Genomic DNA, 138857 nt, shown 5'->3' with positions numbered 1-138857 from the left:
TATTCAGCTTTATTTATTTCCTGAACAAAAGTTCTAGTTTTCGTTAAAAAAATATATAGTTTTTAATTTAGTTAGGAAATTGCTATTGTCAGGTTTTAAAATGTTATTCAGTGCAGAGAAGTCTATTGTTTTCTATTTTTTATTGAAGCATATATGCTTACACAATACTCATAAAATAAAGCAAGGAAAAAAATAGGAGCCATGTTATTTTGAGCATCTAATTTTAGAAAAGATTTCTTTATTCTAAATACCGATTCTACCATTATAAAATACCTTTTTTTATCATTTTAGTTAAGTTAGGAAGTGAAATTTTCAGATTTTAAAATGCTATATTATGATTCTATTTATTACATTATACTAACTTTATCTTTATTAAATATCTTATATTTTTTTCTATAAAAAAATATCATCTATATTTGTTTGAAACAGTTATGCATACACCGCCCTTGAGAAATGAAAGAATTAGTGCATTTGATAGATTAATTATCAGGAAATCAGAAATGCAATTTTGTTTTGTGGCACAGTATGATTAAGAATAGACAATGCATCATCAGAAATAATATATTAGTTTTAATCAAGGACACTATATAAAGTCAAAAAGTTATGTGAATCATCTTTTAACATTCTTTTGGGGAAAACAAAATAGAGAACATCTAAACTAAAAATAGATAATGCATCTTAAAATGAAAGCTAAAGTAACAAAATCCAATATATCAATATAATCATGAATTTTTATAATTTAATTCTACATACCAAGACTCACATTTAAAATAAAAGATATATATACTTAAATGTTGCATAAGCATTGAAGCTTCATTAATGTTGTCATCAACATGAATTTAATGACTAATTTGCTCGCTTAAACCTTTTTGTTGGTAAGCTTCAAAAACTTCTAAACTGAAATAATCTCATTGCGTACAACTTAAAGCATTTTTTATAATTTGTTTCATTTTCTTTCTTATATCAACTTAGAAGAAATTCAGAAAAGACAATAAGTTTGAAGGAGAAGAAAGATCTATAAGAATTAAATCACCTCAAAACCAGTATTTTTCTTGCGAAATTGGAAATATTTTATTGCAGTATATTTGTTCTTCTTCTTTCCTTGTTAATCGTGCTGTCATTTATTGTAGAGAGGTGTCAGATGTAACAAAGGGGAAATAAATCTGCTGTTATTCACAAAGAATAACAGGAGCTAGTTATTCCAATCCCATCCGTTCAAACTTTTTCATGAGCGATCTCAACGAATTAAAAATTTATACACGAATCTCAACGAAAATCACCGGTTAAGATCTGAATAACAGCAGATTTATTCGTAAGAAAGTGTAAAAGGGCAAATGGGCATAAAACGACAAAAAAAATCTCTCATACCTTCATAATCAAAATCTTGCTTTAATTTAACACCCGTAAAAATTTGTGCATTTGATAGGCCGGCGTTGATTAATTTTCAGGAAATTAGAAATGTGAGTTTTTTTGTGGTTTCATATGTGCAATATGATTACAGTATGAAATCACATGTTTCCTTAATCTTCAAAAATAATATTAACATTAAATCAACGACAACATAATGACATGTACAAGTCAAAGAGTTATGTGGATTATATATCTTGTAAAATTCTTATGAAAAATTAAAATCAAGAACAGATTATGCATCCCAAAATGAAAATAATGTAACCAAATCCAATATTAATGTAATCATCTATTTTTATAATTTAATTCTACGTACCAAGACTTACATTTAAACCATATTGACAACAGGCTTCAACATGGGTATAAAATTTTTAAAAAAAAAATCTCAGCTATTTATAATCTAAATCTTGCTCTGAATATAATACCGAATTTGACTGGTACGTCATTGGTGTCATATGACACCAACTCCAAAAAAAAAAAATAGACTTCAAACGAATAATTCAAACCGTTCAAGCCGATTTACTTTACAAGTAATATATTTACATGCAAAACAATTATTTTTTCGAGTTATTTTAATATCAAGTCAGGCTATCAAAAATGTTAAAAAATAAATGCATTAAGATTAACTTAAAATATTAAAACTCCCACATTTGACTGCTTCACTTGATACTAAATAAATTCAAAAAATTATAAATTATGCAAGTAAATACACAACTAATGAAATAGATTAGTTTGAACGGTTTGAAATCAATTCAATAAGTATTAATGTTAGTGGTATATAGACTGAAATAACACTAATATGGTACTAACCAGACTCTATAATATCCTATAAGGCTATAACAATACTTCTATGTTCCCATTAGAAAGTGACCTTTAGGCCTTGTTCGGCTGCACAGTGGGAATGGGAATAGGAACGGGAATAGAAAAAGTTTGAACTAAAATTTACTGTTCACGTGGGGAAAAAAAAATTCAGTCTGAGTGAATTTTTTTTTTCTCACGTAAACAGTATTTTCGGGATTACATCCGAACAGGCCCTTATTTAATTTTTTTCGGTGCCTCTCGTTTTATAATCTAACCTTCTACTGACTTGAATAAAAGAAAACTATTGCTGACTCCTGGCATGATTAGTTAATTAAACTAATGAAGGAATTTCTTAAGAATTGAAAACGCCATGGAGAAAAAGCAACATTGCATTTACTGAATTACATTGACACATTATTCGACTGGTTAATTTCACAAAAATAGAAACTTAAAAAAAAAAAAAATAGCCTTGTGGAAGAAGCAAAATTGCATTTATTGATTCCCCATCTAGCTCCTTATAGATCAAGTCTTGTGTGGTTAGGTAGTGATTGGTAAACGGGCCGGGCCGGGCGGTCCGGGCAAAACCCGGGCACGGGCACGGGTAGTCACGGTCACGGGCGTCACGGGCACACGGGTACAACGGGCCGGGCGTCACGGGTTTTTTTTTCAAAAATCCTGCCCTGCCCGTTTAATACTCGTGCCCGTCACGGGTTCGGGGGTAGGACGGTCCGGGTACCGGGGGCCGGGCGGTCCGGTCCGGTCCGGGTCCGGACCGGTTTTTTTTTTTTTTTTTTCTGTTTTTTGTTTCTGTTTTTCTGTTCTGTTTTTTTTCTTCTGGTTTTTTTTTCGGTTTTTTTGTTCTGTTTTTTTGGTTCTGTTTTTTTGGTTCTGTTTTTTTTTCTGTTTTTTTTTTCTGTTTTTTGTTTCTGGTTTTTTTCGGTTTTTCTGTTCGGTTTTTCGGTTCTGTTTTTTTTTCGTTTTTTTGTTCTGTTTTTTTGTTCTGTTTTTTTTCTGTTCTGTTTTTTTCTGTTCTGTTTTTTTTGCTGTTTTTTTTTTGCTGTTTTTTTTTCTGTTTTATTTTGCTGTTTTTTTTTGCTGTTTTTTTTTTTGCTGTTTTTTTTCTGTTTTTTTTTTTGAAAACCAATAAATTATAAATTCAAATTCATACCAATTTAAACTCATTTGACATGGTTGTATATTTGAACTCAATAATTTTTGTTATAATAAAATATAAATAAAAAATTTCTTAAATCTATTATTTTAAAAATAATTAAGCTCTTATTTTAAAACAATAGATTAATAAATCTAACATCTTTGATTAACCTATTAAAAATAAATCCGAATTTCAAAAATAAAATCTAATCTATTCAAAACAAATCAAATTACTTCACATATTCAAAAAAATAAATCTAACATCTTTCATTAACCTATTAAAAATAAATCCGAATTTCAAAAATAAAATCTAACCTATTCAAAACAAATCAAATTACTTCACATATTCAAAAAAATAAATCTAACATCTTTGATTAACCTATTAAAAATAAATCCGAATTTCAAAAATAAAATCTAACCTATTCAAAACAAATCAAATTACTTCACATATTCAAAAAAATAAATCTAACATCTTTGATTAACCTATTAAAAATAAATCCGAATTTCAAAAATAAAATCTAACCTATTCAAAACAAATCAAATTACTTCACATATTCAAAAAAATAAATCTAACATCTTTCATTAACCTATTAAAAATAAATCCGAATTTCAAAAATAAAATCTAATCTATTCAAAACAAATCAAATTACTTCACATATTCAAAAAAATAAATCTAACATCTTTCATTAACCTATTAAAAATAAATCCGAATTTCAAAAATAAAATCTAACCTATTCAAAACAAATCAAATTACTTCACATATTCAAAAAAATAAATCTAACATCTTTGATTAACCTATTAAAAATAAATCCGAATTTCAAAAACAAAATCTATCCTATTCAAAACAAATCAAATTACTTCACATATTCAAAAAAATAAATCTAACATCTTTCATTAACCTATTAAAAATAAATCCGAATTTCAAAAATAAAATCTAACCTATTCAAAACAAATCAAATTACTTCACATATTCAAAAAAATAAATCTAACATCTTTCAGTAACCTATTAAAAATAAATCCGAATTTCAAAAATAAAATCTATCCTATTCAAAACAAATCAAATTACTTCACATATTCAAAAAAAAAAATCTAACATCTTTCATTTACCTATTAAAAATAAATCCGAATTTCAAAAATAAAATCTAACATATTCAAAACAAATCTAATTACTACACATCTAACAAATATAATATAAACTAAATAAATCTAACAAATCTAACATAAAATAAATCTTATAAATCTAATTACTTAACAAATTTAATAAATCTAACATTCAATAAATATAACAAATCTAATTACTTAACATTGAATAAATCTAACATAAACTAAATCTAACATTCAATTTAAATTCTAAATTGTTTCTACAAAAATAAATCTAACATCAAATTTAATTTTTAAATTACTCTACAAAAATAAATCTAACATTCAATATTTCAATCTAACAAAATTTAATCTAGCAAAATTTAATCTAACAAAATGTAATCTAACAAAAATTAATGTTGCCTTTTTAATTTCGCGAGAAAATCTTCGAGAATACCTTCGTAATTTCGTTTCCGTTTGCGTGTTTGCGTTTGCGTATTTGTTAAATTAACAACTATTTTTTTTGACAATAAAATTAAAATTGGAGAATAATACAAATATTGAGATTGAGATTGAGATTGAGAGAATTAGAGATGAAAATATTGAGAGAGATGTGAAAATTTGTAAGGAATGGGTGTATATTTATAGAATTTTGTTTGGAGGGATTAAAATTTGAATTAAAAAAAAAAAAAAAAAAAAAAAAACTGAAAAAAAAAATGGGTAGGGGTCCGGGTAGAAATTGGGGATGTGGGGCATGGGGGGAATGGGGGGGAGAATTTGAGTTTAAATTTTGAATTTTAGACCAAAAGTAAAAAAAAAAAAAAAAAAAAAAAAATTCTGCCACGGGCTCACGGTCACGGGCACGGGCACGGGCGCACGGACTCACGGGCGTCACGGGTACGGGTTACGGGTACGGGGGTCCGGGTTCTCACGGGCATTTTTCCAAAAAACCGGGTCCGGCCCGTTTAATACCCGTGCCCGTGTGCCCGTGTACCCGTGCATACCCGTGGCACGGGCACGGTCCGGTCCGGGCACGGGCACGGGCGGACCGGTCCGGGTTGGGTCCCCGGGGGCATTTACCAAACACTATGGTTAGGTCAGACTCAGAGGTACATAAATCATAAATGAACAAGTCTACTTCAGATTTTGTGAATCTTTTTTGGAATCTCATATCAATTAATATTTTCACTGTTATCATTAAGGTGAGAGTTTATTTACAATAAATTAATTTGATAATTATGACATTTGTAAAAATTAACTTACATTTTTATAATCCAACTGTAGATGTAATTTATAGTTTGTACATATTACATACATAAAATGATGAAAAGTTTCACCGTCATCAAGGGAAATAAAATTCTTAACGCTCAAAATTTAATTAAAGTTAATGGAATATCAAATGATATTAAAATTTCATGAAAAATTTGATACATGTCTATAATTATTATATTTTAAAAAATTAATGGCTTGATTTTAGAAGGAATTGTCAAAGTAAGTCGTTCCTTACGAGGTCACCAAATTTGAGTAATTATTAAGTTAGCCTTGAATGGAACAAATTAACAATGAAAGAACCCAAAAAAAAAAAAAAAAAAAAATTGCGAATGGGTATTCAACTGATCCAACCGAATTAAACAATATGTACTTCAGACTTTGGCTTAATAAAATGATTAAAATCATGATCTAATTAAATAACTCAAGTATTATATACTTTAAACCAGCATAAAATAAGATGAAGGTCAAAATTTTAAAATGGGCAAGAAGCACCATATATTATAGGTAGTAGACTAGTAGGCCTAGTGAGACGAAATATTTTAAGGCTTTGTTTGACTGTTGTCCGTTGAAGTACCTCTAACTTATTCAAAATGTTATTTTAAGGCTTTGTTAATTATTTTCATAAAAACTGGGGCTTTTATAAAAAAATATTTAAAATGTTTCCAGACCGCTTCTCCGAAAATGGAATCAAATTTTCAAATAAGAGACGAAAGAAAGAGGTCTAGACATGGACATCTGACTGAACATTCAATTTAATCATAACCAGGAAAATAAAAGGTCTCAAGGGGATGGTTGCGACCAAGTAAAATAATATCAAAGAACCAGCAAACAAATACATAAAATTTATCAAAAAAAAAAAAATACACCAAGAAATAAAGAGAATCACAACTAGTTGACACTAATCTTTACCTCAGTACATATCAATTAATTATATGATATCATATCATACAAAAGGAGAAATAATTAAGGAACAACAGTATATACCCAGCTGAAGTAAAAACACATGATTGAGGTATTGACTTTACAATAAACTACACCAAAGAATTAATATTCTATAAGATGGAAATTATGATTCCATGTACTGAGAGGGAGGAGGGCTTACTTTTGTTTTCTCCACACCTGTAAAATTTATTATCATCTCAAACGAACAATAATTCCAGAATGAATGATAAATAATTAGTTCAATGTGAAGAAATTACCATATGCACTGCGAATCTCAACCTCGCGCCATTCTTGAACGAGAGCACAACAGCAACACATGAGATGTGATAGAAAATCATCACAAAACCCTCCCTGTAGGTAAAAACCAGAATAGAATTATATAAACATTTTTGGTTCAGACAAAGGGAAATTTTGTGAAGCAAACTCCAAACTTTCAGCATTTTTTGCAAAAATACCCAAGAGAGGTTTAGTGAATAAGAGAACAAATTAAAAGCCCAGTTAGTATGTAAGGTACCTTATGCCTTAATTATGTGACAATTTTGACAAAATGACAACAATAATTATAACAATAGCAACTGAGCTCTCATTTGTATTTTTTTTTCATTGCAATTATTCTTAGTGACATTAATTGAATTGATGGCATGAACGGCATTAAATGTGATAACAATCAACCAGTGAAAGAGACCTTTCTTTTTAGTTTTCTCCAACATTGTATTAAAGCTTTCTTTAAATGCAAGTGGTCCCAAGGATATGTACAAATATTGGGCATAAGAATAATGTATCCTTGATCAAAACATATACTAATTGCGAAAAATCAAACTTGAGAAGAATTCCTACAGTTATGTTGAGCGTCTGCCGAAGCCTTCTTCTGACGCAACATGTGTAACAGCAGCATGACAGTATGAGGGTATAAGCCATCAAATCATTACATGCCTCGGCCGGAGCTAAAAAAGAGTTGCAATTTCAGTCTCACTATATTCCTTGATTTAATATCATTTATAAAAAATTAAACAATATATTCTAAGAGGAATGCAAACACCTACTAATAGGCCTCTTCTTCGCAACTGATGCTATTTTGGAGAAGGTTCCACAAGGAAAGAAGAATGTCTTCAAGCCTGTCAAGATTTAAAAAAAAAATGTATATAAGAAGTAGAATTGGTGGTTTTATTACTTGAAAAACTTTATAACACAGAACAGTTTACATACACAAAGAAGGCTCAGAGCAGCAGCCAAGCAAATCAGCACGCCATTTGTCGTGCATTTGTGCGCTTCTACTGGAGATATAATTATGGCCAGATGAAACTGGAGAAGAACCTCTGCATCACATTTGTTTAGTGTTTACAACATCAGTTTAAACTCTAAACAGTTGACTTGATCTGAGCAAATTAAGGCCAAAAGGTCAGGTCTGGATCTCAATTATGTTTGATCCATCAAATCTAGTGCTTGCTTTTAGTTTTCATCAAAGTAAAAGGCTATTTTTTTATATGAGGAGGGTTCAAATGCCTCATGTCTTTCATGCCTCTCAATCGCGCCTCACATCCTTATCTCCATTTTCAAAGTCCAAACAATCGATCCAAACTGCTCAACATGATCTCCATATTAAAATATGCTTGGAGAACAAATTTGATACTTTTTGGAAATTTTTTACTATTTATTTAGATAGGTACAAAATCACTGTTTTCGGATGGTCCAAAAACAAGCAAAAGAATAAAAAACATTATTTTTAAAAAAAGTATTAAAAAAAGGAGTTAGAGCACAAAAACATTTGTACGGATCATAATCTATAGCAGATTGGTACCGGAATTCCTATTGAAAGGGCAAAGACTGGAAAATTACAAGAAAAATATATTTAAATAAAAAACCCCGAAATATAATTGGATCAGGTTAATGTCAGTATACTCAGCTCGCAGGAAAGTGAGGTTCTAATACCCAATCATGATTTTAGTTTTAAATAACAAAAGCAACCAAATTGAGCATATGGACCAAACCAGACCGAACTGCTTGAACTGCTAGCTAGCCTCACTAATAGATTTTGCAGTTGATCGCAATGTTATAAGAAATCACCAAAAAAATAGGGTAAATATGATTGTTTTTGAAGAAATCACAAACCTAGAGGGAACATGAGTGTTGCTTTGCTTCGTTGTATACTCTTCATGATTTGAATACTTCTCATCACTGTTTGAATCAACATTTTTCGCACTGCCCTTTTCCGGAAGTGTATTTGCAACAATTTCAGTTACACCGAGCAAGTGCTGAATGACTTCGCACTGGTTCACATCCATGCTGGATTGTGACCTTTGCAACTCCATTTGCAGCTTTTCTTTTTCCTTTTTCAAAGCCTCGTTTAATGGTACGTTCGGGTAAGAGCAAGAAAGAGTCTTCGTCAAAACCGCTGTTTGGTGATTGAACTCGTCAGGGTTTAATAGCGCATCTTGAACCTTTTTGTCTTCTTCATCGAATGTGTATTCACATTGATCCTTCTCAATGTATTCCAGCCTCTCCTGAACAAATTACAAAAGAAGGAACAAGTAAAGAACCTTTTTTTTTGGTACCGACGCTCAAATGCTCAATTGTTTAGTTATCTGATTGGTCCATTTTGTAGTTGTAATGAAGGTTTTTCTGATTCAGGTTTGTATTTTAAAGGATATTGAAAAGAAAAAAAATTGTTTCTGACAACAAAAAAAGGTGGGACAAAAAATATCACATTTTTCCGAATAAAGTAAAGAACTTTTTAGTATTTTATTCAACAAAAAAATATGAAGAAACATTCCAGTTTAAAGTTTAATAAATATCAATAATAAGGTTGCTAGTTGCCAGGCTTTAGTTAAAGGCTCTTATGAACTTCAAATGCACTTTAACAGCAAAAAAGGTAACCAAGATTCATTTTAGCATGAAATTTATGGCTTAACCGAGGAAAAAGACAAACATTAACCATGAAAACAGCATCTAACCAAACACTGAACATAAAAACAAAAGATAATTTGCTACATGGGCCCCACACTTGCTTACCTAACTAACAACCCAGATGTGCCCGTGACATGCCCAAACTGAATTTAATACAATTTATTTATATTACCCCAAAATGCAGAACATAAATCTTGAAAAAATGAAAATAGTAGTGTTACCTTTATATTGGATTGGAATCTGAGACAACTATTTAACATCACCATAACTTTATAAAATATCCCCGAGAATTGGAATAGGTATATAAGCCATTCAATTTGAGAAACTACATTTTAACTACCAGCGACAACAGAAAATTAACAAAATTGAAGAAACTTTTCTTATTTGGTGCATTAGTGCACAACACCCCCGCTCCCCCTCCTCAAAAAAAAAAAAAAATGAATGAATATTTACCACAACTGATTTTATATGTGAAAATAAAAAAACATACCCTGACTCTCGCATTGTCAACAAGTGTGATAAGCGGTACGAGGCGAAGGTAACGGTCAATCTCATTCTGGGCCTTACGAAACTGGTACACAATATTCCATCCCATGGCAAGCAGGTACAAGTAGCTCTTATCCTGACAGCTATTTACCAACACAAATGATCTCCTCAGCGCATCCTCGAGCTGTTCTAATGGCTCCCTTGTCTCAGGATATCTTATGAAGAAAATAAAAAGAAAAATTAAAAAACAGCCTCACCCACTGTAAGAGTATAAAAATAGTTTTGGGGTATGTTTTATAAATTTCATCCAAAGTTCTCATGTTAAAATTAAGAGCCAACATTTTGGATGTATTTATTCCTCTAAAACCCAAATTAAGCTAAAATCAAGAGAAACAGAGTTCCGACTGGTTTCCATGTTTTACTCGAATAAACCATAAGCTCACATTAAAAGTAAGTGCAATTTAGATCATTTTGCTTGTTCTAACTGCCATGACATATACAGTTGTTGTTGGTTGTCACAAAACAAGAAAATAGTTTGTGTCAACCGCCAGGTGTAATATGGTAAATCTCAAATGTACCTTGCAAAATTTGCAATTTGTTAGGGCAATCAACTTGCAATAAAAAGTACCTTAGTATAATTGCAAACCTCACATATGAGGGAGCATAGTAGTCTTACAATAATTTGCTATCGTACCTCTTCAGCTCAGAAATCTTGAGTTGTTCTAGAAGGTTCCCAATCAGCCTCAGGTGTTGAGCAAATTGTCGACAGTTGCGTTTGTGCATTCTGGCAGTTGCGGCCGCACGCACGATCATGCCGACTAGGCGCACTGCATCAATACCTGTCAGCTGTGCCACGTTTGCCAGCTCACCAAGCTGGTCCCACGAAGCCATTTTACCCCCGTTTTTTTTTCCCCCCTCTTTTTCAACAAATTGATCACTCCAAATTGGGAATGAAGAGACTGTTGCTCCGGCTAACAGACATAAATTGACCTCACCTAACAATTACTTCCACTAAAAATGTACCTCCAAAAGGTGAATATCTTCCCAATCTTCTCTTTTGTCAATTACAAGAGCACTATTCCACCTGCTTGTTCTTTTTTCTGTGTTTGCTTTATTCAGAGAGAATAACTTAATTAAATTTCATTAATTATCTTTGGCACGGGCTTTGTTCACTGTGAATTATGCTTTTGTCAGTCAAGTAACAGACAGTATTTCCAACCTCAACCAGCCTTTAGAAAAAGGAGACAAATCCCACATGAAACTTTTGCAATTACAAACTTTACCCCCTCTCAAGCTTCTTCACAAGCAATGAACAGATCTCTACGTCATGTATTAAACCATAATCTCTCCAATTACAAGCTCCAATTGTTCTCTCCCTGCACGTACGAAAAACAACGAAAGTTGCTAAATTTTTGCTCAAAGAAAGCCAATGCACCACCTTTGCAACTTGCAAGATATTTTAATTACCTTTATGAATGTATGGCAAGCACGAAATTTCTCTTTACATCTCGTGAGGGCTTGGATTTCAGAGCGGCTGAGGCATTGCGTTGGGAGAAAGAGGAGGATACAAACCAGTTGTTTTTTTGTCGATTTATCTTCTGCTAGCTTTGAATTCTGGGTTTCTCTTGGACTTACGCTTCTCTCTCTCTTCTCTCTCTCTGTTTTATTATGGGGTCTCTCTTTTTTTGTGACCCCTTTCTTCTCTACTCCTTGGCACTTTGCTCTTTAGTGGAGCGGACAGAACGGGGAGAGAGATAAAGAGAGTAGTGTTGTAGTATTTAATTGGAAAACAATAGAGAGAGTAGTGCTGCAGTAACAACGAATTGGTATTTCACCTCAAAAAAAAAAAACAACGAATTGGTATCTCTGCATTAACTCAAAAGAGAATCTTTTGAGTTAATGAATTATGACCGTCTAATCTGTTTTAAGATTCGTGTAGACTAGACCCGCACTAATATTAAAGGATCCCTATATAATAAGCAGGGGCCGGATTGACTCCGTTTAAAATCAGACAGTTGAGATCTATTAACTCAAAAGATTCCGTTTTGAGTTAATGCAGAGGAAACGCATTCAGTAACAACGAAGAAACTTTAATTTGTGAAGTACATCATCTCCAGTATTTTCACAATGGACAGCCGAAAGATTATCCTTGGTTATTGAAAAGGGAAAGGATTTCCTTCTTCTGTTTCTAAAAACTGGAGAGGATAGGAGATTGTGGACGGATCGGCGCGCGCCAGGCTGGCGCGCTGTCCCCGTGACTTTGTAATTGACCGTAGATTAGATTAGGTATTAAAAGGCTAGTTTGTACAAAATAAAGGAAACAAATCTGCTGCGATCCTACAGGATCGCAGGTCCTGCGATTCTAATCTCAACCGTTCATATATTTTGAGATCCGTGTATAAAAACTCCCAAAATAAAAATGTAAACTGGTACTGGACTAACTGGAGGCGTTTATTTAATTTTATCTTTTGGGGTTCTGTTGTAACGGTTGAGGCATTAGGTAAAGTACTGAAGAAGATATACTGTTCTATCAAGGAAAATTATTCCTTTACGGGCTCTTACGGATAAATATATATATTCAATCTGGAATATTGGTAAATTCCTTGTCAAGTTCTTTAAAGTGTAACACCTATTGGTATTTCTCAGCGGGGGATAAATTTTTCTTGTAAGAAAAAACTCTGAGGTGGTTGTAATTAAAATTGTTATAGTCGAAAAGGATTTTTTTTTTAAATAGAACTAATTTTAATTATTTTAACAGAACAAACACTATTGATTTGATTTGTATAAAAAATATAATTGCATCGATCCTAGGAATCAATGGAGGGTGAAATAAATATCCCTAGAATCGATGGAGCTGTTTTTATAAAACTAAAACAACAATGCTTGTTTCATTAAAATAATTAAAATTGATTCTATTTTAAAAATAATCCGAAAAGTATATGTTATTACAAATTATGTGTCGAAAAATGTATATGTCAAGAATAATGTTGGATTTTTTATTTTGAAAAAAAATACAACAGAATGACTTGATTATTATAATAAATCCAAAGTTATATATTAATTTGATAGAACAAATAAAAAACAACAATCAATTTGTGGCACAAAAAATGAAATTTAGGGACACGAAGGAAAATGGGTGAGACTATAATAATATGTATGTTTATGGATGTGCATGTATTATATACATCTATATCTTTATTAAAATTCAAATAACTGATTTAAATAGTTAAATATGATCTCAAAGTGAAAATATACTTAGAGACTAAATTTTATGATTTTTAAAAATTTGTTTACTATTTCTTTAAATAAGTAGAAAACAACTACTTACAAAAAAAAACAAAAAGTTGTGTTCCAAGTACATTTTCATATAAAAATTGTGTTTAACATTTTAAATTAGTTGTTTGAACTTTATAAATAAAAATATAAATTCATAGTACATATGGATATGTATTATATTACCCTAGCACAGATATACTTATAACTTAATTTTATGTTTCTGGAGAACCATTTTCTTACCACCAACTAAACTTTCCAAAGTAATTATAACATGTCACATAAAGACAAAAGTACAGCACCGAAAAGAAAGTGCGACCAATGTAATGTAAAATATTGAAAGCTTGCGCCAAAAAGTTTCTGGCAATTCCACATCTATAATGTTTTGCATCCGACTCTACTTCTCGTAGAAGAATTAAAATGTCATGTTTTATTTGAAATATTTGTAGGTTTCTTTTTTCAGATTGCCTAACATTCTAAAATTCAAAGTGGTCTCATTGTATGATTATTCTGATTACATCCAGCGATGCACCTTTAATTTAGAATTACAATCGTGTCCTTGCTGGGAATGTGATGAACGTATGTTAATTCTCAATAGTGGCAACAACTGTTCAATAGAAAATTTAAATAAAAAATTGTCACAATTTTAAGTTTATAAGTTTTAGATGAACGCATATCTTGGGATTTATAGGGGAATTTATGAGATCTCAAGGACTAAGTACGAATTGTTTGATTTGCACTATAAATTTTTATCCCAGAAAATATGTTGTTTTGGTGAATTTTTTAATAGTAGAATAATCGGAGACTGATTGAATATATTGCAAAACATTGTGTGTAAATGCAAAACAGTTTCAACTTAATAAACATTAATCTTACAAATTATTAAAATTAAAAAAAACATATGTAAAAAATTTGTGAACTGAATATGAAATGGTATTATTACAAGATATTTTATACATGCACAGAGAAAATGGTATAACGTGCATTTAAGAATTTTATATTTTATTTGAATTTAAATTTTATTTTATTAATCTGTTAAAAGTTAAGAACATTATGGATACTTGCAAACTGGAAGCACTTAATTCCTCATAATCATTCTAATTTTACAGAATTGAAATCTGCTGTCATCCCTGGTTCGTGAACAGTATTTCTGAAATCCCTGAAATTCTAAATCCAGCTGTTCAATTTTTCCTATGCACACATCTCAAAACAGCTGAATTTTCTGTGCACACATCTCAAAACAGTTTAACGGCTAGATTCGAAAAAATAAGGATTTCAGAAATACTGTTCGCAGGCGATAATTTCAGCAGATTCGTTTCCAATTTTACATTACCCTATTTTAATGTTTTTGCGTACGTATGTATAATTTTCCTGGTTTGTACAATTTTGTAGGCACATTATACCCCGAATGGTGATTACGATTATTTTATGATGGAACAGTAACATATGTTCCCTGGTACTACATCCTAAGAGGGTTGCTGGATTAGACCGTTTTTTTTTCCTATCACTCTCAAAAATCAGAATTAAATGAATACCACCCGAATAATCAGATTTCAGATTCCACCACGTTCGCACTGTGGATCTGCGAACGAATCGCCAACCCGTTCGCAAAATGGATCTGCGGACTGACCCGCTCGCGTGACCCGTTCACACCGTGGATCGGCGCACCGACTCGTGGATCTGTGCACTGACACGCTCGCTTTGACCCGTTCGCGTCATGTCCCGCTCGAGTGACCCGTTCGCATTGTGGATCTGCGCACCGACCCGTTCGCACCGTGGATCTGCGGACGGGTCAACCCGTTCGCAGATCTACGGTGCGAACGTGGCGGAATCTGAATTCCGATTTTTCGGATGGTATTCATTTAATTCTGATTTTTGAGGGTGGTAGAGAAAAAAAAACGGTGGATTAGGTAATCTTTAATTTTGGAATTTTTTATTTTTTATTTTTTTGAAAAGCATGGTAGTAGCTACCAGCATAGAAAATTAATTTTGGAATTCCAATGACCATACCAAGCTTTAAGTTTAAGCATTCCAATCCCCTTCCATTTTGTTCTATTTATCCCAATTGAACCAATCCAATGGAAGCTTTAAGCTTTAAGCTTTATTTTGTGGTCATGTTGTTTGGTTGGAGTCCGAACCATCTATAAAGTAACTCAAATTTAAAGTTTGGATTTCGAGAGTTTGATCATAATTTAGATCAATTCGATCCGAGGTGTATTGAGAATGTCATTTTAATATTCGTGCAAAAGCATATTAGACGGTCCAGATCCAAACTCAAAATTCGAGGTTCCTTATGTAATATGAATTATATTTAATTATAAAATAAGAAGTGAAGTAAATTTCGTACTCTACTTAAGACGTCAAGTAAGAAGTAAAATTCAAGGAGTAACATGAACTAAAATATGAGTTAATTATAAGTAAGTTATTTCACACTTATTATGTCTGTAGAGTTCACTATCACAAACAAATATTTATTTTCCGACATCTTACTTCTTCGGATGGATAAATTTAAACCATAACTTAAGCAATCTAATCCTCTTTAAATTTAATTTTAAGTATCTACTAAACGCAAAATAGATTAGACTGCTTATTACAACATTTCGAACTGAATCCCATTTTTTTTACCATCAAATTAAGTACCATGGACAGATATAGAGGCATCTATCACGGAATATTTTTATTTAGATCATCTGATTAAAACGGAGGATAAAGATCATTTTAGATCCCTCCAATGCTTAGAACAAATGGAGAGGAGTTGGACCCAAACTTGGTAAGGTGTCAAGCACAGAACTGAAGGGGACACCGCATGCATGTGCACATGCCATGGAAGCGTATCTTATGCGGAGTTTTTCCGTACGGAGCTGTGCGGAGCTTTTAATTTGGTCTGTTTGTTTCGAATCAGACAGACCAGATCAGATCTTGCTCGAATTGAAAAAAAAATTCTCAAAATTTGTGGAACTTTTAATCTGATCCGTCCAATTCGAAACGAACGGATCATATTAAAAGTTTCACAAAACTCCGTACAGAAAAACTCCGCAGAGGATACGCTTCCCACATGACTCATGGATGTTTCCTATTTGACTCTTCTACAGTGCTTCAACTATTTTGTTCATGCTTTGATTTGAAGGGTTTATCCCTTTATCCAGTGTTGGCCACCTGCCTAAGAGCAATGCCACGTAGAAAGCTGCATATAATCAGACACAAAATTAGAAAATTAAAATAGAAAAGTGAAAATATAAGGTAATATTACATAAGAAAATTAAAATTAAAGGACGAAAAAATATAATATAATATAATTTCATCTTATAAGAGACTAAAAAAGTACCGAAGCATATACAAATAACAAAAATTCAAATGTATAAAATTATAAATTTTAATTTATATCAAGGACTCCTTTTCTTTCTCACTATCATGTCAGGGCAGAATCAGACTTTTGAACTATTTTTATTTTTAAATCAACAAGAATCAAAGACTTTCGAACTATAGAAATCAAGCATGTATGAGGTTAATTATATAAAATTTTCTATTAAAATAAATATGTTCTAACAATGCGGTATGTTTGTTCTTGTAAAAATGAGTTTACGCTTAGTATAAAAAAATTGTTGGAGATATATTCAAAGATGAGACTTCAATTAAAAATAGTTATATTTTCCCAACGGATATTTTGTGTAGTTAATAATACTTATGCTTTAAGGGAACCAATTTGGCCATGACCAACAAATTATACTTCCTTTACAATTATTATTTATTATTTTTTCATGTTTAATTTCTGGTACATATCACATGCAAATACTATAACTAAAAGGTTGTTACAATCATATGGTAGCCATGATTACCTAAAAGAACACAATGATTAGGTCAGGGCTTTAACTATATATATCCTTTATTATCAATCATTGTAATCACAGTTCCCACCAAAATATCTTTCGTAAATAAAGTAAAAATCAGAATTACTCTCTAATTCATGTCAGATCCATTGGAACCCGATCCGATTTCCTTGACCGATTTACACCCTGTCACACTTTATTCTGTGTTGTGGGCTTAAGCTTAAAATTCAAGGGCTTGTCGGCCCATTAATTTATTCTCCATATTTCAGTTTTGTCTACTTCCCTCTAAATTCATTCACCCGCGCAAGCACGAGCACTATTCAGGTATAGCATGGAGGCCAGTATTATTTGTGCTTTGGGATTCGTGTCGAATGTATTTGAATGGTTGCAATTTTCCCAAAAAACACTCTAAAGTCAGAGGATGCGAAATTCGCAAGCACCCAATCCTGAAAAAATGGCTCCTCTTTTCCCCGCCTCCCAATCTGCTTCCACTTGTACCCAAATTTCAAATGAATTAATTCCCAAGTCATCAGTCGCCAAATCCAAAGTTTCAAATCGAATTAAGCCATGGATGAAAACTCCCTCTAATTCCCTCTCAAATCCACCCTACAAAAACAAATAACTTCTCAACCCATCATCTCTACTCTCCAATCCAACCTCGCCATGACTCTCTCTTCCCTATCTCTTGAAAAAGACTACATCGCTTCTCCTTCTCCTTCGACCTCTTCAATGAATAACATCTTCATCAAGAACAGAAAGAGAAAGAGGACGGATTGGTCGGATTGGATTAGAGTTCCGCTTGAAGACATCACACATTTGTTTCATCCAAACAACAACAATGAAGTGACGCCTTGCGCTGCCCCGCTCCATTTGGATTCTCCAATTGAGAAGAGAGTTGAGATGGTGAAGCGGAGGGTTTTCAAGCCGGCGAAGATGAGTAATAGAGTTTGTCTAAGAAAAGAGTTCAGATAACAAGATTACAAGATCTATCTTTTTTTTAAAATCAATAGTGCTAGTTATTCAAAAGAAAGAGTATTGTGTTGATTTATTTTATATTCTTTGTCAAGTATACGTCCTGATTTGATCTTAAAATTTTCTGCACCTGAGATGTATAACTAATATTTTTTTTTTGTCTATTACTTACTGGGTACTAGAAACAAGCATTTATTCGCTTCTTAATTAATTTTCGAGCTAATTTTTAATCTAATATATGGTTAAGAACTTAAGATAATGCTTTCTGAGTTTCTGTAAATATTGTAAATTCAAAATTCTACTAAATTATTTTTCATAAACAAGGCTCCCAGTAAATTTGGTTAATCAAGCATGTTTTCAAAGCAATTTTCTTTATCTTTTTTGTGCTTTATTATTTTTGTGCTTCAGAAATTTCATAAGAGGGAAAGGAAGGAGAGAGGAGAGGGTCAGATGGGTAACACACATAATTACCTTCTTTACGTTAAAATTTAAAAATTACAAAATTTGAAGAGCATGACTTGGGTATTATGGATAGTACAAGGTAACAGCCTCAAAAACTTATTGTATAAACTTCAAACTTTGATTTAAGTAGCTCAATAAATTAGTTATATAATAAACTTGTAAAATATCAATTTTTACTATTTTTTATGATTATGAAAGATGACCTCAAATATTGACAATTTCTTTTATTTTTAGATTTTTTTTGTCATATTTCATAAATCATAAAAAATAGTAAAAAAACATTCAAAAATAATAAAAATTAGTATTCTACAAGTTTATTATATAACCAATTTAATGAGCTACTTAAATTGATGTTTGAAGTTTATACGATAAGTTTATCCATAGCACCCAAGCCTTGCTCAAATTTGAATATTTTATATATAGAATTTACCTAGGGTGAAAACGGAGCCGGATTATTCGACAGATATCCGCTTCGTATCCGCATATAATCTAAATCTGGATTAAACGGATTTGGATAATTCCGGATACGAATCCGAATAGTTTTTAAAATGGTGCAATAGTATCCGAATACGGATACAGATTCGGATAGAAATCCATAAACGGATCAGATATCCACATGTATCTGAATTGGTGTTTTAAAATTAAAAATATTAAAACATATTCAAAACCCATTAAAGAAATTTCAAACCCGAATCCGTAACCCATTATTTGAGACAGATCCAATTCCAGAACTGGTATTGTAGAACATTGTAGAAACATACAAATCAACCGGCTAGCATCCACCAGTTTAGAAACTAATATTAAGTTATTAACTGATCAAAATCAAATTTATGTTTGAAATTGTATCTTATTCTACATACTTCATCTAAAAATAGCTTATTAGATTTTGCAAACCAACCAAATGGTCCAAATCTAATTGACCAATAATTCTCTATTCTGCGAAGCATCAACCTCTCCATATTAATTTTAAAACCCTCCGTCAGTTCGAACCAGTTCATTCGTATGCATGTTGAAAAATAAGCATTAGAGAAGCATGCAGTGTGCTCTACTATATATTATAGATAGATTATCCCGTTTAGCAACGCTCACCTTATTGGGCATCTCCGTTTGAGTAATAAATTAAATGAAGAAACATCTCGCTGAAAATAGGTAGTCATTCCAATCTTTAACAAAAGACTAGCTAACGTCTATATTTGACTGTCATTCTTAGCTTTATCCTCCATCATTGCTTATAAACAAAAAGCAAAAAACGTTTCTAACTAACAAATCTGATCCATTTTGCCTCTTCAATTTGAAACAAAAGAACCTACCACAACCCAATATGTTAATTTCTCTCTAATATATATATATGTACCTGTCCTGTAGAGAATGACCAAACAAAACCAGTACTTCCACTTTAAAGTTTCCGTCTTCAACCCTTTCTGAGAACTAATGGAACAGCGCCAACTCCAAGTCCGGGTCTTCATCCTCTTTGCTCTTTTTCTTACCAACAAGGCTGTTGCAGCTGCCGACAATGCTCAAAACCCGTACTCAAGAGACGAGTCTGTGCTGTCTACTGTTCCCATACCAGCCCCATCCTCTGATGATGATATGCAGGAGATGCTTGACTATCTAATTCGAACAATGCCTAAAGACGGTTGTGAAAATCCTAAGGACTGTGATAATAACAGTAAATATAAAGGTTCTCCACCCAAAAGCCAGCCTGTCTTTGAGCAGTCTGTTGTTTCCAATGATTCTTTGCATAAGACTTCCAATGTATATTCTGGTAACGAGGCACCAGGTGGTGGATCCTATATTAGAGCCGGCTCTGCAATTGCTTCTGCCATTCTTCTGGGTCACTTCTTTCTCTAATTAATGTGTGCATGCAGGGCTTTGTCTATTCTATTTCCATGTATTGCTTAAACGCAAGGTTCGTGGCGGGGAGTGCAAAAGAATTCTGCAAAATTTCCCTGGTTGTGTTAAATTATCACCATATAGATAGATTTTCTCATGATGTGCCAGTTGTGGATGTACTCGGTACATCCTGGAAATTGGGGAATAATTTGTGTAAAATTCACATTATTATTTTCTTGTTACTATGATTTTTCTTTTATTTTTGGGAGAACCTGACATTCCTTTTAGAGAAATTTAGATATATGCCCGTCATAACTTCTTAATTTAGATATTTCTCCATCACAAAATCAAAATTAGTTATTTCCCCATCTAAACTCACTTTATTTATCAATATCCCCATCTATTCATTTAATCACTTAAAAATAAAATTTGATATTAATGAAATGACAGTTATACCCTTCTTCTTTATATCAGACTATCAGCATTCAACAAAACATATAACAAAAACGTGAACTCAGAATTGAAGGACTTCTCTCTTGACTCTTTGCTTCCAGTCTGATCAGACTGATCTCGAATATAACTTTGAGTTGGGAGTATTTCTAAAGTTAAAGATACAGAGTGAGATGAATCTTGATTTTATTGAATTGAATCGTGTCTTTCTATTTGCTTCGTACCAGTATATAAGGATAAAGATCAGAATCAATTTACAAGCTAACTAATTCTCGTAACAATTTCTCTAACTAATAATCTTGAGCAATTCTTTGTGTTGAAGTATGTTGCGCCAGCTCATGCTTATCAATTTCCTTTGATTGGATAAAAAACAAAATAGAATGATGCTTCGATACCAAGTAAGTTCATTTCCAAATTCCTATTAAAATCAGTAACAATGATGCGTGAGGAGGCAGCGGTAATGGAGGGAGTTGTGCATACGGGTTCTGGGGTTGAGAGAGGAGAGACCGTGTTCAAGATCAGTTTGATCAGATTACTGTTATGAACAGGAAGCAAAGAGTCAAAAGAGAAGTCCTTCAATTTTGAGTTCTCACGTTTTTGTTATATGTTTTGTTGAATGAAGAAGGGTATAACTGTCATTTCTAATGTTTTATTAATATCAAATTTTATTTGTAATGATTAAATGAAGAGATGGGGATATTGATAAATAAAGTGAATTTAGATGGGGAAATAACTAATTTTGAATTTTGTGATGGGAAAATATCTAAATTAAGAAGTTATGATGGGAATATATCTAAATTTCTCTTTTTTTGATGTTACCTCTATTTGTGGAATTATAAGATCGTTTTGCGACACAGCAACCTATCAAACCGGAAATGAAAATGATGCAATTCCTCCCCATCTGTACAGAATTCAATCTCCAAAAATCCACCCGTCCGTGATAAGGACTTATTTCAAATGGAACAATTCATATCATTGATAAGAATCTTCAAGTGCTAGAAACCTCTTAAATCCTAAATATGCTAACTCCAAAAATCATGCATATACTCTCAGAAATCCAGACAGAAAACAAGATAGCATATCATTGATTCCTCGTAAATAGGCAAAACGACTTGAATTTATGCATCTACAAATTGTGCTAACAAACTTTTCAACATAAAGATTTCAGAGAATACACTAAAACTTCAAAATTGAAATCGCACAAGTCACTTGCGCCTTTTTACTAGAGCAGCTGTAGGCAGAGGCCTCTTTTTCGAAACAGCATTTGTTCTGCTTTCTGACTCATCAGTATCATCTTCAATTTCAGTCTCATTTCTCTCAGTTAAATTCATTTTATCTTCATTTTCTGAGTTTTGTTTTCTCTTGGCATTCACCTTGCCGAGCAATTTCTTCTCAACTGGATCAGTCGAATGTGTTCTCTGTGCATTTGGTGTAATTCTGGCTCCCAAACCCAGCCTTCATTCAAAATGAATAAATTAAGTTTGATGCAAAATAATCACCCAACAAGGTCCATGGAAGGATGTAGCAACAGTGCTAGTATATAGCAGAACTAACAGTAACAGAGCTTTGCCAATGTTTTACAATGGTACTTGCTGATCCAAAGTAAGCTTGTTGTGGCATCTAAACTTCTGTTTAGGTTTATATTGCTCATCCTACATTCCTACCAGTAACATCACTAAGAAACCAACCACCCAAACCCTCCCCCTCTCAAATGAAGGGGGGTTGGGGGAGGGGGGGGGATACTGCAATGGAATGGAGATAAAAATTTTCCAATTTTACTAGGCAGATCAAAATTTCCAGTTTCACAGGGGTTTATAACGTTCTTGAATTTTATAGATATAAACAATAATTTTTATTGGTGTCTAATTAAGTACAACAGAAGGAAATGCAGAAAGAAACCTTGATGGCCGAGCCTCAGTTTCCATATCAATCATTTTTTCCACAGCAGTTCCTCCACTCATATTTTTCACCCATATTTCAGCCTGAAATATAATTACCAGCGTAAGAATAATAAATTTCAAACATAGTTCTTATCCATTAGAAGGATGTGAGATTCTTTCATCTTTTCAGCTTTCTTCTCTGTTGACGGGGTGTTTATGTAGGAAGTTACACTGTATCATCAACTATCATTATGTTAAATTAGATTTTAGGTACAGACTGGTACCAAATCCCAGAAAGAACCATTTAAGCCTGCACCCTTCGCAAAGCCCCAAGTAGGTAGAAGAATAAACAAAATTAAATTTATATAAGAATATATGAATATATTGAAATGCGCCTTCGGCCTTTTTGTCAAAAAAAAATGTAAGACTATATCATTACTAGTTTGAAGGCTTTGTCGAGTTTCACTACTTTAGGAACAACTTTTTTAGTTTTAGATTCTGTCGCCATTGCCAGAAGGACCTGAAATAAAAAGGAAATATCTCATGCTTGCATATGTATATTTCTCTAAAAAATGGACAATATATCTATATATTTAAAACTTAAGAATATGAATTGAACATTGCTGAACTCAACAACGGAGAGAGGAATAAGTGGGGCCCAGCGCCCCCACCCACCCACCCAATTATAGTGTTTGAGAGCACATTACTTAAAATTAGGACCTATGGTAAAGCTACAATGGTTTGGAAAATCTATAAATAGGCAGCCACGATACGATCCGAATAACTGATTTTCCAAACCCGACTGGCGGAGTTTTGGGCGGAAGAACATTAAAATCGGAAGAGACTCACCGTTCTCGGAGTTACGCCGGCTCTTCCTTCTTTGCGACCGAGCCACTGATATTTTTACTGATTCGCAAAGGTGGATATTTATGATCGGAAGAGATACTGGGAATAGCATGAATTGTGTTTGCTGAATTAGAAGAGGAGAAACAAAGAAGATGGGTATGTCGGCCGGTTGGTTGGGGAAACGCTATCCTCTGCGGAGGTTTTGATCTGATCCGTTCGTTTCGGATCGGACGGGCTGGATTAAGGACACCAAATTTTGATTTTTTTTAAAATTCGGATAAGATCTGATCTGGTCCGTTCGATTCGAAACGAACAGACCAGATCAAAACCACCGCAGGTAAAACCTCCGCAGAGGATACGCTACTGTTGGTTGGGGGGGGGGGGGGGGGGGGGCGATGAATTCAAGTGCGCATCATCTGCATTAAAAGAGTATTTTTTGAGTTAATACATCTCAGCCGTCTTATTTTAAATGAAGCCAATCAGACCACAGCTTATAATTCAGAGGTCTTTTAATATTAGTGTGGATTTAGTAAGCACAGTATTTAAAACAGATCGAACGGTCCATATGTATTAACTCAAAAGATTCTTTTTTGAGTTAATGCAGAGGCGATGAATTCAGATCCCCTGAGGTTTTGAATTCAGTCCTATCAACCGCACGCCGCACGATGTTAAAGGGACTCGTAAATTCTAACCTGGGTCGATCCGGTCTGGATGCTGATTGACGGTTTGGATCTGAACTCAAAGTTTGAGTTACCTCAGAGGATCCGGACTCAGAAGCATAGTGACAAGATACCCGAATTATACCCGTTTAATTCTTTTTTGGAGCGATGCCGAACCGAACACCGAATTATTCGGTTGACCAAACTTTGACCGAATTAAACCCGAATAATTCCCGAATTTTACGAACTTTTCCCAAATTTTACGAATTATTCACGAATTATTCATGAATTTTTCCTGAATTTTTTCAAGAACAATTATTTTTTTGGTTTTTTATTTTTTTGTTCCCTTGCAGGACTGAGATTTCTGATCCGGATAATTCCGAATCATTCCTGAATTATACCCGAATTATACCCGAATCACGAATTTTTGATCTCGCCGAACCGAACCCGAATAATTCATTTGTCACTATGCTCAGAAGCCGTGGTCGATAATAAACAGGCTAGGTTGCTGAGAGAAGAAAGGAAAACAATTTTGGGCCGAACGCTTCTGTTGGACTCTCTATTCATATAGGTACGTTTGGATCGTGCAAGGATTAGCACAAGAATAGCGATTTTTGAGTTAGTAGTTGAGAATAGTGTTAAACCAAGGTATTCAAGAATAGCACTAGCTTTAACTATTCCGAATTAGTAGAAATGTTGTTTGGATTGTATGTTTGGAATAGCAATAGAGGGAAGGAATATAATAATAATTTATTTGTTTTTATCTTTTCAACTAACTTTTATATTTATAATGACTTATTAAATATATATAAAGCATCATATTTTTAAATAATACTTCAATCTAATATTTAAAGTAATATTATATTACATTTAATATTCAAAAAAATATTAGAAAGACTCAATCTATTTTTTATATTTTTTTTATATTTTAAAAGAGAAAACATAAAAAAAAAACTTGTTTGGATCGGTAGGAATTCTACAGATCCAAGCTAATTTAAACTTTGAATCGGTATAATTCCTACTGATCTTTCTATTCATAAAAATTTGCAGGTACTCTTTTTGTTTCTCTTTCATCATTTCAAATATTTTCTACATACAAAAAATCCTAAATTAGGTAGTCATAAACTAATATTATTGCAAACATAGCAAAATTCTAATGAAGCGCCAACTGAGACCAAATTAACATACTGTTTAGTTCCGGATGCGATGAAATGTTTTGTTCATATCTGGAATGTAAAAAGGCACCACAATTCAGTTATTTTTGTATGTATAATAAGTGATAAATTTGCACTTATATGTCATAAAAGAAAATTCATATACTTCAATTTATGAAGAAGTAAAATTCCAATGCACCATTAACCTCAAGAGCGAGAAAAAAGAATGGATGTAAAACTAAGGGAAGGAAAAATTTAACTTTAGTGGGCCTCAGAAGGTTATTTTGTTAAAGAATTTGGAGAGAAGGTATTTTGGCAAACTTTTTTCAAAAGTAGGTTATTTTGTAAAATTTCCCTAAAAAAAATACCTTTTTGGCTAGCCCAACGAAGAAGGGAGGAGGAACGACCAGTGAGAGGAGAGGAGAGAGGGGTTTGAGTTTGAGATTTTCGCTCATAATTGAGTGCCACTGTTAGAAAAAATAGTGAGAATTCAGACTATTAGTAGAACAATCGTAGATAGAGAAATTCGGGAAATTATCGGAAAGAAGAGAACCTGTAATCGTAGCTATCACAATCGACGACGGAGGTTGAAGAGAAGTCAGAGTCGGCGTCTGATTCCCGTCGAAGTCAAAGAGAGGTTGAATCGAGGTTGAAGAGAAGTCGATGTCGGAGTCGGCATCGAAAAGAAGAAGAAAATAGCGTTAACCGAATAAAATGAGAAGCGCGCGCGCAGTTCGTCTGATTCTCGTCGATCGGGAATGAAAAATTCCGTCTTTTTTTTTGGCTAGTGCAATAGCCACGTATTACAGTGTATTTAGATACCAGGAATCATCTCTCAAAAGCCTAAACCAAACGCCCCCTAAAATACCTATATAAAACATGATATAGAATTCTTTCAATATTTTGCATAAAAACAAATAATTTCAAGTTTTGAGGGACAAATTGCTTCTCGACAGCCAAAGAGAACATTGACTTCAATAGAATTTACCACAGTCAAAGAGAACTTTGATACTGATTTTTTTGTTTCTATTTGAAATCTTTCTAACTAAAAAAAAACCAACAATTTCAACTTTTGAGGGGCAAATTGCTTCAATTGACAACTCTAAACCCTGTACCATATATCCCACTTCCTAAACCCTAAACCCTCTATCATAAGCCCTAAATCAATGATTTTTTTTAGTAACACTAGTCGCATAGTTGCGGCTACGCCGCAAACAGTTTTTTTCCTGATGTTTGTTGGAGTACATAGGTGGCATTTCTTTTGTTTTCTTTCCTCTTTTTTCTTTCAATAATAGCATCGCAAGTGATAACATGTGCAACACTGCATGATTTGAAAAGGGCGTGAGGCTAATTTATACTATCGATCAATGAACGGTCTTGTACAAATTAGAATGTCAATTGACAAGTGATGATTAATAAACAGGCCTTTAAAAAGTAGAACGATCAATAAATAGACCTTTACAAATTTGCTGATGCTGCCACAGTGCCACTATTACTAATATCTTACAAGTACTATAATGGAAATAGTTACTATTTTCACGTATATTGATCTTAATCAAATCTACTACATGTTTGATGTTGTGAACTGTACCATTCTTGGTATGCGTTTTGTTACTTCTGTAAACTTCCACTCTGTAATATTCACAACTGATGTATTTGAGCTTCATACAAAAATGGTGATAGTGAATGTTAATTCCTTGTTTTGTTTGTCTCACATTATGGAAAACCCATCCTAGGTGATGCCTGCTTGTTGAATAAGGGTATCGGGTTAGAATTGGAAGTGTAAACTGGAAAGCATGGACCTGTGATCTAGAATAACAACAGATGCGCACTGAGTATTTTGAGTGTACAGATTAAGATTAGTAAGATAAATATAAAATAATACCAAAATGCAGAAATAAGGTCTTTCTCCGGTGAGCTGACATTGCACTGAGCATTTGTACTCTTTCCACTCATTGGATCATACATTGAAACAGTAAAAGCCTCAACTTCATAAAAAGAAAAAATGATTTCTAAGTTGCATGTACCCATTTTAGGAGTAACAGTACATCATAAATACTAAGTAATGAATATACTCATTCTAGCTATATTGCCAGAGTCCACAGGTCCCTGTGTATATGTAAAAAATTTGTAAGTAGCAATTTTCAACATATACTCCAGCTATAGCATTTAGTGAGGAACACATTAATCAAAATATTTTGATAATATAGGGGAAGGGGAGAACGTACAAATGACAACAGATAGTAAAGAATCATATGTGAAGGGGAGGACATAATGAATAATATCACACAATTTTTTTTTTGTTACCTCTTGGAACCATACAATGTTTCGGGGTTTAATTCATTAATTTGGAATTTGGCATGTTGGGTGAAAAATGTAAGACTTGCAAGTCTAGGAAAGTGTATTATACTTCATCTATATATTCTGTATATGTAGTAAAGAGAGAGAGAGATAGAGAGAAGAAGAGATGACATGGTGGATAGCAATAACACTAAATATAGCCTCAACTGTTAGAAATTTATTTTAAAACTCAAAATTTTAAATAATATTTATTTTAATATTAATGGTTTTAATTTTATGAATTATGAAGCTATTTGTGAATTAGTTGTATGATCCAATTTCCATACGAAAGCTCTCTATTCCATTGCCACAAAAGATCGAATCAAATATATGTGGTATTTGAGCTGTGCATGACCTTTATGTTACCATTCTTCGGTTACTATTTATTTTAATCAATTGAAGAATTACTCAATTGAAACATGCACAAGCAATTAAATCATTTGTCTGTTTTGAGTTTCATTCATCAATCTCAACGTTCATTTGCTTTAAATCATTCAAACGGTAATATAATTGAATATCATTTTTAATAGTCATGAATGCACAAATTGATTGATATCTATGATTTTGCCTATATATAAAACATATCATTGGAAGAGCTATAATTCAATGATTGATCTACTCTCTTCTTCCTGTTAGCTCCATATTTCATAAATTCAATTTTTATTCTCCCACAAACAAGTATTTTCTTTATAGAAAACATATTATTCTGCTATCATTGTTGAAAGAAGCTACATCAACCTCTACCACGGTTGCGCCCGAAGGTAGATGAATATCGGCGTAACTTGGAGCAAGCTTAACCGATTATTCCTGCGCTTAGGACGGGAAGTTGCCTTAGGTCCGCATTTTGCAGCTCCGGTAATAAAGTTTTAATTATATTCTTGATTATATTTTTAATATAATTGTTATTTATTTTATTGATTAAAATTCAGATTTAAAATTAGTTGGTTAGTTCATATTTTTCCAACATCAACAACATCAGCTGCCCCGAGAAGGTGACCAATTGACCCCTAAGAAATACATAAAATTGTGTTGTTAGCAAATGAACTGTAACTATAATGAAGTAAGAGTTAGGTATAACAGGAATGATGAAGTGCTGTAATGTTAATCTTTTTCAGCTTGTCCTCCTCAAAGTACTTCATGTTGCAATGAAAGCTAGCTGTGCTGACCAGATTGCCCCTCTGCGACAAGTTGATTCTGTATTTTTTCTGAAAGCAATTGGTATAACCAGGAATACTTATTCTATGTGCACATTTTATTTCAAAATTTATGGGGATTGGCCCCTATGATAAACATGTTGTTATATGACTGACTGATAGTAGGCCGGCAGTAGCTTTTCTGAACTCAAACCCTTTCTAAAAGTCAAACTTCTAAAATCGATGACAAATCACAGAAAATTCTAAAATTGGAAAATCATGTTCCTGTGTGTCGTATGAATGTTTCCTACATGTCCATGTACCAGTTTGGTCAAATTTGGCACATAACTGATATTTTTCATTTTATTGGCTTTAAGGGCGGTTAGGGCATGTACAGTGCCAGTATGTATTGCTTTGGTCTTTGCCTATCTTTGGTGCTGGTACAACCATGTGCATGCATTGGTATAGTGCCACATGAGTTGTGCTTATTAAGAGGGGCAAGATTAGCAAGAATTTGTAAAGATATGCTAATGAATTTAACTCACTTTCACATCATCAGGTGTATTTAAAACCCAGCTGGTAAGTTTCACATATATGCGACTTCACCAATTTTTAAATTACTTCAAAAGGTCCCAAGTATTTTTAACTTAGCTTGAAATTGGATCGTTGAGCAACTGAAGTTTGGCGGTAGGGCTGTAATTTCAGATACACCCAATCGCCTTTCTCTACGGAAATATGAATTGGTTGCCGGATTTGATGAAATTTGAAGCAACGATACAAGAGAGGAGTACCGTACCTCGGAGAAGCGACGAGGACCAACGGCAATGTGAATTGCGGCCTCCTTCCAGATTAGTGCATGTCAGGAAGAAACAATCAACTGGCTACAGGGGGCAGACAACAGCCAGCTATAGGCGGGCCGAAGAAGGCGGTGAGAGCAGGATGAACACGTTGCGGGGAGGTGCAACGTGTAGCGCCCGGGTGAAAAATTGGCAGCCAGGTGGCCAGGTGGGGTCGTATACGAGATTGCCAAGAGCTGAGGAAGCGGTTTGATTTTTTTTATTTAAATATCACGTGAACGATCCAACTGGCGGTGAGCAACGCAGAACCAATGACGACAGATGAGGTAAGATTGAAATAATCTGGGCCATCTATGATAAATCGGACGGCAGCTTAGAGGGGACGCACTGTTTATCGCTGACGTCACTTTGCATCTAAAATTAAGGTTTTATAATTACCAAAGAAAAGAATCTAAAGCAACGAAAAAGTCAAATAAATCAGTTTATCGCAAACCCTAAATCAATTAATTTTTGGCAACATGATCAAACAAAAATCTAAAGCAACGAAAAAAAGAAATCAGTTTGAAATGTTACCTGGAGAAGGAGAAGAAGATATCACAGAAGAGACGCGGACTCGGTAGTTGATCTCAATCGGACGAAGCAGAGGTAGAGAGGAGATGCCGAAGGGAAGAGAGGAGAAGCCGAAAGGAAGGTGGAGTAACCGTGAACGCTATCCTCTGCGGAGCTGTGCGAACTTTTAATTTGATCCGTTCATTTTGATCGAACAGACCAAATCAGATCTCAAAATTTGAGACCCCTCTGATCTAATCTATCCGATCAAAACGAACGGACCAAATTAAAAGCTCCACAGCTCCGCAGAGAATACTTCGCATAGGATACTCTCCTGACCGCTGAGGAGGCGAATTTGAGCACTTCCGAGAGAAATGAAGATTTAGATAATATTAGCAAACAGATCTGACTGTCGGATGGAAATGAGACAGATCATACGAAGGAGAGACAGGAGGGTACTGTATAGCTATAGTAAGTCAGTAACCGGCTCCATCCAAGATTAGATTATATAAAAGATATATCCTTTATTATCAATCATTGTAATCACAGTTCCACCAAAATACCTTTCATAAATAAAGTAAAAATCAGAATTACTCTCTAATTCATGTCAGATCCATTGGAACCCGACCCGATTTCCTTGACCGATTTACACCCGTTTGTCACTCTTTATTTTGTGTTGTGGGCTTAAGCTTAAAATTCAAGGGCTTTTCGGCCCATTAATTTATTCTCCATTTTTCAGTTTTCTCTACTTCCCTCTAAATCCATTCACTCGCGCAAGCACGAGCACTATTCGGGAATAGCGCAGGGGCCGGTACTATTTGTGCTTTGGGATTCGTGCAGAACGTATTTGAAGAGGTTGCGAAATTCGCAAGCACCCAATCCTCAAAAAATGGCTCCTCTTTTCCCCGCCTCCCAATCTAATTCCACTTATAACCAAATTTCAAATGAATTAATTCCCAATTCATCAGTCGCCAAATCCAAAGTTTCAAATCGAAATAAGCCATGGATGAAAACTCCCAACTCCCTCTAATTCCCTCTCAAATCCACCCTACAAATAACTTCTCAACCCACCATCTTTGCTCTCCAATCCAACCTCGCCATGACTCTCTCTTCCCTGTCTCTTGAAAAAGACTACATCGCTTCTCCTCCTCCTTCGACCTCTTCAATGAATAACATCTTCATCAAGAACAGAAAGCGAAAGAGGACGGATTGGTCGGATTGGATCAGAGTTCCGCTTGAAGACATCACACATTTGTTTCATCCAAACAACAACAATGAAGTGACACCTTGCGCTGCTCCGTTCCATTTGTATTCTCCAATTGAGAAGAGAGTTGAGATGGTGAAGCGGAGGGTTTTCAAGCCGGCGAAGATGAGTAATAGAGTTTGTCTAAGAAAAGAGTTCAGATAACGAGATTACGAGATCTCTCTATTTTTTTTTATAAAATCAATAGTGCTAGTTATTCAAAAGGAAGAGTACAGTGTTGATTTATTTTATTTTATATTCTTTGTCAAGTATACGTCCTGATTTGATCTTAAAATTTTCTGCGCTTGAGATGTATAATTAATCTTTTTTTTGTTTATTACTCACTATTGGATTGGGTACTAGAAACAAGCATTTATTCGCTTCTTAATTAATTTTCCAGCCAGTTTTTAATCTAATATATGGTTAAGATAATGCTTTCTGAGTTTCTGTAAATATTGTAAATTCGAAATTCTACTAAATTATTTTTCATAAACAAAAAAATAAGAAAAAATGGTCTCATCTTTATTTTGAAAATAGATGTATCTAGGTGGACATGGAACAATGAATCTGTAAAAGACTTTTTGATGTTCCTGTTAGGTACTCTCTAAATCAGCGTGCAGTGTGTCCAGCAATGCAGAGAGAACCAGGCTCCCAGTAAATTTGGTTAATCAAGCATGTTTTCAAAGCAATTTTCTTCATCTTTTTGGTGCTTTATTATTTTTGTGCTTCAGAAATTTCATAAGAGGGAAAGGAAGGATAGAGGAGAGGGTCAGATGGGTAACACACATAATTACCTTCTTTACGTTAAAATTTAAAAATTACAAAATTTGAATATTTTATATATAGAATTTACCTCGATTTTTTTTATAAACCATAATTAATTTTTTTTTTTACTAAACCAACATGATGAGTTTTGTTTTTACAAAAACCATAAGAATTAAATTGTCATTTTGGTCCGAACACTTTTTTCGGGATTGAAATAACAATTTGGTATGAGGTAGTTTTATAAATTTTCAGTCTAACAGTCACAAAATATTCAAATACTATGTGGACCGAAATGGTATTTCAATCCCACTACATTATTATTATTTTACTTGAGGGCCAGTAGTCTATCTGTTCTCTCCTCTTCTTTCTCCTCTCTTTTTTTGAACCGAACAAGCTCTTTTTTGTTTCAACTCTCAAAAGTCAAAACTCATTTAATTTTTATTCTAATCAGATAAATTTGTATATTATTAGAAGGAGAACAAGAAAAAAAGATAAAAAACCTAAAGAAAACAACAACAAAAAAAGTTTGGACCGAACTAAAAAAAATTGGGTCGAAATAATATTTGTCCATAGGTGTTACACCGAAACCTACAACATTTTTTTCTTCTAAAAATCTTGTACTGAATTGTTAAATTATATTTGGTCTGGGTACACATTTTTTTCTTCGAAATAATATTTGCCCATCTCATAGTTTCATATGTTAAATTATTATACATGTGTTGAATGAAGATATTGCATTTGGTCTGGGTACACATGTAAATAATTTCATATGTTATATTTATATGTGTACGAAGACTACATGTATTGAATGAAGATAAAGCAAGCCTGTCTCATTATATTTATAACAATCTAGAGACCGAAAGAAGAATTCAGTCTAGGATTAAAAATCAAGTGAGGACCGAAATAAGAATTCGGTCTGGGTAAAAAGGTCTCCATTCAGATCTTTTTGTGGCTGCTTCTGTGAAAAATTGAAAAATTCTTGGAGATCGAATGATGCTGGTTTAGTAAAAATGATTTTCTTAATTATAGTTTATCAAAAAAATTCCTCTTCCATAGCACACTGCACACCTAGGGATCATTTTTGCTTAATTTGCGGTCGGTTTGTGGGTTTTGAAACCACTCGATCAGACTACGGACATTTTCATCAAAAGAAAGGTACACAAGAAGAAGAAAGGAAACCGCTCTGATACAAGCTGACAAAAGTGTTCAATGCAGCTTACGCAACTTGCTGATATCACAACAAAATTTGCTCAGCTTTTGCCGCCGGCCCCCCCCCCCCCAAAAAAAAAAAAGTAAATAAAGAAAGAAAGAAAGAGAAAACAAAGAAATAACATAAATAATTAGTTGAAGAATATATGATGACAATTATTTATTACTTCAAGCAAACATGAAAAAAATATCATCTGTAACAAGCCTGTATTTGAAGCACATCCCCTATGAATATTCTTTATACTTCTACTGAAATTTCCTATAAAAAGTCGAGATCCGAACATGCCTTCACCAATTTTATCTAACTTCTCGTCCAAAATTACGGTATTTTTTTCTTTATTTCAGGTGTTAATCTTAAATGACACCACTTTTCATATTCCAATTTCCAAATAGAAGTAACAGTGTGAGTTAAAGAACTGAGAAGACTGAATTAGCAACGCATCATTGTCAAGAGCTGTTGATGAAATTAAATGCAAAAGTTAACTTCAGCAATTCATTCTACAGCTTAAAATAGAGCCTTCTTTGTTCTCCTTTTCAAAATACTGGAGAAGTCCAGTGTTGGTTTAACACAAGGAAACAATTCACTGTTTATTACTTTAAAAAAGTATTAATCGTTTAATGTAATGCAAATTATGCAATCAATCTAACATATGAGGATGTCAAAACAACGCAAAATAGAGAAGGAAACAGTAGGTGCAAAACTGAATAAAAATTCAAGGGTAAATTTCGCTGGAGGTCACTAAACTTTGTTATTTGTCACGAATTGGTCACTCAACTTTGATTTGTCCCTTTTGAGTCACTCAACTTTGTTATTTGTCCCAATCAAGTCACTCAACGTTTTCCATCCAAAATTTTAACGGAATATTCCTATTCCGTCCAAAAAATTAACGGAATATACCCATTCCATCCAAAATTTTAACGGAATTAGCATATTCCATCCAAAACACTAACGGAATTAGCATATTCCGTTAAAAATTTGGATGGAAAACGTTAAGTGACTTGATTGGAACAAATAACAAAGTTGAGTGACTCAAAAGAGACAAATCAAAGTTGAGTGACCAATTCGCGACAAATAACAAAGTTTAGTGACCTCCACCGAAATTTACCCAAAATTCAACATAGAAAAAGAAATCCGTGCCTCTCAGTCGTCAGTCGAGTCCGGAAGTAACTCAACTTTCAACTTTTGAGTTTAGATCATGGACCGTCGGATCAAAATCCGTGCCAATTCAGCTGAGGTGGGATCAGGGCTCTTTTAATATTCGTGCTTAAGCAAATCAGATGGAGAGTCGAAACGTGCCATATCCCCAATTAGTGTTCTTTTACAGTAGTGTATAAGTGTATTAGGTGCTTCTATTTACTTTGTAATTAATTTGAACCATATTCAATTTTTTTTTAAAATTATCAAAATTTAGGAGAAGTGAATACTTTCCCTCCTCGACCGGTGTTCATTTTAGATAAAAAAAATTCTGATAAAGCATGGTTTACGGAATCCAATTTGGCATGACCAACAAATTATACTCCTTTCCAGTTATTATTTGTTCTTTTTTCATGTATATTACAATAAATATTACTAAAAGGTTATCACAAGCGTAGGTGGACATGATTACCTAAAAAACATAAAGATTAGGTCAGGGCTTTATCTATATATCATTTATTATCAATCATTGTAATCACAGGTCCAAATATGTATTTAATTTCAGAAAAAAAAAAGTGGATTATATGATTAGAAGCTACGCGTATAATTGTCGCCATTAGATTATTTTTTTGTGAAGTATAGTTGTTTTATCTTTAAATTTTCTGCGCTTGAGATGTTAAATTAATTTTTTTTTACTAAAGGAATTACTATTGGAGTACTAGAAACCTGTTTTCGTTCGCTTCTTAATTAAATTTTGAGCTACGTACCCTTCTTAATCTAATTAATCCAATGCTTAAGATAACGCTTCATGTAAATGTTGTAAATTCGAAATTCTACTAATTTTTTTCATAAATATATAAATTAAGAAAAAATGATCTCATATTTATTTTACAAAAAGAAGTATCCAGCATAGTAGGAATTATTGGTATCGGGATCGGTCCTCGCCGATACCGATACGGGATCGGAGTATCGGCTCAGGATCAAAGTTTTTTTTTTCTTTATGATTTGCTACGTGAGGATCGGATCGGACTCGGCCGATATTTCCTACTATGGTAGCCAGCACAGGTGGAAATGAAAATGGATCTGTAGAAGGACTTCCTCATGATCCTGTTAAGTACTCCTTAAAACAGCGTGCAATGTATCCAACAATGCAGAGAGCAATGATCTCAGATTCTCAGTAATTGGTTGATTAAACATGTTTGTCAAGCAATTTTCTTTATTTTTTTTCTTAAGCAATTCACTGTATCTTCATGTGTGTGTGTGTGTATTTTGCTAAATTTGAGGTTGGCTCGTGGATTTTGAACTGCTCGATCAGATTACAGACATTTTCAAACTTCACATAGTTGATTCAAACCGCTCAACATCATCTCCGTATGAAATATACTTGGAGGTCATTTTTACAATTTTTAGAAGGTTTTTACTATTTTTTAAATAGGCAGAAAATCATTATTTTTGAATAGTTCAGAATCTTTAAATCAAATGATTTTCTATCTATCTAAAAAGTAAAAATTAATAAAAAGTTTTACAAAATTAGAAAATGTGTTCTCTAAGTACATTTCATATGAAATCTTGTCGAACAAAAAATAAAATATGGATCCATAGTTCGAACCAATATGCACTATACATATATAGCACAATAGTCTTACTCAGTGGAAAAAACAACTAAGAAAATTTTCTAGAAATAACATAAACAATTAGTTGAAAATATATTATTTCAAGCAAACATCCAAAAAAGACTCATTTGTAACAATCTATGTTACCCGATACTTCATATATATATATATATGGTCCTGTATCATATTCGATACATATCGAATCACTGTATTGATGTCTGTATCGTATCTGATACGATACTTGTATCCATGCAACATAGGTAACAGACCTGTTTTCTATTATTTGTTTCAAGGAAAATCCCCTATGTATGAAGTCTTTTGTACTTCTACTGAAATTTCCTAGTACTGAAATCATGCAAAACTCGAAATTCCAAACACGCTTACAAAAAAATTTCCAACTTCTCGTCCAAAATTATTATCTTTTATTCTTCATTTCAGATGTTAATCTCAAATGACCCACTTTTCACATTCCAAATAGAAGTAACAGTGTGAGTTAAGAACTGAGAAGACTAAGTAGCTACACCTCATTGTCAAGAGCTGCTGATGAAAATGCAAAAGCTATAACTTCACCAATTTAGAATTTTCCAAATAAACAATTAACTGTTTATTACTTAAAAAATAAGTATAAATCTTTTCATGTAATGCAACAAACCAGACATTACAGTAAGCCAAAAGAATGTCAGAAAAAGATGAAAAATACAAAAAAAATAAAAAAAGAAGCACAACAATTACCTCAGATATAACATATCATGACATTTTAACCAACAATAATTCTAACAAATCACATAGACCAAGAAGATCTTAATACAAGAGCAGCAACACGGCTGCCCCTTTCCGTGACATAAACAAGTCCAGGTTGCAATTTTGCATTACCATCCCTGCCCAAATCAAAATTCAAAAACCCCTCCATTTGAAATCTTTCTACTCTTAACAAACTCCCCTTACCCTCTCCACCGACTCTCAACCCCCAGCCGAGCTCGTTCTCCGGCATATCACAGAAAGAAACCCCGAATCTTATCAAATTTTCATTTAGGGGCCCGTCGACCTCAACCCAGCCCTCCAATTTGGTACTCTCGAGGTACTCCCCACCTACCATTAAGGCAACAGAATGGGGGTTACCAGTACCGATGCCTAGTATCGGTACCTCAGAAGCTCTAGACCTTTTCAAATGGATTAGTGGCACCATAAGGTTACTGATTTTGACTAAGTGAGACGATGGTCTACGCATCTGCCATAGACCGGAGAGCGTAACTTTCAAATCTTCTAAGGGCTTGTATGAAATTTGACTAAACGTGGTGAAATGGCAATTGTCCATATCAGATTCAGCATTTTCTATTGATGGACCCAATACTAATTGACCCAGAGAGGCCCCGAAATTCAACCCCCTTAGGGTTACGCCGGCCGCAAAGTTGTGAATTTGGTGAAAAATTGGTGATCCACTTGCATGAAGATCATCATAGTGCGCCTGAACCAAAAATTATGAACAATTATGATCATGATGATTGGTCGTATGATCAATTATTCTATTAACAATACAATAGGATACTTAATAGTATGGTACCTGTTTTGTACTAGAATCAATCCTGAAATTGCAGCACTGAGCCCTTATCGGAACCACAACCAAAGAGAACAGGTCGCTTATTCTCGCATGGTACATCAATTTATGCAGACCAAGAGGCCCAAACCCAAATGTACCAAACTCCGCAACGAGAGAATCTCTGTCCCTAATTACTGTCTCAAATGTAAGCCTCGAGTTGACACCGGTTTTGGTACCAAACTTCTCCGGGCGATCAGATGACTCGAGAAAATCATCCTCGAAGAATAGGAGAGAACCAATTACACTAAATGCAGCCTTGACGTATGTTCTGGCCTGTTGGAAAGGGGATCCTGTACCGAACTTTTGGTACAGTAGCATTTTTTCGAGCTTGTCTTGTTTATCTCTTATATTCATCAATTCTGAAAATGCATCTCTTTGTAACCGTTTCAATATATCAACCTGAATTTAGCAACAGATGGAATTAGAAACGAGTATGTAGTTACATGTACCAAGACAAAGGATTACCGGGCATTTCAACAAACATGTTGTGGGCAAGCTTGTTTACAAATTACGGGTTATGCAATTTTGTATTCTCTTTAGCAAAAAAGTAAGACACTATTACAAGGATGGTAGGTGCCAACCAAAAAAATGATCTCAAATATGTAAAATCGAAAAATCTTTTCATATAGAGAATTACTGGGTTTTGATCATGGTTTTGATGGTTGTTGTTCAAACTCTTTCTGACAGTGGATTTGACGAAATCTTCGCTCAATTTGACCAACCCCTTGAAATTATCTACCACTGAGGGCGGCTTGGCCTCCATTCGTCTTTCTTTGTATTTAATTTCCTCTGCGATTAAAAGAAGAGAAGATAGACGCCAAATGAGATTGATTATTTAGAGAGGAAATTTCTATTCTTATAAACAGGTTTTATGAAAGAAAAAGAAAAAAAAAAAAAAAAAGGCGCCATCTTTTTGTTGGAAACAATTCTTTTTACTTTTCCTTTTTTTCTTTATTCGTTGCTTTGGGAGTTTGGGTTCGTTTTTATTCTTTGGAGGCAAAACCGCAAAACAGAAAAGAAAAAGAGAATTGTAGACTTGTAGTTGTGGTCTACCCGTTTATTGAGCCTATTTCTGGCCTTTTTCCTGTTTGGAATCACAATAGCGGGTCTCCAAGCCCATTTTACTTATTCTGTTTTTTTTTTTAAAAAAATACTTCTTTTATTGGATATATATCACAGTCAGAGGTGGTTAAGTCAAGCTCACTTTTATAATTTTATTTTTTTATTTTCTATATTTAATTTTTTTTTATATAGTTTAGTCTTTCTTATAAAATGCGATGTATTTGTGGTCTGGTTGTTAAATGTGTATTTGTGGGTTTGTTGTTAGAATTTCGTGTTGTTATTATGGAGACTTGAATTCAAATTCAATAGCCGCATATTCATAAAATGCGATGCCCACACTGCCCAAAGGCCTAATGCACCAGAACCGCGCCAAACCTATTCCTGATTTGAAGTCAGATGACCTTGTGTGAAAAATTGAAGTTAAATCGTGTCAGGCTGTTGCACAAAATAAGCTTATGTGATGCAAATTTAACATTTTAGGGTTTTGTGCTAAGGCTTGTCATGTACGTTCCTTATTTTCTTAGCTTTCGAGTTTTGACCATTAATCTACATGTTGGTGTTAAAATTCAGGCGCATGAGATGTGTTATGCCGATATTTTTAAATATACCATTTTAAGAAAATAAATAAACCAAAACACCATTGATGGCTGGATTTATTAAAAATAGCATGGCCGCTTTGGCGCGAAGCGGGCACCCTGAAGGTGGCCGCTATGGTGGGAATCGGCCACTATATTGGGCCGGCTTTAGGCCCAGCGGGCTGGCCGCTTTGAGGGGTAGCGGCCAGGGCCGCTTCCTGGGGTAGAGAGCACCCTGATAAAATATATATATATACAGAGTTGTATTATAGAGGAGAGATATTCATTTGACGCACAGAGTTGTATTTTTATCCGACGGTCAAGTTTAGATTTGTGATTTATTGTTTGTTTACTCGTTTATTGTATTAACATGCATACACCTATTTAGGCGCACTATTATTGTTTGTTTTGATTTATTTGTGATTTATTTGTTGTTTTATTGTTTGTTTTACAAATCGTTACGTTCAGATTTACTGTGGCGAAAAATGATGAAAGATAAAAGCAAAATAGTACAATAAATAACAACATGAAAGAAAGATAAGCATCCTGATATAACAAATCACAGTATATGACAACACTAGAGTAAAAAAAAGTACAAAAACAAACAACAACCTAAAAGTCAGAAGGAGTGAATGGGCACCTCGCCTTCCTAGTCCTCAAACCCTTAATCCGCACTGCGAGTGGCGTGTGGTTGAGAGAATCATCTGACTCAACGGCCTCGACCTCCTCAATCTCAGCTGACTGCTGGACTGCAGGACCAAATGCAACTGTGTGTCCAGACTCCTGAGTCGATAACATACCGTATGCAGCTCTCACGATAGGATCATCCATGGAGATGTCAGGAATGGGAGGATACTGTGTGGAGGTGCCAGCAAAGTCCGGAATGGGAGGATACTGCGTAGGCTGTGAGCTGCCAGGAAAGGGTGGAAAGGGGTGCGGCATAGTGAACCCTGGTAGATATGCAGGAGGAATCGACTGGGTCGGATCATAACCCGGAGAATACAAACCATCAGGGTTTGGGTCGATATTGAAGCCGAGTCCCTCCTCCTCCTCCTACAAATTTACAAACAAGTTATGCATCATTTTTTTTTTTAAATGCACAAGTTGTATATATTAAAAAAATAACTTACCTGCGTAGAGAAAAACTGAGTAGGGATCTGCTCCTGAGTAGGGACGGCCTGCTCCTGAGCCTGCTCTGCAGCGCGTCTCCTAAGCGTCTCTTGCCCTCTGTCGAACGCCTGACCGACAGTCTGAGCATCCTGGACTGAAGCCCACAATGCCTCGTCACCACCGTATCGGACGTATATATCAGGCTCATCCGATATGTCATCAATCTGATCACATCCAGGCAAACCTGCACATCGCAAGAGAGAGTCTAGGCGCGTCTTGTACCCACATTGGCAGACCGCAGGTACATTGTGCTTTAGAATGGCTTTTCCGAGTCTCTTCCAGCCTCGCACTGTGGCCATTGTCACCGCTATGACACAGCTCTTCACAAGATATAAGGCCTGCAAAATTATAAGTACAATATATAAATGTTGTATAGATGTAAATCTTACAAGTTTTTAAAACTGAACATACCGTAGATGCAAACGGTGCGCCGGCTGGAATGATACCATGAACTCGTCCTCGCCGATCCCTCGGCCTCGGTGCACGCTCGTGAGGGTTGTCGGTGATACACCCCTCTAAGTACACTACGATAATTATTTTGGTCAAATAATCAATTTTGGTACAACGCGATAATTATTTTGGTCAAATAATCAATTTTGGTACAATTTTACAATTATTTTGATCAATAATAAATTTTCATACCATTTCATAATTATTTTGGTACAATTTCATAATTACCTGATCCTAAACCCTGAATATTTACTTTACTCTTACTCCTACTCCTACTTTAAACTAAAATTTAAATTTAGAAAGAAGAAGAAAATTACCTGATTTGAAGGGATGAAATGAGAAATGAGAATTGATATCAAAAAAACGTAACTGTGGGTATTTATATGGTACCATGGCCGCTGCCATGGGTTGAGGCGTGGCCGCTACGCCCCAAAGCGGCCAGCCCGCTGGGCCTAAAGCCGGCCCAATTATTGGCCGATTCCCACCATAGCGGCCACCTTCAGGGTGCCCGCTTCGCGCCAAAGCGGCCATGCTATTTTTAATAAATCCAGCCACCAATGGTGTTTTGGTTTATTTATTTTCTTAAAATGGTATATTTAAAAATTTCGGTGTGTTATGTAAGCGTTAAGCTTTGATTGGGCTTAGATTTTTCATTTTGCGTTTCTTATTTCGAGCATCATCTAATATCTTCATTTTTAAAGTAAAGGTCTTTGTGAATTCGTCTCCGGAGATTATACAATGAAATTTTTTGTTATATAGTCATGAATCTGCACAATATCTCAATACAAAAAAAACTGTAAAATTCAACTAATATATGTTTTACAAATCTAGTCAAACAAACAAGTAGATTATGGTCCAATTCAACAGTTTGAACTTTAAAAATTAAAATATGTAATGCGATGCACGAAAAGCTATAAAAGACGTGAGATATTTTCTCAGTGACAGTTTGTAGGGTTCTTTATATTTTGTTCCAACCATTTGTATTTGATTCGAGTCACCTAAATGTGGGCACAAAAGGCTTTTCATGGAGAGAATGAAGTAGGCCCAATGCCCATCAAATCTATTTTTGGATCCAATGAACTCCAATACTGTCCGATCCGAATTAAAATATGTACACATGGAAATTAAAGCAGACATGCATAGATTTTAAAGCAAAATGAACGCATTATAATGCAAATCAAACAACAATTGAGCCATCAAACCAAAGTAAGTCTAATAAACATCAAACCTACTCTGAATTTCTTCATAGAGACCAATGATTTAAATAGCGATTGTAGCGATATAGTGGGACGGTTAAAAAAAAAAAAGCGATTGTACTAAGTAGCTAGCTATAGCGCCGATAGCTAGTTATATATTGCACATTGCGTCATAGCTTTTAGGGCTCGAAAAAGCTATAGCACAACTATAACATAGCTATAGCTAGCTATTTAAAACACTGATAGAGACTTATATCTTGAAACTTTATTCCTTCTCGATGCTGCAACTATTTATGGTTGCTTGCTTTTGTAATTTAAAAAAAAAAAAAAAAGGCTATTGTCCATTTTTGCCTTAGTAATTCTGTACTTGTGTTGTCATACTTTCTCGAATTCGCATTCGGATATTTCAATTTTTTTTTTTTGATAAAAGTAGTTGTCTACCAGTTTTATTACAAAATCAAATATATGTTCATACATTTATTGTCTTAGCTAGATATCCAAAAGGCATTACAATATGAAGTTCATACCACGACATCAAAAGCAACTACCACAAAAAACTAGACTGTCTAGACAAAATGCTACCAAGAATTGCATAACAAAAGAAATATCCATAAAACTAGAGGAGGTCGCAAGAGCATAAGTTCAAATTTTAAGTTGATAGGTGGAAAATCCGAACCATTCAATTTTTTTATGTACGAACCTTAGAGCATCTACATCTCAGCAACTTAAATGAGTTTTTAAATAACTATTAACCACTTTTTAAAAATTATGATATCTAAAGTTTCTAATTCTCATATCTATAAAATTACATTTAGAGTTTCTATTAAATCATATAAATAATAAATTAAGAATGAAAAATAATTTAAATTAATTATTTGATCATTATAGAGTTTATAAATAATTTATTAATAAAAAACTTTCCTACAAAAATTTTAAATAAGAAACTCTGCCCTGCCAAAAATAAAAATAAAAATAAATAACGCGCGACTTTGGAGAACTCAGTCGAGCACGTGTGTTCAGCGGTCGTTGTACCTGAAGTGGGCCCCACGTCATGTGAGAATGAGGTGTCTCGATTTACTGATCCCTAATAATGTGGTAAACAAAAAAAATAAAAATAAAAATAAATAATGGGGTAACTGCTGATGGCGATTGGCGAGAATCCAATGAAAAGAAGGTGGATTATCAAATCAGACTGTATATTCAAACACGGGGGCCATTTTTTTTTTTTTCTTGTTTTTTCAGTCTTCTAATTATCATAATTTTTATAGATAAATTCACGTCTGTAAATTCTTCTAATTAATCTTGAAGGTGTAAAGGTGAATGAAGGTGTATAGGTGAGTTAAGAGTATTTTTATTTTTACAATTGTAAATGAGTGAGGCATATAGTAATAATGTTAATATGCATATTACGAATCAATTTGTGCTGTAGATTCATATCTTGATTTTTAAAAATTCAAATAGTCAATTTAACCAGTTAAACATGAAAATATATTTACGTACCTTTCTCAAAAAAATATATTCATATATCAAACTTTACATTCTTATAATATTTTATCACTTTTTAGAATTTCTGTGTACAAGTGGAATGAAGATTATTATTTGCTTCAATAAGCTGCGTAATCCGTTTTGATTTAAACTCAAAACCGCATTGACCCGAATTTTTTATTAATATTCAAATTTTATATTAAATTAAAAAAATATCCGAATCGGTTGTTGTTTTCGAAATCTACCCATTCCGGAAATTTTTTTTCCGGAATTAAACTCTAAATCCGGAAAAAAAATTTCCGGAAACTCGGTTCTAACTCCGGAAATTTTTTTTCCGGATTTAGGATTTTTTTTTTCCAGTTTTTATTTATAATTTATTTATTTTTTGTATTGAAGTATTACAAATATTTAATATATTTTTTAAAAAATAGATGGAATACTATATAATTTGATTTATTCGAAAGACTGCTACAAATAATCCGGATCAACATTTTTCATGCCGGATTTTTTACGGCCGTAAAAAAAATAATATAATATAATATATGTATATGTATATGTATATGCATATATAATATAATATACGTATATGTATATATAATATAATATACGTATATGTATATATAATATAATATACGTATATGTATATATAATATAATATACGTATATGTATATATAATATAATATATGTATATATATAATATAATATATATGAAAATGAAGATATAAAATATGAGGTATGATGAGGTATAAAAAATATGAGGTATTGGAACCCTCGGTTAGTGCCTCAAAAATTCAGTTTAAGTTTTTGTTTCAACGGTAGGCATTCAACGATCTGTTTGGACTTTGAAAACTTTGAAAATACCGATCGTTGAATGCCTACCGTTGAATGAAAACTTAAACTGAATTTTTGAGGCACTAACCGAGGGTTCCAATACCTCATATTTTATATCTTCATTTTCATATATATTATATTATATATACATATATAGAGCTAGGCTACGGTGAGTTGCGAAGTAAAGCGACTATTTTACTTCCCGCTCATATTTTGCGATTTAAAAGTTCAAAACGTCGATCCGAACCGTTCATCTTGTTCTTCATATTGAAATGTGCTTGGAGACCAAATTTTACATTTTTTGGAATTTGTTTACTATTTATTAAGCAATTTTGAAAGTCGCTGATCTGATGGTCCAGAAAATTTTACTGTTCACAGCAAAACAGCAATTTTTAAAAATGCTTAATAAATAGTAAAAAAATTCCAAAAAATGTAAAATTTGGTCTCCAAGCACATTTCAATATGGATTAAATATCTAACGGTTCAGATCGGTAATTTGGACTTTTAAAATAAAAATACAGCGTGAAGTAGAAACGCGTTTTACTTCGCAACTCACCGTAGACTACCTCTACATATATATACATATACATATATTATATTATATATATACATATACATATACATATATTATATTATATTATTTTTTTTTACGGCCGTAAAAAATCCGGCATGAAAAATGTTGATCCGGATTATTTGTAGCAGTATTTCGAATAAATCAAATTATATAGTATTCCATCTATTTTTTAAAAAATATATTAAATATTTGTAATACTTCAATACAAAAAATAAATAAATTATAAATAAAAACTGAAAAAAAAAATTTCCTAAAAAAAAAAAAAAATCCTAAATCCGGAAAAAAATTTTCCAGAGTTAGAACCGAGTTTCCGGAAATTTTTTTTTCGGATTTAGAGTTTAATTCCGGAAAATTTTTTTCCGGAATGGGTAGATTTCGAAAACAACAACCGATTCGGATATTTTTTTAAATTTAATATAAAATTTGGATATTAATAAAAAATTCGGCGCATTGACTGTATCGTGTCGACGCTTAAATAAGAAATATCCTTTTGCCCATTAAATTTTTCCTCCCTGTATTTCTCTGACGAAGGCACTAATTAAATATTCTTCTTCTATTTGCCCGAATTCAGATCCCGCACGGGCACCGGCCTTTCCCCAGCGCAAATCTCGGCCTCGGAGTGCTCGCCATCGTGTAGAGTCCGAATCTGCTATAATTTCGGAAGGAATTACAGGGTCCTGAAATTCTAATATCAACCATTCAAATTTCTTCTGCACAGATCTCGAAAAAAGTAAATTTTTATACACAAATCTCGAAAAAGACCAACGGTTCGGATTTGGATTACAGAATCCTGTAATTCTCCAAGAATTACAGCAGATTTATTTTACCATCGTGTATGCTCTCCTTATCGTGTCTCGTCTCGGGCTCTCAGCCGACGAATGGCCCAATCCGTACTGCCTCGTGGAACGGGCTCTAGTTGAAAATTTTGTATGCACATGGAGTGTGATTTATGTTATGGTTCACAACTATCTATGTTTTTTTTTTTTTCTCTTGCATCATATAAAATATTCGTATAATAATAAACAACTAAATTTTAGAATTATTATTAGCAGTACTTTTTCGTGTAAAATAATTATAAATATGTTATTTTATGTACAAATAAATTGAATATTTAAAACTACATATTACTTATATGTATTGGTAATAAAGTGTGAAAAATATAACTTAGTTTTCAATGTTGAAAATCGCGGCAATAATAGCTGGCATAACTTGTCATTCTAATAGACATATAATTTAGAAAGTAATAAAAATAATAATTTAAATTTTCCAAGAGAATTAATTATTAACAACTTAATTTTTAGAATATAATTAAAATGTAAGTTCTGACTTCAAATTTTTGGAAAAAAATGACATTGAACTCACGTTGCAAGCTTTCTTGCCAAAAGAAACACAGTGAAAATATTTTTAAATATATAGTTTTGAGAGATAGAAACTATCAAATAAAAAAAAATATTGAAGTTTACATTTAGATAAAATAGTAAAATACTTTTGATGATAAATTTTGTTTCCATACAACAATTTGGTAATTGTTTGACAATTGATAGATATTATGATCAACAATAATATGATATTTTTTATTGCATGCGAATTCAAGATATATGCATTTTGTAATAAATATCTCATGTATAAATATTTTGTTCTCTTCATTTTCGGCTAATTACACAATATATTCTGACACAAAAAATATATTATTATTTGAAATTATGATTAAAAAATATTTATCAGTGCAATATATGACTGAAGCGTGTTTAATTAGGATGCGTATCATTTAAACTTCATTATTCAGTAATTTTCAAATGGTCATAATATTTCCTTCTAAAAATAATAATTATATTTTTGTTGATATTCATTACAACTCACAAGATATACAACAACAATGTACATCTTAGTCACAAAAATAAATATTATCATGCATATAATTTTTCCGACATATATTGTTGTAGAAAGCAAGTTTCATCCTAAAACAAAAGAATAATTCGGAACATAGTTATTTCGTGCACCGGGAGCACAATGAAATTTTGTCGTCCGGAACTGTTCATCGCCGGGTAGAGTAACAATAATTAACCGAGTAATTAAAGAGCGATAAGGAAGAGGCACAGCCGCACAGGGTCTGGCTGGCAGGGGAGTGGGTCCCGCTTAGGTCGAAATTTTTGGCGGGAATGAAATAATAGATTTGGAGGGAGGCGAAAATTGAACTCGCGCCAAATAACCCATCGCTCTTTCCCCCTCTTTTGCCTCTCTTATTTATTGATATATATATATATCTACCGAATAAAAAATTTAAATTTTTTTGCTCGTAGGCGGGTAGCTTCTCATTTTACAGGTATTTCGCAAGACTCTTGCTTTCTCTCACCTTTTGATTGCCATTCATAGATTGGTATAGGGTGGTTGCCGGGGAGCTCGTCGGGAGCTAGATAACCGTAAGTCATCCGTAGATTCTTCGAAGTTATTTTGTTTGTTATAAAGAAAGGAATCATTGATTTTGAACTTTCTGTGATTTTGTTTAATTGATTTATAGTTTAGAAACTCAACACTAGTTGTTCGTGGTTTGCTGTGAAAATCCAAAGCACTAATGAGAAGTATGAGTAGTGCTTCCAACAAAAGATGCGTTCTTTGAAAAAGTACTGCTACGTCCTAGTTCTGATTAGGTTGAAATTTTTCTGATTTTGTGATTCTTTTCCATTTCCCACCTCCATTTTTTTTAATTCTTGTTTTTAAAAGAGCCAAAGAGCCTGGTGAACACGCCTGATCAATAATACGTTCTTGATCTATAATTTACAAAGGTAGACTATCTCAGAGGTAAATCTATTTACTGGGCTCAAATCTTTGTTGTCTTTGCCCTCTGAAAAGTACTTTCTTTGATTTATTTATAATTTTTTTTTGCACAGGTCTTTATCATAGTTAGTTAGCGAGCAAATATTTGTTTCATTGTGGTATTGACATATTGTTGAATACTATTTTTGTCCATTAAACTTGTTTATTTTGATGAATTTATCCTTTGTTTATTCTTCAGAAATACTGAATTAAATAAATACAAAAGATCAATTCAGTGGGGAGCTACAACAATATGCCTCTTAAACCTCTCAAGCCGAAGAAAAACTCCAAAATTTCAAAAAATAAGTACCTCAAACCAGGTGCACTGGCGCAAATCCGGTATAGCCGAAGCACCAACAAATCATGCCATGTCATAGGAAAGAAGCGAATTCTATTGGATACTGAAAAGGAAAACAACACCTCAACGGATAGGACCACTGCTACGTCCCCGGTTTTGTCCCCAGTTTTGTCTCCTGTTCTTTCCCTGAAAATTGATGATGAGATGCGGCCGGCGAAAATGCCGAAAACCCCCAAGACACCCCAAGATCGTGATTTTGACAGCGATTCTCGGCTTGAAGCTCTCCCATTGGATTTGCTGGTATGTGTTAGCAAGGATGGTTAATTTTTACTGTCAGAATTGGTGTTACCTATGATTTCTGTTAAATGGAGCAGGGCAATGTGGTATTACTCAACTGGCACGTGACAGGTGCCTGGTAAATAACTCATGTTGATAAAGTGTAAAAATGATATTTTCCTATTTGTGTATCAGGTAAAAATAATGTGCCATTTGCACCATGACCAGCTACGGCCTGTTTTCCATGTTTCTATGAGGATTCGCACAGCTGTAAGTATCAGGATCTCACTACTTTTGAATAAGAAGCATAGGAAACTTACTAATTTTTTCCTTTATATATTTTTTTTTCTGAAATGTAATATAGTTCATGCAGCGGTACCTTACAGCAGGATACATTTTTACTCAGCTGCTGTAACAATTAAATTATTTTGCTGAACCAACCCATTATTTACTGTAGCTTCAAATAATACCTGAGATATTGATATACAAGCATGTAGCACCTGGCATAATTTTTTTGGTTCTGTTACATTACAAAATTCAATGATAAAAAGATAAAATCCCACTTACTAAAGACCATGAATGTTTTTTTTATCTTGACTCGACGAAACTGCTTTATAATCAGATTTGATTCTGTACCCAACATTGAACCATCTTTGTTTTATTTTAGCTTAAATGAAGCTGCTTCAGTTAGACTAAAGCAAAATGGAAGGTTACAAGTAGGGGGAAATTTTTCAATATTTAATGTAATATGTGTTTCTAAATTGGTATACTATTTGGGAGTTATTACTTGTCAGCACAACAAAATTGGTGTCGGCTGGAAATATGAGAAAAATTGAGGGCAGTCTACAAGCATGAATTTTAATTTTCAAATACACACAGAAAGGAGTGTACTTATGCTGTTTTGAATTGGATGCAGGTGAGTTTGGCAAGGCAGTTCCATTTTAACTATACAACCCCAGATCGCTCCAGGCAAGAAATGCTCAACACCAAAACGCCTCTTCCCACCGAACATTGGCCCTTTGCAAGGTAAATTCAAAACCTTTTTCTTTTATGCTTGCCAGTGGAGTTACTAATAAGCTGCATTTTAGATTCTATAGTACAGTATCCGTGCCTAACAGGTATATCCCCTATACTGTACTGGTATAAAACCCTAAAATTACCCTGTATAACTGTTGTTGTATGTAATGGATCTCATCCTGTACAACTATTTAAACTTGTTATTATAATGATATATGCAGGTACAGTACTAAAAATGATCCTGACAGGCTCAGTACCACACTTGTTTTCTCAATTGATGTTCTAGGGTTATCATTGGTGTATTGCAAAAGCACATCGTGTTGAACACATGTTCCAGCACAGCACATGCCTTGATTTTCCGTGCCAAGACGTGGCTGTGCTGTGTCCTATTTTTTCTGAAACTGCCACTTTTAAACACGACACGTCTAATTTTCCTATTTTTTAGACCCTTTTTTTACTAACAAAAATTTTCTCAAATTATATTGAAACACCAAAATACTACAACATATTTTGACAAAAACCGAAACTTACAGAAAAGCTTGATCTGTACAAAATATTTTTGCCGATAACGTGCGAGTTTTGACAGTTCCAAGAACTTGATCTGTACTGGCACTGTGTACTGCTGTACTAGTGCTAATTGTATATCTATTGGAATATTCCAAATAAACCTCTGTTGGTAAAAAACTAATTCCAGCAAGAGAGATGGCAAGGTGATTGTGGCACCGAGCCCACAAACTCCAAAGGCGCCACGTGTGGGGCTGCGGCCATCACGTCCCCTGATTGACATAAAACAGATTGCAGCGGTGCTTTTCCAGGAGACTCCTCAGCCACCTAAGCGGGTGATACCACCGGGTCTGCCCCGACCCGTGTTCAAATCAGTTGCGTCGCACCGGATCTTGTTCTGCGAGGATGAGCTGTGCCAGGCGGTTGCGCAAAATAAACTTATGTGAAATTTAATATAGAGTATGGTTTCTAGTAGATGAAGTTGCTATGTATATGCTCTCTATCTCGTGGTTTTTGTCTAGTATTTAGATGATATTTCGGTATGAAAGGTGTAGGTGGAGTTTAGAGATTATATTAGTATGAGATTTGGGTTATATAAGTGCTAAGCATTGAAGGGTTTTTGTGTATAAGACTCCCTCCAATATAATTAGTTGAGATTATATTAGTATAATTTTTTGGTTTTCAGTTGAATTTGATCGTATATATTTCTATGTATTTTATTATACTCGACCTCTATTATTTTTTTTTCACGAGTAGTTGCATAATTTTTGGTGGTTTGGTATTGGTGCAACTAATTAAAACTTTCTGTTCGCTAATTAATTCTTTCGCCTTGAAGTACATTTCGTTGCAAAACAAAAATCAGAAGAGAAACAAGACCAGAAATCAGGGAAAACTTTGAAAAATTTGGGAAAAAACCATCTCGTATGAAAAAAAGGTAATACAATTGCTAATTTTCTATGTTAGTGAAAGTAAGCAAAACTGTCCATAAAAAAATTTAACAACAGTTCCTTTATGACAGATATTCAGCCGCACAGGTGGCTTCAAGTTGTGTTAATCAGAAATTCTTTTGTCAATTTCAAGTAATGAGGATCATTAAAAAATTTCCTTTTAAAAATTAAAATTAATTTGTCTGAAAATATATTGGTAAGTTTATTTTTTCTGCAATAATGGCAATGCTCAAACTATTAATTCGGTGTAACCGGGGTAACTAAATTAATAACTTAGTCTACTCTTTGTCACACTAATATACAGCTGACGACACATAAAATGTAAAATGGAGATGATCGAACTATTGATTTAGCCCATCCAGAATTTCAAAATCCGAAAAGGTAAAACTAAAAAATAGTCTGGTCATCTTCCATTCGAATCTTTTCTATTGCACCATGTAAAGATGAGCACAAGAATAGATACTAGATAGAACCATTGATTCGGTCAAAAATCAGTCGTTGATCATTACTGTTTTTAGAGAAAGAAAATACAATCAATCATTTTTAAAAATCGGTTCTTCAATTTTTTAAATATTTTTTTGGCACATTTGAGGAAATTATAGTCCCTAACACATTTAACTATTGGTATCGCCGCATAGGATCATATGCTGCCATGTGCTAACTGCTAAGTCTGCCAACTGTTATACTCTTAATGCAACTCATTTAATTATTGGTATCGCCACATAGGATCCGAGTCTTTTTTTTTTTTAAGATGAAAGCCCTTAGGCATGTATCAGTTTATATTGATTTGTTAGACGAGAACATTTTTCTCAATAGCAGAAAGAAAGAGAAAGAGAAGAGAGAGAGACTGAGAGAAATGATTCACCTGGACCAAGTAAACTGTCACTTCTGATGAATGAGGCTTTGTGCACAAACAAATTGATTCACCTTAAAGGCTTGTTCGGCGTTTAAATGGACTGGAAAATGGACATGGTAATTGAACTGATTTTTACTGTGCTCGTGGGAAAAAAAAATTCAGTCTGAGTGAATTTTTTTTTTCCCACACGCACAGTAGCGTACTGAACAGGCCCTAATCGAATAAATTGGTGGGTTAGTGGGAAATTGGTGGGCCCATCAACTTTTTGTGTACATAAAAGCCTTCACATAGTTTAGTGGTTTGAAAATGGTCCGGCCCGGTCCAAATCCGGCTGGTCCACGGGTTGGAAGGGGCACGGGTTGACACGGGCCACAAGGGTTCAACGAGTTGGGTCATACGGGTCCGGTTTTTTGAGGCCAATCCAAACCCGTGCTCAAACCTTAGTTCCCACGATCCACGGTTCAGTTCAGGTCCAGTCTTAGATCCGGTCCGGTCCAGTCTAGTTTTTTTTTTCTTCAATTCAACAAGTTTGTTATTTCAACTCAAACAAAATTTAATCTAACATAAACTAAATCTAATATTTAAATCTTATGGAAAAATCTTGCGGGAGGTGCCAAACTTCGTAATTCCTAGACTTTCGTAATTCCGTTTGCGTCTTTATGGAATAAAATAAATTTGCAACTATATATATTTTTTTTTAATAATGAAAATAATGAGAGTATGAAATTGAGAGAATGAGATGAGGATTTGATGTGAAAATGTATGGGATGAGGGGTGAATTTATGGAGGGTTTTTTTTTTTTTTTTTTTTTTTGGGGGGGGGGATAGGGAGTAGTTTTTTGGGTTGGGACGGGTTTAGTCGGGTCCGGTTCGGTCCACGGGTTGAAACGGATAAGGTTTATCACGGATTGGCTAAATAATCTTGACTGAACCCTTGCTAGATCTGATACCACCTTATTAAACCTATTATTTCGACTTGTTTCCATACAAAAATCTATGTTTTGAACCAACAAATAGTGCCTTTTACATTGAATATCCATAGAATGTGGTACTGCTATGTTTTGGTTCTTACTTTGCAGGAATCAGGCGAAATCGGACAAAATCAGGCAAATGGCAGACTCCAGGAAGATATGATGCGACCCTCACTCATGCCTTGCGACCCAGATGATGCGACCCTCACTCATGCCTGCGACCTAGATGATGCGACCCTCATTCCAGTCTTGAAGACCAGTTGATGTGAGTCGCATCCTCCTTGAGGCGAGTTGCATCACGTGTTGCCGCCCAATTCAAATTCAACCCGATAAGCCCCAAGTCAGATCCGTTGCATATATAAGCCGGTTCTATGCCAGAATTTGGGAGCTTTTTCCCCCTTTACATTCCAGATCACTTAGAGAGCAGAGATCAAGAGAGAAGAAAGAGATTTGAGCTTGCTTGAAGAAGAAGAGAAGAGAAGATTGCAAGATTCTCTCCAATCCACCTTGGATCTTCGAGCTTCATCATGATCTGCCTATTCTCCCTCTCTTTTATGCTTTCTTTTACCATGCTTGAGTAGATCTTTAGTTCCTAGGGTTAGGATGTAGTCTCTAAACTTTGTTTTTGAGTTGCATGTTGTTTTGATCTAAGTTTGAACTTGTGTGATTCTTTGTTTGAGTATTCATTTGATTGCTTGATTTTGAATGCTTGATTGATTCTTGATTGTCTACTGTTAGATGTCTATAGCATCTCTTCTAGTAATTTGACCTTGATGTTTCTTGCAAATGTGATTGAGTATTTGAAGTAGATCTAAGATCAATAGTAGCCGAGAGGTGAACTTTCCATTATCGAAAGGTTGTGGATGCTTCTAGCAAACCAGACAATCAATTTAGGTCAGATACCCGTAGGTGAGAGTTATAGGTTGAAGCCTCGCACAAGAAATCAACTTAGATACGAACACATGTCAGCTCTGCTCGAGGACCATGCGACCCTCATCAGAAATTATGCGAGTCGCATCAAACGGGTCGCATCAGAAATGATGCGAGTCGGATGATAGGTCCAGAGAGGGCAAAGTTTGGGATTAAACCTGAAACCCTGGGAGCGCCTTTTATCCTTGTTCAAAACCAAAACCTTTAATTGCTTTCATTTACTGTTAATTGAATTGTCACTTGAAATTAGGAAATATAAACAAACCAAACCCAACTTTTCACACTTCTAGTACCTAACTCAGACTAGCTAGAATTTAGAGTCGAATTATACCGTCCATGAGGATCGATACCTTATTATGCTATACGGATAGGATTGTGCACTTGCAATCTTAGACGAGAGTAGATTCAAGGTTTAAACTGGTACAACTAGCTGTACCTGAAACTTTGTAGCATACTTTTGTAAGCGAACAAGATCCGTGCCTAGCAAAGGGACGGTCCGATTCGGTACGGATCCGATTCACGGGTTGACCGGTTCGGTCCTGGACTGGGCGGGTTTTATCACAAAATAGTTATAGCCTTGTAGGGAACACGTCGTACCATTTGTAGTCATTTTTAAAATTTTTTTTTATGCCCATGGGCTTTTCATCAATTTTTTTTTCTTAATCCGATGGATGGTGAATTTACCGATTTTTTTTAATATCCATCAAAAAATAAAAAAATACACAAATATCCAGGTTTGGATAGTTTTAAAAATAACAAAAAAACCTGGCTATTTGTGTAAATTTTAATTTTTTTTATGGATATTAAAAACAAATCGGGTGAATTTACGAGCCAACGATTCCAAGCATGCAATTAGTGTTTTTCTCTATCACCTCTGTATATATATTTTTTTTGTTTTGAGGAAATCGCACCTCTATACTTAAAACTTGATCGGCCAATTTTATTAATATCCTAAAAAAAAGAAAATTTTTAAAAATGCCCTTGTGTGCCATTTTTTTTTTATTTTTGTCCCGACTGCCTGGGCTTCGGGCGGCCCAAAAAATCCAGTGGAGTGCCCCAGGGACGGGCGGCCCACTACCCAGCTTATTGTATTTTTTTAAATTTTCTTTTTAATTATTTGATGTTAACCGAATCTACTTACCGTCATGCTCCAATCAGATGTTGATCACCGTAATATTTTAATCGTCATCTTGCTCCACGACCGGATCCGCTTTTTCGACCGCCACCGCACTCCGTCAACGACCGGATCTACTCACCGTCGCGCTTCAATCGAGATGTTAATCACCCTAACGCTATCACGCTCTACAACTGGATCCGCTTCTTCGACCACCGTCGCGCTCCGACGACAACCAAATCTACTCACCGTTGCGTTCCTATGGAGATATGAACTCTACACTTTGAGCTCTGACGATACTGCACCTCCGACTCCACTCGGCTCCAGTTCCTCTCCACTCAAGAAGGTAGAACTGGAAGATAAAAGAGATGTTGTATCAAGAAAGAAGACTACAAGAAGTAGTGGAGTTGAATGAAGAGAGAGCAAGATTAAGGTGAGGCGGTTGTCAAACCCATAGTGACAAATGAATTATTCGGGTTCGGTTCGGCGAGATTAAAAATTCGTGATTCGGGTATAATTCGGGTATAATTCGGGAATGATTCGGAATTATCCGGACCAGAAATCTCAGTCTTGCAAGGGAGCAAAAAAAATAAAAAACCAAAAAAATAATTGTTCTTGGAAAAATTCAGGAAAAATTCGTGAATAATTCGTAAAATTCAGGAAAAGTTCGTAAAATTCGGGAATTATTCGGGTTTAATTCGGTCAAAGTTCGGTCAACCGAATAATTCGGTGTTCGGTTCGGCATCACCCCAAAAAAGAATTAAACGGGTATAATTCGGATATAATTCGGTCCCTTGTCACTATGGTCAAACCCTACATCCCCTTATTTCGCCAAAAGAATCGCCTTATTTCCTATTGAATCATCTTATTGATATCTGATGAAAACGAAAGTATGGATTGGATTGTCAATATTGGCAACCGTAAATAATAATTTATAATTTTGATCCAACTCGTGGAATATGATGTATAATTTACGCATATGATGAAATTTGATAGAACAAGACCAACATACCAGATTACAAAAAATGATCCTAATTTTTTATTATTTTTAAAATTCTTTTAATTTTATTAATTTGAATAATTACGTTGTCAAAACTGTTACTTATATCATGACCTATATTTTTATTCCGTTGATCTTTACGTGAATGTTGATTAACCCATCTTTTTTCTCATCGAACTATAACATGTCACAACATAATTATATATATACAATCAACTTAAGGTTAATTTAATAAGCAAAGGACTGGGATCAAGGAACAATAAATAATTTAGTAATTTTTGTCATGAATGATTTATGCGATCAGCGATCGGAATTAAGGAGGTTTAACATGTTATACTTTTCTTTTTCTTTTTTATATAAGAGTGGGCAATTCTCACTGTTTTTTTTAATTGAAAATCATTAGTGTTTGGGGACTGGTACCAAACCACGAATTCACATCCTCTCCAATACCTGATAAAGGATCTTTTACAATTACTAGATTTGGAACTTTTTTTTTTTTTTTAAATTGGCACTAATCTCAAAGCCCAATAATACTGCCCCCTATGGTGACCCGAATCCCAAACCAGTTGAGATTTAATCTCAAACCGTAAAGTGAGGGTAATTCTCTGCAATACCTGAGAGGATACGGACTCACCAAACCACTAGTACCACTTTTCTTAAAAAAATCGATCTAAGCTATTAGGTCATATAAACAGTTTCCTAAAGCTTTGCCAATTACTTAACAAACACACATAAGAAAGAACTCAACAGAATACAACTAACAAAGTATAAATCAACTACTGACAAGATGAGAAATTAAAAAAAAAACATAAAAGTCTTTCATCTTCTAAGATATTTGTCAATCTTGATCTATAGCTCATTTTGGCCTCTTCCATCTAAAAGAGGCAGAACCTCTTCCTTTTGAATAACCACTTCTAAACCCTTCTGTATCATTATATACTACAAGAATGAGACACTTTTCGCAAGAATAAAAAAGTGACTTTTTGCGACGGACTACTCTCATTGTTCAGCTTTTTCTTTTTGCGACGGACGACCGTCGTAAATGTATTTTTTCTCTCGCAAAAAGTGTCTACTTTGTTGTAGTTATATCAAAGTTAACAGGAAGAGTTGAAACATCACTATATAATATTAAAGAAAGTGTAAGTTTAGAGCCATTATTTTTAGAATTAATTCAAAAATTTATCGGTGACATAATTTAAATCCCCACACTTCGTGTTGTAGTTTGAATTTTTGTACTGTTTAATTTTTCATCATCAAGTAATACTTAAATTATATGAAAGTTGATAGTAACCTGTCTCAATTTGCATCCATAAAAATTAAGCGCGAAATTTGTGTGAGCACATTAAAATTTTATCAACCAATATAGATAGATGGTGACATGCATGCCGATAGGGGTGCAAACGGGTCGGATATTATTCGTCCGTATCTAAATCTATATATGGAAATTACATATGTAGATACGGATATATGATATTCGAATATTACTATATTAGTGTGAATACAGATACAGATATAGATATGATTTTAATTAGTGTTGTAAAAAACGTTTGTTTAAACCGATTTATCGTTGGCGGTGACAAAACCGTCACAGATTTTCATGACAAAACCGTCACAGATTCTCCTGCGAGTTCTCATTGTTTCTCGCCGCACTGTTCGTAAGAATAAATATGTAGATTTCGTTGGTGAGTTTTAGAAACCTACTCATGCATGGCTGCCCATGAAATCAATAAAGGGGAAAAAGGTTTTAAGGCGTTACATGACAAGCAAAATTTTAGCTCATGCAAAATAATTAAATATATAATTAAAGAGTCTAAGACACAAACTTCTTCCTTGGCTCCTTTTGTTGGATCTCTAAATGCATGTGTTTAAAAACAGATTTATTTCAAATCAAAGATTGAGGGTTTTAGAGTGATTTGAGCTGGTAATTTCTTGTCTTGTTATTGACCTACTATCCTAAAAGGGAATTTTCTTGTTTGTCATTTTGTTGTCTTTCTATGCATTTATTTAAGTGTACTTCCCTCAAGAACAAGTACAAGTTTATGTTCCTTGATATTTTGTTTTTTTCTTATTGTTTCAGCATCATAGTAAGAAAATGGTTTCTTATTTGCAGGGGAATACCATCTGGATCTGATAGTTGGTTATGGTGCTGTACCAGTGATCGTACCTAGAATAGCTGGTATTCATACCCTCCTCGACTCCTTTGAGCCGATCCATGGCGTACTATTATGCGAAGGAGAGGATATCGATCCCTCCCATTACTCCCTCAATCCTGAGTTCTCGAGCCTCTCTGATCAGGAGGAGTTGAATGAGATCCGCAAAATGCACACAAGCGACACTGCAATTGACTGAGAGAAAGATTCCATTGAACTCCGTCTCGCTTGTTGTTGCCTTCAGCGCAACATTCCTTACCTTGGTATTGTTTTCTTTTTCACTGTTTTGTTTTGCACTTTTTTTTTCGGGCCCATTTCATCAAAATCTCCATACTTGGAAGATACTATCTAGTTTGCATTAACAATGTACTTAAATTTTTTATATAAAAAAAATATATTATGGTATTACATATGGAACTAGTGGGTCGTGTCCGATAACCATCGGACCTGCTCTGAAATGTCTGATTCACTTCATGATTTGTGCTCGTTTAATCCACACAAATATTCAAGTGTCATGCACAAATCATGAAGCGAATCAAACGGTTCCAAACAGACATTGGACGATTTGGGTCGGATGCCCATTGAACGTGCCTCACATATATAGCTGCATATTAAACAAAGTATATCAATTATAGCTAGAAAGAATGTTCCGGTGACAAAAGGTTATTAAATTATTAAATATTAATACAAACAATTCAGGTGGAATGCCTAACTTCAGCAAATGTTGTTTACTTGTTCTAAAAATCTAATTTGATCTCCCGTACAGGTATATGTCGTGGATCACAAGTTCTAAATGTCGCATGTGGAGGCACTCTGTACCAAGAGATAGAGAGGGGGACCGGCAATAGTCCCTTAAAGCACATGGACTACGACAACAATGACAGACACAGGCATCCAGTGACTGTGCTCAGGGACACACCTCTTCATGCATGGTTCAAGGACTCACTTGATGAGCAAGAAAACATGGAACTGATGGTGAACAGTTACCATCACCAGGGAGTGAAGCAATTGGCTGAAAGGTTTGTGCCGATGGCATTTGCTCCGGATGGTTTGATCGAGGGATTTTACTATCCCGACGCATATAATCCTGATGAGGGGAAGTTTATCATGGGGTTGCAGTTCCACCCCGAGCTGATGAGGAAGAACGGCTCTGAGGAGTTTGATTATCCTGGATGCCCATCGGCTTATCAGGTTTACATGATATTGTACGTCCATTTAAAATCTTAAATTGCATCTTCAAATATGAAATATTAACTTTTGAAAAAAGATTGTCTAAATTTATTTTTTATAAATGATCATGACTCGGATGAATCTTTTTTGATTGAATGAGACAATCATATAATATAATTCCGGTAATAATTGATATTTAAATTTGAAATGTTTATTATAGGAGTTTGTGAAGGCGGTAATTGCGTACGAAAATAAAATTAACAATATCATGGGAAATCCACACGGCGCACCAAAGCTGAACCAAGAGATGGAGAAGAAAAGGAGGTTAATCGTTCGAAGCTTTTCCATTGCAAAGATTATGTATAATTCCCGAACCACTAGCCCTTTGCTTAAAGAGGAAGATCTTGATGCAGGGGCTGAGTTTCTCGAGGTCAGCAGTTAATTAATTAGTGCCTCTAAAGTCAGTATAAGAAATAGAATAGCAAATAATAGTGTAAGTGAATTTAATTGTTGTTTTTTCCTTCTGATTATTTTATTTTTATTTCAGTCAAACACTGCAATGAACTTGCAACAGGAGAAGAGGCTGAAGCAGATGGGTGCTACTGAGAGGAACGCATCATCGTACCTTCAGAGGTTGAAGATGAACGAGGAAAGGGAAATGGTAGCTAGGGGTATTATGGGAAAGATGTGGCCTGAGCAGTTGTCTGAGCTGCTTTCGTTCTACCATATTATGGGAAAGATATGCTCTGAAGTTTTAGACAAGAAGCTCAGTTCTTTCTGAAACTATCATTTAAGGTTGGGATGGAGATATCGTCTTCTCTTTAATCTCTTGTATAGATGAGATCATGAGAAGCCTTTTTTTTTTTTTTTTTTTTCTCTTTTGTTATTTTGCTATTTACTGTTTTTGTGTGGTTGTGTTAGTCTCCAGTAATCAAATTAGTATGTTTTCTTTAATTTTTCTTTTTGTATCAGAGTATGATATTCTCAAGTCATTTCTTCAGAAAAGAAATCACACGAGGTTAACAAGAGACTTTATTACAATTAGTTCATGTTAACCTATTGTCAGTTCGTAGATGCTCTCTAGATAGCGTCTCCATTTTCCTTCTGCTTTTACTCTTAAAGCATTTGGAATCTTTGTAGAATATCTTATTTTTCTGGTAAATGCCTCTTCTAAACTTAGCCACAGGAAGTGATGTTAAAAAAAGTGATGGATAACAGGGGCACTGTTATCATGTATTTTTAAATTATACAATATTTTGCACTGTATTCATGTATTTTCGCTTCTTTTGGCTTGATACACAAAATCCACAATACAAGAAAACTCAGTGAAGATGCAGAGTACAAAGGGTACAACAGAGTTAATTCAGAGCTGATATTATTACAGGTTATCAAGCATTACATAATGCAAAATATTGTTATCATGCTCGATGCATACATACATGTCCGATACTGCACAGGACATGACATAATTATCAGTTTTTAGGAGGACATTACAAAACGCGCCGTACTCCTAAGAAATAAAACAAAGAAAAATAGATAAACCAAACACCTGCTCCTCAATATTCATAAACTGACATCTAAAAATATCCAGTTTCATATTTACTATTATTCCCTCACAACATCGAGTGACACTGAGAATCAATCTTTGATCTAGTGGCAAATGCATTAATGCCCTCCGTGTGGGAGGCCGCAAGTTCGAAACACAGATAGAAGAATTCATTGTAGATATTAAATAGTTGGATGATTTGACCTCCAACCTTTACTCAAAAAACATCAAGTGACACAATAATTGATGGAAACAACTTTTTTCAAGAATATATCAAATACTTAAAAGGCATGATGGATTTTCTATAAGTACATTTTTTTAAGATAGAACAATACTTTTAAAATTAAATAAGAAAATAATTAAGAAAAAAAATAGTGATACGTTAAGAACTAATTTACTCTTTTTTATTTAGTCCCTTCTATGTTATACACCAAACGGATGGATAGAGAACCAGTTATTGGTCTTTATTTTTCGGATGAGTGAGCCTACTATGCATATATTGATTGGTCGTATGAATTAATATATTTATTTCTGAAGTTCAAAACATCAATCTGAACCTTAATTTGATCTCAATATGAAAATGTACTAGCTGAATAAATTTTACATTTGTTTCAAAATCTTCACTATTTTTTAAATAGATAGAAAATCACTACTTGTAAATGGTTTAAAATCTTTAGATCAAGTGATTTTCTACTTATCGCATGAGTAGATACCGTTTCAGGTACTTCACGGGGTGAGATTACTTAAATTAGAGTAAGAATGAAGGATTACCAGTGTGTTTAAGTTTTATAGGTACCGTTTCAGGTCCTTCATCTACCAGTGTGTTTAAGTTTTATAGCCCTAATTATTAGATTACCAAAATTAATTAGAGTAAGAATGCTGCTGCCTAGGACTACTAGCTAATACCCAGAGCAATCCAATAGTCTGCAAAAATATAATTATCAAAAAATGGATAATGTATTTACATGCAGTTTATTTCTAATTGTAAAGAATAATGTATCCTGAAAAAATAATGTAAGGACCATCCCACAAGCAATTTCATGGAGCATGGTCAGTATTTGTGTTCTGTGCAGAAATCATCAGGAAACTGTTACTCACATGTTCAATGAATGCCACTACTCAAAGGCCTTCTATCGGACAATTAATCGAAGAACTGCCACAGAGGCACGATACGGTACCAATCACTGCAATAACAGGGCGACAGCTTACAGAGAAGCAAAGGGCAACACTGCTAATAGCAATGTTCTTGCTGTGGAGGGAACGCTGTAACAGAAATAAAAACAAAGCAGCCCTTGATCCAAGACAGATTGATTTGGGTAAATAGCAAAAAAGGGTGTTACACGACATTTTATTTTCATTTGGATTAATTTCAGATGGTTTTTAATATTGATGTAACTGACATTTTCTCGATCAATATGCAATGCTTAGTGTCCTCTTCCTATAAAAAAAAAGGGAAAAGATTTATTTCCCCCGGTCGTTATCCCCCATTCATCCCCCGTGGTCCCTCAATAACTGTCAGACTTAAATTGTAGTTAAATGATCTAACTTTCTCCATTTGTCATCTCTCTCCTTCCTCTCCATTTTTTATGCCTTCTCCTTTTTCTCTCTGTTGACCTTGAGGGACTTGGAACTGAGATTCCGACTGGAAAGTGAAAAGAGTCTTGATGCGTGGGAAGAGAGACTATGGCATCGGGAAGTGAGAAGAGATGAAGCAGCTGCTTGCTTGGGGATGGGACACGTGGAGTGAAACATTTTTTTTTTTGAGAAATGGAGGTGAAGCTTACAGCGTTTTGAAGACCAATTGGCCATTCATTGAGTTATTTAAATATTGAAATTAAAGGCTCAATTTGTTGGTTTCTCGATTAGAGACCAAACCAAATTGGTGTTATTTTCATATCGATCGCTCATCGATCAAGCGATATAAATATTTTAAAGGTTTAGCTTTATCAACCTTCGAATCGACAACGAAATAAGTTCGTTCGCCATGGCTAGATAAGAAGGCGAGTGAGATAAGATGAAGCAGGTGGTGTATTTGAAATGTTTCAGTGTGAGATAAAATATTGTAGGATACTAGAAGAATTTTAGTATTGTCCTCGTAAAACCTCAAAATATTTTAGAGGTCTATTAAATTAAAGAAAGCCTAAATTCTTTAGAAATAAATCTGTTGTTATTGAATCTGTTATTCTGATCATAGTGACAAATGAATTATTCGGGTTCGGTGAGGTGAGGTCAAAAATCGTGATTTGGGAATAATTCGGGTATAATTCGAGAATGAATCGAAATTATTCGGACTAGAGATATTAGTCGCGTAAGGGAGAAGAAAAAAAAAAAAATGTCCTCGGAAAAATTCGGGAAAATTTCGTAAAATTCGAAATTTTTTTGTAAAATTCGTGAATTATTCAGGTTTGATTCAGTTATAAGTATAAATACTTACATTACGAGATATGAATACTTACAATACTTGATATTAATACTTTCAAACGTCATCTAGTGCCAGAAGCAAAAAAATAGAGAATATGTTAGATACAAACACTTGATACATGAACTATTCACACTTGCATGACAATGTATGAATACTTGCAATACTTGATATTAATACTTTCAGACATCATCCAGTGTCATGTGAATTTTTTTGATATAATTTGTTAGATACAAACACTTGATACATGAACTATTCACACTTGTATGATGATGTATAAATACTTGCAATACTTTATGTTAATACTTTCATATACCATCCAATGACATATGAAAAAAACAAAATAGAATTTGTTAGATACATATACTTGATACATGAACTATTTACACTTACATGAGGATGTATGAATACTTGCATACTTTATATTATTACTTTGAAACGTCATCTAATGCCAAAAGAAGAAAAAAAAAAACCATTGATAAAATATTTTAGATAAAACGCTTAATACATAAACTATTAACATTTGCATAACAAGGTATGAATACTTGTAATATTTGAAATTAATACTTTCATATATCATCACATGTCATATGAAAATAAAAATAAAAATTTCATAGATTCTATTAGTTACTAACACTTGATATATGAACTATTTACACTTGCATGACGATGTATAAATACTTGCACTACTTAATATTAATATTTTCAAATGTCATCCTGTGTCATATGAATTTTTTTTGATAAAATATGTTAGATACAAACATTTCAGACATGAATAATATATACATGCATTACGAGATATGAATACTTGAACGACGAGGTATGAAAACTTGCTCGATAAGATATGAATACTTACACGACAAGGTATTCACGATGATGTATGAATACTTGCATGACGAGGTATGAATATTTGCACGACGGACAACCCGAAAGTACGTCATCATGGATCTCATTTGAAAGATAAAATTACGTAAAAGACTTCCATGGTTTTATATTTGCAAATTTTCCTCACAGATCGTCAGAAATATTGACGAGATTGAACGGAGAAAAAAAACCAACTCTAAAAACGTGTAAAAGATGTGTGTGTGATATGTTCAATTTTTTTTTTCAAAATACTTGGTATCTTAGGTATGAATACTTGATATATTATATATTAACACTTGCGCACATAGGTATCCATATTTGCACGCGTCAGTTATAAAATCTATCAAATATTAGGTGGCCCCCCAAGTAATTAATGAAGTTCAGTTAGTTAACGGTCCCCACAAGTAGTTATTGACTGGGAGATGAATGGAGGAAATTGACTGGGGAATAGTTAGTCGATCCCAAAAAAAAAAGATTCTACTGGTACGCCAGCTTTTCTTACAAAAATATCATTTCCATGCTTTATAAAAATTTGAAATTAAAGACAATATGTATCTAATTAAAAAAATACGTTTATGAAACGATTTTTAGACTCTAAGGGCCTGTTCGGATGCTTGGGTTTAAAACGGGATGGGATTTGATGGGGATGTGAACTCACTTTTAAAAAGGTGGAAACCCACGGGTATGAGTATGCATAGGATTAATTATGAGAATGTATTAAATTGAGTGTTCGGTTGTACCGTGGGATTAGTTATGGGAAATTCTATTTTTCTTTCTAAAATATTTGATATTATATAATTTTCTTTATTAATAGATTATCAATAATGTAATTTAATAAATATATTAAAGACATCAGCTTTAGCTTCTGCTAGTGCAATTGAAGACATCAGCAATGTTTATATCATAAATTCATCTCCATTATGCATCTGGATGCAACAATCTTTGGGACTATTGCTCTTAGCACATGTAAAATTGCATTTTTATTTGAATAACGAATTTATGACAAGAAAAATCTGCAAAATTACATATTGGTACCCTATCTTTCTAAAAATCATAGAATGCTTAAAGTTCAATGACTTGTTTTCATTTTTGCATATTAACTGAAGAAGTAGCTTCTACTGACTTGATTTCAAGTACTTAAGATCAGTGATAGAACCCCTTTGATCCACACAAACAAATCAAAATATAGATCATCCCTTTTACATTCAAATTCAAGTTCAACTGGTAAACACATAGCACTATCAACCTACATCCTTTCTTTACCACATACATCTATTTCCAAAATGAACAATTCTGTTCCCAAAATATAACATCCATTCTTTACCACTACTATTTCCAAAATATGACATCCATCCTAAATAAATACCAATATTTCCAAAATAACACATAACTAACCTTACTAATTGGACATTTCTACTTCATTTCTATTTTAAAACAAAACTAAGAACAAAATCAGTCCCTTTACCCAATGTCATTTTATTTCTGAAGTTATATTTAAACCAATACGCTGTTCAGGTATTGAGATTAATAATAAAGATATCTGAAATTAATTTAATTACAGAGGCACAACTGAGCTGGTACAGGTGTGTTGGCTAGAGGTTAATGGATCGTACAGTCTGAAATCATTGAATCAAAACACTGACCACGCATTACAGTTTATACTGAAACTGAATCCAAATGCATTACGGTGGAATGAGAACCCAATTTACATCATGACGAAGATTGGTAAAAATGGGAAGTCAAATTGGACGAGTGTAAATCTCAGCCAGAATAGTTACAGAGTAACTTTCTTGGCACCGAATGATCAAAATGCCTTGAAATTCAAGTTCAAAAATGGGGATGAGGAACTAAAATTTGGACTTTATGAGGTCTGGAGCGGAAGGTGGAAGGGTGGACTGGTAATAGACGAAGTCGGCATTTCCGTTTGTTAGGTCTCAAGCAGTAGGGTTAATGATAGATGAAATAAATGAATATTTCTACCTTCTCCAGTCATGATCGAAGAAAAATCAATGCTAGCAACTCTCCCTATTGAGTTTCTTGCACATCCGCTTCTTTATGCTCCGCTCCCGCTCTCGCTCGACTTTCCCGCGCACAATTTGTTTTCCCGCGAAACTGAGATTGAGAAAAAGCGGTCCAGTAAAGAGAAATAGTCACAGGCAGCGCGCGATTTGGGAAAATGAAAATTTGGTCAGACTCAATTTTTGTTTTCCCACCAATTTACATTGCTTGGGGAAAATTATGGGAAGAAGAGAAGGAACGTTTTGGAAAGAAACCAAGTATCAGAACAGGTCTAGGATTTAGAAAGGAAATTACAGTGGAACCCATCAATTCCCGTTTTAAACTCGAGCATCCGAACAGGTCCTAATTGTTTTCAATTGTCTAATTTTTTTTTTCAAGTGCTTATTATTATCTAACAATTAATATAGAGTTATATCTCTCCTCCTTATTATCCTTATTAAGGAGTTTAATGTCTAGATCCTGCAAGGGTCCTGATTTACTGCTCTCTTTTCGGAATGATGCTCAGCCGTCGAATTTTCAGATCGCACATAGATGAATTTTCCAAATTATGAACTTCAACACTTAAGTATGCACTGGTCGCGCCGCATATGATCCCAGTGCCCGTAGACCGCGCGCCGCATCCGTAGAACGCACTTCTGAACCACGGACGGCACCTGCGGATTGAGCCTGTGCACCGCCACCCTTTTTCTTTTTTTCTGCTGAAAGCAGGATTCAAACCCAGTTGGGTTCTGTTGGTGCCAAAATTCTTACCATTACACTAGAGTTCACATATGTTATATTGTAGATAAATATAATATTTAACTATTTTTCTCTAAAAATTTGATTTAAATTATCTCTCCTCCTTATTAAGGAGCTTAATGATTTCTACTACATAATTTGCTCCCGTTGCTGTGCACAGACATGATTACTAGTTCCAAATTACAAAATCTATATAGTACACACCAGCTACATGGGTCCAAAAATATCAGTATATTTTAAAAAAAATTGTTTTGAGAGAGGCATATCTTATATTTCTTTTGAAAATAAAGGATAACTAAAAAGAAAAATGTTAGAATTTCATTGACCGTGACATTTGTTGTCAGTCTCAACGTCAAAATACATCTGACAGTTAGAATTTGATCTACTTGGACTGTGGTCCAGTGTATGGTTGATGAAGTCAGAATCTGGCCGTTAAATTAAAACCTTTAAATTGGATTATTTACAAGTCTAGAATTCAGACCAAGAATTTTATATATTCCATCTTATTAGTTTGTTCAAAAGTTATACATTAAATCATCACCTGAAAATTCTACAGGAATATATTTTAAAGGTGATGATAAATTACTTAGCAGCAATGTTTTAAAATGCGGCCGCATGGGCCGCATATGCGTATGCGGTCGGCAACCATGTTCAGAATGCCCATACGGTTTTGACCATGCGGCCGCATATGCGGTTATGCAGAATAAAAAAACGCATATGTGGATTAAAAATGCGGCCATGCGGACTGAAATATGTGGCAATGCAGTCCTTCCATGCAGTTTTGATAATTTGATTGTATTTTAATAAAAATATATGTGAAAAAAGTAAAAAAAAACTATTGTTGGTTATGTCATTATGTGAAAATAAATTCAAATATATGAATATATATATATATATACACACGTGAATTTTTATTTTAAAATCCGCATATGCGTCTGCATACCGCATATGTGGTATGCAGTGGTCTTCCGCATGCATGAACAAAACCGCATTTTAAAACACTGCTTAGCAGCATCAGTACCCTCAGTAATACTTTTCTTCTCCAGAGACTTTTTTACTGTTACATTTTCTTTTTAAATGCTAGAAAATGGAAATTAGACAATATTAGAAGTTTTACTGAGTATTATTATAAAATGTTATAAACATAGTTTTAAATGTTTTGATATTAGCGCTGAAAATAGAAGTTAAACAATATTAGAAGATTTTTTTGTTAAACTACTTGAGAGACACGCTCGAATATAATAGCTCGGGGTAGTGTTTGGTAAACGGGCCGGGCCGGGCGGTCCGGGCAAAACCCGGGCACGGGCACGGGTAGCCACGGTCACGGGCGTCACGGGCACACGGGCACAACGGGCCGGGCATCACGGGTTTTTTTTTCAAAAATCCTGCCCTGCCCGTTTAATACCCGTGCCCGTCACGGGTTCGGGGGCAGGACGGTCCGGGTACGGGGGGCCGGGCGGTCCGGTCCGGTCCGGGTCCGGACCATTTTTTTTTTTTTTTTTTTTCTGTTTCTGTTTTTTTTCGCTGTTTTTTTCTGTTCTGTTTTTTTTTCTGTTTCTGTTCAGTTTTTTTGTTTTTTGTTTTGTTTTTTTTTTTCTGTTTTTTCTGTTTTTTTTTTTCTTTGAAAATCAATCAATTATAAATCCAAATTCATACCTATTAAAATTCATTTGACATAGTAATTATATTTGTTAAAGATAGGTTATAATCTATTTTTATAACCTATAAAAATTCTAATTTATTTGTTCACTCTCCATTTGAAATATAAGTAATTATATTTGTTTTTGAACTCAATAATTTTTGTTATAATTAACACATTTTAATTGCTTATGTAATTATATCTTTCCTATAAAAATAAATAATACATATATACAAGACAAAATAAGAAAATCAAAAGATAAAAATTTCATTTGTTGTGAATTAAAGTCATAAATACTCAATTTTGAAAGTAAAAAATTAATTGAGATAAATGAAGGAAAAATAACATTGAAATAAAGGAAATTACAACTAGCAACTGATAGCTCGCGTTTGAAAATAAAAATAATACAACGTTGAGATAATCCTAATCGGAATCAGAGTTCCACTGCTTCTTTCGTTTTCTCTTTTGCCTGCTTCGCTTAGACTTGTCTAAGGCGCATGGTGGGCATATAAAATGCTTGAACCTTATATCCTCCCTTGTGCGTGTCGGGTAGGCGCTAATGCAGGAAGGGTGGAAACCTTGCAAATATTCCGCGCAACAGAACATCTCGCTCCTCTTCCCATATTGGTGACAGGGATTGCAAAAATCCACCGGTTCTTTGTTTGTACGTTGTTGGGACTTTTCATGAAGGTTCTCGGGATTTTCTTCTTTCATAAGTTCCTCGAGATCTCTTGAGCGGAAGTAGGGGAGGGCTCGTGTACGAGATTCCGCTGAGGGCTCTGCAATCGGGCTGAGAGCTCGCGTATGAGATTCCGCTGTGTTGGCACTCATTCTTAATAGAATAAATCTAACCTATTTAAAACAAATCAAATTACTTCACATATTCAAAAAAATAAATCTAACATCTTTTATTAACCTATTAAAAATACATCCGAATTTCAAAAATAAAATCTAACCTATTCAAAACAAATCAAATTACTTCATATATTAAAAAAAAAATCTAACATCTTTTATTAACCTATTAAAAATAAATCCGAATTTCAAAAATAAAATCTAACCTATTCAAAACAAATCAAATTACTTCACATATTCAAAAAAATAAATCTAACATCTTTTATTAACCTATTAAAAATAAATCCGAATTTCAAAAATAAAATCTAACCTATTCAAAACAAGTCTAATTACTTCACATATTCAACAAAATAAATCTAACATCTTTTATTAACCTATTAAAAAAAAATCCGAATTTCAAAAATAAAATCTAACATCACATATTCAAAACAAATATAATTACTACACATCTAACAAATCTAATATAAACTAAATAAATCTAACAAATCTAACATAAAATAAATCTTATAAATCTAATTACTTAACAAATTTAATAAATCTAACATTCAATAAATATAACAAATCTAATTACTTAACATTCAATAAATCTAACATAAACTAAATCTAACATTCAATTTAAATTCCTTTGTAAATACTCTTTTTATTATCAAGGAATTGACAGTCTCGAGCTGTCCTTCAAAAAAAAAACATTCAATTTAAATTCTAAATTTTTTCTACAAAAATAAATCTAACATTCAATATTTCAATCTAACAAAATTTAATCTAGCAAAATTTAATCTAACAAAATGTAATCTAACAAAAATTAATGTTGCCTTTTTAATTTCGTGGGAAAATCTTCGAGAATACCTTCGTAATTCCCTTTCCGTTTGCGTGTTTGTGTTTGCGTATTTGTTAAATTAACAACTATTTTTTTTTAACAATAAAATTAAAATTGGAGAATAATAAAAATATTGAGATTGAGAGAATGAGAGATGAAAATATTGAGAGAGATGTGAAAATTTGTAAGGAATGGGTGTATATTTATAGAATTTTGTTTGGAGGGATTAAAATTTGAATTAAAAAAAAAAAAAAAACTGAAAAAAAAAAATGGGTAGGGGTCCGGGTAGAAAGTGGGGATGTGGGGCATGGGGGGAATGGGGGGGGAGAATTTGATTTCAAATTTCGAATTTTAGACCCAAAAAAAAAAAAAAAAAAAAAAAAAATTTTGCCACGGGCTCACGGGCACGGGCATGGGCACGGGCTCACGGGCACGGGCATGGGCACGGGCGCACGGTCTCACGGGCACGGGCGTCACGGGTACGGGTTACGGGTACGGGGGTCCGGGTTCTCACGGGCATTTTTCCAAAAAACCGGGTCCGGCCCGTTTAATACCCGTGCCCGTGTGCCCGTGTACCCGTGCATACCCGTGGCACGGGCACGGTCCGGTCCGGGCACGGGCACGGGCGGACCGGTCCGGGTTGGGTCCCCGGGGGCATTTACCAAACACTAGCTCGGGGTACCAGAACATTTATCTTTCTTTTCAAATGCTAGAAATGAAAAAAATCGGTTTATTAAATACGGTGCCTCGGTGTTATGTGCCAACTGTTACTCTTACAAGGTACAACTCATTTAACAATTGGTATCGCCACATAGGATCCGAGTCTTTGTTAGAAAGGGACGTGTGGAAGTGCTTTAGTGGGCCCATCATTTTGTGTGGACACACATAAAAGTCTTCACATAATTATGGGGGACACGTCGTGCCATTTGTAGTCATTTATTTATTTTTTCCTTAATTTGATGGATGGTGAATTTACAAGCCGACGACTCCAAGTCTGCAATTAATTAATGATTTTCTCCCTCATCTCTATACTTTATTTGAAAATGGGAAAGATACAGAAAACAAATATTTAAAAGGTAGAGCGAGATTTTTCCCAATAATCCCATCCAGTTTCCTTTTTCTCTTTCAAAAAAGTTGTACATTTATCTTTCTTTTCCCCTTTTTTAGCAAATTAGAATTTAGGGACACGTATGCTTTAGAATACGGTATAAAAGAGAATGACTGTAAATTTTATAATTAAATTTTCAAACTTTCGTCTAATTAGAAATATAAAATTAAGATATAAAATTAAGATATAATTTTATCGTTTAATGAACCTAGATTATACTACTATCTTAATTTTCATTTTTATCTCTGACTTGGAGTTATATCTACATGATTCTACTTTACTTCACAGGTTTTTAATATTTTTTTTCCAAACAGACATTCTCATATACTATTTTTATATCCTATCATAATGCACACTGAGGTCCTGTTCGGCCGCATTACTATTCCCGTGAGAAAAAAAAATTCAGTTCAAATTTTCACTTTCTCTATGCCCACATCCATTCTCATTGGCGCGCCGAACATGGCCAGAATGTGTGAGGCAGTGACCAATCACGTCACGTGTACCGCTAGCAAGTGGCAAGTGTTATAAGGACATGTAGATATTGTGAGATTTGGATTTCTGAAATTAGATAGAATTTAAGATTATTTGTAGAAAATTATCCCCAAAAATGTTATCATATATGATTTTTTTTTTCACCAACTCTTCGCATGAATAGATTAACTAAACAGGTATTCATTAACAATTTAGTGTAATACTCACATTACATTCAGAATTTACAAAATTTACGAAATTTTATATTTTATACTTACATATCATTTATTTTCCGAAATTATCATTTTTTATTTGTTTTAAATAAAATCAATATTTTAATATAATATATATTTTTAAAAAAGTGGACGAATCCTCTTCTCCACTCCTCTGCTCACACTCAATAACTCTAACAGTTGTTACAGTTCTCCACTTTGCTCATCAAAAGAAATCATATCACTCGAGGAATGATGGAGCGTAAAATATGTAGCATCCATATGCATAATAATGAAAATGAATTTCTTTTGGAGCAAAAGCCGTATAAAGACAACGAAAAAAAAAATTGGAAATAAAGTTATGGCAAAGAAAAATGAAGTTAATAAGCAAAGCTGAATGAAAACTAGCATTTGGTCTAGTGACAAAGACGCATGATCTCTATGTAAAAGGTCATGAGTTCGAAATCCATATGGAAAAAATCATTTGTTGTAATAACAAGGGTATTAAAAAGTTGAGTAGCTTGGCCTCCAATTTTTACTCAAAATAAGTAAAGCTAGAATGGCAAGGGTAGTTCACATGGTCCTCCGCGGGCTGCTGGGTAGGACAATAGCGGCAGATTGTTTGTGCTGACCGGCGAGGCACCGAAAGAAGCAGTGTTTCAATCCGGTTGTAAGAGCAGAATTATTATATGTTTTGCTTTAAGTCCCGAATAAATTCAAAAATATATTCAAAGAAATTTTGACCATCAGTCAGAATGGTTTGTGGATTCCGAACAACTATGATGACTTAACACTAACAAGATTGCAATTATAATCCAAGAAGTAATAAGTACTTGGCCATGAATTTGTAAACCTCTCTTTTTGCACATGAAGTTCATTTTTAAAGTTTAAGCCAAATCAGTAAAAAAAAAGCTTCAAGCTTGCTGGATGCGTTTGTCCAAAATTGAACGAAGTCTTGATTATTTGTAATTTTTAAAATTATATTCATATGATGCAAAAAGAGAAAAAAGAAGACTAAAATGGTAAACTTGTTAATTTGATTTTTAAAATAATTAAATAAATTAAAAGGAGATAGAAAAAATAATATTAAGTTTTGATGGAATATTGAATATTATGATATTTTCATAAAAAAAATTTTTTTGGCCATTTTGAAAGTTAAATGGACACACTAAAAATTCTCCCTTTTATCTAATACTTCCTTTAAACTAGGGCAACTTATGTATCGTAATTTTTATGCTGCTGTATTGAAAGAAAATATCGTGCAAAATCAGCATCATTTAGGGGTGTCAATGGGTACGATACGGGTAGAGTGGAATCATTTTTACATACATATCCACTAAGAATTGATCTTATCCGTACCCTACTCATACCTGTTAAGAATTTTTCTTACCCTACCCTATCCATATCCGTTAAAATTAGCGGGTAACGAAATGGTAGTGGACGAATAATGAATAATATAAATATAATAATATTATTAATTTTTCAAATAAACCATCAAAATTTATCATGTCATACATATGCAATCACAATTACTAATATAAAATATAAATATAAGTATGCAATTAATTCTAAGTAATAGTTTTTTATTAAGAAAAAAAAAACCAAAATCACAAACTAACAAATTCAATTCCTTAACTAAATAATAAAACATTCAAATAAAAAAGTAAAATGTTTAGCATAATATTCTTCTTATGATCTAATTTATTTTATATAATTACCTGTTACCCAACGGGTACGAAATAATCTTTACTCGTATCCATACATGTTTATTTAAAAAAAAAAAATCTTTACCCATACTTATACTCAATAAGTTAACAAAAAAAAAATCTTATCCATACCCGTCTTATCAAATACGATACGAGTAGGGTAAACGGGTGTCATTGACACCCTTAACATCATTGCTAGTTTGCTACACACACCGCATTTTAAAACTTTCAATGTATATTTTGAGGATGAACGAGCAAAGTCTTACAGTTGGAAACTTTTGGGGTTAAACAAGCAAAAGTCCAACGCTCAAAGCTCAACGACTTCTCCGAGTTCAATCTAGTCAGATTCTCTATGCAAAGAAGAAAGTGCTTGTTTGTATAAGAAATGTAGTTTGTGGGAACCACAAATGTATTTACTCTATTAAAGCACGACATACCAAATTAGTGACCTGCTACACTTCTTCATCCACCAAATGAGTTGCATAGAGTTCTCACTCCAACCACCCGTTTCGTTCGGTTTTATTCTCTGCTATTGACTGTCCACGTTTCTGTTTTTTCTCGATTCATTTCTTGACTCAGCTCTCTCTCTCTAATGGAGAGGATTATTTTCTCAAAAACCCACCTCCCAAAGCTCTCTCTCCTCTCGTCTCGCCATGGCCAGAGATTTACAGGAATAAATCATTTGAGGTGCTCTCTTTTTCCTAAACAAGAAAGTTCAAATCTCTTACTTTCTTCTTCTTCTTCTTCTTCTTCTTTGTTTCCTACTGCGTCTCGGTGTAGTGCGCATGATTTCTCAGATCTAGTTAATGAAGTAACATCAGAAAAGAGACACCGATCTTCCCAGTTAGGGTTCTGTAAAGATGCATCAAGAAGCCAATCTTTTCTAAAGGTCAGACTTCTTTGCCTTTAGTATACATTCTTTTATTCTAAAATTTCAGTACGCCCCTGTAATTATTCCAAATTGTGTTCCCTGTCATGGACAAATCGGACAAGTCTTATGCGATTTGGTTGGATTAATGTGCATAATTGGCCATTCGGAGATGCTTATCTAATCATTTTTATTTACTTCAGCCAATGAGAAAAAAAGGAACTTTCTAATTAGAGTAATTACTTGTACAACTTTTATTTCTAAATTACAGATAGCCTCATTTATAGCTCTATCTGCACTCCTGAACTTAATTGCGCACCCGGTCTATGCTTCGGCCTTTTCAACAGCTCTCCATGGTGGAAAGAGGCTACTTGGATCGGAGATACTTAGCAGTGCTGGGGCAGGCTTTTTTGCCGGTTGCTTACACACTCTTTCTGGACCTGACCATCTTGTTGCATTGGCGCCTCTCTCAATTGGTCGGACCCGGACTGAGAGCGCTCTTGTAGGGGCACTTTGGGGATTTGGTCATGATGCCGGCCAGGTAACTTAGTGACAATCGTGGAACATTGATCTAATAAATTCAGTCCAACGACTTGTAAAAAAAAATGAAACAAAACGTCTTGTTGGAGTGTATGGCAAAGTTTAGAAAGCCTGAATACCCAATAATAGCTTATTTTAGATGCCAGCATCTGGTTGAGTAACCTAATGACCTGGCCAGTTTTAACGGCATATAAAAACCAACAGTCCAATTACACAATGATTTTAGTCCTCCCCCATAAGAAAAGAAACGAAAGAGAAAATAGTGCAAGTAATTGGAAAGAAAATACTCACAAATTCTTGTATAGCCCAGCAATAATGAGAATTGAAAGTCTCTGCAAGTTTGAAATGCTGTCCATATTGATACAAACTTAGAAACATCATACATATAGCCTAAAGAAGCACCCAAGACATCCTCTACACTTCTTGTTTTATTATTTTGATGGAGAGGGAGATGAAACCTTCATCGTTGTTTGTCTCATCATTAGCTAGCAGGGTAATTTGGTAATTCTTGAAGTACTAATAGAATGTTCCTTTTTTCCTAGTTTTTTCTTCGAGCTTTCCAAAAGTAATTGATACTAAACAAATATATCATGTTAGGGGTAACAGGTGTTACAAAACTCAACTCATTAGCATTGATAATACATTCAATTCATCTCAAGTTTGACACCAAACTATACTACCACAATCACAGGTGATATTCGGCCTAATATTTCTCTTACTAAAAGAACGGCTCCATCTTGAGGTCATCGGCACATGGGGCACAGTGATAGTTGGCCTTACACTTCTCACAATAGGGGCTTTAGGCATCAAAGAGGCTTCAGAGGCTGCTGCTGCTACTCCTTGCATGGAATTTAACAATCAAGAGAACTCAACTCCAGCAGCACCACTGGTAAATACCAAAAAAAAGAAGGTTGGTTTTGCAACTTTCGCAACCGGACTAGTGCACGGGCTCCAAGCTGATGCGCTCATGATGGTGTTGCCTGCATTGGCACTGCCTTCCCGATTAGCAGGCGCCTCGTTCTTGTTCATGTTTTTATTTGGCACAGTGATTGCTATGTCAGGTTATACCGTGTTTGTATGCTCCTGTAGCCAGGCGCTGAAGGAAAGAGTGCCTAGAGTGACTGAGAAACTGACATGGGCTGCATCGCTTCTAGCCATTTTTATGGGGTTGGCTATTGTGCTTGGTCAATTCTTTGGGTTTAGTTTGTTTTGATATTTTAGATTTTTTTTTTTTTGGTTTTCTTTTTCTGCGAATAGCACCCAACTTTATTCTCGCTTGCGGCTATAATTCTTCTAAGATACTTGCAATCTAGACTCCAACTGATAAGCACTCAGATGGGAAAAAGGTATATTCAATCAAACATTGACAAATTTGCCCCTGTTAAGTTTCAATTCTTACATGGTCAAATTTACTAATTTAGCAAATCTATATTTTGGGTTTTGAAATTTCTATGTAGTTATCAAGACATTTGACTGAGTTACACTTTGTGAGTGAGTATGGGCAATTTGGTCATTGTTTGCTTGAATTGAGAGCAGCTTAAAAGTTGGGTGTTAATTGGAAGAAACCATCAAGTGTTTGGTTTCAACTGCATCCACAAGAAATGCTGGCTGTTATCAAAATGTTAGGTATGATTTGCTGAAAACCCTTTTTAAGGGGTTAAATGTGGTTAGTTTCAGTAATGTTGTGAATTTTATTTGCACAAGATTGATTTGATTGATGAAATTTGAGTAACCTGATCTTTTTATTCTCATTCAACAAAATGCAAAGGCATATTCCATTACAAGTTGTAGTTACATTACAATTTTTAAGTAAAGGCTGTAAAAATGCTTGTAGTTATGCGGAGAAAATTGATAGAAAAAATTGATCATCTCTAGTTCAAGCCATATTTAGCTATGAGTTTATCTATCAGAATATTATATGCTCTCTCAGTGAGGTGGTAAGTGTCCCAGAATACAAATTTTGAGGGGTCCTTGCATGGCTCGGCAGTATAGCTGTTGCATGCCAGTGTCACCTCAAAGATACCGGTACCACAGCAACCTCTGTTAGACACCTCAAATCCTATATTATGGATGAAAATTAGAAATGCTAAGAATTTAATTAATCAGAAAGTTAAAACAGAGAAGAGTACTGGTTATTACTGGTGCATGATTTGACCTAAAAATTTCACATAAAGGGTAACCGGTACCATTTGACCCCTATTGTAGCTGAAGGACAACTTTGCATTCCCTGGGTGTACCGGGTACCACACAGGAATAGGCAGCATCCGAAACTTTTTTTACATATCTCAAAGCTTCCAGTTTGAAAAATATATGTGGGCATGGAATCAGACATTTAGCTGTCTATTTCAAGATACCCACGCGATACGGATTCAGAAGGGCAAGGATACAGTCGTACAGAGTACTTAACCAGATGCACCTGCAACCAATCATAGACCGCCAAATCACACCAAACATGCTCTTGCATTATTGCATAAACACAATCCCATGTCTGAACACACATATTTAGTCACAAACACCTAACCCATAAATAATAGCACTTTACCGTAAGCAGAGGGGCGTTGAATTATGTCGAGCAGGGGCGTGTACATGTCCTGGAGGACAATATTTGCACCAGGCAGTGTTTGGTTGAGCCGCTGTATCTCTTTCAGTAACTCAGAATTGCACATTGTAGCAGCTTCATTATAACGCGGCACAGTATTTCTCTCTATACCTCCAGCAAGGGTCCTCTGAGATGGTATAGATCCTATAGGCGGAATGCTCGTCACAGTTATTCTCCGAGCGCCTAGGTTGTATAAATCCTGAGAAGTATGTAATAAATATATAACAGTCATATATGTTTGTCGAGGTTACAATTGTGAATCACTAGCAAAATGTAAAAGTACCACATATACCCCTGCAGAATAAGAAATCACTTGCTTTCAATTTTACAGGGATATACATTATACTTTCATATATTTGCTAAATACGGCATGCCATCTTATGATCCTCAGCACATAAAATACCAAAATTCTATAATACCAAATTCTTGTGTTGCTTAATTACCTGGTAAAATTTTGAAGCGAATCGGACGACAAGTTGGATATAGGAAGAGAGATCATAGTTACTTCTAAATGGTGTTGTGAAATAGGTATTGGCCAAGTCGTCTGCACCGGTTATTATCAGATAATAACTTTTAGATATAATTTCCTCTGCAATTTTCTCCCCGGCAATTGCCCTGATCTTTTGTTTGTATTCCTTGAACAGCTTTAGCTGATCGTCCATGGTCAAAACTTGCTAGAAATAGAAAGAAAAAGATTTGACTATATTTACAAGCACTGGTACTGTTTTATATTGAGAGAGGATATGCTACTTTGCAAAGCGTGGAACAAAGTTCAAACAATCAATCTGAACCGTTCACACGATCTTCATATAAAATTGCACTTGGATGCCAAATTTTACAGTTTTAATAATTTTTGTTACTATTTTTTTAGATAGATAGAAAATCACATGATCTAAAAATTTTCAACCATTCGAAAGTAGATTTTCTACCTACTTAAAAAAATAGTAATTTTTTTCTAGAAAATGTAAAATTTGATCTCCGAGTACTTTTTAATATGGAGATCTTTGGACTTTGAAAACGGAGATATAGAACCATAACACGGACCGATCCGCGTTTGCAAAGTACCATAGCTTCACTCTTTTAAATTTATCTTTTTTCTTATTAAAGGGCCCTGGTAAACCCCAACATTTTTTAGATGTTCTTTTGCGTCTCTCTGTAGAGAGGAGAGACGAAGGTTCGTGCCATTGCACTAAGCCTGCAGTTCTTCGTGAAAAATATATTGAAAAATTAAAGCTTATGTAAAGTACCATGAGTTTAGCAGTGAGTGGATCATAGCCACATGCTCCTGAGGCAAAACTTACACCAGTAAGAAGGTCATATTCGGTTAAGTTGGTACCGAGGTATGCCGGTACATAGTCCTTTATCCCTAGTTTAGAAGCTGCAAATATAAAATTCTCTCTGTCATTGTTGCACTAGTTCTCACCATTTTTCTCAAAGTTAAGATATTTATACATAGAAGAAAAAATATTACCTAGTATGTCACTAGGGATTCGCCCATTACTGAACCGACCCGTTGCAAGATGGCGAGGAAAGTTCTGACCATAAGGTGGAAAGTTACACTTAATTGTGGTTAAGATCGCATTATTATTACCAGGGTCGACTATCGAATCACCAAACACTAAAATTGCGGGTGCTTTTCTTGTTGTGTTGGCTGCGGTTGCACCGATTTGTTGAACTTGTTGGATAATTAGAAAGATGCACAGAGCAATTGTTGAGGTTTTCAGCAACTGCTTATTTACCATTTTGAGAAAAGAAAAATGTTATGATTAAAAGGTCACAGCTATCGCATGGTTTTATCATGGGGTTGAAGTGTTTCTTTGTTCTTCCTTTTATTTTCTTTAAAGGTCTAAGTGGCATATTTTAATCTTTGATTTGGAATTGTGTTTGTGTGTGATATTGTGATGGTTTAGCATTTGTTCTTCCATGTTCTTCAGTTAGAGAAACACAAAAATATATTTGCTGGTAAGTTTTTTAGAGAGAATTGGTATTCTGATGTATTTATTATTTGGATGTTTAAAAAAATGCTTCTTGTTGTGCTTTCAAAGTGTACCATACAAACATGTGAGAAAAGAAATCTGCAAATTTCAAACCAAACTCAACAATGAGCTATTTTATAAAAACCGACCAACTTTTTAATTCTTCTTTGAGAAGCTTGTAGGTCAGTAGGTCAGTAGGTCATTTCAAGTAACCTTACCATCTTTGTTGCTAAACTCCTAAACAAAACTTTTTAGGTTATTATGTTTTCCCTGATAATTAATCTTTGTGAACATTCAGGTGCATTGATATTACTGGATTTATTACTTAGAAAATTGAAAACCTGCTTTAATAAAAGGATATTAATAAAGCGTTTTTTTGGTGGCTTCTAATTTCTCATTAGTTTAACTAATTCCTCCAAAATACTGCATTATATAATCCTCTCGTATTTATTACAATTTTCTCAAGTAAGAATTTATATCTGCCAATTTTCATGTTGTTCATATATAATTTCCTTCATTTGATTATTTCTTTTGCAGAATAACAATTTTGCAACATGTTGACATAACAAATTGGTTCTCACTCTATACAGATCCATATAAACAAAAATTCCATTTGTTGTGGTTATTTATACCTTCAGGTGTGTAGATTAGTACAAGCATCAAATTGAGCTGCCTATTTGAACACAATTCAAAATTATACATTATATTTTTACTTGGAGATCCTCAAAGTTCTTTTATTCGCAAATACACATATCCGGCAAATTAAATTGCGGTGGTGAAAATGAGACCATTGAATTACAAAATTCGGCCTGATATAACCCATATTTCCTAGAAGCACTGCAGACAAAAGCAAGCGACGTTTTCAAAATCTGCCTAATTATTAAAAATGCCACGTGGACGGTACGGACGCCACCTCTCCTGAATCCTCCAGCTCCGCACTTGTTACTAACTTTATCATACACGTGTCAGAATCTAATACCACATGGTATATGCAATCTATATCCGGTGGAAGGACCTGGATACCATAAAGTGCTTTGCTACACAATTATCTCTTTCTTGCACAGTACAACAGCTAGAAGGTTCTAGTTCGTTTCAACTTTAAAACCCTAACGCTTGCTAAATTAGAGACCATAATTTGAGAGAATAATACATCATGGGTGTAAAGAGTCTTGTCAGAGAATTATGGGCGTTGGAGAAGAGTCTTCATTCGCGCAAGAAACTCAAAAAGCAATTGAAGGTATATAATATATCAGCATAAATAAATAAGTGTACACATATACATGTGTGTATTCATAATCACAATTCAGAATCGGTGGCAGTCCGACCAGCATCAGATCAAATTCTCAATCGATACCATCCGATCTGTATTGATATTCGTGCAAATCAAGTGCGCACGGATCTGAGTGGACGTCGGGTCAAATTTGGTCTGATGCATCGGACCGACCCCCCACTTCTATCAATGCATATACTATTTTGTTTATAATTTGATTCCAAATTTTAATTTACATGTTTTTTTATGTGGTTCTTTTAATAATGTTTTCTCTGCTTTTTTTTTTTAGACGATAGAGCTCAAGATTATCATGGATTGCGAAGGGTGTGAAAGAAAAGTTAGAAAAGCACTAGAAGGCATTAAAGGTAATGCAAGCTCCTTTTTATATGAATTAATTAAGTACATAATTTGAGTTTTGGCTTACCTGTAGAAATTCCGATACTTGTAATTTTTGCACATATGACTTGAATTGTAACTGAAAAATGAAACAATAAATCAGATGTAACGGAATTCAAGCTTGAACCGAAACAGAAGAAGGTGACGGTAACTGGCTACATAGAGCAGGAAAAGCTGATCAAGCGGCTACGATACAAAACCGGCAAGAGGGTCGAGCCGTGGCCTTACGTGCCATACGATGTTGTAGCCCACCCGTACGCTCCTGGTGCATATGATAAGAAGGCCCCGCCGGGATACGTCAAAAACGTACTTGTTGATCCCGATGCTGCACCGCTCGCACAAGCGAACTCTCTCGAGGAGAAGTATTCCTCTGCTTTCAGTGATGAGAATCCAAATGCTTGTGCCATCATGTGAAACCGGTTCAGTGTAAGATTTTGAGCGCCTCTTTTTTTTTTTTTGGAATAGATAAATAAAGATGTTTGTATGCTTTCTGTATATAATCCTGTCACGTGGTTGGTTTTGTTTGCTTTTATTTCTAGCAGCAGAATACAGAGGGGATCGTATAGTGTACTGTAGAATGTGTATATTTTTGTAGGTTTGGTTTTGGTCTTTTTGAAAAGCTGTAGAAAATGGGAAAATTGAGAATATTTTTGTTTTTTTTACGCTGAAGATGGTGCAAATTCGAACTGAATTTGTCTAACCCGTAAAGTGTTCTGTTTATTACTTTCTGAACATTTTACTGTAAATAATTTGTCGCAGAAAATCGTTAAAAAAAATGAAAAAGATAAATGATTTGTCGCAGAAAATTTGAACCAAAGAAAGCTACGCGTCAAGATTCAAGAATCGCGTAAATTCAAAGAAAATTCGGGCGCCCTGTCGCCACTTATTGAAGAATAAAGGGATCTTTATGAAATGTTGTAACAATATATTAAGTTATTTAACGGCACATATTACAAATCCACTAGGCAGAGGTCCGGCAATTATTTTTGAAACACAAGTGCACACTGAAAGTTCGTATACATATAGGTTCATATATATAGGTTCTGTATAATTAATATTACCGAGTTTCCTTTTTCAAAAATATTACTGAGTTGCATAAACATATTACAAAAATGGGTTTAGTTTTCGTCCAAATGGCTTTGGACAAAAATTCATCCAAAGTCAATTGTAAACCATTCAATCTGTGTTAAAATTCATCCAAAGTCAATTGTAAATCATTCAATCTGTGTTAAAATTTTTTAACACACGGATGGTTTAATTTACGGAGCCATTCAGAGTTATTAAAGTTATTAAGTTGTAAATATATTGGCACGAATCTTAAAGTAAATTAAATGGTAATACTCGGCTTTGGATGAGATTCTGTCCAAATCTCTTTGGACAAAATCCAATTCCTACAAAAATTGTGCAAAAATTGTGCAAAGTTGTATGTTTTCATATTGATGTAAAAATAACTTTACAGTTACAAAAATATCTTCAGCCACGATATGGTTTTTCCTCATGTTTCCCTTTGTTGATTTCACCGCTGTTCAAAATGAGAATGCGTTATAATTTTGCTGTTAGTTTGGCTTCTGTGTTGTAGTGTTTCAAATCCCAATTGTAAAGGGACATGAATCTTATTTGTAATAATTTGATATTTTTACGCAAACAGGATTTGCAATCTTTGTTGTATTGCTTGAAGTCCCAATTCAATTGGAAGGGACATGAATCATATTTCGTCAAAACAAGTCAAATTTGCATGTTCTTCTTTTATTTGGGGCAACATATATAGTATGCTTTACAATTGAGACTTCAAACATTTCTTAAAGGGCGTGATATTTACTCAAATCATGCATGCAAATTTGACGTGTTGCAAGTTTCAACTATGCTTTGCAATCTGACGAGTCTTCCTTTGCTTTGAGCGTGTGCGGTATGCATTGGATAACCCCATCAATCAATGCGAGAGCTACTAAGAGATCTCACACGTGGTTTGCGCTGTGGGTCCCATGCTACCAACCGCGCAACAATAGATGGAGGACGATCGGAATTTATAAAGGAGAGAAAAGAGAGAGAGAGAGAGAACATACCTTTCAGAAAATATTTCCAATTCACTTGGTAGCTTCTACCAAGTATTTTCAAAAAAAAGAAAATATTTCCAATTGGATTTATGGAGGACTATTCTGACAACGTGAATCATAGAAAAGAAGTAAAAAAAAAAAATGAAATATTAGGATTTATCAAATCTATGCAAGAGCACTGTGAAAAAATAAATCATAAGAATTTAGAAACAGATGCTTGGTTATTTAATGTTCATTTTTATTGTAAGGGAAAATTGGTTATTTGCCACTTGAAAATTTTCAAATTTGAAAAATGCAATCTCAAAATTTGAAACTGTAATAATGTCACTCTAAACTTCATTAATTTTTTATTTTGTCACTCCAAATAATTAATAACTAAAATATCATTCCTTCTTTTTCTTTTCTTCTCCTGCCACATCTTCTTTATATTCTCCTCCCATAATCATGACCATGTCAAAAATGAGAAAAAGAAGCTCTCAAATTATAAAGCCAAAAATTGAAAATTAAATAAATACAATCCATGTTCGTCTTCAACAGAGCAAATGAATAAAATGGCCTTTCGTATTTCGAAAATGCTTGTTGATGCCCACTGGTCGCCTAATCGCCTTGTATCAGATCCAGATTGCTGCTGTAAAAAGCAATTATCAGCTGTTGTTGGTCTTGATTTCATGACATTTCTAAACAATGCAGAGTGTTTGAACAATGTCAATGACAAGAAACCAATATCAAAGTATGAACCTCGAAAAACTTAACCAGAATTTATAGGCTTAAGAATCACGGTGTCTAACCTATACACCAAGGCCCAAATACAGATTTTACGGAAATGGCTTGAGCAATGCAAAGCAAATATTTCATCATTACACAAATTAATGAGATGCTTTTGGATATTAGAACCGCTATTAATACTTGGATTCTAACTAAAATTATAATTCTCTGGTTTGCGCTACATAGCTTATTTTCGGCTTTATAATTTGAGAGCTTCTTTTTCTCATTTTCGACATGACCATGGTCATGGAAGAAGAATATAAATAAGAAGAGAAGACAGGAGAAGAAAAAGAGAAAAAGTGAGAGTATTTTAGTAATTAATTATTTGTAGTGGCAAAATTAAAAATTAATAAAGTTTAGAGTGGCATTATTACAATTTCAAATTTCGGAATGATTTTTTCAAATTTGAAGGTTTTGGAGTGGCAAATAACCAATTTTCTCATATTGTAAATATGCTAAATTTTCCTATATATTAATCATATAAAAAAATGAACCTTAAAATGAAAGGTAAATACATTGTTGTATTTCATTAATGTGCCAAAGCTTATAAAAAAGAATATGAATACAGGTTCTACGTACGAACTGTGTTTTAATTATTGAAAACCCAGTGGAATTATACAAATCAAAGAAGATTGAGATGATTAAGAAGATCATCATGTTTTTGTTATGTTCTAGGGTGTTTTGATTTTTTTTTTTTTCTCTTTTTTTCGCAATCACATGTATATCCATCAGAGAGTTATTTCTCACAACCCTCAACAAACAATGTAACCAATTGCGGTTAATAAAATAGGAGCACGACTCCTATTCTTACTCAAAAAAATTATTGAATGACCTTAAGAATCATGAAGGGCTTGCAAATATATTCGTATCTTGAATCTCATTGCATTTATTCTGCTTCCAAGGCATTTGAATATTAATTGAGTTCCAAAAGAAGAACTCTTATTTGAATTTTATGTGACATAAAGGATGTCAAAAACTGAAAGAGAATTGAAACATAAAAATTTACAAACATGACCGAACAAATGTTGAATGTTATGTTTGCACAAATAGATTCTTTGTTTTAGTTAGATCTACTCATAGTCTCATACAGATGAATACGAAAGAGCTTACAACAATCAAGAAAATGTCAATGCCGCAGTACCAATTAAAGCAAAAGAAAACAAAAGAAGTTACTAAAATCTTTCTTCTTGTTTTGTACCCGAAAGCATTAAACCCTCAAATCTAACCAAACTTTGGAAATGAAAATATTATTTAGATATAAGAACATGAACAATGAGAAATTATGCCCATGCCTATTCTTTTTACAAAATCATCTTAAGAAAATGGAAGGTAATTAAATGAAATATGCATGTAGGTTCTACAAACTAAGATATGAGGAATATGCATAGCATAAGTAGTTCAATATGCATGGAGGTTTATTTTATATATAATTTAGTCCAATAATAAACTGTTATATTAAATAAGCATCTTGAAATTAAAGTTTAATGGAACATAAATGAATTGCCAAAAGAAAGAAAAAGAAAAAGAAGTACCTGTGCTCTCACTGAGAGAGAGTAAGAGTTACTTCTAATTATCTATTCAGTCGGCGACACCTACAAAACTTCTGTGTCAGAATAATATGAAATAATCAAGTAACATCGTAGAAATAATAATAAATTAAATTGTATACATCGAAATAAGCTGAAATTTATTATTTAACGTAAATAGGTAGTATTAATCAGGAAGCAGAAATCCCAATTCAGTTCAAGCAAATCCAACGGCTCCAGTTGCAAATCTGAAATTGAAAAGAAAATCAAACCAAAAAACCAAGTATTGAACCTCGCATCGAACATTTAAAGAAGTACGAGCTTAGTTTTAGAATCCAATTTCTCTGAAAAAATAACATAAACCCTAAACCCTAAATTGGTGGTGTTGTTAGTCAAATTGGAAAAAAAAAAATCTTAAATGGACAGGAGCCCGCGCAAGAGAGAGACAAATAGCAACAAACAAAAATATCTTCAGTTTAGAAAGAGAGAGAGAGCGCGCAGACCCTTGAGATGCCGTTGCACGGTGTAGGAGGATTGAACTGTGGTGTCGCTCAGTGTATATGTGAAAAGAATTGCGAAGAGAAGAGTAACGGGGTGGAGGCGGGAAGGGAAGTTTGTTAGATTTGGAGACGTCTAAATTTAGTTATTATATTGTATTACTATGTAATATAATTATGTGTTGTATATTGTTTTAATTAAATGTCTAATCAAGTTACTAAATTTAGTATAATATATGTAAAGCATGTACGTATTTAAAATAAGAATATGAACCGAAAATATATATAGAAATATTAGGGTAATTATTTCTAATTGTTGATAGACCAATTAGAAATATTATAATTAAGAGTGATAATAAATTAAAAAGGTAATAATATATGAAATTATCTAGATTCTAGATATTTCAATAAGGTGGCAAGCAAGGTCTTCAATTTGGCTTTCTAAAGTAGTTAAATTCAATTTGGCTTCCTAAACCATATATGTTGTCAAATTCAATTTGGCTTTCTAAACCGTCATAAGAATGCAAATTCAAATTGGCTTTCTCCAAAGTGCCTTAATTGATTAGCTCTCTAGACCGACATATACCACTGTAAAAGGACTAGGTCTCCAAGGCAGCAAAGTGATGAAGTGATGACTGATTTCTTAAGAAGTCATATAGTAGTTTTCATTGGTTAGCCACTAAGCTTCTCTTTTGTCTCTTCATTGGACATTAGAGACAGAATTCAAATAGCAATTCGGATATGAATTATGTTCGGCAACTTTGCAAGCTTTGGAAGGATCTGAGATCTTAAATTCAGCACTCAAGTGTTCAAGCCTTTGATTTCGATCGAGTGTCGAGTAACAGCTCGTTCAAGATGGAACAAGGTAATTCCACTACCTTGATTTTGTTTCTATTATTTCTACATAGGATAGTCCCAGGACAGATTTAAGAGTGCGCTTTTGCACTAACAAAGTTTAGTCGGGGGGAGAAGACATATTCAGAGATGGAAAAAAAGAGAACAAAATTACCGAAAAATACTCGTCTGGAAGAGTAGAAAAGAGGATGCAAATTGAGGAAGAGTAGAGAGGAGAGAAGAAATTTTTGGAACAGTGATGGACATTTTGAGAGAATTAGAAAAACAAATAGCGTAAAGAAAAAAATGCACATTAAAATCGGTAAATAATTCAAAGGTTCAACTATAAAAAATTAGATACATTAAGATATGTAATATTGTTTGTTGAGAAACACTTACAATTTCATATTTGCGGTACAGACTCATAGTTGCAATATTTTATGAGATTGTCTTATGTTGCTAGTTCGTTTCCTAGCTTTTAATTTGAAAATAAAACGGGTATCTCTCTTCTTTATTAAGGAGCATAATGTCTAGATCATGCAAGGATTCTGATTTACTGTTTTTTTTTAAAGGATGATGCTCAGCCGTTGAATTTCCAGATCGCAAATAGACGAATTTTCCAAATTATGCGCTTCAACACTTAAGCATGCACTGGTCGCGCCGCATATGATCCCAGCGCCCGTAGACCGCGCGCCCTTTTTTTCTGCTGAAGGTGGGATTCGAACCCAGTTGAGTTCTGTTGGTGCCAAAATTCTTAACACTACACTAGAGTTCACATGTGTTATCTTGTAAAGAAATATAGGATTTAACTATTTTTCTCTACAAATTTGATTTAAATTATAATTATATAAATATCATATATAAAATAATAAATATATATATATATATATATATTAATAGCCGTATCGTATCCTTCATTTTTGAAAATTGCCGTATCACCGTATCCGTATCGTATCAGTATTATTATTGCTTTGAGATTTGTGCAGCACGTATTTGAACGGTTGATTTTCAAAAAGGTCACGCATATAATGAAATAATGAAACGCTTGATCTTCTTCATTTTATAATATTTTATAATGAAATAATCTGTTTCCGTTGCAACGCACGGGTACAATGCTAGTTCACATATATGAAATATTATTTAAATTTGTTCAGACTTATTTTTCACAGTATCGCGTAAACCAACAACTGGTGAGTTACGGCTTTGAATCATAGTTTTGTTTGTTTAGTCGAGGCACAAATGAAAGGCCACATAATTTATCTCCAATAAGACGTAAACAGTAAAATTCCAACCCACTAAATCTAAATTATGATGAGATTTAGATGCGAATTGGCTTGAAAGGGACTTAATTGTAATAAAACTTATCAATAACTTGAAAAGCTAATTTTGTTGGGACAATAATAATGTGAAACATGTGGCAATCACAATGCAAGTCATAAACAACTACAGAGAGAGCCTTTTGGCATTTGGAACTTAAAAACAAAGTGATAAACTAATAATTCGGGTTTAATACGGAAGTCAAAGTTTCGTGATTCAGGTATAATTTGAATAAAATTTAGGAATGATTCGGTACATCAAGGAAGTTAAAAAAAATTCAAAAGAATACTTCCAAAAAAAAATTTTTAAAAGAAAATTTAGTGTTTTCTGGCGAATAATCCATGGTTTACATTTTATTCGCGAATAAAACATATTATACATTTTTTTTTTGCGTTTTATTCAGAGTTAGGTCGGAAACGTAAAAAAAACAAATAAAACGCGAATTATTTGTAAATTTATTGTATATATTATTACTATGCTTGGAAGTAATGATGAAATAGGAATATGGGATGGACAAAGATTCTAACATTGCAATTTTGACTTCATGCAATGCAGTACTGCTTTGATTTTGACTTCAAAACGGTATGAACTCTAATCAGTGTTCTAAATAGCGCCGCTATAGCGGCAGTGGCGCTATAGTGTTTTTGGACCTCAAACGCTAAACTATGGCATCAAAACGTGCTATTTGAGCTACGAACGGTATAGCGGTAATAGCGGTCCGCTATAGCGCATAGCATATTGCGCAAATAGCGTACACTATGCAACATGAGCTGTTTTTTTTTCTTTATTTCTTTTCAATTTATATGGGCTTTAAAATAAACAGATTGTGAAGATATTGTTTAATTTGATGAATATTACATTATATCAAATTCAGGTCCGCTATAATAAATTTTTCATTTTGTCCTTGATTTTTTTTTAACTGATGATAAATCAAATAAATAATTGGTAAATTCTGAAAATTTTAGGGACTAACAAGAATTTCTTCAAGGACCATCTGTTTATTTTACTAGAAGTCTAATTTTGTTTTTCTTTTCTTTTCAATTTCTAGGTTACTTTAAAATTTAAATAGAAAAAAAGATAGATTATGTTATAATTCTAAAGATATTTTGAATAGAAAAATATAGATAGTTTATGATATTAGTATTACTATGGATATTTTGAGTTGCAATTTGAATTTTGTATTGGTTTAATATGAATATTATAAATTTTTAATCAATTTGGTATTATTTATTATTCTATAAGATTTAGATAATGTTGATATTTAGTACAAATATATAATATGATTTTTATAAAAAAAAAAAAAAAAACACTATGTAGCATAGTTTTCTCGATTTTTTTTTTAAATAGAATTACGTTAAAATAATTCAACCGAATAAGCCCTTCGCTAGGTGATTTTCGGAAACTAGCCTCCACCGATCCACAGGATCGGTGGAGCAAAAAAAAACCCTTCTACACCGGTCCTAGGGACCGGTGTAGCTCAATTTTCCTCTCAGCGCAATCAGCGTAATCAGCGTAATCAGCAGCCACAGAAGATCCGATTGAAGCCTACACCGATCCTACGGATCGGTGGAGCTTTGTTTTGTAAATGCTGCGCGCAAGCTCGCCCCCTTTCTCCTTTTCCCCACCCGTGCGAGCCCTTCTTCTCCAAACGGTGAGTTCATCTTCTTCCTTTTTTTTTTTTTTTTTTAATTCTTTCAATATACTCAATCATTTTTCCATCCAATTGTTTCAAAATTTTCAGATCGTCGAAGAGAATTAGAAACTCTTCAGATCTACGATTTTGATAAGGTAAAAATTCCTCTTTTTTTAATTTATTTATTTTAGCCGAATTAAAATAAATAACTAATTTAATTTAGTTTGTTTAGTATTTTTAGATTGTTTTTGTGAAATGTAGTGTGAAATTAGTATTTAGTGTAATTTAGTGTTAATTTGGAGTATATTTAGTAATTTAGTGGTAATGTAGTATTAATTTAGAGTTTATTTGATTTTAATTTAGTGTAATTTAGTGCTAATGTAGTGTTAATTTATAGTTCATTTGATGTTAATTTAGTGTAATTTTAGTATTTATGTAGAATAAATTTGTGTAATTAAGTGTTCATGTAGTATAATGTAAATTTTTAGTAGTATGTATTATAATTTGTATAAAATTAGATAAATGTGTGATGACTCTCATGATGTTTAAAATTAGATAAAATTATAAATGTGTAAAATTAGTAATATTCATGAAGTTTAAAATTAGATAAAATTATAAATGTGTAAATTTAGTATATTCATGAAGTTTATTATTAAAATCAAAATTAGATGATATGTTGTTTACATAAATTTTGATTATTGTAGCCATATGCTTGAAAAAATGTTTGTTTATATAATTATGTGTGATGACTCTCATTAGTTGCAAAAATATTGTTTATCAAATTTTCTAACAGAGTCAATGGATAATGTGAATTATCCGGAGCTGTTGAAGTTAGCACCATAGAACCACAGAGCATGGAAAGTTCGTGATATGGTAATTTTGATTATATCTATTAATTATTTGTTGCAAATAAATATTATATGAAGTATTTGAAGGGTTTATAATGTTTTATTTCTTTTTGGTAGCCTTCTTTTTCATTGAACCAGATAAATTCACATCAGACTAGTGTTCCTTACAATAGTCGGATGGATGATGCTCTGAAGAGATTAGGGTTGTATCAAATTCCTCGCCTTAATGATTGCAAGATTGATCCGCATTTGATTAGTGCCCTGGTTGAGAGGTGGAGGCCGGAGACCAATACATTTCATCTACCTGTCGGTGAGATGACAGTGACGCTGGAAGATGTTGCATGTCTATGGGGCTTACCGATTAAGGATAATTAACTAATTAAAGTTGTTTATCGGTTAATTTAAATCCCTATTTTTTTAAGGTGAATTGTTGATTGTATAATTCTTTTAATTTGCAGGTGATCCGATTACTGGCACCAGCGATACTGATTGGAACCCATACTTAGAGTATGATCTAGGGGCTGATCCGGCTCTTTTTTACGATAACCTCATTGAGACAATGCCATATAAATATAGGATTTATAATCCTAACACATCGCAAGAACGATTGTCCGTCTCTGCTTATGCGATTAGACTGAAATGGGTGCGGGCCAAATTTAGTGAACCCTTACAAGATTGGCACAGTGCTGAGAGAGTTGCACAGTACACCCGAGGTTTTTGTATGGATTTATTCGGGTCAGTTATGTTTCCGGATTCTAGTACGGATGGAGTCCCTGCAATGTACTTGCAATTCATCAATGATCTAGAGACTCCACGAGAATACAATTGGGGAGGTGCCGTACTCGCACATCTCTATCGAGAGTTGTCGCGTGCTTGCCTTGCAGGAGTAGACACTATATCGGGTCCGATGTTATTGTTACAGATTTGGTCATGGACTCGATTTACTATTGGTCGGCCTATTCCCCGAGACGAGCCACCTCCCTTCGGTGGTGCAGATGAGGATACGAGAAATGCTTTCGGTGTTAAGTGGACCACTCGACATTTGTGGAAACGCAACCCTCACTTAGGTATAAAGATTTATAATTCGAGATGAATTCGATAGATTTATAATTGTTTTTTAAAATTTATATTTTTTTTGACAGGTGGTACAGCCACATATAGAGATAGCTTCGACAGACTAGCTGATGAGACAGTTAACTGGCGACCATACGTTGATTACTATCATCAGTTACCTGGACATGTTCGAGGACAAAAGAGGTATTGGATGACCTGCGGTTACGTGATCCATTTCTGGATGGTAGAGTATCAGCATGCGGATAGGGTCATGCGCCAGTTTGGTAAGTACCAAGAGATCCCGCCTCCTCCTCCTTTACCATGGGATGAGATCAGTTATTTAAGAGATGCGTGGTATCATGATGGCAACTCAACAAGGGATGGTTGTTGGAAGATTACTCATAGTGAGTTCATTGAAAAGCCTGCAATACTAATTAGAGAGCGGAGACCATATGACATGGGGAGGCATCATATGTACATGCATTGGTTCAACGCGCGTGGTATGAGATCAGTGTATCTATCAGATAACAATCTGGAAGCTCTACGACGTCAGCCTCCCCCGCAGACAGGAGATGTTGCAACAATGGAGTACGTTCCTCATGGTCATAGGCATTCTCGTGTGGTTCGTACATTATTTATTTTTTCAATCAAATTAGATTTTTCAATAATAATGTGCAATATGTCACAGTTCGAAATGTGTTATGCAGATTTCTCGAGAGATACAATTCACTATGCAAGCAATAGATATGGTGAAAACACCGGGACAAATGGCATATGGCAAGCTGATGCTCGAGAATGTCCGTGCCATTATGGAGGATATTGATCAGATTCACATCTTCCAAGGCATACTCGACAGTGCTGGGATCCCTACGGACTTGGACATGATCAATTTGAATGATGATATCCCTGATCAGCATTACCATCGCCCTTCAACTTCAGAGCCTCCTCCGACGTGGGAGAACTTCATGAGCGGCACACAGCATGGACAGATTTCTCAGTTCATGATTGATGAACTAGCGGGAGGCTTTAGTATGATGGGACCATCCACTTCAGGTTATGCTCCATCTACTTCAGGTTATGCTCCATCAACTTCAAATTATGCTCCTTCCACTGCAGATCCTGGAAATCTTACAGCAGATTATGTTCCATCCTACTGGGATCCACCTGTTGGAGACCGTACAAGGCAGCCTACTCACCCGTACACTCCCGGGACTGGTGCCCTTGGACCACCGCGTGTGCGCCGAAGAAGGAATTAACATGTTTTGACTGAGTAAGTATCTCTATTAAACATGATACATTTTAATTTTTGGATTGGATCCATAATTTATTGCATAATGCATGATACATTTTAAATTTTTTTTGCAGAGGTACCTGAAGAGTAATTAGATTGGATCTATTAATGTAAGGTTAATGTTAGATTGGCTTTAAATTTATGTTTAATTGACTATTGTAACTTTAATTAGACTGACTTTAATAATCCTTTAAATTATGCTTATTTGAATGTTTGTAGCATGACTAAATGTGTTGTTCAAATTATGCTTGTTTGTAGCTGCCAGCAGATTCTCCTGTACAAAAACTGATGGTTCACATAGCTCTGGACCGAATTTTATAAAACTGTTTTACATGCATATAGATCATGACTTAAGCGAAATTTTCATATAAAGAACACAAAATTTGGTGTAGCCAATTGGTGGGAATTAATCTTTAAAGTTCAGGTGTGCAGAAAAATGCTGCTGCCTCAATACCAGCAGATTCTCCGGTACAAAAACACATATTTCACATAGCTCTGGACCAAGTTTTATAAAACTGTTTTACATGCATATAGATCATGACTTAAGCGAAATTTTCATATAAAGAACACAAAATTTGGTGTAGCCAATTGGTGGGAATCAATCTTTAAAGTTCAGGTGTGCAGAAAAATGCTGCTGCCTCAATACCAGCAGATTCTCCGGTACAAAAACACATATTTCACATAAAAATGTGATACAATAAAAATGTCTAAATAAGATACATCCCTAATGATACAATACAATGTCAACACAATCAATTCTTAGAATACAATAAAAATGTCTAAATAAGAAACATTAATGAGTACAACTGTTACAAATGATTTAAAACACAACCAATTCTTACAAATTATGTTGTCAAGCATTACGCCTCTTCGCAGGGGCCTCCATCTTGTCCATAGCCATTTTAATTCGCTTGTGTTTTCTCCTACCCTTATTTACTTTATCCGGATCTGGCCTTATAACGGGGCCATTATACAATGGCCAATCCCGTTTATTTCCAAATCCATTGAAACGACCAGACCAAGTGTTTATATAATTTTGTAAGCTGTAATATGGGCTAACATAGTTGTTAGGATTTAGCCTCCTCACGAAACAAACTGCAAGAACATGGTTACATGGGATTCCTGTTAATTGAGGTCTCTGACACAAACATATAGGCATTCCTTCCGGAGGGAAGGTAACATTGTACTTCACTTCGCCCCGAACACCCTTCAATTAAAAAAAATTATTTACATCAAATGTATTACGTGAAAGTAAATAATTAGATTTTTCATATAAGAACTTACTGTCTCGAGAAGTCCATCTTTATCAATAACCTCATAGTTGTTATGGCCATAATACATCGGTCTTACATCATGTTTTCTTGCTTTCTCATTACGACGATGTAAAACTTGTGTAATGTTCATTGAAAAATCCAATCCCGTTGCCTCCCATCCAATCGCAACCTCCCGCCTATTTACAAACCAGTCGACGCACTTATAAAATGTCTTATCAACAATTGCACACACAGGTAGTTGCCTGGCAATCCTAAATACACTGTTTAGTACCTCAGAGCCATTACTTGTCATTATACCCCACCGATTGAGGAATCCATCATGCACTTGTGTCCACTTATGCAGAGCCAAAGGCTCTGCATCAGAGTTGCGGAGCCGTTTACCAAATTTCATAATGTAGTCATGTACACCTGCATCTCTTTGCTTAATCAAATTCATCCCCTCTTCAAATCTCCAGATTTTTTTCTTCTCAACAAATTTCTTGAATACCTTTTTGATCCACTTTTGAGGGTATCTTTTCCAAATATTTTCACAAATATGCTGTGAACACAGTCGGTGTACAGCTTCACCTTGTTCATCACACCATCCCAGATTAGGAGCCTCAAACACCCCTCGTATACCAAGATGCTGGTCCGAGATGACACATATTTTTCCTGATCCGACAACATTGGTACGCAACCAATTCATAAACCAACCCCAATTTTCTATAGACTCTTTTTCACAAATTGCAAATGCAAGTGGCAAGAGTTGTTGCTCTGCATCGTAAGCACAAGCCATAAAAAGTTTACCCTTATACCTTCCGGATAAGTGCCCGGCATCAACACTGATAACGGGTCGAAGATGAGGCCATGCCTCAATGCATGGCCCAAATGCCCATGCAACCCGGTTGAAAATATTGATATTAAACTTGGTTGATGGTTCACTTTCTAGTAGGTACTGTGTACCTGGATTAGACGCTTTGATGGCACCCAAAAACGATGGCAGCACCTCGTAAGACTTTTCCCAACTCCCAAACAAGTCCGCAATTGCAAGTTCTCTACCTCTCCACAACTTATTATACGAGGGCACTACTGTCCCAAATTTAACTTTAACCAGATTCTTGACCATTTTAATGCTTAACTCCAGATCATCTTTCAAAGCCGGTTTAATAATATCAGCAATTACTCTAGAAGTCATTTGATGACTATCCAACCTTTCAGCACTGCCAAAACATGTGTGGATAAACGGGTTGGTGGAAATTTTCCATGCACCCGTTGGTACTACAATTGCATACAATTTCCATTGGCATTTTGAAGATTTACACTTAACTCTATACTTGGTTTTGCTGCTGTTTAGCACGTCTAACTCTGTGTTTTTGTTCAGGTGAAATTTAGCAAGTTCTGATTTTAGTTTGGCTTTGGATTCAAACATTTGACCTTCAGCAAATTTTTCATCTAACCTGGGGGGGTTCGCAAAAAATGCACGATCCGCGTATGGCATTGGCAAATCATCGTGGAATGAGGAACATGGATGCTTAGGTCCTCGATTGAGAAATGGGATCGAGTTGTGCCAATCCTTCAATATTTCTCGGTCGTTCATTTCAGCCTCCGCTTCGTCCATATCTGCGTTCCATGCTTCATCCGAATCATCATCATCAAAAGAACTTCTATCAGATTCTGTGTCTTGATCTGATTGCTCACAAAGGTCGTCACCGGCCTGAACCGGATGTGTGTAGGTGGGTACAGGTACACTGCCCGAATTAGGATCAAAGCCGGTCTGAACCGACGGTGTGTTACTACCTCCGGGCAAACTATCTGGACACGGATCATAACTGGTTTGGTTTCTAGCCTGGTGCGCCTCAGCTACCAATTCTATTACCTTAAATCTAGCCACTTGAGCTGCAGTTTGTTTAATGACATCCCAAGTTTCCTCATTTTCTATCCGAAATAGTGAGAAATGGTACGATCCGGGCGGTGCTGTGTTCATACGTACCCTGATTGTCAATTTGACTCGACTTGGAAGCAATTCAAGTCCAACGTATATTTGCCGTCTTATAATGGCAAAACTGGTAGAATCAGATACAGTAAAGGTAAATGCAGCCCCTATGTCATAACCAACACCTGTTGAAGTGCTTTGAAGGTTACCACCATAATACACATTGATCAATAGCAGTGACATTTTGCTGAACAAAAATCAAACACTAAATTAATAAATATATGAGTAAAAAAAAATACTAAATAAAAAAATACTACATAATATATGAGTACAAAAAAACAATAAATATAAACATATGAGTAAAAAATAAACTAAATATAAATATATGAGTAAAATAACTGAAAATATACACATATGAGTAAAAAAAACTAAAATATAAACATATGACTACAAAATAAACACTAAATCAAACTCTAAATATTTTTCAATTTTATAACACTAAATATAAGCATATGAGTAAAAAAAAACTCACAACAATAATCAGAAGACGATGCTGAGTACAATGGTGGTGGCGATCTGTTCATATGACCACTTTTCTATTGAATTTGAAAAAAACGAAATAATGAAAAAAAGAAGAACAATGGCGTCTGGGAAGTGAAGAAGAAAGAAGAGAGAAGAAGAAAGGTGCTGTATAGAAATGTAAATCCTACACCGATGCACAGAAACGGTGCAGAAAGAGCTCCACCGGTCCTAGGGACCGGTGTAGAGTTTAATTTTGTGGCCTTCCGTGTGGTAGCTGTGGCATGTGCAAAAGCTGCTCCACTGGTCCCTAGGACCGGTGTAGAACTTATTTTTTTTGCTCCACCGATCCCTAGGATCGGTGGAGGCTAGTTTGCTAGCTTCAGCCCGCGCCAGGCTTGTTTGAACGAAACAATTATTACGAATTCTATTTAAAAAAAAAAATCTAGTTTTCTCTATAGCGACGCTATTCACTATAGTTTTTTTTGTAGGCTTTCTGCTATGACGCGATAAACGCTATTTAAAACCTTGACTCTAATCAATAAGATGCATCTGCACATATTATTTTTCCCGGATAGAGGAGTATATATTTTTTTTTCACAAGTTAGATAAACTTGATGAAGTTATTGAAGAAAAATATTTTTATGTAAATCTAATCCTTCAATTTTAAATTGGACCGTTCAAACAAAATCAATGGGGGAATGTCATATTTACCACTAAAAAACTATAAAATATGTATTTACAATTCTAAAATCTATAATTATGTATTTGTCATCCTAAATTCTAATAACTCGCATATTTACTCAATATAATTAAAAAAATATTAAATATACTTAAAACTCAAATTAATTATGTTTAAGATTTTAAAAATTGAACTCATTTTTTTTTGTACCTGCTCTAACAACATATAACAATATTAAGTTGTGCTTCTCTGACCACCCTGTCATGTCTCCTGCCACCATCTCATTCGAGTCCAATTACAACAAAAACCTTGGTCACACCTTCTTCTATCACTCCATGCAAGTAGCCACCGTAACCGCTAACACTCCCACTGTAAGAAGCTGGCTGTAATAATTGGGTAGCGAGTCAGCGAGAGAGGTTATAAAGAACGTGCAATGTACACGGGCAAGAACTAGAGAAGACAAGAGTCCAATCCAAATGTGTAGATAGACTCACTTTTAATCAGTACTTAATTAATTATAATTTTTAGAATCCTAAACATAATTAATTTGAATTTTGAATATATTTGACATATATTTAAATTATAATGGATAAATGCGAGAATTATCGCAATTTAAAATGGTAAATATATATCTAATTATTGATTTTGTAGTGGTATATAACTAATTTCATAGTTTCTGAGAGTCGAATCAATTGTTATGACGAGGACTAAAGTTTGACCTTAGACCCGAGCGAGCCAATCCGACAGGGACACGTCCCAACTAGTTCCGATTAATAGCCCAAACACCCGGTCCAGCACTTAATTCATATCAATTTTGAGTTTGAATCTGGTCCGTTCGTTATACACTAACAAGAATCTTAAAGGACCCCGGGTATTTCTGTCCTGAGCTGGATTGACCCGGATTCTGATCGGATGGTCCTGATTAAAAATCAAAAGATGCATTCCCTCAGAAATCCGGACTCGCACTGAATTACCTCCGGCGCTTCGGATCGGAGTTCCAACAAGAATTGTGCTGGGACACTCGGAAGGTAACTTGAGGAAGACGGGGGGAGAGAGATGGTGAGGTGTAGTCGATTTCTCATGAGAGAATGCGCCGATCTAAGCAAGGCCATCTCTGAATTTCTCGTTTGTCCCCTCTCCAAGCAACCTCTCAGGTCTCTTTCTCCCTCGCTCTTCATTTTTATGCGAGATGATTACACTTTTTGTTTTTCTTAATTTTGGTTTTATATTATAAATTTTTCTCTCTTGATATTATTTTTTATCAGATATTGCAAAGAGAGACAGGCGCTGGTTAGCGATGCAGTCGGTGTATCATACCGGGTGAGCTAAAATCCATACACTTAGTCTTACAAATTGCACAATTAATAACCATGCATTCAAGGTGTTTGTGGTATTGCTTGTTAACTTGTTTGACGAATACCATAATTTCTCTTGGATTAGTATTTAGGTCTTTGTACTGACTTGCTTGGTGGATAGTTTAATGATGATAGTTCCATTAACAATCTCAAATGGATATCATGTAGGCCAGGCACAGTATAAGTATAGTACTGATTTTGCATCTTGTTCCTTATCAGTTTTTCGCATTTTCCTTTTCTGGGCAATCTTCTTTTTGTTATGAAAATTCAGAAAAGTTAAATTGGTCTTTGAGATTCTTTTGTAGAATTGAGAAATAATTAGCTGGTCCTCTTTGGTAACAACCCACTAACAACACCAACCATTGCTTTCTCATCTCCAGTGCAATTCCAAACATTGCATCTCTCTCTTTTTGGTTTTACATCTGGGTGCTATCCTAACTACTCTGAATGGCCATTCTCCTGTTTTCTCTCTCTAAGAGGTCTCACTTCTGATCCCCATGATGTTTGGGCTCACTGCATCCTATGTTCTCTCATTAGAATGATCCTTTTATCTGTGCCTTGTTAGCATCGAGGAGCATGTGCCACCTGGCTACAACATTGCCCATCATATTGCAAGACTGACAAGGTGACTTATGCAGTGCAGTACTGATGGATGATCCTTTGTGTCATATTCCCATGTTGTGTTTGTGTGTGTATCAATGTGCGTGTGTGGAGACACAGAGAGGGAGGGTAGGCAAAGAGAGAGAATAGAGAGGTGATGCTATTGGAGGAGGGATGGAGGTAGAGAGGGAAATAGTGGTAGGTAGTAATGGAGGCTAAGAAAAGAGAAATGAAAACATGTACAATGAAGAGGTGGGCGCCATGTTTAGCCTTTGATGGAAAACATAAGGAAATAAAAGGTCTTGACTTTTGTATTATTTGGGGACCAATTTGGGACTGAGGAATGTATAGGGAATTATGGACCTATATGCTTATTTCAAAGTTCTATTAGCAAAATAGGAATTTCCTTTTCTTTTCTTGAATTGAGAATTTAGGAAGAATTTAGGAACTATGCTGTGCTTAAGCATTAAAGTTATGGGGAGTAAAAAAGCAATTAAATATTGAGGAGAGATCCAATTACACCATTTTATGGTGACACATCTTGACACGATATTCTTATATGTCATTTTTACGATTTCAAAGTTCAAACAGTCGATCCGAACCGTTCAACATAATCTCCATATTAAAATGTGCTTGCAAACCAAATTTTACATTTTTTGGGATTTTTTTAGTATTTATTAAGATGTGTACAAAATTGTTGTTTCTAGACAATTATGGACCAGTGAAAAACAACAATTTTCAAAAACTCTAAAAAAATAGTAAACAATTTTCAAAAAATGTAAAATTTGGTCTACAAGCACATTTTTAATATGGAGATCATGTTAAACGGTTCGGATCAACTATCCAAATTTTGAAATCGCAAAACGACTTGTAAATATATAGTGTCAAGATGTGTTACCATAAAAGGGTGTAATTGGATCCCCCCTCTTAAATATTTTATAAGAAATAAGGCTCTAAAAATATGCAAGGAATAATTGTGATCTTAGCATACGAGTTTGAATCAAGGACTGACCGAGACCATGTACTATTCCTTACTGCTTGAGCTAATATTTAACATTTTTGTAAAGAATATAGGGGTTGTAGAAGGGCTTATCTTTTCAGCTTTCTGGAGGTATAAAATGCTGATTTCTACAGGGTTAAAACAGGAAATTTGCTCCAAAATATGGAAAAGAGAAGCTGCTATTTGGCGGAATTTAATCTCACAGAACAATTGCTTTCCCTTGCAATTTCATCTCAATATATCTCATTCATAATTTTTTAAGCTAACCTGTATTTAGCAAGCTGAGGTTCCTTTTGCATAATTTGCATTAGATTAGCTTTGCAGTTATCTCCAATTTTACAATGATTCTCACTTGTGCTATCACACTTTTGGGAGTTTTATATTATATTGCCTGATTGTTTGGTCATTAGTCTACTAAAATTTTCCATTGCAATTATTTTTCATCTCTCTAGATAGTAGATGGCATTCCTTATTTAGTGCCAAAGGATGGAAAGTTGCTTGAAGATCAAGAAATTTTGAAAGGAGAAACACGTTCTAAGCCATCAGATGCTGACAAGTGATGGTAGAAATAACCGGTTGAAATGTAAGCATGAATTATTGAAGAATCAAGATATAAATTGTGCCTTTAAACCCATATCTTATGTGTAATAATTTACAATCAAAAAGTTCAATTTTGGATATTCTTGTAAAGATAGTTTTGGCTGAAAACTAGAATTATAATTTCTGATTAACTGCACCCATTTTTGTCATTTCTTGTCATTTTTTCAGGGTAAAATATTTACAGCCAGGAACTCGTACTTTCAGAAAGTGTTGCACCTTGTCATTGTTATTCTCCTTTTTGTTTGTTTTAGTTTTAACTAGAATATTATATCTATATGCAACTTATTGTGTCTTTTTTATACAATTGTACTGTTTTGTTATCAAATGTAGAAATTTTAAATCGAGTCTTTCTAATTATCATCATTCTTTTATTGGTCCCTTATTTTCGTGCTTACAGATTATGTAATTTAACTGGAAAATCAAGGAAAGGAATGGGATGAAAGATGAGCATAGATGTATGGAAGTATATAACTTTTTATTGTTAGTGCCTTGTTACATCCACAACCCACTGCTAATAATATAAATCACCTTTTCTATGCAACTGGTTCATATAATTACTGATTTATTATAATATCTCCTTAATAATTAATTGCTTTAATTTTACTCAATCTAATAATTGCCAAGACTCTGTCCTTTTCCCATTGAAGCAATCAACATCTTACCATCTGTTTGTCTTTACACTATCATAGAGCATTTTTAGATTACACTTGATGTAAACGTTCAAAGCATAACCTAATTTCCTTTTTTATCATTTGTAGAAATTTGAACTTGAAGTTACCATTGGATCTCAAGAAGATTTTGGTTACCAAAGTGCTTCCGTACATTGAACTTATGGTTACCTTTTTCTCTTCTTTACCTTTCCTAATATTTTTAACAAAGTGTGCTCATTTATCAAATGCAAGATTCTTGATATTGGTGTACCTTCCAATGAGGAACTCTTGCCTCTGTTTTTCCAACCAAACCTATAATTCAAGGTACTAAAAACTATCTTTCTAAAAACCCAATAACCCACAAATCTAATCTACACCCGTTGAAGTTTTCATGTCAAATAGTAAATCTATCCTACGTTGATCAATATTTACATCTTTATAAGGATAAACTATACATTTTCTTAACAAAATTACATGCATAACATTGAAAAAAAAATACTATATAGAAGTGTTTGGTTCAGAAAAAGGGGACATTGGCCCCTTTTTCATCCAGTTCAATATGCCAATGTGTTGAGATGAAATTCACAGTTCATTTTGAACGTATGCATGGAGGTGGATTCAACTTGTTCCTTCGTCCAATCGAAATTACTGAATGCATGTGTTTAAAACTAAACATAATTTTGTCATGCTTCTCAAATCAGGATAGAAAAAAAAATACAAAACCTTACCAAAAATACTATATTCGGTAGGGAAAAGTTGTATATATTTTTTCAAAAAGACAAAAAGTATTGCAAATTAGGTTAACGAATTCAAATCTTTTTCCTCACCTTAATAACAAATTTATGAGGCCTCCACTAGCACAAGCACACAAATTGTTTTAGTCAAAACTGGATCTTTTACCTTATTGGATATTAAACCCACTACATACAACCCGACCCAAGTAATATTCAATATATATCTGAGATTTCCTCTTTCAAATAAACATTCTCTCGGTCCTTTTCTCTCATGTGCACCTTCACACACTCTTCTTTTCTCTTTCATGACCCACTACATAGCAACCTTCATATGCCAAGTATTTCCAGTGAGGAGCCCAATTGCCTCGCTGTGGCCGCATGCCGATACCAACAAGGATTGCAAAGAGTGCTGTGTTTGCTTATCACAGATCAAATGCGGTGATGCCACACGTAGGCTTCCATGTGGCCATTCGTTCCATATGAATTGCGTCGATAGGTGGCTGCTTAGCTTGAGGCAGAAAACGTGCCCACTTTGCCGGTTGCCAATCGGTGTTGGGCTAGCAAAGATTATTGAAGATCAAATCATTGGAGATGATCTCATGATCTGGTTCTCTTCTCTGTTTGTTAGTGGGCTTTGATGTACTCCATTGTTGCACCAGAGCAATTTTTTTATTTCAGGTGTCTTTAAAAAGTTGCTTATATATAATCAAAAGCAGTTTCTTCGAAACTTAACTTTACTTTTTCTAGATACAAATCCTTATAAGTGGAAGATTTGCTAGTATTTTATAAATGCATTGGTAAAGAAATGAATTCGTTCACCTATATTCATGGCCAAGGTTTGTGATAGTCCGGGCTTGTTCTGGTATGGTATAGACTTAAAAACCAATCAATACTTTTATAGTGTGCAGTATATATAAATATGCTCAAAATATGTATGTACAAAGAGTGAGCTACAATACTATGCATAGCGCACATCAGTCTGTACTATGGATTCATATATCCATCTTCAAAGTCCAAATAGTCAATCCAAACCGTTCAATATGATGTGCATATGAAAATTTATTTGGAAACCAAATTTTATATTTTTTTTTAGAACTTGTTTACATTCTTTTAGATAGGTAGAAAATCGCTACTTTTGGATGGCCATAATCCAAGAAAATAGTAAAAAAAATAATATTAAAATAAATAAATTTGGTCTTCAATCACATTTTACATGAAGATCATATTGAATGATTTCAAAATAGAAACATGAATCCATATTATGGACTGATGAATGAGATGCTTCTAAGGCTTTATTGTTTTTAGGATCAGGATCTATTATTCATTCAATGGAACCTGTTGTTGGATATTCACCGTATAAGAATCAAAATATGGTTCTTATGGGTGGTTTAACTAAATATATTCCAATTACAAGAACTACCTTTTTATTGGGTACACTGTCTCCTTGTGGTATTCCACCCCTTGCGTGTTTCTGGTCTAAAGATGAGATTCTGAGTAATAGTTGGTTGAATTCTCCAATTTTCGGGATAATAACTTATTTCACAACAGGATTAACAGATAGTATCGTAGCCTCACTCATGTACATATGTATTATGCATGTGGGTGCGTCTGGATTTGTGTCTGCATCTTTGTGTCAGTGGCGGAGGGAAAATTGATTTGCATTGTAATCAATTACCATTTATTTAAGGAGACTTTATGCAAAAGATAATCTGAACAAATTTATTTATAAATAAAGTATGCAAATCTCATTGGGATCATTTGACCCCACAATTTCGCTAGTGGCTCTGCCATTGCCTTGCCTATGATATAATACGGATACAAGATTTGCGTTGATCTTTAATTTGTTACTGATGCATCTTGGGTAAATTTGACTCCTTTTATTTTTAGCATGAATAAGACTGTACTGCATCAATCATATAAGATAACATCTATATGAATAAGACTACTCGTTTTATTCAACTAATGATACAGACATGATTTTAAGTGACATAAAATTTGACCCAAAGAATCAAAATACTTTTTGAATTTTTTTGTACGTCTTATGATAAGCAGTTTTGATACAAGGGCATGAAATCAATCAATTTTTCAAATAACCAGCTCCAACAGAGCAAGACTAATTCAAATCCAGTTCGAATACACCTGCCTATTTTAATATATATATATTTTTTTTCCCATTTCTTCATGTTGATTTAGCGCTTAAAAAAGACGATCATATCCCACGCATTTTTCACAAGACATCTTATAAAAGAAAAGAAATAATAAGCATATGGCGGCAACAACATCTCATTTCCTAACTAAAGATTCAACTACACAAAAAAAAACATATATATTACACGGATATTATGTTCATAATTAAAAAGTGCATCAGTTGCCTTGTCTGTACCAAAAACAAAAAGAAATTAAAAGGAAAAAATAAACAAAAAATGAACTAACAAAAGGGGAGTCTAAATAGCATCAGGATGTCTGGCTGATTCAACCCTTGAGTTTCGACGAGTGCTCAAAATAAACAGTTCGACTCCTCCCTCTAAAACCGGAGGCTGAGAAAAAAAAAATATAAAAATAAAAAAATGAGAGGGATCTGTATTGACGTATCCAGCTAGGCACGACAACGAGAAATCACCATGAAAACCAACCATCATAAGACAAAAGGGACGCCACATACTACCCTCAACTTTCTCCCCACCTTTTCTTTTCTATGGTTTCTTTTCATTTTTGTATTCCTTTTTTTTGCATTTTTTATATTTTAATTTTTTTTTGTTTTTTTGTTTTTTTACTTTTTTTTTGTCTTTTTTTCATATTCATTTTTTTTTGTTTTTTTTTCTCTAAACCTAACTATTTCCATTTACGAGGCAAAGAAACTCGGGTAGTGTTGTCATTTGCCCATTTCCCTTTCCCATCCAAAACCTAAAAGGTATCACTCCTAACCAACATTCGACCCATCACATCAACATGTCCCATGACCTGACTAGGACCAGCAGTGAGATGTAGGCCCGTCAACTGCACCTGTTCAGTCAGATTGCCAGAGGATGATCTGGCAAGGCTTGCCTCACCTTGCATGTTACTGCCCTCTAAACCCAAATTTTGAAGATGTGGAGTTACGGAACTGATGGCGATTTGAGATGGAGGACCCCGTGAAGAGGCGTTGTGAGTCAACTTATGTTCAGGGGGGAGCAACCAGTTCATCCAATCATTACGCTTCCTCATTTTATCCCCCTGTAAATAAAATGAAAACAATTAACATTAGGTACGGGACTCTGCTAACTATACGCATGTTAATTACTGTTACATGCACTGCTAAAATTTACAGAAGATCCTAGATGATTAGGGAAGAGACCCTCCCATTTCACTATTCACAGAAAAAACACTTTTTTATATTAAATTCAACACGCACTATAAGCAGCCAGAGTAATTGTGGTTACACCATTTTTTTCTTGATAAAAAGATATTTAACAGAAGAGTGAGGCGCACATTGGTCCGTACTGTGGATCAATATTTTCGTTTACAAAGTCTAAATGGTCGATCTGAACCACCAAACATGATCACCATATGAAAATGTACTTGTAGATCAAATTTTACATTTTTTTAGAATTTTTTTACTATTATTTTAGATAGGAGAAAATCACAACTTTTGAATGGTCTAGAATCATTAGATCAAGTGATTTTCTGCCTATCTAAAAAATAGTAAAAAAATGCTAAAAAAATATATAATTATATTTGCAAGTACAGTCATATGGATATCAGGTTGAACGGTTAAAATTGACTGTTTGGACTTCGTAAACGAAGATATTAATCCAAAGTAGGGAACAATGTGCGCTATGCATAGAACCATAGCCTCACTCTAAACATAATGAAGCGACAAGAGTGACCTTTTTTGGAAATAAATATGATACATTTATTACAAGAAACTAACCACTCATTGTTATTCAATGTGCAAAGTCACACAATAAAATTGATTCCATATTTCACAAAAAAATTGCTTTTTTTTTGCAGTACTAAAGGGCCCAACACCAAGTGAGGATTATGGAAGGACATTTAGATTCTAAAAAAAAATACCAGGGATACTTTTGTAGACAATGATGATGGTTTTTTTAATAAAGTAGGGTTCTTTGTTTCTACAACTTCCCTATTTTTCCCCTCACCCATTCTTTACAGATTGATGCAGTGTGCTGGATTGTATGAACAAATTATTGTAGAAGTACCTGCACTTCGACCACAGATGAAAGCTGGAGGGTATCCATTATAAACTGGAGGTTGTTTGTAATTTGCTTGACCTGAAATAAGTAGCCAATCCATTTACAATAATATAGAGAGAAAACTACTCAAACAAACAAAACGGAAAAGTTATCAATTTAACAATTTCTCTACTCAATGCACCCAACCAAGGGCTTTACAGAGAAGGTCATATGAGCCAAATGGAATGCAGTTCTGCAAAATACTCATTTGAATATGATGTAAAAGGAACATTGTGACATACAAAATAGGGAAAGGAAAATACAATGCACACCGATAATTGACATAAATACAAGATAAGTCTATAGAGCTTATGGGTGCCAAATGGAAATACACTATTGCAAAATAGTTATTACCGATACCTGGTAGTGAGTGTCAACCTGTAGGGGCTAAAAGATCCAGTAAAAAAATGAAAGAGAAATTACTTACTCTTTTGAAGCCAGCAACAAGAGAAATGGGGACCCAACCCTGTTCATCCATATTCCTTCTCAAGAATATGTCCTTGCATAAGTTCTCGAAACTGAAAAAAAATGACAAGATAGCAATCAAATGGTGTACAACAAAATAAGAAGCAGAAATTGAGAAAAAAAAAAAACATTAATTTGCCTCAGTGGACATTCTATTCAATCAAGTATGTCTATCTAATTCAATTTTGTTTTCATACACTCTTTTATCTAGGTAATACATTAGACAATGTTGGTACCTGACTAATTAAAAGATGAATTCACAGGGTCAAACAACAACATTTTTTTCAACATATAATTGAAACAATAATATTTCACAAGTATTATTGTTGCAAACGTCTTCATTTTCTCAATGTCCATCTAGTAACTTCAATAATATGAGTTAATTTATTCTGTCTCACTATTCCTAAATGAGAAAAAATGAATCTCAACCAACTAAATCTTCTATACCCATGTGGAACCCTCAAGTTGATTTGTATTTCAATTATACTGCTGAAATATTACAGAATACCGAGAAATGGACTTTTGAGTGCTTCCTATGACTACTCACCTGTATAATAAGTTAATAACATCAAATTCTAAACAATGACAAAAGAAACCCTAAGATTGAAAGTTAACATAAAAGCAAAATAAAAAATAAAAATAAAAGTATAAAACCCATCATTATTGCGAAAAGACAACATTTAGTATCACCTACTTAAATTGGACAAAAGGAAGTACTAATGAAATCATGTATTCAGCTTTACAATCACTTTTTCCCAAATTCATCATAATTTTTTTTAGAAAACTTTTCTTCTACATAAAAGGTTCTAAAGAATGTGATAATATAAAGAAAAGAGGAATTCAACTAAAAAGGGAAAGAACCTGAAGTAGTATTCAATCTGCATGAGCAGCGTGAAGAACTGGGGATCCAATTGTTGCATCATAAAAGGCGAAGGAGATGCAACAGGATGTGCCACAAATTGCATACCTCTCATCATCTCGGGAGATGGCGGAACCTGATAGTAGTACATCTGACTCGACATGTCTAATAAGAAGAGATTGTACAGAGAAAATGTCAGAAGAGTTCACCTAAGTGACATACTTTATAATGTTCTCCTTTATAAATAACATGCTTTACACTGTTTTTGTGAACTTAAAACAGATACAAATACTTCTAATCCCAACATTATGATGAAATTTTATTGGTGAAATGCATTACTCAACAAATTACACTGCAGAAGTTCTATTTTATATTTTAGCACCTCAGTCGGAAGGATGGAAAAAAAGAAAGAGACCGTCACAATCTAATTATGTTTGGTTAAATATTTAGTAGGAGATTTAAGGTAATAAAGATTACTCTGTCATCCTCCTTCAACCACCCTTCCCAAGTCCCAACCACCTCATGCTAACCAAACACAGTGTCAGGGGATTAAATAACATGTTGTTGGATATTATTATTTTTTTAGGGGGGAGCTAAAAATGCAACAGAAAAGTAAAAGAGAGGCATCATGATAGACCAAAAAAGCAACAATAGAGAATAAGGGAAATCAGGTACAAAACCAGCTATGAAAGTTTAATATCTACTGCACCAAACAAATTAACACTGTACTCCTTGGTTCAGCCCTAAAATTCCAAAGCAGCCTTTACCACAGCCCAACAGCCTTTTACCATTAAGGTAATTCATCAGCAGCAGACCTGATTAGTTCTTATGAAAATCCATCATTTAATATTCTCAATTATCAACAACACTCACCAGGGAAAGGCATAGGCACATATTGGGGACGTGGCTGAGGAGATGTGGGTATAAAAGGAGGTGGGGGTGGTGCAACAGCTGCCGGCGGTGGTGGGCCCCTCACATATTGGGGTCGCATACCCCTGGGCTGTCCTCGGTGGTGCCCACCATCAAAGTACTCCTGATGACGCCTCCCGCCGCCATGGTTGTGGGCCCCACCCCCATTTCCCCTCCATTTGTTTCCAGCATAGCTACCACGGCGATGGTTGTTGGTGCTGTGCATATCAAAAGTGTTGTTGCTGCTGGTAGTACTGTTACTAGAGATGTTACTAGAAGAATCTCCTCCTCCCCAGGAGGCATCAGAGACAGGGTTGGCATGGGGAGATCCAGCTGGAGAGCCTGTGACTGGAAAAGCTGAATTCATGGAGCCACTGTTCCCATTTGCTAAATTTGGCATGTTGTTTCGTCTAATTGGCTTAGGCCGTGGCTGGGTCCCACGATTTGAGGCAGGGGTGAAGTTAGGGTTGCCTGAGCTGGCCTTGACCGGTGATGAAACCATTGGTACTTGATGCTAAAATAAAAAGTTTGATAAGAATGAGAAGACAATAAAATAACCTACAAAAAAAATAGATAGAATTTACACCTGATACAATTTCAAATAACATTTGTAGTTTATAATCACAAAATATTACATTATGTTACCCAAAAATTAACAACGATATACTAGGCACCAAGATGAATCACCTAACTCAATTTCACAACCCTTCTAAATGTAAGATAGAGAAAAACAGAAAACAGGAGTATAGTACGCAGCTAGTAAATATTTAGCACCTGCTAACTTAATGGACATTACTTCTGGGTTTAATTAACAAGAAAAAACACAATCCAAAACACAATGTTGTACCTCAACTATTATATTCTTCTGGTGTCTGAATTCATTTTGACGAGAGAAAAAGAGAAGAAAATAGATTAACCTACTGTTTAAGTGAATAAGAAAAAACTAAATAGCTCATACTATTCAAGGATGCCAAAAGTGGCTTTTACAATATAAACAATTTCAAACCAATTTATAGAAAATAAGCAATATAACTGCACTAACATCAAACACAAAAAATATTAGCACATTTCTCACTCTTGTAACTAATATGATACACTTAATATGGAAAAGTTTCGCAAAACAGAAAGCAAACCAACAGAGTCATAAACTCTAATCATGCTCATGTGCTATATTTCTTATGTAATATCATCAAAAATATATTCTGATCTACAAAAAGGCATGCATATAGTTACCCTTAAAAAATCATTGCATATTGACTTGACAATATACTACTTTAATTTTAACAAGAACTTGTGTAGAATGAGATGATATATAATTCTTATGCCAAACTTAATTAAATGGTTTTAACAAAATATATAGTTAAATTACAAAAACATAACATAGATGCACAAAAAGGGGCACAAGAAAAGAACATATTCAAAGCGCAAAAGTTTGTCAAGTGTGTGTGTGTGGATTATTAAAAAAAACAAAGAAAGAATAAAAATCGCATGTCAATGCAATGCAGCAGTTTTTGCTATGTTAGTGCTTTTTCTTTCTCTCCCCTAACACACATACTAACAACAGTTTTCGCTATGTTAGTGCTTTAACTCATTCTTAACCTTGTGATTCACCACTTATTAAGAGGAAAGAAAGGTAATAGGTTTATAAAACTCTACACCTTCTCTTATATAAATCACAATAAGATCGTCGCAACACTATCACTACTGGTAAACTAAGTATGAAAGTTAATTTCATATATCAATTTCCTAGAAACAGATACATAAATTCCCAGTTACCACAATCTCTCTATATAGCACCAAATTGGTACTAATTTATCAAAGAAGGAACTAAAACAAAGGGACTAGATCTTACCACAGGAGGAGGCGAAGGAGAGCCAGATGAAGCTTCGGACGCCTTAGGAGAAGGTTTAATCACCACCTTTGATGCAGACTCCGACAGCGCAGGCCAAGACTCGGGTCCACCAATAACGGGACCCGCCTCGATCGACGCCACCGGAGCTGGCGTGCCGTTCGACGACGATCGCTGCTTCCACGCCTTTTTGGGGCTGGCGTTGCCGCTAGGGTTAGGGTTCGCCTTTTGGGGATGATCGGAGGAAGCAGGCGAGGCGGAGAGAGGCGATCGAGGCGAGTGCAGGATCGTGGTGGCCGATGGCTCCATGCTCGACGCGGCCATGACAGAGAGAGATGATAGGGTTAGAATCGCGATTAGGGTTTTAAGGTAAGTAGCGTAACGGCGGCGGTGGCGGGGAGAAAATGCTTGGAAACTATTTTTCCTTTTTTTTCTGCCCTTTTTTTTGTTATTTTTGATGAATTTCAAGGGTTTCCAAATAGTATTGGATCAGAGTGAGAGAGCAAACGAGGCAGGAGTTTCTCTCTCCTCTTTCTCTTCTCTCTCTTCTCTCTCTTCTCTCTCTGAGACACTTTTTTAAGGTTAAGAGGGGGGCACTGTGGAGGTCCGGGCCTGGATGCTTTCCTTTGCACTTTCTTCTGTATTTGCTTCCTTTTAAAGTTTGCCCAAACCCAAAGTATGCTTTCTAAAATAGATTTCTTAATTTAGATTTTCTCAAGGGTTAATGTGTTATTTATGCACCTCCTATTTTTGGAGTGCGTATCCTCTGAGATATCTCAACTTTTGCGTGACCGACGTGTCCGGTGCCTATTGGGAGGTGATGTAGGGGGTCACTACTACGTGTGCTTTGAGATGCGTGCAGAACGTATTTAAACGGTTGGGATTTTCCATAAAGTCACGTAAAGTTTGAGATATCTCAGAGGATACGAATTCCTATTTTTGTTGGTGCGGGTAACTGCTGTTTGGCTGAGCTGAAATTAGAAGGGAGATGAAAAAGATATCGACAGCGCAGTTTTTGCTTCATGAATCATGAGCATCCGAAATATAATTTTAAACAGTGTAGTTGTAGGTGATTTTTGGGCTGTATAAATTAAAAATGTCTCTGTCAATATCTTTATCTCAAAGTTTCTTACCAACACGGTATATTTCAAAAAAAAAATATATATATATATAAACAATTTTGTCCCTCAATTATTTTCTACCGCTGCTATTATTTTACTCCTAAGTTAGAGAGTATTTTAGTCACTGTTTGCCTGAAGTATGCTTTCCAAAATAGATTTCTTAATTTAGAGTTTCTCAAGGGTTAATGTGTTATTTAGGCACCTCCTCTCTTTGGTGCGGTAACTGCTGTTCGGCTGATCTGAAATAGACGACAAAACTTAGGTGAAGATATTAACACCGTAGGTTTTGTTTCGTGCAATGTACGGATAATAAAATTTAAACGGAGTTGCGTGTGATTCGTTCGCTGTATAAAGCAAAAAATTACTCTGTCAATATCTTTACCTCAAATATTTTTATTAGCCCGCTATATTTTAAAAAATTTAAGTTTATAAATAGTTTTCTCCGTCAATTATTTTCTACCGCTGTTATTATTTTCCTTCTTTTTTTTTCTTTTTTTTTCTTTTTTTTTTTGCAAAGTTTCTTTCTAAGTTAAGAGTGTCCTTTAATGCTGTTTGATAAATATCTTAATTTCCTAATTTGTTGCTATTATTACCGAACAAATATAAATTTAACCGTAAATTAAGAACAAATTTTGGCTTATTATTTTAGCGTCACCGTAGATAACAATTTGTTGATAAGAATTGGCAAGAAAAAGTCTAGTTATATAGAGATAAGAATTATTATTTTTCTTCTTTTTTAAATTGAATGCATCCTAGGTCAAGGAATTTGCATCTTTCTTTTCACTATCCCAATTAAGTGTCGTCTATAATTATTTTAAGAAAATTACATCCAGAAACGATCCTTGGTGTAAAAAAGGTTGTACAATTTAAAATGAATAAAATAATTGTAAGGAAAAACACTTTTTAATGAGTGGCAAATATGTCAATAATAATTAATAGTTCGCCGTGTCAGTACAAAATACAATTGTGCTGATATATTCTATTCTATTTGCGTTTGACTAGAATCTAGAGGAAACAGACTCAATTCAAATTTAGCTGCAATATTTATTTTTCAGTGTTGTAAATAATATTATGTGTTTGTCGGACGATTGAGGTATTGCAGCCAATTAATTAAAATTTTGTAGACAATTTTATATCATCATTAAAGTTATATACATATATCAATAATTTTTATTAAAATAATTAATTTAACTCATCAAACTTATCAAATAAATTTATTTTAACTTAGTTTCTTATTAATTAATAAAGTTTTGTGAAATTATCATTTAGAAAAAGTCTGATAATACAAGACAAAACATGTAACAGATTAATCAGACAAATCGACCGATTTTATGGACTAAACGGTCAAATATACAACGAATCATGTCCCAATAAATAACCGACTAAAAAGCCTACGGATCTTGTAATCACAAAGACTAAACGAGAATAAACGGCTGATTAAATGAGAATAAAGAAGAACAAATGAGAATAATAAAAAATAATCGGGACTAATCAATCAATTAATGAAAAAAAAATCCACAAACACGTCTCCATCAAATCTATTTGTAATGATTTCGCTATCACCATCGACTAATCGGCCATTTAATCTATTTTTTACAGCACTATTTTTTTTTTCTAACCACTACTTTTATCAGATAAAGTTTCATCCCTCCATATAAAATAGTGCATTCTATTCAAATGAAATAAAGAGGAATATGATTATATAAATTTCTAAGATTCAAGAGTCTAAATAAATAATTTGTTTCCTCTATTGTACCTTTTTAACTTTTTTCCTATTTCATTATAATTACATTGATTTGACGTGATATTTATCACTTATATTCCGCACCTCCTCTATTCAGTACCACTTTCCCTTGCGCTATTTCACTATCTTCACCTCTTAACGAGAAAATAAATAAATTAAGTTTTCTTAAAAGGCATTCAAGGGATATTGGAATTAATAAATTAAGCTCTTATTTCAAAAAAAAAAAAAATACACACAAGTAATTTTTAGTTCGGTATAACTCTCTTGTTGTAACTCATTTGTCTCAATGGTAGCATTTTAGAGTTGGAATTGATTTTTGTCTAAAATGTTTTGAATAAATTTTATTTGAAACTGGATTTAAACTATTTGACTTGCATCGAGATTTTTACATACGAATTTATAATTTAATAAATTTAAGTAAACCTGTGAATTTTATCTATGTGCATTTTCAAGCGGATCAGGTAATTTAGATCCGACTTTCAATAAGACATAATTAATGCCATTTGAACAAATTCCCACCCCTCGGAGTTAATTAAAACCCCATTTGATACTTTCACTTCCGGAATAATTAAGATGGAAGAACACAATTTTGGAAAAACTCCATTCCATTCCATTTTTTTTGTAATTATGTTTGACCTAGCTATTTTAGAAGAATACAGTATTGATTTTGAAAAGGTAAAAAAAATAACCAATATATTATATATATTTGTACTTAAGTTTTCTTATGGTGATTATTACACATAAAAAAATAATATTAATGCGAAATATACCATAAATTTGTTTCATGAAAGCAAGACCTTGTTTAGCTTTGTGCAGCCGTGCACAGAAAAGTCCAAAAGAATTGGTAGATGTTTGTGGAAAATAAAAAAGGAATAAATATTAGCATCCCCACCCTTCTGTCGACAGGTTCTTTTTTCAAAGGGCTTATATTCCCATTGAAACATTTAAAGTTAATTAATATATTTCCCTATCAAACTAAAAAGAGCTTATTTTGCCATTCAAATCAAACAATATTTTAATTTCTCCTTTTCTTTAATTAAATAATATATCTATTCGCATCGTGTTGATAGTTTTGATGCTTTGTTTGGACTATAAATAAGGTAAACAATAAGAAAACATGTAAAATGGGGAGATGAGAAGTAGATATATCAGGGAAATTAGTACATTAATAAATTTAGAACAATTACTCAGTTTTTGCAGGGACCTTTTAATAATAATAAAATGTAAAATGCATTCAGGTAATTGTATAGAATAAACAACTGTTTTGGATATTTGCTAATAAACCACATGTTTTTGTTTCTTTTTCCATGAAGAATGCGGTCGAGTGAGGTTGCTAATCTAAAAATGATAAAAATAATATGCAACGGTGGAACTAGAAAAATTGAATTTAAGAACGATGAATTAATAAATATCAATATCATTTCCTTATTTTTATGCAAGAAACTAGCAATATATTTGTTTGTAAATATTAAAACTTTTAAGATAACTCTTCAATCATATGCTGATACTAAGAGCATATTCAATTCTTAAATATATTTTAAATTAAATTAAAATTAACTCTATTTTGATTTGACAATCATGCAATTCGAAAACATTAAATGATAAAATTGAATTTTTTTCAATTCACAGGAGCTTAGCCCCCTTACTCTATTACTACTTCCTCTGATAATTTTGAGTAAATGTTAAAAGTTAAGCTACTGAACTATTTAATATTCACAAAAAATAATCTCTTCTGAATCTCAAACATATAATCTTCCACATGGAGAACATTGTCTTTCGCTGCTTTAGATAATATGCACAGAGATTATGAAGCAACGACATTTAGAATGTGAAAAATCGAAGCCTGTGATTTTATTTATTGGATATTCATGCTGACTTTGTAGATCTTGAGATCTGCGATAAGTTCTGTAAAAGAGGCACAATGAATTCACATAGAGTACGTTTGGATGTTGCAACAGGAATAGCGAAAATAGTGCTCTCTAGATGTTAGCGCAAACTCATGTTTTGAACAGGTTAACGAGAACAACGCTAATCTAAAAAATAATGGTATTCTTTGTGTGATTCAAATGAAGAATAAGGGAAAGAATAATGCGCTAAGTCAGAACAACGCTATTCTCTCCGCATCCAAACTCACCCCATGATGAACTGTAAACATGTTATTTCGTATTTTTAGTGTTGCATGTTAACCATCCCGTACCATATTCCGACGTGTCTTTACAAGTGTGTGTTGTATGCTAACCATGTGCCTTGTTCTTACAATACACTAGATTCGATGTGTCAGGTGCAGTACTATTGAAAACAAGGGGAGGAACCAAAATTTTTTTTTTTTTTGAAGCGAAATTGGCAGCCAAAACTTAAGAGGGACTTAAATGCAATTATCTTCGGTTGGGCTGCCTTATCCGAAATTAAGTAAACTGACGAAGTTGGTTTCTGTGCTTTGGGCTTCACCAGATGAGAGAAATTGTAATTGAAATTGTGGGTTTTGTTTCTTACATGTTTTAAACCGTCACATTTAACAAATTAAATTGGGCTGAATTTGAAAAATGAAATTAATCAAATAAAGCAGACCGGGCTTGTGAAATGGTAACGCTATTAATTGTATGATCATGCCAATTAATTCAATTGGGGAAATTCGGCTAACGAAGGTGATCAATAAGTGGGCTCTCGTAAAAGGCTGGATCTAAATTGCACGTCACATTTCCAACTTCATGTGTGGGATTTGGGAATCGGGAGGTCTGAATCATTGTTATTGGAGTCAGACTGGGTTTGACGGTTCACTGATTAGACCGACAGTTCAACTGGTTTGACTGCTGATTTTTTAAATACTTGCATATTTATTTATAAGATATAATTATTGTTATAAATATTATGTTTTATGTAATAAAATTTCTAATATACATATTAACAATAACAATGTACTATAAAAAATTTATATATTATAAATAATAATTGTTTATTAGAAAATAATATATTTATTGTAGCTCAAATGTAGAAACTCATTCTTAGAAAAAATAAAATATCATGAAATATTTTTTTCCATCAAAGAAATTTTATAGTTTTATACTTCATATTAAAATTGAATAACTACATAGAAATTCTTTAGTTTTTATGATCAAGTGAACCTCTAATAATTCATATTAGAATTAATATTTTATTTAAAAAAATAATATTGCAACAAATGCTGGATTATTCTCAAACATATAATTATTTATGAAAGTATGTTACAAAACACAAATGACTACATAGAGTTAGCCACATAATAATGCATATTTGATTCTATTTTTTCTCCTAAAAAGTTGCTACATTTTTTCTGCAAAAGAGCTCCTTACTTTTCAAATTTGGGAATAGATGCATGGCAGTGGACACAAACCATAACAGACCGAGTTTTTTTTTTTCATTCCGATTTTTTATATAAAACCGATCGGTTTAATTAATTATGACCGGTTCTATTGCATATCTGGTCCTAATAGCGAACTAAACCATAAACCTGTCCGGTCCAATTTTGATAACAGTGGTCTGAGTGTTTGATGTCCGATTAATTACATATTTTTTATTTTTTGAAAAAAAATGTATAATTTGTTTAAATATTTTTATTTGAATTTTAAATCTGCATTTTTATATAAAAATATATTGATTTTTTTACAATTGACTACTCACCACTATTAAAGATGAAAACGGAGAGGATACAAAGCGGATAGTAGTAAAACTATATTCATATTCCTTTTAATTTTTCGAATATGGATAAGGATTGGATATCAGACAGATATAGATACAAATATGGATCAAAATGGATATTTATTAAAAAATGTTAAAAATATTAAAGTTCATAATATTTATCTAATTATAATGATGAATAACTTTTTTATTCATAATTTATATTAAAATATATGGTATATATTTATTATTCGAATATAGATAATTAAACATAAAATCATATCAGTATTCATATCTACACGGATATTTAAATATTAAATATTCAAATCTAACTTTTCGAATACAGATCGAATACAAATCAGATATATCCATACCGTTTTCACCCCTACCACTATGCATGAAAATTAACATTGTTCAAGGTCTAAACATATTGGACTTCCCACCGTGAAGTCGCCAGTAGGGTGGTAGGCGCTTTTTATTTTTCTTTTGTACTACTTTTTTAAGAAAAGTCTTTAATTAAAGGGAAAATTAGTTTCATGCCACCTCAAAATGGTGAATTTAGAAAAATACTATCCCAAAATTTATCTTTTACTAAATGCCACTCCAAATCACATTTGTTAAGAAAATTGCCACAAATACCATATTAATATATAATTTTAAATAAACAATTTACAGTATAAATGAACTGACGAAAATAGCCTTGATCATCAAAATTTCTTTTTCTCTTCTCCGATCGCCTCCTCTCCGTTCGCTGTGACGCAGATTGAAATAATATGAAGTTAACTTCCATCCTTGCTTTGTGATTGGCTTAAGATTTTACACTGTTTTGATTTTTTCTTTTAGGGAAGTTCAAGGAACTCTGAATCCTGCTCCTTTGGTGGTTACTTGGTAAATGGAAAAATAAAAATGAAAAAAACCAAATACAGTTTGAAGCTGGGAGAGTGTTTTCCAGGTGCAAACACGGAGCCGCAACAAAAAGTACAATTAAGTAGAAAGATATAACTTCATCCTGCTACGATTCTAAAGAAGTTTGTAATTTTTTTAAGCTTTTTGTTAATTTTTGGGTGGCTTCGACTGGGAGGGCTCACCATTGCAACTGGGAGACGAAGAGAGGAGACGAATTTCTGATCGGACCCATTAAGGAAATGAAAAGGGTTAGAGATTGAGGGTATTTTTGGAATATACGAAAATACTCAACATATTATGTTTATTTTTTATTACAAATGTATAATAATATGGTATTTGTGACAATTTTCTTAATAAATGTGATTTGAAATGACATTTAGCAAAAGAGAAATTTTGAGGTGGCATTTTTCTAAATTCACAATTTTAGAGTGGCATGGAACTAATTTTCCCTTAATTAAACAGCCGTAGTGGTTACCTATATTGTATTTTTTTTTTTTAATTTCATTTTTTTTAATTTATATCTTTCGGTGTTCAACCTCCATATATATGCATTAGTCTCGCAAATACAGAATTTTTTCTTAAAAAGGGTTATTATACTTAAAAATAAATAAATAAATTTTCATTTACATAATTAGGCCTAAGATTCTCAATAATTCTCCACCACTTGATGCGTAAATCATTAACACTTTGTTGGGATAGAGAATAGAGAAAGAGAAAGAAGATGAAAAATAGAAGAGAATGAAACGTTTAAAAAAAAAAGAAAAATTAACATATTTAACTTTTTTTTATTTGAATGATTATAAATTTAACTTTTCTTTTCATTTAATTTTTTTATTTAGTTAATTAAAATTTAGAAGTTTAATGAGAAATTCGGTGATTACTGTATGTTTGTGATAAAGAAATTTTGATGAGAATTTTATAAGATATAGGGTTGTGTATTTATGTTGTTTTTTAAAAATATTTATAATAATTTTGTTCTTAATCCGTTACATTTTAAATCGGAAGAGAAATTGATTCTATCGATTACAAACATACAAGGTTAAACCTCTTCACTCATATATCTTTCATCTTCGACATGATTTTATCAACCAAATATGATTCAAGAGAATTTTTTTTTTTCTTTCCATTTTATCTCTTCCTCTACTCTCCATCCAAACAAGGTGTAAGGGAGATCAGTGCTTCGGATATACAGTGCTGCTGTTTATAATTTTCTTAGAGTGAGTCTATGGTACTATGCAAATCACGGGTTGGCACTGTGCTACGGCTCTATATTTGAGTTTTCAAATTCTAACGGTCGATCCGAACCGTTCATCTTGTTCTCCATATTAATATGTGTTTGGAGACCAAATTTTACATTTTTTGAAATTTTTTTACTATTTTTTTAGATATTTAGAAAATCACTTGATCTGAAAATTCTGGACCATCCAAAAACAGTGATTTTCAATAAATCTAAAAAAATAGTAAAAAAATTTCAAAAAATGTAAAATTGGTCTCCAAACACATATTAATATGAAGAACAAGATGAACGGTTCGGATCGACCGTTAGGATTTGAAAACTCAAATATAGAGTCGTAGCACGGTGCCAAATCGTAATATGCATAGTACCATAGACTCACTCATTTTCTTATACTAAAACATGTGCAATACCTGAATGCATATGCGTCATGCATGATGTATACATAAATCAAAATCTGAGAAGAAAGTTCGGTTGATCTAATCAAACAAGATATACATTAATTATTTACATAATGATAAGGTACCCGACGTACAGGGGAGAACATGGACAATAAACTACTGGAAATCAAAACCTGTGACTTTATTTACAAGATTTTGCCTATTTAAATCCGAAATAGCAGGAGGGATCGACAAAAGCACGAATCACAAAAAGGAGCGAATCTTCATAGACAGCCGAAGGATCTATGAAGAATATGTTTTTATTTGCGAGGGAAAAAAATAATTAACAATGTCGGTACCTTCACGTGGATATTCCGTTGGTAATAATCATACTCTCAGAAATAATCATTTCTGTGTTTTTAACTTTTTATCCTCAGTAATAGTTATTTTTTAATCCGGATTATACTTACAACGCCCCTCAAATTAAAGATTTTGAGTAATATATAGTTATATTTTGTTGATTATATATTGAGTATTATATAAGTATATATGTTCCGGTTAAGCTAAAAAATTACTAGTTTAACCCCTCCAAACTTATTATATAGTAAAATTAAATTTAAAGAAAATATATATTCCAGCTTCCAGCCAAAGGCCCAGATTAAACCCACAACTCTCACACAATCCAAAATTTTGCCACAATAATTTCGTCTCCGGATGTGTCATTATTACATGTTAATTATATCAATTAAGAGTGAGGCTATGGTGCTATGCATAGCATGGATTGGTCCGTACTATGTGGATCACTATCTTCGTGGTTTTTTTTTGTTGCAAAGTTTCAAACTTCAAATAGTTAATCTGAACCGTTTAAGATAATCTCCATATGGAAATGTACTTGCTTAGTGATTTTCTACTTATCTAAAAAATGTAAAATTTGATCTACATATAAATTTCATGCAAAGATCATGGTGAACGGTTACGATTGACTGTTTGGACTTTGGAAAAGGAAAATATTAATCCATAGTACAGATCAATTTGCGCTATGCATAGCCTCATTTTAGAATTAAACCATTACCTTTAGTACAACACGGGTACAATCCCGGCACTATACTGGTAAAATGTGCCTATTTGACTAAGGAGAAGCACTGACAAGATACTGGTAATGGTCTTCAAAATGGCGTTCTATTTCCAGAAGGAGGGTATTGGGAAAATAATTGAAGGACTAATGTGCTAATACTTATAGAATCTGACAAGCTTGCTTGAGAGGCACTACAGCCTTGCACATGAGGGTACCAGCAGCGTACCAGCAGAAAATTCACTTAATTTTTTCATCATCTTAAAGCCTGTTTTTTTTTATATTCTGTTTTTACTATCCTACTTTCATATTTTCAGCTTTTATTTATTTTAGGCTCAATTGTTTTGAGCATCATTTCTATTTCATTTGGGTGCTTACCACCGTTCTTTAACAGAACCTTAATTTCTTTTCAATATAAATGTGGAAATGACACTCATTTTTACTCAAAAAAATAAAAATAAATCCCGGCACTATATATTGCTATATTCTCAAAAGCAGGTTGAGCCATGTCAAAATGTTCATGCAGTGGGTTGCACCACTCACCAGCATTGCTGGGTATGTTCCAGTTCAGAGGGCAGAAATTGGTGACCATAATTATGATCAAAGTTCCCTGCAAACACCACTGTGGTACACTTGTAGTCGCAAACCATTTTGTAGCACTGCCCGCAAGAGGCACCACTGTTGAGCAGCGCTGTGCTGAGTGCGGCAGTATCAGTATTGTATCCCATCATGAAAAGATTTCCATAACCGCAAGCGCCACCTGGAGTTGACAATTCATTGAGATTTAATTAGCCTATTTTTTTTTGGATATACAAATTAATGATATTCAAAATGGAACTAAGAACTGATTACGTACCCATAGTCCTGAAAGATCGAATGTTGTGAGGGTAATCATATACTGATATATATGAGAATTGGTAAAAATTCAAATTAAATTAGTGATACGTACAGTTGAGTGTTTTCTGTTAGTAGTTATATAGGACAGAGAAGAGAATCTAGCAAAGCACCACATGTGATTACTGGCAGTGGCCCAGTGCTACGCATATGATAAAGATCATGTAAATAAATAACACATATAAGCTCTATAATTACCAACAAAACTCGCAAAACATACTCCCAACAAGCTAGAGTAGAGGATCTTACAATTATTAGCAAAAAGCATGATCCGAATACATTGATGCACCACATAAATTACGTATACCTTCCTCTAATTCTAGAACTAACTAAATTACTAATTTGAAAAAACAGAGACATTACACATCCTAATTCCTAAATTAATCACAAAAAGTCACAACTGTCCCGTGTTGTGTCAAGTCGTGCCATTTTTTTTTCCTGTTTATTCTGCCCAATTACACTATACATGAAATGGTCATTAAATCACAGGTACGAACGAATGCGTATCCTCTGCATTAACTCAAAAAGGAATTTTTGAGTTAATGAATCTCAACTGTCTGATTTTAAACGGAGTTAATCCGGCCTCTGCTTATGATACAGAGGGCCCTTTAATATTAGTGTGGATCTACTCTGCACGAATCTTAAAACAGATCGGATAATCAAGATTCATTAACTCAAAAGATTCCCTTTTGAGTTAATGCAGAGGATATGAATTCGGTACGAACCCGCCCATTGAAAACTCACTTGATTGTCAATGCACCCACAACCACATGAGTTCGAAAACTACCAAAAAAAAAGAAAAGAAATGGGCAGGCCGGGCACCAACATAAACACGGCACTGACACGTCTGTTATGGAACATTCAATATCACATGCCATATTCCAATGTGTCCTTGCACATATGTGCTGTAGGGAATGAAATCCGCTGCTATTCTCTTTCTGTGAACAGTAACTCTGCTATTCCTGCTTTTTCGAATCCAATCGTTCAATTTTTTTCGGGAATGAATCTCAAAGCAACTTTTTTCAAAACTTTTATGTACAAGTATCTTGAAACAATTTAATGACTGGATTTGGAAAAACAGGGATAGCAGGAACACTGTTTACGCACAAGAATAACAACAGATTTTGATCCGTGCTGTAGCGGGTCAGTCACACGGTGTTTTTACAATGCACTAGATTTGGATTTGTCAAAGACAGAGTAGCACAGGGTAGTGAGGAGAGGAGAAATAAAAATTGAGAGACTTAATTTGGAAGCCAATACTTTGAGGGACTTTAATGTAATTTTCATATGTTTGAGCTGCCTTAGCCGAATTGAATTGAATTGAATTGAATTGAATTGAACTGATGAAATGGGTTCCTGTGCTTTGGGCCTTCGGGCTCTACCAGAGAAGATAAATTGTAATTAAAAATGTGGGGTTTATTTCATAGAAATTTTGGGTCGTAACAAGTAACAAAATAAATTGGGCTGAATTTGAAAAATGAAATTAATCAAATAAAGTAGAGCCGGGTTTGTGAAATGGTAATGCTATTAACTTTAAAATTATGCCTATTAATTTTGGAATTCGCATCCTCCGAAATATCTCATATTTTCGTGACTTTTTTTTTGGAAAATCTCAATTGTTCAATTACGTTCTTCACGAATCTCAAAGCTCAAATAATACTGGCCCATGCGCTATTTCCGAATAGACACCCAACAAGTGGATCATGCAAAATATGAGATATCTCAGAGGATACACACTCTTAATTTTGACCATTACATGAAAATTGTACAAGGCCTAGTACTACTTCTGTCCAAGCATGCTTAACTGTGGATTTTCGATGAGATCCGGTTCTTTAATGCTGATATGATCGCATCCTACGTTTTATTTTCTTTGGATTTTTTTAAGAGAAGCCTTTAATTAAATAGCATTAGTGCTACATATATTGTATTTTTTAGTTTCATTTAATTTTTTGTTTTAATTAATCCTTTCGGTTTTAAACAACCATATCAATATATTGTAATTACTCCCGCAGACATAGATTTTTTTTTTAGAAAGTTTATTATTACTTCAAAAAGTCTAAACCAATTTTCGTTAGCATAATTAGGCGTAAAATTCTAATTGATGCGTAGACCATTCAAGGGAGATAAGTGCTTATAATTTGGAGATACAGTGCTGTCGTTTATAATTTTTTTTATACAAAAACATGTGCAATACCTGAATGCATGCATGCATCAAGCATGCTTTATACAGAAATCAAGATCTTAGAAGAAAGTTCGGTTGATCTGATCATAACAGATATACATTAATTACTTGCATAATAATTAATAAGCTACACGACGAGCAGGGGATAACATGAACAATAAACTACTGGTGCGACTTTACAAGATCTTGCCTATTTAAATCAGAAATTATTTATTAATTACATCTTCAAAACAGATACTGCATTAATTACTCCAACATAAAATGGCGGGATACATGAATTACAGAAGGCGCAAACAGTCAAAAGCAGGAAACAACCGAATCTTCATAGACATTAATTACAATTTACAGCCCCTCAAATATTTAGAGTAATAGTTATATTTTATTGAGTATTATGTAATTAAGTATTTTAGGGTAAGCTAAAAAATTACTAGTTCAACCTAGGGGTGTCAATGGTACCTTTTTAGCCATTTACCCGACCCGTATCGTATTCGATAAGACGGGTATGGGTAAAGTTTTTTTTTCGTTAGCTTATTGGGTATGGGTAAGAATTTTTTTTCGTTAAATAAATGGGTAAGGGTATGGGTAATGACTATTTCGTACCCGTTACCCTATAGGGTAATTATAAAATTCAAATATATATTTAATTCAATTTCCAACCCACCTAAATGTATATTCGTGTTTTTGAATTTTTATTCTTTATAAACAATAATTTAGTTGGAATTGATTGCACATTTATTTTATTTTTTATTAGAAATGCAATTATATATGTGTTAAAATGAATGAGTTTTTGATGTTTAATTTGTAAAATATAATAAAACTAATTATTATACTAGTATTATCCGTTATTCACCCGCTACCGTTTCGTTACCCGATAATATTAACGGGTAAGGGTAGGGTAGGGTAAGATCAATTTTTAATGGGTATGGGTAGGGTATGGGTAAGGTCAATTTTAATGGGTATGGGTATGAAAATGTCTCCACCCGACCCGTACCGTACCGTACCCATTGACACCCCTAGTTCAACCCCTCCAAACTTGTTATTATATATAGCAAAATTAAATTTAAAGACAATATATATTCCAGCTCTTCTTTCTATTTAATCAGGTTCAACCTATCCAAAGGCCCAAATTGAACCCACACACTCACAATCCAAATTTAATTGCAGCCACAATAGTTTAATTGATTACCCGTCAGAGATTAAAATTAAATAATTCAAATGACCATTTAAAATATTGATTTATTCTGAACATTTTTTCTTCTTCTGATTAAAGGCACTTGTGCCCCATTCATTTCAAAATGAAATAACTGAGAATGTATAATCTGAACATGTTATAATTTGAATTTAATCAGATTACGTCCGTGCGTAAACAATAACGCTCACAAAATTTCAACAAATTAATTAACTCTTAGCATAATCTAACATAACATTCTCAAAATACGTACACACAAAAACTAAATTTCCTTAAAATTAAACGAAATTGCCATTGGCCTGAAAGGTTTTGCCAAAAGACCACGTTGAGACCACCATGTCTTGGAAGAGTATCGTTTGCGAATCTGTGTTTGTGACAAGGAACGAGAGCGACTGGCCATTGAGGTACGAGCTGGCGTGCCAGTTTGCGCCCCAGTTCCACACCACTTGTATCCATGATGTGCTCGAGCCCTTGACCCAAACAGTCTTGATCGACCCGGCCCCACCCACATTCCATATCAAAACCAAGTCGAAGTAGTCATTGCCATTTATGGTGAACCGGATTCCGCCTTTCTTTACACAAGAAACCCTGTACGATTTATCAAGAATTTCAAGAATAATTAAGAACTATATATGCTATATATAATTAAACCATCTTGAATAAGAAGCAATGAGAGAAGGAATAATTAATTAAGCTGAGATCAGTCACCTTTGGTACAACACGGGTACGATGCCGGCTTCATAGATTGCTATCTTCTCAAAAGCAGGTTGAGCCATGTCAAAGTGTTCACGCGGTGAGTTGCACCACCCACCGTTATCGCTAGGTAAGTTGTTGTTTGGAGGGCAAAAGTTGGTGGCTGTAATTACGATGGAAGTTCCCTGCAAACAGTACTGTGGACTACTTTTGTAGTCGCAGATGATTTTGTAGCACTGCCCGCAAGAAGCACCGTTGTTGAACAGCGCTGTGCTGAGTGCGGCCGTATCATCATTGTATCCCATCGAGAGAAGATCTGAATAGCCACAAGCGGCACCTGGAGTTGACAATTCATTGAGATGTTTAGACTTTTTTTTTTTTGGTATAAGTGATAATTAACCAAAATGGAACTAAGAGTGATTAGGATAAGATTGGTATCTTAGTTTAGAGGATTAATTACCCAATCCTGTGGCACTGCCATCTCCATAGAATGTCGCATGGGCACTATGCAATGAAGTATCAAAGCTATTTACTACTGCGGATTGCAGAAAGAATAATGCTGCAAGAAGTGTAAAGAAGTTGAAGAACTTGCACATCTCCATGAGAGAAATTGTGGGGATAATGGTAAATTGATGTGAGACTCGGTGAAAAGTCAAAACTAGCTAGAGATACAGTTAAGTGTTTTCGATCGGTTGGTAGTTATATAGGACGGAGAGGAGAAAACCTAGCTAGTGCCACATGTGATGACTGATAGTGACCCAGTGGCTACGCACATGAATACATGATATACTAGCTAGGGTTTCGATTTTCGAATATTAGCATTTCTCAGCTAATGACATTAGTTTCAGGATAGACGATCGTAATTAGTAATTAATATATATATATACACACACGCGCGCATATATATTTTTTTTTTGAAAAGTAGTGGATTACCACCGATTTCATATATGAAACCAAAAATATTTCTTAACATGTTACCCAATTAAATGGATACCAAAATTAGAAATATAGAGTCATACAAAAGACAATAACATGAAAAGTAAAAACAAACCATGCATACAACCAGAAATAGAAAAACATAAAACTATCCAAACATACAAACAAAATCCTAGTAACAGAAACTATTCCAAGGCCTTCCAATCTACGCCATCATCTTCAATTTGTTATTCTCCAGACGTTGGACTTAGGTGGTTGCCACTGCCACCATCTAGAGGTGTATTGTTGGGTGCTTCTGCCAGAGACAGCAGCAGGTCCACTGTATGAGCAGTGTCCAGGCTGCTTGAATCTTCCATCGGAACTTGGTCTGAGAGATCCTTAAGATCAGACGGCATCATTAGGCTTAATTTAAATAAAAAGTTTTTTGAAATAGAATTGCACCATAAATGAGCTAAGGATATAACCTTAGCACCAATTGATTTAATAGGCAAAGGGGCTGAATGATTAAAACAAATCCTATTTCTCTCTAACCAGATTGTCCAAAGGACAGAGGCTAGCATTAAAACTAGGGTACGTTTGTTTTTCAACGGTATACAAGCCTCAATTAACCAAAGGTCATCTAAACTAACACCATTAAAGACAAAACTATTATAAGAAGCAATCCAATTCCATATGCATTGAACATAGGAACATCCTACAAACAGATGGTCTGCACTCTCAGGTGCAGAACAGAAGGCAGAAGTGACCTCACCGGACCAATCTTTTTTTCTTAAATTAGTTTTGGTGAGAAGTTTATCCCTTTTTAACAACCATAAGAAAACCTTAATTTTCAGAGGTATATGCATGGGATGCCCATTATGTTAACACATGTAGTAATTTACACAACGATAGCTATCACAATTAGATTATACTTCCAATTTAACGTAGATTCTTCCACCATGCAGCATATATACTTAATTAAGAGTTACAGTCAGACCAATTATTTTCTCATAGATTCTCTTTCATATGATTGACTTATAGTTGGGCTGGCGCTCCATATAAATTAACCTAATTCACATGCATCCTCTCACATGCTTGATTTTTTTTTACTTAGATTAATTTTAGTTAGATTTATTAATAATTATATCCAAATTTATCCATGTAAAAATATCTTTTTTTTTACTATATATACATTTCATGAGTAGAATCAGTGTTGTAAGTAATGGTATCGTCGGACGGACATGGTAACGCTAAGTGATTAATTGAAAATAATTGAGAATAATTGTCCATAATCAGAAATAGTTGACTGATTAGTTTGATCACCGCTAACGACTAATCGGCCTAAACGGACATTTTTTTTACAACACTGAATAGAACTAGATGTTGCTCACACCAAAAGAGCTTAGTGAGCTTAACTTCAAAACCTACTATATTGACTTCAAATGACGAATTCAATTATTGAAACCAATATATCTCACGAATGATGCATATACATCCAAAATTTATAAATTTTCAAATTAAATTAGTAAAAAAATCCAGTGGTCAAAATATAATGACAAAATGAATGAATTAAAATTATTTTATAAAACATATGCATTAAAATTAACTTATAAATCTTTTTAATACCTTAACTATGAGGGCTATGAGCTAGCACCTAGAGTTCACCAAGAGTAAAACTAGTGTGCTATGAGTAAAGTCAAGCGAATAAAATATAATGACAATGAGTAAATTAAAGCTTATGTTCACCAATAGGTGTTGGTGAATTCCAAAATCTATTCAATTGACTTCAAATGACAAATTTAAAATGTTGAAGCTAATCTTCTACGAGTGATGCATGTACATGCAGAATTTTAAAATTTTGGAATTTTGGAATTATGCGATCAAGCCCTCTTAGTAAAGCATATCACACATTAATTAGTTTGGCTTTATACATATTTCATGAGTAGAACTAGATGTTCTTAAGCTCATGAAAGAGTTTGATGAAGTTAACTTCAAAATTTATTAGATTAATTTCAAATGACAAATAGTCTCCACAAATTAAGACCATAAACTACTGGCCGTGACTTTACAAGTTGCATTTTTAATTCATAATTTATTTATTAATTACATCTTCAAAACCGGTACTGCATTAATTACTCCAACATAAAATGGTGGGATGCATGAATATTACAGAAGGCTTTCTCAAAAAAAAAAAAAAAATACAGAAGGCGCAAACAGTCAAAACCAGGAAAAAGCGAATCTTGATGGATATTACAGCCTCTCAAATATTTTGAGTAATGGTTATATTTTATTGAGTATTATATAATTAAGAATTTTATGGTTAAGCTAAAAAATTACTAGTGTAACCCCTCCAAACTTATTAATTATATATATAGTACAAATTAGAGTAGAACTAATTAAGGTGTTCTTAAGCTCACAAATTATTTGGTGATGAGCTTAATTCCAAAACCTATCGAAATGATTGTAAATGATAAATCAAACTGTTGAAACTGATTTACTTCACGAGTGATGTATTTACACATCAAATTTATAAATTTTTGAATTAATTTAGTAAAAAGTCAAGCTACGTAGAATACATAGAATTGACACAAATTTCAATTTATTTGGAAACCAGTAGATCAGCAAGTCTGGACTGATACAAGGACCAAACTGCAAAAGTGATTATACTAGCATGTAGAGCATTCAAAAATACATAGAATTGATACAAATTTTAATTTATTTGAATTTTTCTACAGTTAATTATGAATTTTTAAAGTTTAGCTTTTGAAGAAACTTTAAACATCCATAACTTTGGTTAGGAAAGTCAAATTTGAGCGTATGACCACTTTTCGGAAAGGGGGACGAGACGTTTCTCTCTTATTCTCCGACTCCAAAGCCCCTCCAAAGCCGTCTCTCTCTCATTCTCCACCCAAGCCTCGCAAGAAAGTTGAGGCGGAGACGCTTAGACGCGCGAGAGACGGCAATGCCTTTACTAAATGGTTATTTCTTTTTCAATTTTATTCTCTAATCAGTTTATGCCGGTTCTTGTTAGTGATTGAGGTCTTTGTATTAATGTCACAGTGAGGCATGCAATAAGTGCATGTGGTTTTGATCGACATGCACAGTTGCAGTTTAGATTTAAAGATTAGTCAAAGTTTGGGTAATTTTCTCAATTTTAGCTTTGGATGTTTTCACATTTCATCTGATTTATGCTAGATCTGATGCTAAGTTTCTATTGCTTCTTGATTTTCTTGGATTTAGAGTCGCAAGTTGTGGAGAAGGTGGCCGAGGACAAGAAACCAGAAAAGTAATAACATTTTACATAAATTTATTTCTTTATACTGTTCTTCACAATTACTTGAGGTTTTGTTATTGATTTATTTTTTTGTTTCTTTTTATAGAAAAAGGTCTTCTCCATCCAGTGAGAAAAATGAAAGCAGTGTATGAGAAGGCAGTGGAGGAAGAAGGTGGATTTGTCCCATTCTGGTATTAATGCTATCTTTAGAGGCTGTACTAATGATTATTTCTTTTCTTTTGTCAACTTTTAATAATTATGTCTTTATTATTTTAGGAGAAGGTGGCATCTGACAAAGAAGATGAGACTGTATCTAACAAAGAAGAGGCTGTTCCTGACAAGGAACAAGAGAATGAAGATTGATTGATAAGTTTTATTACTAGCTAGGTGTTTTCTTATCATAGTGATGATTGTCTTTCTACTTGTAAATTGTGGTATTTGTTAGGGCTGGAAGTATTTGTGCTGCTTCAATTGAAATTTAAAAGCTTGTTTGTGTTTGAATTTAAACCCTGCTTCAATTATATCTGGATTCACAAAATGTTGGTTCTGCAAAAAAAAAAATTAGGATCGGTTGTTGCAAATAACCGATCCTAATTAGTATTATTAGGATCGGTTATTTTAAACAACCGATCCAGATTAACACCAATTAGGATCGGTTGTTTAAAATAACCGATCCTAATAGTACTAATCTGGATTGGTTTTTACAAATAACCGATTCTAATGCAAACTATTTGGTTCGGTTATTTAACCGATCCAGATTATTGTAGTATCAGTATCGTCTTGATCAGAATCGGTTGTATTTCGATATTAATATGCGTATATAACCGATCCTGATTCCATATTTTTCGATCACTAGTGTAATTAGATGTTATTCTTGAGAAATAAACTTTAATCTCTTCGTAAAGAAATAAATCTAGAGCTAGTGTGAATTCTGCATGATATTGTTATATTTGGATATGGACCTTAAAAAGTGTTTGAGAGAGAATTTCATTTCATATACGTATTATTTTCAAACTGGATCAAGTCCGGATATAAATATCACAATTAATAGTAGACATTTCGGATCTAGTATTCATTCCAGATAAATAAGTACCCAAAACTTATTTGTACTTATCGAATCCGATATAAATCCGAAGCGAATACATATCACAAGTATTTGAAGAATCCTTAATTATTCTTAAATATAAATTATAATTTCTTATACATCTCACATGCATAATATATTATTATAATATAAATTAAATACTGCTCTCAATCAAAGAAAAATAAAAATAACATAGTATACAGAAAAATAAATAACAACCCTTAAATTAATTTGTAATTAATCTATCTAAAGTTCTAAACTAAAATAAATATTATCCAATCAACTCAACATTTGCAAGCACATCATCCCATGTGTCAGGATTGATTAGCTGTCAGATGAAAATTAAATAATTCAAATGAATCCTTTAAAATCAAGATTTACTGAACATGATTTTTATTTTATTTTATTTTATTAAAGACACTTGTGCCCGTTTCATTTCAACATGAAACTGATCAGAATGTAATAATCTGAACATGTTAATTTTAATTTAATTAATCAGATAATTACTTCCGTAAATAACAATAACGCTCTCAAAGTTTCAACTAATGAACTCTTTGTATAATCTAACACAAAATACACACAAAAATTAATTCCCTTAAATTAAAAAAAATTGCCATTGGCCTCAATTCCTCAAAGGTTTTGCCAAAAGTCCACGTTGAGCGATGAAGTTTTGGAAGAGTATCGTATGTGAATCTGTGTTGCTGACAAGAAATGAGAGCGACTGGTCTTTGAGGTACGAGTTGGCGTGCCAGTTTGCGCCCCAGTGACCATGGTGAGCTGGAGCCCTTGACCCAAACCGCCTTGATCGATCCGGCCCCACCCACATTCCAGATCAAAACCAAGTTGAAGTAGTTACTGCCAGTTATATATGGTGAACCGGATGCTGCCTTTCTTCACACAAGAAACCCTTCATGAACTATGCTACATATATGAATTAAATCATCTTGAATAAGAACCAATGATAGAAGGAATAATTAATTAAGCTGAGATCAGTCACCTTTGGTACAACACGGGTACGATGCCGGCATCATATACAGGGGCGGAACCAGGACTTGAACTTGGGGGGCTGAGCTGCCGAAAGACGAAAGAATAACTGCATGGGGGGTGCCAATCGGTATGCATCTGTAAAAAACCACATAAAAATAACCACCCCAGTAAGCACTTCCGCCTCAGTTGGGGAGTGCCTGGCCCCCCCTTGCACACCCCTGGTTCCGCCCCTGATCATATATATTTGGCTATCTTCTCAAAAGCATGTTGAGCCATGTCAAAGTGTTTGCGGGGTGGGTTGCACCACCCACCGTTATCACTAGGTAAGTTATTGTAGACTTGTAGTTTGGAGGACAGAAGTTGGTGGCTGTAATTACTATCGAAGCACCCTGCAAACAATACTGTGGATTACTTTTGTAGTCGCAGACGATTTTGTAGCACTGCCCGCAAGAAGAACCATTGTTCAACAACGCTGTGCTGAGTGCGGCCGTATCATGATTGTATCCCATCGAGGTTAGTTCTGTATAGCCGCAAGCGGCACTTGGAGTTGACCAATTCATTGAGATATTTAGCTTATTGTTTTTTGGATTAATGATAACCAAAATTGAACTTAAGAGTACTGATTATGAAAAGATTGGTATATTAGTTTAGAGGATTAATTACCCAATCCCTTAGAACCGCCATCTCCATAGAATGTTGCATAGCCACTATGCAATGAAGTATCCAAGCTAATTACTAATGTGGATTGCAGAAAGAATGATGTTGCAAGGAGTGTAAAGAAATTGAAGAACTTGCACATCTCCATAAGAGAAATAGTGAAGGCAATGGTAAATTGATATGATACTAGGTGAAATGTCAAAATTAAAGATACAGATAAGTACGGTTGATAGATGACGGAGAAGAGGAGAAAACCTAGCTGGTTAGTGCCACATGTCTTAACTGGCAGTGACCCAGTGGCTACGCACATGATATACTAGGGTTTCGAATATTAGCTAGCATTGCTCAGCAAATGACATTAATTAGTTTCAGGATAGACGATCGTAATTAATATATATATATTTATATACATATATATGTAGTAATATACATAACGAAAGCTATCACAATTAGATATATATATATACTTCCCATTTAACGTAGATTCTTCCTCTATGCAACATAGATTTATACTTAATTAAGAGTTACACTCGCTCAGACCAATTATTTTCTCAAAGATTCTCTTTCATTTGATTGACTTATCGTCGGCGCTCGATATAAATTACCCTGATTCACATGCATCCTCTCACATGCTCAATTTTTTTTTTTTTTGTAGATTTATTTTAGTTAAATTTATTAATAATAATATCCAAATTTATCATGTAAAAATATTTTTTTTACTATATATGTGTTTCCTGAGTAGAACTAGGTGTTCTTTAAAGCTCATGATCAAAGGGTTAGTGATCTTAACTTCAAAATTTATTAGATTTATTTTCAAAAGACAAATCTAGATCATTGAAACTAATCTATTTCACGATACATATACATGCAAAATTATAAATTTTCAAATTAGTTTAGTAAAAGATCAAACGGCCAAAATATAAAGACAATATGAATACATTAAAATTAGCTTATTAAAAAAAATGAGTGCATTAAATTAAAATTTAACTTATAATTTTTTTTTACTGCTTAACTTCATACCAAATTAGTTCAAAACATATAATCTTTGCTTGTAAGTTCAACTCGTGAAGTATATATATCAGTTTTCAATGTTTGGATTCGTCGTTTGGAACCAATTTGATAGGTTTTGGAGTTAAGCTCAACAAGCCTTTTGATGAGCTTAAAAACTATTGAAACCAATCTATCTCAAGAGTGATCGATGTGTGTACATGTCAAATTTATAAATTTTTGACTTAATATATCATAAAGTCAAGCGTAGAAAAATGAAACTTCAAAAATTAATTTTAATGCGTTCATTTTCATTTTGTTTATCACTCAATTTTGTACTAAATTAATTAATTCAATTTTTTTTTAAGTTTGACATATAAATACTTATAAAGTAGTTCAGTTTGAACATCTAGAATTTATCATTTGAAGTCAACCTGACAAAATTTTAAAGTTAAGTCTACAGAAAACTTGATGAGTTTAAGAAGATCTAGTTCTACTCCATACAGGTGCCCCATGCCCAACATTGTAGTGGTATAATTAATGACATTTCTGAAGTAGAACTAGGATGTTCTTAAGCTCACCAAGTTCTTTAGTGAGCTTAATTAAAAAAATCTATCAAATTGGCTTCAAATAACATATTCAAATTGTTGAAACCGATCTACTTATTCACGACTGATACATTTATATGTAATTTTTTTTGAATTAAATTTAGTACAAAGTTGAGCGGTAAAAAAATGATGAGAAATGAACGCATTCAAATTGCCTCATAAACCAATCCAATAAAAGCTTACTTGTGAAATTATAAAATTTACATGTATAATTACATGTAAAAGCTTACTTGTGAAGTAAATCGTTTTCAAACGGTTTTGGTTGTATCATTTGAAACCATTCCAATAAAAGTTCACCAAGAGACTTGTCTCTTGAGGAGTTTAAAAACACCCTAATCTACTCATATTTCTGCACCATGCAAATTAGCTTGTGGTGTGTGTATTAATGCATATTTCTGCACCATGCAAATTAGACTTGTCTCTTGATTGGTCATTAATGCATTTTTTTTATAATTAAAAGCTTACTTTCATTCAGTATTTTTTAAATATTATTTTCAAAAATTAAATCTACATTTGTGATTTGTCCGTAGAGAAACGTAACTTGTATAATAATTACTACAACACCATCATTAATGCACAAGTCGACAGTTAATATACGGTATATACAGTATCTCAATATCATGGTGATCTTACTTTTGCTTTTCATGTTTTCCAAATTTTATAAATATTCTGCGTATAACATGCAGTTTAGCACCAATTAATCCAATTAGGCATGCATGTATATAAGGTCTCACATGTCAAATACTCAGTTCCATACGTTATCTTGGGCTTGATTAATTGGACGTCAGCGTGATTAATAGAAATTAGAATATTTTAATAATAATAATAATAATAATATAAATTATTATTATTATTATTATTGAGAACCAGTCTTTGGTCCAAAGGCAAAACACAATACTCTCCGTGTGAAAGGTCGCACGTTTGAAACCCCGGAAGAGACAATTAATCCTTTGTGAATATTAAATAATTGATCAGTAGCTTGGTCTCTAACATTTTCTCAAAAATAATAACATAATAATAATAATAATAATAATAATAATAATAATAATAATAATAATAATAATAATAATAATAATAATAATAATAATAATAATAATAATAATAATATTATTATTATTATTATTATTATTATTATTATGATCATCATCATCCGAGGTAATTATACGTTTGAGTGACAATTCGGTTCGATTAAAATCCGGACCAATTGGGCCCAAACTTATAATGTTGGTCTAAAGACCTCTTTAAAATTCATGCTAAGTATATAACTAACTCAAAATTGGGGTACCTTAGATGATATGATTTCGTGGTTCTAATGGGCCGGTCTCGTCTCAAACCCTGCACATGGAGCCCAGTAATATGAACAGAATACCCAAAATTGGGTTTTGCTAGGCAAGGCAACTGAGAAATAATATAGTACTCGTTCTGGACATATTGTAATGCATAATTAAACAGTCGGTGCAAGAATGTTCATTGATGAAAAAAAATCAAGGGTTCAAATTGTCATTAATTAAAAATGAAAGGGGAAAAAAAACCAAAACGTCCCCGTATGAATTTCCAATGGAATTAGTCAAATGACCAAATTTCCCCATATAATTAAAGTGATAAAGTGCTTGAGAATATATACAGAGGCAGTTTTGATGGATATGAAGGAAAAGATTATCCACTAAATGTGTATATATATGTTTGCAGTTGAGGGGCTGCCATAGTTTCAAGAAAGGAGGGAGAGAGAGCGAGAGCGAGAGCCGAGAGAGATGATCTCTTTGCTATCTTATTTTCTGCTCCAGCTAGTTTGCGCATTTTTCAGACATTTTAATCTTTTCGTACTTCGTTTTAGATTATGTTTAATAAAATTATTAGTTATTGACTTCACTTCTATCTTATTTTCTAGGAAAAATAAAAGAAAGAGTGAGAGAGGAACTTTCAATAATAAAAGAGAGAAAGAGAGGCTTTATCAATTAATTATATATTGCAATACATATATATATATAATAAATTTACCAAAATTAAAAATGAAAATAAAAAATTGAAGTACAAATAAACCTTACATAATAATAATGCCCTCTATACGACTCTGTAACATAGACGAAGCAGCCAACTTATTATATACAAAACAAATAACTCCATATCCAATTATTAATGGCAGGGCAATGCAAGCACACAAGGCCAAGACGCATTAGAAGATGGGATTTATTTTTGCATATGTACCCCTACAAATACCCATTTCACGTAGATACCCTAGTGACAAAATAGGCTTGTAAACACATGCAAATACAGCTCCCAAGGCGGTAAAGTGGTGAACTATAACCCTTCAGTAGAAATTTGACCATAATTCATAGGTTTGGCCATATTTCCAGGTGTTAGGGATAACATTAGGGTAACTACGTTTTTCCCAATCTGAATTATATATGTCGAAAGTTAGCGCTTGTCCGAGGAGTGAGACGCCATTTGCTTGCCAGTTCGCTCCCCAGTTCCTGTTTGCTTGCATCCAACCGGTTTGATCACCCTTAAGACTCACTTGGGCTAGTGAGCCGACCCCACCAACGTTCCATATGAGATAGAGGTTGAAGTAATTAAAGCCATTTAACGTGATCCTGATATTGCCCTGCTTCCAGCAAGAAACCCTGAATATATGGGGAGTTTATGCAATAAAACTGAGGTTAATTAGGTGTTGAGATTATTTCTTGATTTTGGCTGCTGTTAGAGATTGAAAGCTTTACCATTGTTAAGAAATATTTGGTAACACTTTGTCAGAGTTTGTTATTTCTCTAGCAATAATAAGTAGAAAAAAGTTTAAGGATCCACTTTTTTTTTTTTTTTGAAGAGAATAATAAGCACTGGGTTATATGACTTATATCTCCAATTTAGAGCTCATTTCTATATATGCTTAATTACATGCTACACGTAGTATAAATGCATTGATGTGGCATGTGTTTGACAATTTAAAATGTAAATCATGCCAAATTAACCTATGCAGATAATTGCGATTAAATCAGATAATTGCGATTTGGATGACATGCCCCTGTTATCTCAGCATGAGAAATAGAAGAGAACAAATTAACCTATGCAGGATGTAGGTGAGAATTTGTTGAGCTATGCAGAATGTAGGTGAGAATTTGATGAGTTGTCTAATTGGCTATTTAAACTAATAATTAAAAGTCAAGCTAGGAGCATGATCAGAAGTCAACACAGTAACTTGCAAGCTATAGTTTAGGCGACAGCAAATCATACTATTTTGTTTTTACTTTTCTTTACTCTGTTTCAAGATCAGGAGTGCTAGTTAATACTCTTTCTCACAGTATTATGTTGGTACATTCTTTTTAATTCTTTTTGTTTTGGTTTTACAATTTTATAACGTATTTATAATTCATTTTTTTTGACATTAAATTAATAAAATGTTTTAGGCAGACATACAAATTCCTATCATAATTCTCTTTTCGATAAAATAAGGTAAAAAAACGTAGAAGGATGGAGCAGAAGGATCACCTTCGGTACCACACTGGTACAATGCCGGCATTATATTTTGCTATCGTCTGAAATGCAGGTTGAGCCATGTCAAAGTGTTCACGCGGTGGGTTGCACCATCCACCGTTATTGCTGGGTAAATTCCAATTTGGCGGGCAAAAATTAGTTGCTGTGATTGTGATTGAAGTTCCCTGTAAACACCACTGCGGTACTTGGCTGGTATCACAGGTGATTTGGAAGCACTGCCCGCAAGAGGCGCCATTGTTGAACAGAGCTGTGCTCAGTGCAGCAGTGTTTGTCCCATAACCATACGTGTAAAGGTTTCCATAACCACATGCACCACCTGGAATTAAATCATCAATTAAAGTTTTACTGAGATTTAATTTAGCCACCTTTTTGTATGCATGAAAGATTAAAATGACAATGACGATAACGGTACTATTTTGTTAGTGGCTTACCCATAGTGCCGGAGGCATCGGCACCTCCGTAGAATGTAGCATGGGCTTGTTTCCATGAACCATCATAACCTTTGATAACAATTGTATGCATAAAACATGTAGCGACAAAGACAAACAAATTGAAGAACTTGGGCTTCGCCATTATAAAGAGTATAGAGAGAGGGGATGAAGAATGGTAGATCAGAGTCAGAGATAGATAGATGCAAATTAAAGTCAAAATCTGAGGAATGCAATAGTGCTTTCCTTGTGGTGATTATATAGGAGGGAATGAAGGAGGAAACCGAGTGGTGCCACATGGACCTAGAGGCTAAGCACATGTAGGGTTTCAATTAACCAGCAAATGAAATTTCAGGGTGGAAGCGCGTATTAATTGTATATATATACCTATATGTATTTTACTCTTAAAACAAGATTCCTTGTTGGCGAAATTTCTTCCTCATGCTTTCCCACTTGCTGTCAAATTCGGCTATGTTTAACTGCAGTCTGTAGGTTTAGTACTGTAAATGTCAGAAATTAGTCCGTTGAATTTGCATGTACTTTACAATATTGTTTAATCAGTTTGTACTTTGTACAGCGTAGACAATAAACCTGTCCCTTGCGTGAATTATGAAGGATCGATTGATCAGTAAATTATCTGACAAGATGTACGTCTTCTCACACAGTTCATGCTCTGTGCTAATGGGGAAT

General features: G+C 33.9%; 11 protein-coding genes and 2 pseudogenes across 15 annotated transcripts; 5 read left to right on the top strand and 8 right to left on the bottom strand.

Moving 5' to 3' along the window:
- Positions 1–6585: 6585 nt before the first annotated feature.
- Positions 6586–11699, bottom strand: MCA1 (PLAC8 family protein). Of its 2 annotated transcripts, none has more exons than XR_013515454.1 (10): positions 11512–11699; positions 11328–11420; positions 10739–10961; positions 10049–10259; positions 8764–9155; positions 7861–7970; positions 7694–7769; positions 7492–7598; positions 6912–7005; positions 6586–6831 (listed from the first exon to the last, which is right to left on the bottom strand). XR_013515454.1 is itself a non-coding variant. In XM_078317740.1 (10 exons), the coding sequence occupies exons 3-10, from the start codon at positions 10933–10935 to the stop codon at positions 6779–6781; spliced, it is 1236 nt and encodes a 411-aa protein (XP_078173866.1). In that variant the 5' UTR covers positions 10936–10961; positions 11328–11420; positions 11512–11699; the 3' UTR covers positions 6586–6778. The 2 variants fall into 2 exon arrangements, 1 of the variants encoding a protein (XP_078173866.1); XM_078317740.1 differs by having other exon boundaries at positions 7698–7769.
- A 10225-nt stretch (positions 11700–21924) lies between these two features.
- Positions 21925–23723, bottom strand: LOC144567424 (uncharacterized). Its single transcript, XM_078317556.1, has 4 exons — positions 23591–23723; positions 23181–23261; positions 22761–22843; positions 21925–22316 (listed from the first exon to the last, which is right to left on the bottom strand). Exons 2-4 carry the CDS (start codon positions 23247–23249, stop codon positions 22067–22069), a joined length of 402 nt encoding a protein of 133 aa, XP_078173682.1. The 5' UTR covers positions 23250–23261; positions 23591–23723; the 3' UTR covers positions 21925–22066.
- A 13172-nt stretch (positions 23724–36895) lies between these two features.
- Positions 36896–38803, bottom strand: LOC144567522 (uncharacterized). Its single transcript, XM_078317670.1, has 3 exons — positions 38419–38803; positions 37746–38180; positions 36896–37649 (listed from the first exon to the last, which is right to left on the bottom strand). Exons 1-3 carry the CDS (start codon positions 38542–38544, stop codon positions 36966–36968), a joined length of 1245 nt encoding a protein of 414 aa, XP_078173796.1. The 5' UTR covers positions 38545–38803; the 3' UTR covers positions 36896–36965.
- Positions 38804–47327: 8524 nt separating this feature from the next.
- FBS4 (F-box family protein) lies at positions 47328–50691 on the top strand. Of its 2 annotated transcripts, none has more exons than XM_078317398.1 (5): positions 47328–47448; positions 48139–48537; positions 48709–48783; positions 49430–49539; positions 50225–50691. In XM_078317398.1, the coding sequence occupies exons 2-5, from the start codon at positions 48193–48195 to the stop codon at positions 50478–50480; spliced, it is 786 nt and encodes a 261-aa protein (XP_078173524.1). In that variant the 5' UTR covers positions 47328–47448; positions 48139–48192; the 3' UTR covers positions 50481–50691. The 2 variants fall into 2 exon arrangements, with proteins under 2 accessions (XP_078173524.1, XP_078173525.1); XM_078317399.1 differs by having other exon boundaries at positions 47423–47545.
- Positions 50692–53791: 3100 nt separating this feature from the next.
- On the top strand, positions 53792–60132 carry LOC144567610 (putative glutamine amidotransferase GAT1_2.1; annotated as a pseudogene). Its single transcript, XR_013515460.1, has 6 exons — positions 53792–53818; positions 57467–57533; positions 57962–58264; positions 58768–59192; positions 59392–59601; positions 59719–60132. The product of XR_013515460.1 is annotated as a putative glutamine amidotransferase GAT1_2.1 (transcript).
- Positions 60133–74110: 13978 nt separating this feature from the next.
- LOC144567420 (chloroplast protein FOR GROWTH AND FERTILITY 2-like) lies at positions 74111–76737 on the top strand. The gene is made up of 3 exons (XM_078317553.1): positions 74111–74451; positions 74702–74971; positions 75662–76737. The coding sequence occupies exons 1-3, from the start codon at positions 74155–74157 to the stop codon at positions 76181–76183; spliced, it is 1089 nt and encodes a 362-aa protein (XP_078173679.1). The 5' UTR covers positions 74111–74154; the 3' UTR covers positions 76184–76737.
- Positions 76710–79350, bottom strand: LOC144567421 (GDSL esterase/lipase EXL3-like). Its single transcript, XM_078317554.1, has 5 exons — positions 79041–79350; positions 78817–78947; positions 78013–78243; positions 77513–77768; positions 76710–77029 (listed from the first exon to the last, which is right to left on the bottom strand). Exons 1-5 carry the CDS (start codon positions 79309–79311, stop codon positions 76842–76844), a joined length of 1077 nt encoding a protein of 358 aa, XP_078173680.1. The 5' UTR covers positions 79312–79350; the 3' UTR covers positions 76710–76841.
- Positions 79351–80612: 1262 nt separating this feature from the next.
- On the top strand, positions 80613–81919 carry LOC144567434 (heavy metal-associated isoprenylated plant protein 27-like). Its single transcript, XM_078317571.1, has 3 exons — positions 80613–80782; positions 81105–81180; positions 81315–81919. The coding sequence occupies exons 1-3, from the start codon at positions 80699–80701 to the stop codon at positions 81623–81625; spliced, it is 471 nt and encodes a 156-aa protein (XP_078173697.1). The 5' UTR covers positions 80613–80698; the 3' UTR covers positions 81626–81919.
- Positions 81920–98348: 16429 nt separating this feature from the next.
- Positions 98349–101107, top strand: LOC144567558 (Trm112p-like protein). The gene is made up of 3 exons (XM_078317724.1): positions 98349–98570; positions 98682–98736; positions 100824–101107. Exons 1-3 carry the CDS (start codon positions 98473–98475, stop codon positions 100929–100931), a joined length of 261 nt encoding a protein of 86 aa, XP_078173850.1. The 5' UTR covers positions 98349–98472; the 3' UTR covers positions 100932–101107.
- Positions 101108–104622: 3515 nt separating this feature from the next.
- On the bottom strand, positions 104623–111297 carry LARP1C (winged-helix DNA-binding transcription factor family protein). Its single transcript, XM_078317552.1, has 6 exons — positions 110673–111297; positions 108785–109334; positions 107914–108076; positions 107015–107105; positions 106555–106626; positions 104623–105568 (listed from the first exon to the last, which is right to left on the bottom strand). Exons 1-6 carry the CDS (start codon positions 110991–110993, stop codon positions 105260–105262), a joined length of 1506 nt encoding a protein of 501 aa, XP_078173678.1. The 5' UTR covers positions 110994–111297; the 3' UTR covers positions 104623–105259.
- A 13787-nt stretch (positions 111298–125084) lies between these two features.
- On the bottom strand, positions 125085–132716 carry LOC144567837 (expansin-A24-like). Of its 2 annotated transcripts, none has more exons than XM_078318017.1 (3): positions 126199–126394; positions 125754–126075; positions 125085–125633 (listed from the first exon to the last, which is right to left on the bottom strand). In XM_078318017.1, exons 1-3 carry the CDS (start codon positions 126338–126340, stop codon positions 125324–125326), a joined length of 774 nt encoding a protein of 257 aa, XP_078174143.1. In that variant the 5' UTR covers positions 126341–126394; the 3' UTR covers positions 125085–125323. The 2 variants fall into 2 exon arrangements, with proteins under 2 accessions (XP_078174143.1, XP_078174144.1); XM_078318018.1 differs by lacking the exon at positions 126199–126394 and adding an exon at positions 132662–132716 and having other exon boundaries at positions 125191–125633.
- Positions 131608–132507, bottom strand: LOC144567106 (expansin-A14-like; annotated as a pseudogene).
- A 3481-nt stretch (positions 132717–136197) lies between the features above and the next one.
- Positions 136198–138393, bottom strand: LOC144567587 (putative expansin-A17). The gene is made up of 3 exons (XM_078317751.1): positions 138171–138393; positions 137734–138055; positions 136198–136871 (listed from the first exon to the last, which is right to left on the bottom strand). The coding sequence occupies exons 1-3, from the start codon at positions 138310–138312 to the stop codon at positions 136559–136561; spliced, it is 777 nt and encodes a 258-aa protein (XP_078173877.1). The 5' UTR covers positions 138313–138393; the 3' UTR covers positions 136198–136558.
- Between the last annotated feature and the right edge of the window lie 464 nt (positions 138394–138857).

This window comes from Carex rostrata, chromosome 16 (assembly GCF_964058835.1).
Source record: "Carex rostrata chromosome 16, lpCarRost1.2, whole genome shotgun sequence".
In the NCBI taxonomy this organism is placed as follows: domain Eukaryota; kingdom Viridiplantae; phylum Streptophyta; class Magnoliopsida; order Poales; family Cyperaceae; genus Carex; species Carex rostrata.
This window is presented reverse-complemented; position numbering and strand designations above follow the sequence as displayed.

Bases quoted from the DNA above. Each gene is read 5' to 3' on its own strand.
- MCA1 (XM_078317740.1), bottom strand. From the start codon at position 10,935: ATGGCTTCGTGGGACCAGCTTGGTGAGCTGGCAAACGTGGCACAGCTG. The intron at 10,260-10,738 runs GTACGATAGCAA...TTTCTTCATAAG, and splicing joins AAGATTTCTGAGCTGAAGAG to ATATCCTGAGACAAGGGAGC. The intron at 9,156-10,048 runs GTATGTTTTTTT...TAATTTGTTCAG, and splicing joins TTGACAATGCGAGAGTCAGG to GAGAGGCTGGAATACATTGA.
- LOC144567424 (XM_078317556.1), bottom strand. From the start codon at position 23,249: ATGGCGACAGAATCTAAAACTAAAAAAGTTGTTCCTAAAGTAGTGAAA. The intron at 22,844-23,180 runs GTAATGATATAG...ATTATATTTCAG, and splicing joins TCGACAAAGCCTTCAAACTA to GCTGAAATATGGGTGAAAAA. The intron at 22,317-22,760 runs GTTTCTTTCTGC...TTTTGAATGAAG, and splicing joins ACTGAGGCTCGGCCATCAAG to GCTGGGTTTGGGAGCCAGAA.
- LOC144567522 (XM_078317670.1), bottom strand. From the start codon at position 38,544: ATGGAGGCCAAGCCGCCCTCAGTGGTAGATAATTTCAAGGGGTTGGTC. The intron at 38,181-38,418 runs GTAATTCTCTAT...TGCTAAATTCAG, and splicing joins AAAACCATGATCAAAACCCA to GTTGATATATTGAAACGGTT. The intron at 37,650-37,745 runs GTACCATACTAT...TTTTTGGTTCAG, and splicing joins TTGATTCTAGTACAAAACAG to GCGCACTATGATGATCTTCA.
- FBS4 (XM_078317398.1), top strand. From the start codon at position 48,193: ATGCCTCTTAAACCTCTCAAGCCGAAGAAAAACTCCAAAATTTCAAAA. The intron at 48,538-48,708 runs GTATGTGTTAGC...TTTGTGTATCAG, and splicing joins CTCTCCCATTGGATTTGCTG to GTAAAAATAATGTGCCATTT. The intron at 48,784-49,429 runs GTAAGTATCAGG...AATTGGATGCAG, and splicing joins CTATGAGGATTCGCACAGCT to GTGAGTTTGGCAAGGCAGTT.
- LOC144567420 (XM_078317553.1), top strand. From the start codon at position 74,155: ATGGAGAGGATTATTTTCTCAAAAACCCACCTCCCAAAGCTCTCTCTC. The intron at 74,452-74,701 runs GTCAGACTTCTT...TCTAAATTACAG, and splicing joins GAAGCCAATCTTTTCTAAAG to ATAGCCTCATTTATAGCTCT. The intron at 74,972-75,661 runs GTAACTTAGTGA...CCACAATCACAG, and splicing joins TTGGTCATGATGCCGGCCAG to GTGATATTCGGCCTAATATT.
- LOC144567421 (XM_078317554.1), bottom strand. From the start codon at position 79,311: ATGGTAAATAAGCAGTTGCTGAAAACCTCAACAATTGCTCTGTGCATC. The intron at 78,948-79,040 runs GTAATATTTTTT...TTATATTTGCAG, and splicing joins AATCCCTAGTGACATACTAG to CTTCTAAACTAGGGATAAAG. The intron at 77,769-78,012 runs GTAATTAAGCAA...CATACTTCTCAG, and splicing joins TCGCTTCAAAATTTTACCAG to GATTTATACAACCTAGGCGC.
- LOC144567434 (XM_078317571.1), top strand. From the start codon at position 80,699: ATGGGTGTAAAGAGTCTTGTCAGAGAATTATGGGCGTTGGAGAAGAGT. The intron at 80,783-81,104 runs GTATATAATATA...TTTTTTTTTTAG, and splicing joins AACTCAAAAAGCAATTGAAG to ACGATAGAGCTCAAGATTAT. The intron at 81,181-81,314 runs GTAATGCAAGCT...ACAATAAATCAG, and splicing joins AGCACTAGAAGGCATTAAAG to ATGTAACGGAATTCAAGCTT.
- LOC144567558 (XM_078317724.1), top strand. From the start codon at position 98,473: ATGGTGAGGTGTAGTCGATTTCTCATGAGAGAATGCGCCGATCTAAGC. The intron at 98,571-98,681 runs GTCTCTTTCTCC...ATTTTTTATCAG, and splicing joins CTCTCCAAGCAACCTCTCAG to ATATTGCAAAGAGAGACAGG. The intron at 98,737-100,823 runs GTGAGCTAAAAT...TCATCTCTCTAG, and splicing joins CAGTCGGTGTATCATACCGG to ATAGTAGATGGCATTCCTTA.
- LARP1C (XM_078317552.1), bottom strand. From the start codon at position 110,993: ATGGCCGCGTCGAGCATGGAGCCATCGGCCACCACGATCCTGCACTCG. The intron at 107,106-107,913 runs GTTCTTTCCCTT...ATTTTTTTTCAG, and splicing joins CAGATTGAATACTACTTCAG to TTTCGAGAACTTATGCAAGG. The intron at 106,627-107,014 runs GTAAGTAATTTC...TACTTATTTCAG, and splicing joins TTGTTGCTGGCTTCAAAAGA to GTCAAGCAAATTACAAACAA.
- LOC144567837 (XM_078318017.1), bottom strand. From the start codon at position 126,340: ATGGAGATGTGCAAGTTCTTCAACTTCTTTACACTTCTTGCAGCATTA. The intron at 126,076-126,198 runs GTAATTAATCCT...TGTCAACTCCAG, and splicing joins TGGCAGTGCCACAGGATTGG to GTGCCGCTTGTGGCTATTCA. The intron at 125,634-125,753 runs GTGACTGATCTC...TAAATCGTACAG, and splicing joins GTACCCGTGTTGTACCAAAG to GGTTTCTTGTGTAAAGAAAG.
- LOC144567587 (XM_078317751.1), bottom strand. From the start codon at position 138,312: ATGGCGAAGCCCAAGTTCTTCAATTTGTTTGTCTTTGTCGCTACATGT. The intron at 138,056-138,170 runs GTAAGCCACTAA...ATTTAATTCCAG, and splicing joins CGATGCCTCCGGCACTATGG to GTGGTGCATGTGGTTATGGA. The intron at 136,872-137,733 runs GTGATCCTTCTG...CCATATATTCAG, and splicing joins GTACCAGTGTGGTACCGAAG to GGTTTCTTGCTGGAAGCAGG.